This window comes from Macrosteles quadrilineatus, unplaced genomic scaffold (genome assembly GCF_028750875.1).
Source record: "Macrosteles quadrilineatus isolate MER2022 unplaced genomic scaffold, UCM_ALF_1.0 Scaffold_9__3_contigs__length_116548681, whole genome shotgun sequence".
In the NCBI taxonomy this organism is placed as follows: domain Eukaryota; kingdom Metazoa; phylum Arthropoda; class Insecta; order Hemiptera; family Cicadellidae; genus Macrosteles; species Macrosteles quadrilineatus.
Window position 1 is genome coordinate 98,576,823 of NW_026542602.1, and position 144,179 is coordinate 98,721,001.

At 35.2% G+C, this 144,179-nt stretch overlaps 7 protein-coding genes, 1 long non-coding RNA gene and 2 other non-coding genes across 12 annotated transcripts; 3 read left to right on the forward strand and 7 right to left on the reverse strand.

Annotated features, from left to right (window-relative positions):
- Positions 1 to 7,047: 7,047 nt before the first annotated feature.
- Positions 7,048 to 8,841, reverse strand: LOC129003655 (cilia- and flagella-associated protein 100-like). Its single transcript, XM_054431954.1, has one exon. It carries the CDS (start codon positions 8,839 to 8,841, stop codon positions 7,048 to 7,050), a length of 1,794 nt encoding a protein of 597 aa, XP_054287929.1.
- A 4,951-nt stretch (positions 8,842 to 13,792) lies between these two features.
- On the reverse strand, positions 13,793 to 13,864 carry Trnad-guc (transfer RNA aspartic acid (anticodon GUC)). Its single transcript has one exon. It is a non-coding gene; the product is annotated as a tRNA-Asp (tRNA).
- A 188-nt stretch (positions 13,865 to 14,052) lies between these two features.
- On the reverse strand, positions 14,053 to 14,124 carry Trnad-guc (transfer RNA aspartic acid (anticodon GUC)). The gene has a single exon. It is a non-coding gene; the product is annotated as a tRNA-Asp (tRNA).
- Positions 14,125 to 20,796: 6,672 nt separating this feature from the next.
- LOC129003656 (protein TSSC4-like) lies at positions 20,797 to 21,462 on the forward strand. Its single transcript, XM_054431955.1, has one exon. It carries the CDS (start codon positions 20,797 to 20,799, stop codon positions 21,460 to 21,462), a length of 666 nt encoding a protein of 221 aa, XP_054287930.1.
- Positions 21,463 to 28,934: 7,472 nt separating this feature from the next.
- On the reverse strand, positions 28,935 to 78,898 carry LOC129003874 (tubulin polymerization-promoting protein homolog). Of its 2 annotated transcripts, none has more exons than XM_054432202.1 (5): positions 78,790 to 78,898; positions 35,697 to 35,980; positions 34,207 to 34,353; positions 33,249 to 33,378; positions 28,935 to 30,384 (listed from the first exon to the last, which is right to left on the reverse strand). In XM_054432202.1, the coding sequence occupies exons 2-5, from the start codon at positions 35,978 to 35,980 to the stop codon at positions 30,199 to 30,201; spliced, it is 747 nt and encodes a 248-aa protein (XP_054288177.1). In that variant the 5' UTR covers positions 78,790 to 78,898; the 3' UTR covers positions 28,935 to 30,198. The 2 variants fall into 2 exon arrangements, with proteins under 2 accessions (XP_054288177.1, XP_054288178.1); XM_054432203.1 differs by lacking the exon at positions 78,790 to 78,898 and adding an exon at positions 36,288 to 36,352.
- Positions 41,851 to 75,320, reverse strand: LOC129003657 (uncharacterized). The gene is made up of 4 exons (XM_054431956.1): positions 75,254 to 75,320; positions 62,585 to 62,869; positions 61,027 to 61,190; positions 41,851 to 42,048 (listed from the first exon to the last, which is right to left on the reverse strand). Exons 1-4 carry the CDS (start codon positions 75,318 to 75,320, stop codon positions 41,851 to 41,853), a joined length of 714 nt encoding a protein of 237 aa, XP_054287931.1.
- A 3,072-nt stretch (positions 78,899 to 81,970) lies between the features above and the next one.
- On the forward strand, positions 81,971 to 88,391 carry LOC129002823 (60S ribosomal protein L18). The gene is made up of 5 exons (XM_054430899.1): positions 81,971 to 82,020; positions 82,136 to 82,222; positions 85,319 to 85,525; positions 86,118 to 86,241; positions 88,193 to 88,391. Exons 1-5 carry the CDS (start codon positions 82,018 to 82,020, stop codon positions 88,336 to 88,338), a joined length of 567 nt encoding a protein of 188 aa, XP_054286874.1. The 5' UTR covers positions 81,971 to 82,017; the 3' UTR covers positions 88,339 to 88,391.
- Positions 88,392 to 90,819: 2,428 nt separating this feature from the next.
- On the reverse strand, positions 90,820 to 102,860 carry LOC129002699 (jouberin-like). The gene is made up of 11 exons (XM_054430696.1): positions 102,271 to 102,860; positions 101,772 to 101,962; positions 101,089 to 101,308; positions 99,582 to 99,861; positions 98,838 to 99,053; positions 98,204 to 98,414; positions 97,508 to 97,620; positions 95,459 to 95,706; positions 94,483 to 94,642; positions 93,872 to 94,110; positions 90,820 to 91,251 (listed from the first exon to the last, which is right to left on the reverse strand). The coding sequence occupies exons 1-11, from the start codon at positions 102,288 to 102,290 to the stop codon at positions 90,879 to 90,881; spliced, it is 2,271 nt and encodes a 756-aa protein (XP_054286671.1). The 5' UTR covers positions 102,291 to 102,860; the 3' UTR covers positions 90,820 to 90,878.
- A 3-nt stretch (positions 102,861 to 102,863) lies between these two features.
- On the reverse strand, positions 102,864 to 106,069 carry LOC129004479 (uncharacterized). Its single transcript, XR_008491722.1, has 3 exons — positions 105,951 to 106,069; positions 103,533 to 103,660; positions 102,864 to 102,975 (listed from the first exon to the last, which is right to left on the reverse strand). It is a non-coding gene; the product is annotated as an uncharacterized LOC129004479 (long non-coding RNA).
- On the forward strand, positions 103,842 to 138,374 carry LOC129002700 (noggin-like). 2 transcript variants are annotated; one of them, XM_054430697.1, is made up of 4 exons: positions 103,842 to 103,917; positions 134,019 to 134,297; positions 136,853 to 137,169; positions 137,995 to 138,374. In XM_054430697.1, exons 1-4 carry the CDS (start codon positions 103,900 to 103,902, stop codon positions 138,176 to 138,178), a joined length of 798 nt encoding a protein of 265 aa, XP_054286672.1. In that variant the 5' UTR covers positions 103,842 to 103,899; the 3' UTR covers positions 138,179 to 138,374. The 2 variants fall into 2 exon arrangements, with proteins under 2 accessions (XP_054286672.1, XP_054286673.1); XM_054430698.1 differs by lacking the exon at positions 103,842 to 103,917 and adding an exon at positions 116,499 to 116,669.
- Positions 138,375 to 144,179: the final 5,805 nt, after the last annotated feature.

A 144,179-nucleotide genomic window follows, 5' to 3' on the forward strand; every position in this document is an offset into this window, starting at 1 on the left:
GAACTAGTGCACCGAATTAGATGATTTTTTTTTTTGTGTTCCTTAGTGCCAGGGGAAGGTTTTTATGTAAGGAAATTTATAAATAATCCATTCAACCATTATATAGTAATTTGATAATGTGTCAATTTTCAACCAAAAGGTGAGTGAGCTTAGCAAACGAACTTAAACCAGAACGTGATTGGGCGATGCGAAAGAGCTCATCTTGAAAATGAACGAGCATTTGACATAAAACCACATTAGAACAGGACGACGTCTGTCGGGCCAGCTAGTAACATCATAAGAGTTACAAGACCTATAGTACAAAAACGTTGTCAAAAACAGGAAAAAATTACCAATGATGAATATTAAATGTATATACCTTATAAGCTAATTGCCCCTTTAGCTAAATAGTTTATACTAGTGGCCTGTAGGGACCATAGTCCCTAATTTAGACTAAAATAAAAAAACCATATATAAAAAGGTAAATATTCGAAATATGTTTTTAAAATTATCAATTTTATGTTTCTTAAAATTAACAGTGTTTCTTGTTTTATATCTTGGTTTTCCTTCCGTTGGAGTCGTATATTAGTTGCTTCTGATGTGCAATGAAATACAATTGTAAAATAATGATTAAATCAATAACACAACATATTAACAAATGGAAACGTGCACACGGTTTGGCCTGAGCCCGGAGAACGACGAATCAGAGCTGAAATCATACAGCCAAACATTGCACATCTTTTCTAGTTTAAAATTGAAGATTTTGTTTTGTAATCTTACGAATTCTGCTATAGTTTCCATTTAGAGAACCAAATGTAAAGGTTAAAATTACTATTAATTATTAACTCCCCATTTCGCGGTAGTAACTCAGAAATATATCTATGAATTTGTACCTTAATTTTAAAACATTAAGGCCCATTTCCCGGAATCTCTTTTTGTGTAGCGGAAAGCAACGCAAAAGCCATTGCACTGTTGTATTGTCTTATGTTTTTTATGAAGTTCGAATCATGTAAAAACGGTTCTTTTAGTTCGTCATTTACTTGTAGTTGTGGCATGTCCATTGTGGCAACATGCGTTGAAATGCCCATTTGTGGCCTCCTCTGCGAAGTGAAATGCGCCACAATGCATGCAAGTGCTGTTAAGAGGACCTAGATTGTGAGTAACAACACTCAACTCATTTTCCAGCGTTCTACTAAAGACAGGTTGTAAAACAGCTTCTGGATTTCTTTCACAGTTAGGCCCTACATGACATTCTCCTTCAGCATTTCTTTAATCTGTTGAATTCCTGGACAGTCTTCCACGTCTTGCAGGTCTTCCCCTACCCTGTCTAGTTACTTCACTCATTATAAAAACGGAAAACAAAAAAATTAAACAAATACAATTCATTTTGAAACATTATTTACCAACATTGACTTTCGGAATAAATGTCAACATTGCAAATAAATAAGTAACAGCTGATAGAGCAGACGTTTTTCAGTCCCCATGCATTTCTTACGGTGGATATTTTACGTTATATCTCGTTTTCTGGCAACTTTATGGGAATTCTGCTATTTTTCCCGAGTCCCTGGGGTCAAGACCTTTAATTTAAGACCTCTCCCACTTTTCTTCGACTTACCAGACGTCCACAATTTTCTGGTAAAAGTTTTGTCTTACAGAATTATATATATAGAAGATTTTACCAAAGTAATCGTGAGAATCAATTTAAGAAATCATCTCTTTGTGATAAAATGTCATATAATCGCTGAAACCTCCGTATACTTTTTTTATAACCGCAAATCATTCCGGCTACTGACCCGACTACAGGGGGTGGGGGGAGGTTTGCAAAGCTCAACACTTCGTTTCTTTCTATTTTTGTCCAAATTAAGAAATTGGCGACATTGTCAATTTACCATTCAAATTAGTGATGTACACCACATCAATTGGTTATAATTTTATGATTTTATTCGTAGTGAGCTGTCTTGCATGTTATCTCTACTCGATTTACATGGACAGTTTATAAGATGCACATTTTTCACAAACAGTAAGATGGGTTTATAACATACAAGCTTCATACAAACAAACAGGATTATCATACACGTTTGACAACAGAGGTGGTTTATAACGAACACATTACAAACAGATATATTTATTACACGTTTTACGTGGAGGTATATATCATAATCATTTTTTCCTAAGCAGTACAGTGTGTTGAAAACGAACAAGCTACAATCAAACAGGCTTATACATAGGTGGTTTATAATATACACGTTTCATACAAGCAACAAGGTGGGTTTATAACTTACAAACTTTATACAAACAGACTGGTTTATAGCATACCGGTACAAGCTTTATACAAATAGGCTTATACTATACTCGTTTTACACCAGAGGTGGTTTATAACGGATGAAGCGACTTATCAAAGTTGAGAGGTTAATGAGAGAGATAAATCCAAAGCTTTAGAGACAATGACGTGTACAACTTATCTTCCCAACTTCCCCTGGAGGGATTATATCTTACCTTTACCACCATTAATAATCTTACAAAACTATACTATTTTTTGCCTTGTATTTTTCAAATTAAGTATCAAGATCCACTCAAGTGGTTGCCATATAAAGTGTCAGACAGTTCATCTCCTAACAGCTGCAATTCATAATGTAAATAAAAATCCTACCACATACTTGTTGGTTATTAACACAAGCAAATACATCTATCTATATATTAATAGGAAAGCGTGTTTCTTTAAAATCTTGTTTCTCAGCTCGTGTGCATCGCAGGGAAAATCTACACATACTGTTATTTCTAACACACTGTCTAGAATCAATTTCCTACTGTCATCTACAGGAAATTATCTTTCGATAATTTCCTGTAGATGTGCAGAATCCCTTTATAAATTAAAATAGGCTCAAAAATAAGCACAAAAAATGAATTTAAAATTAAGAAAGAATTAACATGGGTCATATGGGTTGCCATGCTGGTGACGAAATACAACAAAATATAAACAGAAAATCAAAACCAATGGAAGAAACTCCAATGACATGTTTCTTCACAGCGTGGGGTGAAAATAGACAAGTCTGTACATTACTTATTTTTGATCGAGTTTTCGACCAATTGACGACTCCTAGTATAAATAAATATATAAATATTTTTTTTTACTTTTATTTAAAAGTAGTATTTACAAATATTGGCGTACGCAAAAAACATTTCAAAATAGGTTGACATTCGTAGGCCTATTATCTTGCATTTTTATTGTGATGAGTTTTAACTTGTAAAATATACTACGGTTGGATATAAAATATTGAGAACTTATAAGCAGAATTTTTTTTTCCTTCTATATTAAGACTGAAATGTCATAATTTTTCCCTCAGGAAGAAATCAGTTATTTGTAATTTATAAAATTATAGTTCGGAAACTATCAAAAGAAATACTAGGAGAATGCTGTAAGTTTGTCTTTATTTGCAACTGTATGCTCATACCCAGTTGCAAAACACGAGTAAAGCTAGTAATTTAATACTGCAGATTTCTACCCCTTTATTAAATATCCACGAAATATACTTTGAAAAACAACGTAATATTTTCCAAATTCATTTATAGAGGTCGTTTTCGCCAAAAGTATAATATAAAATTCAACATCACCTCAATTCTCGATGGCGCTGCTTAGTTGCCAATTACGCTCCTCGTCTCCAACGAAGCTAATTGACAGGGTGAATTACCCTAATTGCGAAATTACCCAACTTGATTGAGCGAGTTTTAGGAATCATTTTGATTTAAAACTGATTTAAGAAAGTTTTTAGTGAAATTAGTTTGAATTAGGTAGTTTTATTTGCGGACATGCAAGATTAAACCTGTACTCAAGATTTAAATCTTTAGTGTATAGGACACTAAGGTAAAATATAAAGATATCATGCTTGATTTTAATACAATTTGTATGAAATTTCAATTGTTGTTCATCAGATATATAAAAAACAATTTTCTTCGGGGAAAATATATAGTCAATGGTACTGTATTACGAAAATAGCAGCTCAGTAGTTGCAGTATAAATTATTGATAAGAAGAATTAATTGATATAATTTGTTTTATATCACTCAAGAATATTTATAAATATTCTTATTTTTATTGCTTTGGGCCTAGCTTGTAATACTGAACTGTGATAATGTAAAGCATCCGTTGGTTTTTTTTAGCGAAAATCATATATTTCGCATGATCAATAAATGTTGGATGCACCTATAACCATAAACGAACTATTCACTTGTTCCATAATCAAAACTTGTACTTATTACTCGAGACAAATTGGGTATGGTCTTTTCTTATTAAATTGATCTTGTATATTAAAATTCCCTAAACTGATTAATCCATAAATTTAATAGGCCTACATAATTTGTTAGCTATGTGTCTTGAATGAAAAATCAAGCTTGGCACTTGCTCAAATCTTACTTAACTTTTTTTCATATTTTCCCAGCTTGAAACGGAACCAATACTGTCAGTGATTAGCGCGGGAATACTTCCTTGGAGGTGTTGCTTCGAATCCCTCCAAGTACCAAAGGCTTTTAACTATGATAGTGTTGCTCGGTGTTGCAGAGGTGACCTTAAGATACAGGTTTACCTACCTACAAACAAAAAAGTATATGTCTTTTAAATGAGATACTATCTCTGTTGTGGAATCAATAAGATGCATTAAAAGTATGGTAAAATAGATTTTAACTTGACCTATAATGAGAATATGAATGACAGCATGTATATGGAGTGGGCTCTAATTCTAATAAAATTATCATATCAATGACAACGCTGAGGTCGCTAGAATTTCAAGCCTACCATTATGAGTCTATCGCACACATGTTGCGTGTCAGCTGACAATTTGTCTACGTCACAACTTCTCAATGACGTCATGTTCACAGCTGTGCCTGGTACGCTTATGCCTGGTACTACACTCTCCACAACAAAAGTTCCTTGAATTGCTAGAGTTTGACTGAATAGGTTGGTTTTATTTTTAGTACGAAACATGTATTCATTGGTATAAATAAAAACAGAGTTAATAAAAATCTATTTAGCAATTTGTAGATTTTGGTTTTGAAAACTACTACACCTAGTACACCTACAGTCGTAAGTGATCATTATCTCGACAAAAGAACCATCCTGTATAGGTAAGTAATGGAATAAAACAAAATAAAATAGCAACATTCTTAACATGCGTTTTCAGTTGTAAACTGTTTTTCAGAACAAGTCAATTCCAAATTACTACTAAGAAGCTATGACGAATACAAACAATTACTACTGTACTTATTTTAAATATAGACAAATTGGATAAGCTAAGTATTTTCCTGCTTTTCAGTTTTAGGTACGTTTTACTGCACGATGCTGAAATGGGAGATCCCTCTCCTGCCAGTCTAAACTCCTTTGCTCTCTAAAACCACGGCCTCCCAATCAGGAGTTGGAGCTATCGAAGAATGACATCATTTGTTCTCCAATAATAAACGTACAGTATTAAGTTTACGAAACAATGTAGTAGTTATCTATGGTAGTAGTTGTGATAGGCTTGATATGATTTAACTTTAACTTTGATTGATTGCGTTTTAATAATAGAACTCGGAAATTTAAAGCTTTGGATTGATCGGAGTTTTTTCCAAAGGCAAATCTTTCCGATATTTTAGCAGAAGCAATATAATTTACCACGTCTTTGGAAAACTGACAGGGATTTTGACAGAAATACTATTATTCATTACTTATCGTTTTCGAGGTTGGTTCACGACATACAATATATCCCGAGTCTTACTCTAAATTTAATTCATTCTGTTCATTAGGAAATTCTACTGACGTATGTAATACTACCAATTTAACCTCTCAGAGTCATCAATGTTTTTCCATGGGAACCAAACATAAATTACTTGACCCTCAATCGCCAATAGCCCTCATAATTTCCCCTAACTCTTATTGCACAGGATTTAACAAGTAATAAACTAGATTGAATCTAATTCTCGTAGTTGAGAAACCTCCCCCTCGCAGTATTCTCACGGTCAGATCTCACGGTGGTTCTCGTGAGAATGCCTCGCTACCCGTGAGAAGGGTGGCCAAGTTGGCTCCCGCACGTGCTGGAAGTGTGCAGAAGCGCCGTCAGGTCGTCTGCAACATACTGTAATTGCCAGGAACGCGTGGCTTCTGGTTCAATATTGTACGTGAGAAATGTCAATTGTAAGTCTTACATATCTGAAAGTTTCTCTTTATGAGTCTATAACATTGGCTTCGGTTGCCGGTTTAATCATGAGAAAATTCAATAGTGTTTTTAATGTTCGAAACTGGATCCTGGTGAAAATAGTTCTGAACAAAGAAACAGCTGATCTTAGTAACAATACTAGCAAGCACGATTACTAGAAAAATACCGGTATGGACCATAAACATAAACAAATGACGTCGTTGGCCCGAATCCTATACTTATAGCATTGAACATATGGTTTAGCAGTTACATTTAAGCAATGTTAAATAATGTTTATTTTCGGGCCAAAAACGTAATTTGTTTATGTTTATGATCCATGCTAGCAAGTGATGCATTCAAAACTCGTTATACAGCCATGTTCCAATTAAAATACGACGCTGATATATCAGCACTGTCTAATAGTGTTTTACAGCAAACGCAGTATGGATATTTTTGATGGAAGAATATTATTTCCATATTACTGCTCCCACCCATCGTCTTGGGAACCAAACCTCTGCCAGATCTGACACGCAATTGCGTGTGTTGAATGGATCATTTTTCTTCCAAGTTGTATTTATCTTCCATTGTAGATAACATTACAATATTGATTTAAAATTGGGGTATATCTTACTGAAGACGGTCAACCACACATCGGAAATCTCACCACAAAAAAATTACATATTTTTATTACAATTAATTTCAAAAGCTCTTTTGGCTTTTACAATTTAAGTACTGTAATATTAAGACAATTTTCACCTTATGTCGTTTAAAATTTAATTAATATAATCATACAGTTGACGCTGTAAAAGTATAATGTATTTAAATCAAATTAGTTTCAACAAAAATTTATTTATTATGCTTTTACCAAAGAATTAACAACACTCGAATATTAATTTTCATCTTGTTTACGTTCCCAGAGGAAAGAACAATTTGACCGCTTCTTCATCGTCGTATTTGCAATAGTCTGTGAAGTGTGTCAAGTACTCCAACTCCTTTGGCGAGTATTCTTCTGAGGGTTTGAGTCGTCTAAACGTCGGACTGGGTGGCTTAGATCTCCACATTAGAGGTTTGCCGTGCTTCACGAAGGGTTTGTCAAGCGCTCGTTTCATACTTCTCGTCAGATTGTCCAAGACGGCTACTTGTCTTCTCGCTTGATGTGCTTTCTCAAGAGCCAAGGCATTCCTGCTATGTACAGTCTCCTCAGCTTCTCTCACGATATCACTAGGAAGAGAGTCCAACTTCATCATGAGATCTTCGTAGAGTAGTTTCAAAGCTGTTAGAGTCTGAAGGGTTGTCATGTCAGTTTCTCCGGCTGCTACGCATTCTTCGTAGGCGTGGTCAACGTAAACGTGTGTTAGGATAACAGCCTCTGAAGAAACTAAGTCTTTCAAATCTGTGTTGAGCAAGTCCTTTGCAACTTCTTCCAACATGTTCGCCCTCTGTTCCTCTTGTCCAATTTGCTTTTCAGCTATCTCGAGTTGCTCCTCAATAGCTTCTATTTCAGAGTCGAAGTACTTTTTGACGTCTTTCAATCCTTGTACCATGATATCTTTCGGTTTTCGGATTCCCTCGATGATCAGAAGGGAGCTTAAATGTTGAAGTTCCATATCTCTAAACACTAATCTGACCTGCCATGGATCAGTGAAGTATAATTCTGGAGGTCCTTTTTCAGCAGCGATGTCCTCTTGAAAGATTTCTATCAGGTCGTTTAAAGACTGCACGGATCCTTCAGTGTCCAATTTATACCTATCAAACATTTCGTTGATGTTTTCTATCTCGTTGCCCTCTTTGTCGGTCAAAGGATGTTCTTTCTGCCACGAGAGAGGGCTTATTTGGTGTAAGAACAACTGGCAAAGTTTACAGTTCCTCCAATTCTCTTCAAGCACGTAAAGATTGCAACGAATCTGACTCAGTTCTTTCATAAGGCTTTTCAGTTCCACTCTCATCTCCGTGGTTTCTCGAGTCATTCTGTCTGCTTTTCTACGTATTTGCAGCCATTCTTCGTGGTCTTGGGCTTCAAACTCTTTAAAGGAAGTGTAATAGTTTTTAAACAGATTTGTAAGGTCTTCGATTCTCTTCTTTTCGTTACGGTGTTGTTCGTCGATGAGATACACTTCGTCCTGAAGGTATCCAGTTTTCAATTTCGTATGTAATATTTCTCTAATCTCATCCACATAGCTTTTCAATGAAAATTTAGACTTGATTGGTCGTCCCTTAACAACGGAAAGATACGCTTCGTCCATCTTCATCTTTGTTTTAACCTTTAACTTTTCATTTGGTGGGACGTACACTCTCTCCGTGAAATTCTCCATAATCCTCGACCTTCCAGATGGTTTATCAATTACACTCAAGTGCTTTTCCTTTTCTTTTAGCTTTTCCTTTTCAGCTCGTTTGATCACACTGTATGGGATCCCTACAGGAGGTATATTGGGAAGTATATAGGCTGGTCTTTCACTCGCTACTTCTTGTAGTTTGTCAGGGTCTACTTTTCTTCCAGACGTGAAGTAATACTGCGAACGCGGCTGACGACTTTGATGTAAAATCTTGTCCGCAACTGTTGGAACCGTAACAATTGGTTTTACAATTTTGAAGTTTAGCTCTTTTTTCAATCTCTTCAGTGTCTCTGCTCGGTTTATCATAGGTGTCGTCACTACAGGCGCTGGTTTGTGCTCGTCAACCATGTGTCGTTTGAACATCATTGTAAAGGCCTGAAATAAAAAAAAACTAAAGTTGTACTAAAATTAAACAAAAACGTACCTATCTGTCAAAATGGCTGTGATTGTATGGTCGTGTATACATAAATTTGTAATAATCTAACCGAGGACAGGCGGTACCTAATAGGGATTTTACATTAGTTAACAACTTTTCCCGACATCAGTATAAAGGTTTGGGTCTTTCTTAAAAGTAACAGAGCAACTCATTTAAGACAATGCGTCTACCTCCTACCGACTTTAAATCCACTCATCTTTAATTGAAGATCACACCTACACCTTTATGTTTCATCGATATTCGAAAGCATACTACGTAAGTATTCTATTAACTACTAAGAGCATTTTTTTCAGTTCAAGGGCTAAGTTTTGTATTTAACTTCTGTTAGTTCCAGGGTAAAACAGACACAAATAGTAAAAGCCCCCGTTGCAGCAAACCAGCACACCATGCGAATTTTGCATTTATCAACTCTAAAATAGATTATGGAATAGAAATATGGGGTGGAACATATTTTACCAGCCTAAAACCAATCATTACTTTACAAAAATCTTTCATCAGGATAATGCTAAATAAAACCAAAACTGAACCTTCATTCCCACTTTTCAAAATTATTGAAATATTACCTATCAGGAATCTATATGTTTACAAAGTTCTGAAAATATATTTCAATAGATGTGGTACTGATAGAACAAATCCAAGACATACTAGACTAAGAAGTTAAAACAACGTCTATGTACCCAAACCTAGACTAACAATATTTAAAAAATTCTTCTTATATTTGGCTCCCACATTTTATAACCTTCTTCCCGAGCCCATCAAAGCAAGTGAAAACGTCAATGTATTCAGCAAATTAACACGAAACTACTTGCTCGAAATAGATAGTATAAACACATTTTTTACCTCATTGGTCTAACAATACATCATAGTTATTTTTAATAATCTTGCACTTATTAAGTCAGGATACTCGATATGTTCAAATAAGCTGTAAGTTCAGGACACTCAGTACTGTAATCACGAAGATTGACAGTATAGGGTTAGTTTTCAAATAGATAGGTAGATAAGGTTTTGTTGTGATAGGTTGCTGTGTTAAAGCTATTGTTTGAAGCCTAGTTTTATATATCGTTTTAATTTTGTAATAAAAATACTGTGGTAATGGTGACGGGCTGGACTTTCCAACCACGAGTTGCTCCAACTACCAAAAATGTTTGTTTCCCGCACAGGTTCTGTAACCTCAGGGCTTTATTGTTCGTTATTTAATAAAATAATTAGTTAGATTTATGTTGTGAAGAGTATTGTGTTTTTAGTTTATATTCGAATAAATACAATGACATGTAATACTAATGTAATACTTATGTACAACCTTAGTGTATAAATATGTATTGTATTGTACCTGTTGTATTTGAAAAGAACAATAAAGCATTTTTCAATTCAATTCATTCAAATTCATTTACAACTTATTTATTGGGGTTTATCCTAACAAGTTCAACGTATAAATAAATTCTACATAGCCACGTCTGGCATAATAATAACGATTAATTAAGGAGTATTTAGGTTTGGTGCTACGAGAGACACACACTTTATGTGACTTTTAAGCCTAACATGAAATTTAAAAGTTCAACATTTGTGAAGATAGCGTAGAAAGCTACATTAATTAGATTGATTGTTCTTGCTAAGGAGGGACAACGTACTATGCTGTTTCACTCTGTATACTGTATATGTAAAGCTAGGCTTCTCCATATGTCCTATACCAACAGTCATAATGAATTATACAGTAGACTGGTTTTTTTAAGCTTGATCAAATCTCAATCAATTTTCAATGTCAAACGATTTAGGATATGAATAAAATTTAAATCCTGGGGTAATCCCCCAACCATCATTCCCACTGCTGAATCAAGCCCGTTCGCCAATTGTTTCATATAAATGTGGTTTAAACACATTTTATACTAATTGTATTAAAATCTGTAAGTGATTACAAGAGTACATTTGGACCGAAAGTTTTATCTGAGCGAACTGTTTGTAGCTTCTAACCTTAAAACAAAATACAGTACTACAGTGGTAATATACCTAGGTCTTAATCATGGACGTACACAGAGAGTGGCAGGGGGCAGCTAGCCCCCCCTCCCCCCAGAAGCCAGGATAAGGTATAAGAAATTGAGATTCTATTAGTATGAGAAAAGATTAGTAAGATAGTTTACAGGTTTTTTATTAAATTTTTTGGCTCATGTTATGATTTTTTCATTAGTATCTCAGTTATTCTTCAATAAAATTAAAATTAAACTTTTATTGAATACTAATTATGATTTAGGGAAGTAGCTATCAAGCTCCTTGTTACGATTTGGGGAAGTGACTTTATACTAATTATTATAATTTAGAGATGTAGCTAAGAGCTTCTTATTATCATATAACAACTACTTCCCATAAGCGCAATTCTTTTGCATATGTACGGGCTGAAATAGTTAAGCTTATTTCGGCCATTTAGGCCTAAACTTCTAACTTTTTATAAAGATTTGTATTTTTATTCTCTTTAAAAGGAGTTGAAGATGAAATCTACTAAAATATTTCATCCCTGCCTTAAAACATAAGTATGTTTTAAATTGGATGTTGTGAACGTATATTTAATAAAAATAGACAATAAATTGTATACAGTGACGAAACTTCACAGTACAATTTTCTTTTTGCCGTGAGCAAGTCATGTTGTTGTCTACCAGTATTTTTATGAAATGGGTAATACTAGATTAACGTACTTAACCCTAATCTAGGGTTAAGACTTGTGTAAGGTAAATTAAAAATTGAATTAAAGTGTAATTAAAACATAGTTTCATGGTCGCATCGTAGCATTGATTTCATATCGGATTAAATATACAGCCCCATGTGTAATTGACTTACTTACTCCAGTATAATACAATACATGCACTGCTTTGCTGGTCTTAGTGTAGAAAACAATGTTTTCTTCTAACTACTAAAAGTAGACAATCGTGTTTGCTTACCTTTTAAAGGTTTACCTGGATACAAAACCTGGCGACAGCAGCGCTCGGTACGGTTGTTTACTGCACTATTCCCATGACAACCCTATGTGAAGAGGAGAGCTATAAACCCTCTATAGTATTGAAAAAACACAAGACATCCATCATATAAACACACAATTTATAAATAAATGTTTGTATTTACACAGAAAGAATTTACAACGTAAATAATAACATTAATAAAAACTGTTAACCTATCTGTTATTCACTGCACTAATGAAATAATATACGAAACTTGTAACGCATTTTGCAAGTAAATAATTTTCTTCACGACATGAGGTAAGGTTATACGTCAGATATATGTGTTTATTACTTCAGCTGGGATAACATCTTCCGCATTCTTTTAAATCAGAAGGAACAGTTTATCAGAAATAAAATCATCGTAATATTATAACAATGTAAAATTTTAGCAAAATAACTTAAAATATTTTGCATGAACACCAACACGTAAAATGCTAATCAAGGAGTTGTTTATGATGACAATGTGAGGTATATACAACACGGTTTTGACATTGATAAATCGTTCTCCCTTGAATATATAGCATCGTTATCAATTGCCAAAAAAGACGGTTCGGAGGATGTATTGATTGAAGCATATAGATAAAACCTACTCTGAAGTTAATGTTTTATCTTTATTTATTGGTTTGGAAACTAAATGATACTCGTTTTGGGAGCAAGTTGTATTAAATTAATCTAATGTAGTCTTCTGCCATTGACTTATTTGTTTACAAAACCTTCTACTACTTTTGTTCAGTTGTGTGCGGTATCGATTTTGTTCCAAACAACAAAAATTCGTTTAGCTGCTGCTTTTTAGTTTAATTAATCATTTTATATTTTATTAGGTAGTCTCTTGGTTTTTATCCCCGCTATATTTTGTATTTATTTTTCACAACAGTTTGTGTATGGTTACGCGGTTAATGTTTCAAATCAGATTATTACCTCCCGCAATAAACGATAGAAACACAGATTAGATGGTAATTTATTAAATAGTAACGTGTGGACTCGTGCTCAAATTGCTCATTTTAATTGAGTTAAAAACTAGTTTTCAAGGCAAACCGGATAATGCAATACCCTTATATTACGTGGTTTTTTTAGGCAGTTATGTGTTGAAAAACTACTAATTTACAATAGTTAAATTTGATCAATATAGATCCATACCATTAAGTTTTACCTACCTCTTTCGGGTTAGAAACTGAAGAATCAGCAAGTTATAATAAATTAATTACAATTACTTTAACTATTATGAAAGTAGGTCAGCATCACTGGATCTTTGAAAGTGAACTCTAGAAATAAATCAAACTCTAGGAGACGAAGCCCTAAATTAAATTTTTATTAACTATCATTCACCCCTCCGCTAGATCATAAGCATAAGCTTTAAAATTACACCTAAATTGAAAAAAAAAATTAATGGGACTGGGGAAAAATAAATAACAGAGTAACCTTTTAGTTCGGACCATATTATGTACCGTACTGTACGGTACATAATATAGATAACCTTACCGAAGTGCTGTTTTTATGTATACGTAATTTTCTAGCTACCAGTATTTTAAGTTGTAAGTTAATGGGAAATTTAAATATTTTTGTTCATTAATTTATTTTGTCCATATCCAATCCACGGCTATTCCGTTTTTCTTGTTAAAAAGTTTTGTAATTTTTGTTAAGTATTGACTACACTCGGATAGGCCTTCTTGCAATTAGGTACTAATGATGGTTTTAATCAATGGAATTTTAAGTCAGGGATAAGTTAATGTTAAAAGTTGAAATTTTTTGTGTTCTTAAACTTGCATCGACCTTTACTGTACCACTAAAACTCCTCCTGTGAATAATCCAAGATTTGCTGCAAAATATAATAGCAAAGTGAAAAGGTGTACACAATTAGGCCTATTCTATTACAATATCTTTAAGTGATAAAAGTTTCCTCTCCGGCCGGGAATCGAACCCGGGTCTCCCGCGTGACAGGCGGGGATACTGACCACTATACTACCGAAGAACTTGTTATTTTGTGTTAAATAATTAAATTTGAAATATGTAACAAATGGGCCTATACCATTTTAACATTATGGATAAACCAAGATTTGCTGCAAAATATTAGCAAAGTGAAAGGGTGCAACCGTATATGTAGTGCGGCCTTATGGTGCAACACAATTTTTCTATTATCTTTGAGTGATCAAAAGTTTCCTCTCCGGCCGGGAATCGAACCCGGGTCTCCCGCGTGACAGGCGGGGATACTGACCACTATACTACCGAAGAACTTGTTAGTTCGTGTGAAATAATTTAATTTGATATATGAAACAAAATAATTTACTAGGTATTGCAGGAACACTTCATTTCTCAAAGTTGGTCAACAATGAAAGGTTATTGATGGTTTGTTGCCTACTTTTAACTTTTTTTATGGCCTCTTAATTTGACAATATTATAACTCGGCCCCGTTGTGCAACTAACTAACATTGTGAAACTAAAAAATATTATTTTTGGCCCTTTATTGGAATTTTATTTAAGGATTGCTGATTTTCTTATGACTATGCTAAGGATATAAGCAGCAATGTAATAGTATAACGTAGCCTATTTTTCGTAATTGATTATGGCACGTCTTCCTTATTATTATTAATAGAGGTCGTCCAGTGGTCGAAAGCTCGACAAAAAATGTCGAATGTTGAGAATCGAATACAAAAATTTCACCTCACACTGTCAATAAAACATGTGATTTAAATTTGTTTTGATTTTCTGTTTATATTTAGTTTTTATTAAACCATCATGGCAACCCATAGGGCCCGTGTTAATTTTTTGAAGGTTTTTAATTCATTTTTTGTGCTTGTTTTTGAGTCTACTTTAATTTATAAAGGGATTCTGCACATCTACAGGAAAAAATATTTATAACAGTATGGGTGAATTTTTCCTGCGATGCACACTAGCTGAGAAAAAAGGTTTTAAAGAAACATGCTTCCCTATTAATCAATTAATAATATAGTTGTACAAATTTTGTAATTTTACAATAATTGAGTACCGTATATATTTATGGGTAAACCTTTACCACTCAGAATATGTCACTATCACCAACCCATCTGTCATCTTTCCGTCTTCCAATACAAACTTCCAAATTCAAAGCATTATCAACTGTAACAACCCTTGTCCATCAAAAGCCCTTGTCAACAGTGGCAACGTATCAACACCGGATATATCAACCAACTAACAGTAAACGTCTGCCAGCTGTAAACTCTACCACTCTACGGAAATGTCCCGCTAGAAATTCGAACAGCTAATTGTAGTAAACACAATCAATATAAATTCTTCAATACTTATACTTTATACTTTCTTAATATAATCATCACCTTTGGATGCTGGTAGTTAGTGCGATCGGACGGAAGACTTATTTCAACGTGACCTCCAGCAAATTCATAAGAATGTATATATTACATCAGAAACTTTACTTTATATGTACACAATAGCCTTGCCTGAAGAATGGAGCAACTAAAGTCAAAAAGTTGTAAGAAAATTATATGCACTAGGTAAATGAGAATGAGAAAATGACAGTAAATTATTTTTGAAGCCTCTTTCGCAGCAGCAATGCTGTTGCAGGAATGCTTTGCGAGTTAGATTTGTTTCGTCATAGACTAACCAACACGTATGTTATTTTATCTAAGGCCAAGTCACACCGAGCTCGCTCCCGCGGCGGGAGCGAATTTGGAAAAATCGCTCACTATGTTATCAAATGTGCCAAGTCGCACCGCCCTACCGCGCGCCCGCGGGCGTGCGGTAGTGTCCGCCACGTCCGCCTGCTGAGCGATTTTTTGAGACTACCGCGGCGGGAGTTTTGTCTAGCGCATGCGCAAATGGGCATTTCGAATGCCCAAGCTATTTAAAGTGTAAAAGTAATACAGTTTAATACAGTTTTAAATTAATTTTAACATTTTTATTTTGTTTGATGATGTAGATGTTGTTTTGTATTAACTTCGTAATTATGTTTATCACCAGAAAAAAATCTTTTTTGTTTACCATGCAAAAATAATGTTTATGGTGAAAATATTAATGTTTCCCATAAACATTTTTATATTGCCGACGTAAACAACGTCGTATTGCCGACGTTGTTTCATCAACTTTTTCGATTTACAACAACAAACAAAACTTTACAATTGATGCAAACTTGAACTTTCAATAGAAGGCTTAGCAAAAAATTACATTTGTGTAACTAGTGGTGAAAGTGGCACTTTGCTGCACACGAGAGCAATGTTTACGCACGAGCCGCAGGCGAGTGTGGAATGATCTCGAGTGCAGCAAAGGCCTTTTTCACTCGTGTTACACATTATATTTTTCCTACAGTCACTATAAAGCATATAAATAATTAGTCTTTCAAACACTATGCAACACGTTTTTAGGTTCAGCTGGCAACACAAATGGTGCCCTAGAGAAAGTAGTACCCGCGGTCCATATCACTCCGCTATTTTTCCTCAGCAAGAAATGTGCTCCGCGTTTTGAGAATATAGTTCCGTATGTTTTTGTAATTTGAAGTGGTTTCCGCGCCTAAAAAAAATGCTTAAAAGGTATTTTCTTGTTTATTAAGATCGTAGGAAGGTTTTAAAAACGTTTAAAAGAAAAGTCCAGAAAGTTCAGAAATACCGAAACTATAAACACGAAATGACAGGTTAAATCGTAGTTATAATAGTCAATCAGCTGCTCATAGTATAATTATCTTTAAGTGTTGCCAACCTATTTCCAAGCGTACACGGATTACGTGCATAATGGAACCACGCTGTTTTGTGTTGTTTCGTTGGAATCCTGATGTGCGGCAAAGTATAAACCGTACGGCAAAGTATAAACCGTACGGCAAAGTATAAATATGCAGCAATTAGCAGCTTTCTGTACTATAAACAGTACAAGGAAGCCAACTTTGTCGGGTGACTGTAGGAAAATAACTATAGTTTTAAAATGGTCATATGTTTTTATTTAAAAAGTAAATAGTCTTTGTAGTGTAGCAAAAAATAACGTTCAACAGCTGAAAGTGGATAATTTATCCACAACCATATTTAAAATGCTTCGAACACAAGGTCTAAATTATATTAAAAAAAAATAGTTATTCACTTTTTAAAGTAGCCCTACACTAACAAATTAATAAACATTCGATTGCTTCTTCATCTACTAAACAGGTAAGATGAGTTTCTTATGTAAAACGAATTGTGATGAACTCATCTCAAAACTCCCGCCGCGGACGCGAACTTTTGGTGTGACATGGCTCGAGGAAAAACATCCGCGCGCGGTACTCCCGCGGCGGGAGCGGCGGATGTCGGTGTGACATGGCCTTAAGGTTTCAGTCCCACAAAACGTGGGCTATAATATGCTAAAAGTGTTTAAGACATTTTCAAAAAGACAAAAATACACAGAACCAAGTAAAGTTAAAACAAAACTTCATTGATTGAACTGCATTATGGAGTGGGTGTTGCAATTGACATAAAACAAGCCTGATATTATAGTTTGTTAAATAAAGGTTTATATGAAAAGTAACTTTAACCAGACTATGGGGCGGAAAGATTATTGGGCCTAGGGGCGCTAAAATGCTAAATCCGGCCCTGCGCATATGTAATATGAGTTTTAATTCACTTTAGCAAAAAAGCTGCAAACGTAATTTATAGTACAGTACTGTACTAACTTTGTTTTTTAATCCACAAACCGAACCTCTATCGAGAAGGGCAAAATGCGTTTCCTCCTTCAGTCAATATTTGAACAATTTCCTTGAGACGAGGCATACGCGTCACCACAGTTCCTTTATGAATGTCTATTTCAAAACTTCGCAATGAGTTTCATACTGCAAACAATATTCCCCCTCACGCCTTAGGCAACCTAGTTAAGTCTCATGTAAGTTTGAAACAGCCTCTTTAGCCTGAGGGCCGGTGGCTGATTACATTTTTCAAACTCCCCGCATGACTCGAGTGCACGTGACTTATGTTCGAGTTGTAGAAAGCATAAAAATGCTCCAGTTTCCAAATTCGTTGTTTAATTACAGGGATCTGGGCCTCGACCCATATTATAAGGTGTTACTGGAAGAATGTAACAGGACAGGCGTTCCAGGATTTCACTGTCTTCCTTCTCCTACGAGTCTAAAATAAAGTATATTATTTTTTCCTAAAATTTAAATGAGTAATTATTATTCTCATTATAAGATCAAATACAAGTGGCATTCCTCTGCACATTACTGAACATATTACCTAAATCAACCTATTTTATCAGGCACCTACAGTTCCTTGCGGGGACAAGACCACAGCCGGACAAACTTTTGGCTGGGGGTAATCCGACGTCGGCGTTCCTAAAACTCATGTTAAAAGTTGTCCATAGACCTTAAAACTTGTGTCTTCCTTTTAGAACAGGCTGTTAAAATGAAGTAGATTTTCCTGACAAGGTTAACCCAAGGTGCCATCACCAACCATTAATGGTGGATTCTTTGACAACTGACAGAGTATAGCCAAAGATTTCATTAGTAGCCTATATTATTTCAAATGTTTAGTCTGTGTTTATGTTTTATCTAAGGTATTGATTGTCTCACAAACTAGCAGATATTATTGAGCGGAGCGAAGCGAAGCGAGCGAAGCTCTTATACTACACTCCTGCTTTTGTTTTACAAATACTCCTCCTGAACGGTTGAAGCGATCTGCATGAAATTTAGCACAGTCATAGTAACCAACCATGGGAAGGTATAAATCTGAAATGGTACAAATCGGACCACAGGGCTTTTCCCTATGTGAATTTAAACTTTTAGAAATTTAACATGGGCCTTAAATGGGTTAATTGGTTGCCATGACAGTATTTGCAAGATAACAATAAAAAGGTAAACAAAAGTTGTAACATGTGTTTACCAATAAATCATCTAAACTAGCACATTGCAAAATAGAGAACAAAAGGGAAGAACAATCGGATTGATACCGTTGAGCATTATTTGCTACAAAATGTATAACCAATAAGGATTATGAACCTTTGGCTTTTAATGTTACAAGTAAACATTTTTCATTTATGTTAACCAGACGTACAATTTACTTTGAATACTGCACATAGGAATTCCCAATTATGTGAACCAAATATATCATTAACTTGGGATACAGCAATTAGACATTACCATAGATAAAACATACTCCCTTACATTACATTAACGTGAACCAGATGCATTATTGACTTTAGATATCTCATTTACAAGAAACAGAGACGTTGACTTTGGATACTTCAAGTAGACATTTATATATGTAACGGATGAACCATTGACTTCGGATACTGTAAGAAGACATCCCCTTTACATATAACTTATTTGGGTTCTGCAAATAGACATTCCATTTACTTATTGAACCAAATGTGCCATTTGCATTGGATACATCAATAGACATTTAATTTATAAGAACAGAAAGACCATTGACTTTAGATACTGCAAGTAGACATCTCATTAACGTGAACCAATTGTACCATTGACTTTGGATACTGCAAGTAGACTAGACATCCCGTTTACGTGATATAAATGCAACATTGACATTGGATACTGCAAAGAGACATCTCATTTACGTTAACCAAAAGGAGCATTGACTTTGGATACTGTAAATGTAGCATTACCTTTGGGTTCTGTAAGTAGACATTCCATTAATTATGTGAACCAAACGTACCATGTATTATATTGTCTGTGGTACCATTGAATAAGGATTCGACCAGGAGACGTCTCATTTACGTGAACTAGATTTAGCATTGACTTTGGATACAGTAAGTAGACATTCCATTTACATAAAACAGACGTAACATAGCATGGACTTTAAAAAAATTGATTAATATACTTGCTCCGATCAATATTGCAAGCATACAACTGCATTGCACACCTAGTTATTTTGTATCTCATCACTTTTCCTGGTGTATCACCATCAGCAAACATTACAATAAAATTTCAGTTTTGATGGTCTAATGATCTATCATATAATGTAGATAGACAATAAACACAGTATAACTCATCTAGTCTAAACAAATAATATCTTCTAACTAAAAAGTTCTTTATTTATTCCCAATATTTTATTCCGAATTCCTAGTAAATCTAATGTTGGCGTTGTATTTACCTTCAAGTTTGCTGTAAATGAACACTAGCTGGTATTTTCTTTTAACAGACTCATTACGCTTTATTATTATATCAATGGATTGGTTAAAAACTATTTAATGGATAAATACATATAATATAACAAATAGTAACCCATAAACCATCTCAACAAACATAATAATAAAAAATCATTGACTAAGTGATTTAGTTTTCTGTAGATAAACATTTCATTTCATTTCATTTTTATTTTTATTAAACGGCAAACACCATTTTGCCAACAGCGCAGCTTTATAAAAGAAAACAATTGAGCCACACAAAGGCTACAAAGTCCAAAGAGAAAGAGAAAGAAAACTGTTTCTCAAAAACAAAATCTATAAGAACAGCTGATAAAATAAAAATAAAGAATTAGGAGGAGAGGATTGAAGATTGAAGTGTTGTTCTGTTTGTGTTTTGTTATTGAATTGAATCGAATCAATTTAGGCTATATTCTGTAAGAATAATTTATTATGTTCATTGCTGTCATTTCATTTATCCTCAACATAAACTGAACTGAATTCTTAGTGACATTTAAATTATAGCCCAGTAAATGTTCCTTATAACCTAGGCCTACACAACAATGTTTTTCTTATGGTGTAACGTGTAACTTAATTAAAGCGTATTGGAAGAACCTATGGCTACCTAGATAAGTCTTCTAGCCTATCCCTATAGGCTACATTGTTCAATAGAAAGTTAACCATTCTTTGCTGTGCATCCAAAGTGATGAGTGTAAATTTGTAAATTAGCATAGCCTACACTTCGTCCAGTTTATAATCCCAAACTTCTGTCAAGACTCATTAACTTAGGTCTGCATAAGTTAGCCTCTCTTGCCCTATAAGATGATAAATCAAGATAAAGGTCAAGGACGATTTTTCGTTCAGACCAAAAGTGACAACAATGCAGATTTTGTCAGTCGTCAAAAAAATGTTTTTGAAAAGCTTGACGCTGTCATGAAAAGTAATGAATCTAGTATAGCTAAACTCAATGACAATAAAAGGAGCCATGGGAATGAAGAAAAGGCCACCTTTAAGAGGCAGAAATCAGAAACACGTCCATTTCGTGGCCAAGAGAGTATTTTTAAAAGACCCGAAACTCCTGCCCCCTCTAGATTTCAAAAAAATCTTCCAGACTTTCTGCGGCGCCCAGATAAATGGACCAAGTATACTCTGAGTGATGTTTCACAGGATGATATGTCGGATCAAAGTAATACTGCTGCGGCAATGTCTTTCTTAAGAGAATTGAGAGCGAAAAAGGAATCTCAAGACATGGATGTTGATAGTGAAAAGCTCAGCAAACCTACTTTCAAAAAACCTCAAAGGAAGCGAGAGGTTTCTGAAGATAAGTCCTCTTCTCAGATTTTCAGGAGCTCTAAAGTCGTCATGCCAGAATATGTTGTCGGAGAAAAGAAACCGTCATCAAGTAAGAAACAGAAGGCAAAACCAGAAAAAGGCAAAGAAATTAAACTTGATCATCTGGATGAAGAAGAAGATGATGAATTGTGTTAACTTGGACACTAATTTATTCCTCTAAAAAAGGAGAACCTCAAATGACCAAGGTAACATAATTTTCTTTTGATTGTTTCATATCTTAAATGTAACTTGTAAACTCTTATTAAAATGTAGAACAACATCATGCCTACTAATTTGAACTTCCTAAGGTAGGCCTATATAAGTTAAGTCTAGCTTTTAAGTCGTTAAACAGACCAAAACAAAACATTTTGCTGTATCCTAAGCTAATATTTTTTTTGTATAAAACGTCCTCTTAACTTAAATCTCCACTTTTTAGATTAGGCTTATTTAAACCAATATAATGTTAATTCTGTCCTTATTTAACTTAGCCTAACTTGTAGACTCTTAGGCTAGGGTCGTAATCTTTAACTCACAGTGACCTACAAGGGTTAAGTTAAGTAACAATGTAGGCCTAGGTACCTACCCTACTCAGTTATGTGACAGTTAAAAAAAATGTTGCTTCGTTAACTTTAAATAGGCTATTTAATTTTTTTTCTTTTACCTAATTAACTGAGACGGGTGGCGTCGTCCTGTAATCCAGCTAACTTACTAGGAGGTCACGAATTGTGGATATTTATAGTGATGCACTGTGGATGCGATGCTCCCTGGTGTGGATTAACTGCCGCGCTAGTGAGTAGGCCTACTAAAACTATCCGCAGTGCTACCGGTATCCTAATAATTAGACCAATTCCTTAATTACGAGGAAAAAATGTGGTTCGGATTCCACAATAAACTGTAGGTCCCTTAGTTGCCATTAGCTGTATGGGCTATTAATTAACAGCTGTGTCTAAGGAACATGTCGGCCTTAGTCACTAGCAAGACTACAAGATCGTGCCACTCATCCTACACTCATCCTTCACTCATATTTGGGTTAAAATATGCACACAGTGGCGTCCCCATCTTAAATAATTGATAAACTTAACTTACTTATCCAAAATTAAATACTTGGCCGATTACAGTGCGAGTCTGTCGAATCATTACATCTCCAATTGGTGGGGATCAGTCACCCCAGTACTGGCCAACCATGACTGGCTGGGTAGCTGAGCAGTTATACAGTACCGTAGTGGGCCTACTCGCCTAGCAATCAAAAGGTTGTTCAAATCAATCCTGAGAAAAAAAACAGTACCTAGCTTTTTGTTAGTTCAAAACTGTACCCAGCTGTCCCTGATTATTGGGCTTTAAGTAAGGGTCCTGGCTAAGTGAAAAAGCTGATCTTAGTCAATAACAAAGCTACAAAGATCACCTCACACCATTTCTACACTCATCCTTCACTCATATTTGGGTTAAAATACGCACTTAGGTCCCCATCTCCTATATCCCACGTCCCCATCTCAATTGATAGTGATAATATCAGGCTAACTGATGTCGGCTATGAGCATACACTTACAAGAAAAAACTTTTTACTCCTGATAAATTTTAAGTGGCGACACCAGGACATGACATCATGACAATGCTACATTGGTTTCTTAGTCCGACCGAGCCAAGGACTGAAGGACTCAGCTATCGTCTTTTTCGTTCTGCCTACTTAACTGACTTTGAAACAGAAATAGGCTTTTTTACTTGTGTGGTAGCCTATCTATATTTCATTATTATTCACATTCTTAGGGTAACTTAAACGACTCCTTTGGCAGTAATATATCACTCTGTAATTTTCACACCCTACACACGTGACACCAACAGGTGGCTCCACAAGCAACTGAATATGAACCACAATCTGCAGTGTTGTCGCATGTGCAGTGGCTTCACTAGCAGTTTAGTGGGGCGGTAGTGGTACGACCCAGATCCTGCCATGCCGCAAGATAAAACTCGTGGTACCTATTGTACTTTTAGTTTATAGACAATGCCACAAAATTGTGAATCCATCCAATAAGTTAGTAGCAACAAGAAGTCTGAAGGGATGTTCCATACGTTTCATAGTAAATTAAGAAATTATTCAGACAACTTTTTTCTTCTTAATTTCTTTAATAGCATGTCTCCAAAATATTTCAATTTACTACTTGTTACAAGGAGTTTTGAAAAAAGAAGATGATGAATACCGGTACCTACGGTACTAACCACATAAATTAATACCACGTTAATATAGCACGTGCCGCCTACATTATGAAGACCTGCTGCATATTACCATAGACAAAAAGAATTAAATATAGACCGTCAGCTGTGCTGCGGTTACCATAGGTTCTGGCGCACACCGCTTGGAGCACCACGGTAGTTACGGCGTACGCGCTACGTAAACTACAGCGGTGTGCGCCGGAACCTATGGTAACCATGGCAACCGCAGCACGGCTGACAGTCTATATTTCATTCTTTTTGTCTATGATATTACCATTGACTAGTATACTATAGTTATTTGTGCAACTAGTGAGAAAAGTGAGCAATTGACTCACTCGAGAGAAATCCTTACTCACGAGCCGTAGGCGAGTGAGGAATGGTTTCTCGAGTGAGGCAATTGTACTTTGAACTCGAGTTGCACATTATACTTTTCCTACAGTTACCATAAAACAAATAAATTGGTGAAGAAACATAACCTATTTTTACACAGAAGTGAACTTTTAATATTACATTTAACGTGAAGTGACCAATACAACAGTACAACAGCTGACCAGCTGATTTACAGCCAGTGCTGCCAACGTATTTCGCGCGCATACGACGTTGCCTGCATGTTACGCGCTCACTATTTTGTGCCTTCACGTTGCAAATCTGGAGTGAGACAAAGTAATTAGAGTGAGACAATGTCAACATTGTCTCACTGATGAGCGAATTGGCCACTTTGCTTTCTCAAATCAGTGAGAGAACATGTACATTGTTAGGTAACTGTAGGAAAAAGTAGACATCCTATCTGTATGAACCAGCTGCCACCTTTTATTAAAAGAAAGCATCTCTTATATTAATACGTGAGGGCTGTTTTTTGTGAAAAAAACTCCTCCTTTATTTCTGGACCGATTTTAACGTTTGAGGTGTCAAATAATTCGCCTCAATTCGTAGTTTTGCATAAAGGTTTTAGAATTTTAAAACTCTTACCCTTAAGGGCACGAGACGCTCTCAAAGGTCGCATTTTCCCCCGTAAGAATTACATTGAAAACAAATTTCAAAAACAAAAACAGCTGTATATAAAATGAAACTCACCAGCTTTTTGGGAGTAAATATTGATGTTTGTATTATTTAGGAGGTTATAGACAAATCTAAACAGTCAATCAGTTTAGTTGGAAGAACAGACAATTTCTTGAGTTTGAAGGAGAAATACTGAAAACAGGAGGAGGAGACAATTAATAGGAAAACTTATGCGTATGAGAAGAGTAGAGGAGAGGCCTGGTCTCACAGTAAGGAATCAAGGTACACAATCACTTGGGGATATGAATCATTTTTGCCAGTTTTGCTAAGCAGTTTATTTTGTAAGTAAAAAAAAAAAATAAAATTGAAGAATATACACATCATGTTGTCACAGTGGTAAAGTAAACCTACCTCAAGTCGGTTCAAATATGCAAGAAATGTTTACTGGTAACAGTTTATAAGTCGGGAAACATTTGTAGAAAATACTAAAAAATAAGGCCGGGTCCAGAAATGCTAAAATATTTTTACAAGAAGCGTTTATTATTTCAAAGCGCTATTAAATAGTGTGAGTATTTCAATTAGTTACATACGCATTTTGTCCGGTCTTTTAAACTCATCGAAAATTATGACTGTTATCACTGTAGTTTTAAAATAACTTCTGTATAATACCGGTACTTGACAATTGCTCGATTTCGAGCAACAGGTACACTAGTAGTTGAGTGAATGAGCCAGTAACATAATGCGCTCAGCTTATATTATCTCAGCAAGATTTTTTAAGAATGACTCTATATAATTAAGTTTTTAAGTCATGAAACTAAACATTTCCTACAGGCTAAATTAAAATATTTGGTTTATTTTATGAGTTACCGATACCTACCTGATTATCTTCTTCTTCACCAAGACCAGCTATGCCGGATAGGCTGTGATTAAAACAAATAAAACATAAAATACTAATTGGTACTTTTGTATCGTACACTTTACAATGTTTACATTTAGGCCTATTCACTTTTGGCAGTGGATGAACACAAATTTTGTATTCACTGTTTCAAAATATTCTTCAAGGCTATAGAAATGCTTGGTTATTAGCCATGACTTCAGGGTAGTGCTAAATTTCCTTGTTTCAAGGATTTTTATGTCTTCAGGTAAGCTGTTGTAGATCCAAATTGCTATGGTCAGGAAAGCGTTAAGCGTTTTTTGTCTTAGAGAGTCTACAGAAGGGAAGGTATATTTCATGATTTTGTCTTGTTTGGTGTTTGTGGACAAATTATTTGACGTAATAAGTATGCACTACTGTATTACGTGCAATAAAAATGATATACCTATGCATACCTGAGGGGGAGCGGTCGCCCCCTTCGCCTCCCTCTGAATCTGCCACTTTTGAGGACGATCTGCTTGGAAACTTTGGAATGTTACTTTTTTATGTTGCATATATCAGAATGAAGTGGCTATAGACTGTTAAAATTTTTGTTTTAATGAAAAGAGGCTGGCAGTGGTCCAATCTTTTGTTAAAAGTTATAATCCTGACAACCTTCTTTTGTTGCAAAAGAACTTCATTATAAGAAGGTGCATGCCCCCAAAGCGTTAAGCCCCCCATACACGGGTGAGCATGTTCACGAGCATGTTGGCGAACATGCTTGGCGTTTCCAAGAGACGGACGAGCATGTTCGCGAACATGCTCGTCGCTCGGTAGCGGTTCCTAGGCCTATTCTTGCTTCTCTTGTGCTCTGTGACAGTCAAGTTGTGTGTATTTAGCCTACTCCTGCTTTTTTACTGCAATTACAGCATTTAGTTTTTTTTGCAACATACGCATTATTTCTTAGACATAAATCAGGGGCGATTTATTTTTGGCCGATTTTGTAATCGGCCTATCTAAAAATCGACCGTGTGTGCAGGCCTTAGGTTATCGGATTAAATTCATCCGCTATGGTTTGAAAATAATGTTGGTTAAAATTTTATCTTTGTGCAATAACATTTCTCGTAGTTCTGCTTATTCCAGCCTTTCTTAGAATTATTTAATTGTGACAAATTACTACAGAATTGATTGTACACATTTCTGTAATACTGTAATATACAAATTGTAATTGATGAACCCTCTATTTTGGAAACTCATTTAAATTCGTATTTATTGCGTTACAAACACAAATAAATATTTATTTAGCTTCTGTAAACATTGATTCTAAATCCATTACTGTAACTGGAATACATCAGAGTATCAACACCATGATGATTACAAGTGAAATCTGTCTATTGCGGCTACTTTGTAATGGTGGTAACAAAGTAATCGTTAGGAATCGGAACGGTTACTTGTAATGAGTCCACGAGTGTAACTGGAATCATAGTAGCGGCTACATCGATGGAATCATTTAGCATCTCTACCCAAGTTGCAGCGACGAACATGCTATCGAACATATGGTCGTCCCCACAGACGGGCGAGCATGTTCGTGTTCGGGCTCGCCAAGTCCGACGAGCTGAACGCCGAGCCCAACATGCTCGCCGCGACGGATCCCACACACGGGCGAGCATGTTCGTCGCCAACACCGTCACGAGCATGCTCGCGAACATGCTCGCCCGTGTATGGGGGGCTTTAGGCCGTTGCTCAGAACACTGTGAAAGAGAGGTGTAATATATCACTCTGATCTCCTAGTTGCTGGATTACAGGTCGACGCCATTGTCCCAGTCAGGAGAATATGAGGAGGGGGGGGGGTCCTCCCATTCCCCTAGGAAATGTTTAAAATGTAGGTAGACCACCAAGATTATATTGTGGGGTTACTAACTTAGAAAGTTTGTGTAACAGACACACGACTCTTTACAGCCTGCAACAAACAACCTTGATATGTTCCGCCCATGTCAGTTTGGGGTCGATGGTAAAACCGAGCAGATGGACTTTGGTTTCAATTTGGGGATATCGAGTGAGTTAAGGTACATACGATATTTTGAGTATTTTCCTCGTTCAGCTTAAAAATCTTTTGGCCGGAGAGGCGGAGAACCATGCCTTGGCTTCCTCAAAAAGTGTTTCTGCTGTGTCAAGCGCTTGAGCACGAGTAGAGCCTGTTGAAAAGACAGTGGTATCTTCTGTGAATCTGATAGAAGAACTATTTAGTTCAAGGTCATTGATTGTCAATCAAATTGCTAATTACATGATAGTCTTTTTGATCTTTTTAACATGTTGCGTAGTTTAATCTACACTACATTACCTTGATGATGACCTGATAAAACTAAGTACCAGGTAAACCAGAACTGTGAAAAAAATATTTAAGTGACAGAAGAGAAAGAACCATGGAGAAGACATCCAATTTATGGTATTTGTTATTGTGGTAAGGAAAAGCAAAATCTAGTAACCTAGAAGTAATTTGTTCTGGTTGATGTGGTTTCAGCCATTTAAATGCTCTCAATATAACATACTCAAAGAAATATAGGCTCTATGAGGGATCTTGAGTAGGTATGTCAGTAATAATTGGTATCCATCTGGTTTCTATATAAGGGGGTTTGTGGGTTCGGGATAACAACCCCCCCTACATCTTGTACTTTATACTTTCTTATGAAATCTTAATCATACAAATGTAGGTATATTTTAAGACAAGTGTGAATGGAGATGAGTATAGGATGAGTGGTGCGATCTTGTAGTCTTGTTAGTGACTAAGGCCGACATGTTCTTTAGACACAGCAGTTAATTAATAGCCCATGATACAGCCAATGGTGACTAAGGGACCTACAACTTAGGCCTATAGTGGAATCCAAACCACATTTTTGCCTTGTAATTACGAATTGGTCTAATTATCAGGATAGTACTGCGGATTGTCGTAGTACTCACTAGTGCGGAAGACACCCTAATCCACACCAGGGAGTATCACATCCACAGTGCATACCTATAAATATCCATAATTCGTTCAACCTAGTAGTAGCTGGATTAAGACTGGCCACCGTCCCAGTCAGGCGTATGAAAGGGGGGGGGGTCCTCCCCTTCAGATAGGAAATGTTTAAACTTCAGGTTCAAAATGGATAATTTTACTCAATTTCATGCAAACATTTTTTGTCTATTTTATGTTTTTACAGAAAAATTTAAAAATATGGTTAGAAGTTTTACTTGACTTGAAACACCCAACAAAAACACTTAAATTTCACAATATGATGAACACTTAATGTAGACGTAATTTCCAAAGAAAATGGTGTTTCGGATTTTTTTAGCAAACAAACATATCCACTTTGAAAAAAAAATAGGCAAAGATAACAATACATAACTTTAAATAGCTTATAAAATATGATTGAACCCACCAAGTTTATGTTATGTGCATACATTAATGAAAGATTCATGGAACATCATCACTGTAACCAAAACTTTAGTCTATAATAATGGAGAATTTGGGAGAAAGTAATAATCCTATGAATTTCAAGACATTAAAAGGTTAAGAAATAGTCAATCATTTTGGTTAAACAGTTTAATTTACAAAGAAAATATAAAAATTCACAATCTGCACAGGTTTTACAGTAGGATTAAATAAATGTTTACAGACATGGAAGTAGTGAAGTAGACTACATGTAATAGGAAAACATTTCTGATGGGTTAAACAAAATTGTCAGTACCGGTATAGTATCAAACCAAGATATCTAGTTCTAGAATTTTGTTATGAATTTGGTAACTATCTTTCTTTTGACAGTCCACATGTGCTCTTGGCCTGTGCATGAATCTAATAAGCAAAAGAAGTGGTGATCTGATACAGTGCAAGGATAAAACGTACTGATAAACATTCGCGGCAATACCGGGACACACCCTAGATATTGCTGCTAGGGGTTCGTAGTCTGTGTGGCGCCTCTGACTGAGCTCCTAACTCCCTCCATTTTCTCGCCTTAAGCAAGTCATGGAGTTGGAGGCCTTAAAATCCACCCTATTTTACATTTATAATTTTCCTAAAGTGCATTCAACAATTCCTTAATTAAACAAGACTGTTAGACAATCCCATCACACAATTTTGTTCTTTTGATCATGGAGAAATGTTTTCTTTGTAAACAAATATAGCATAATGATAGGAAGTGTTTCTTTTGATAAGACATTGAGTATACAAAATGTAATGTCAATTATTCTATATTCACTAAGGATGATGAAAATATTTGCATGGGATAAAGAGAGTCGACAATCTACAGGGAGTTTACACCCATTAAGCGAGTGTTAGGTTTACAAAACTACAGTAAGTGGTAAAAAATTTGACATTCTATAAGTTTTACTATCACAAACGTTCGTGCTTAGACTTTCAATATTTTCTAATGCATTTCTTACAAACATGCATTTCTTATTACTTTATAACATAATCCGTCATTTGTAGAGCTATTTGTTGTAAACTGTTACCCAGGTCTCTTTTTAAAGCTTTTGATTGTGTTTTCCATACATCATCTTATGAGCATAATCTTTTTTTTTTGTAGCAACAACATGCAAAACATAATGGTAAAACACTTTCTCAGACAAATATATAAAACTAAGCAAAGCTATTTACAAATAAATTCCTTTTCATATAGATCCATATTTTTTACATCAGCAATCTTCCCAGACACATTTTCTACGTATTTTTTTATTAAATGCTTTTTATAGTGAAACAGACATATATTTGAACTTGTCGATACATCTGTACAAAATAAACAATAAACAAAATTGTATACAAAATAAAAGTCTTACAATAGTAAATTTTAAAGCGCCTAGTGAGTTTTGTTATATGTGTCCTTCATTTGGTATCCTTGAACATATCCAGATTTGTCCTGGACGTCCTTGCGCCCTGCGATTCCTTTTCCTTTTCCTGTCTCGTCAAACCTCTGCTTATGTGATCCGGTGTATCTGGAGGGATCTGTTAACCTGTCTACCGTTGACTGTGCTTTTGCTGCGCCCTGAAAAAGTTTACACATTAAATTAACTGAGTAGGCCTATTCAAATATTAAGGGTGTGCAAGTAGTAAATTTATGATTCAATTTGAGCGGAGTCAAGTCAAGATTACTAAAAAACTCGATAAGTAAAAGGAACTCTTGTTAGGTAGGCTTACTGTATAGTTGAAGAAAACAATTGGCATGCTTTTTTTCTGTTAATTTAGGAAGGTAAACAGTCCAAGTTGCCTCTCTCTGTTTTGTTTACGTTGTATTTATACATTGCTCCTAACGTGTGTCTCCCCGTCATAACCTTTAAAATATAATGCTTTTGTAATTTATTAGTCAGATCTAGGAAGTTGTCCTCTTCATTTAATTGAGCGGAGCGAGCGAAGCTCTTTGGGATCAACTTCAATGCGAACAATATAACACCATCACTCAATAACGGCTGAACACATTTCAGCCAAACTTAACAAGACTACTTAGACTAATACTGAGATGGTTTGTAAACAAACAAATTTCAATTAGATAATGCTAATGCAATTTAAAACGAACTTAAAATTTCAAATTTTTAACATTAGGCTTATGGGACTAAAGTAGCTATGACAGTTTTTTTGTTTACAAGAAAAATGTAAACAAGAGAATCATAAGGTATTTCTGAACTTTCTATACTTTTCTTTTAAACGTTTTTAAACCATTCCTATGATTTTAATAAACAAGAAAATGCCGTTAAAACATTTTTTTAAGGCGCGGAATTCACTGAAAATCGAGAAAATATACGGAACTATTTCTCAATGCGCGGAGCATAAACTAGGAGCGGAGGGATACGTACCGGTGACTACTTTCTTGGGAACCTATTTTGTTGCCAGCTGATTAGAAACAGCCAATGTTAGAAATCAGGATTTAATAAGCGATATATCGAACCGCATCGAAATCGGGATTTAATCCGATAATACCTCATAGGTTATATTATGTTGAATTACATCGACGGTACAGTAAGTTATTACTCTTATATAAAACGCAGATTGAACACTGATCTAATTTAGGCATCTGGGGAGGTAGGTCGGGGTTTATGAGTTTTCGTGACTACATTAAGTGTTTAGAAGTAAGGTTAGATTAGGAAGGTAAAGTGTATGTTAGGCCTATAGGTAGGTGATCGGGTTGTTTATTTGTGTTGCACCATATAATTTTTAACTTTTGGAATGGAATAGTTGGTTAAGGTAAAACGGGGAAACGATTTCAAAAATGCTTGCATATGGTCTTAACTTAACAAACCATCTACAGTATTCTAGCTTTGACTTTATATAAAGTCAATGATTCTAGCAAATTATTACATACTGACCAAAAGAAAAGAGAACATTTGGATTTGGACCTTTGACCATAGCAAAACTAACACGTATACAAATATCAAATCACGTTTGTTCCGCTCAACTGGCTTTCACCTCTCTGAAAGCAACCCTAGTTTACATTTAAGTCTTGCCTTTGCTGTATCCACACCAAGCAATGAATTTATTTCTATTTTCAGTTGTAACAACTTTATTTCATTATGTTTTTTAAGTAATGGTTTTAAGTTCAGTTTACAATAGTAGAGTTATAAAATATCTTGCTTAAGATCGGGCTTTAATTCTGCCATGCTCTACAAATGTTTTAACTGCCTCCAGTCAACTCTTAAAAAAGTTCACTCTTTGAGGTTTTCTTGATAAGCTCAAATCGAGTCGAGTACTAATATACTCACTCAAAAATACTTGATGGCACGAGTACAATAATTGTAAAATCAAATTTACAGTATTTTTTTTCTTTTTGATCTGATTTTTGAATTTCTCTCTTCCATAAAGTGTTCTCTGCAAAGTGTAGGCTATTCTCTGCAATTAGTGTTTCACGCCTATGTTACACTAACCACATACCATACATAGAATTTGGCGTTTCCATCGAGTTGTTTGAATAATATTTGTTGTGTAAGTTTATTTTTGAAAAACACCATAAATATCCTTGGCAATTACAAGATTGTCAATGACTGGTTTGAAGTATTGAGTGATCGGAGTGATTCAGTTTATTTTATTTATTTTTTTATTGATTAGGGAAAATGCCTTGATTTGAATCTTTTTGTTTAAGCAGGGTTGTTAACAAGGTTTGTTTCACAGAATATCATGTTTAAAACGTGTGGTGAAGTGGTCACAAACACATGGACGAACCCAGAAAAATTACAAACAATTCTCCCATAAGTATTTTTAACCTTTGTTTGTATAAATGTGATCCTTTTCCAAGGCTACAAATTTTTAATTTCTCAAAAGTCATTAATGATGCATTGAGTATATTAAGTAAAGTCTTGAAGTAGGTAAATTGATTAATTCTTGAGTAAATTGAGTAACGTTTATAAATGCTTCAGGTAGCTAGATTACATACGAACTTTGTATAAAATTATATACATTGTTTATACCAAATAATAAATCCCAGTTTTGAAAATCAGCATGTAACAACTAAATATTACCATAGACTAACCAACACAAGTAGACTTCTCATCCCATTGTAAATTTTGAAGCACGTTTTTCGTGTCTAGTTCATGTACGTGACACATGGGCGCTAGTGTCGACGAAACTTTGTTTCTATTATTTTAGGGTTAATTTCTTGATTTGTGCTTTACTGTTTGGTTATATAACTAGGGGACAGGTTGTTGTTTATGATTAGATCGTAATATTTGGTTAAATGAGGTTTTAAATGGCTGTAATAACGGGAAACAAATTGTAAACAAAACACGACCTCTACATAAACCGTACAGAACTAACAATAAAATTTTCTTCAGCTGTTCCATAAGGATGAGAAATCTACTAAGGGAGTATGTTTTATCTATGATATTACATAAAAACAATTTTTAAATTTGTAAACACACTTACTGAAGGTCCGGAAAGACCTGGTGCTCCGCAATCAACCATTTTCTTTTTAATTTCTTCCAGCTCAACCTTTTTGCTCTTCGCTAATTCTTCCAAAAACTTTTCATAGTCACTTAAAGATATTTTCTGTTGCCTGTAAATAAACAAAACATATTTTCATTAAAATAATATTATGGTTAAGTGAAAAGATGTAGCAAAGATTCAGCTTTAACTTCCCAACTTATATTCATGTAAGTTGCAATGTGTATCGTTAGGGGTTTGACTTCAGACGATAACTCATTGGTGGTACAAAAGCGTAATAAAAAAAAAAAATAGCAGAAAGGAAACATTTTTTGCTTTAGGCTATTAATGCTAAAAATTTACATAGTGGAGTATCCAAACCTGAACTCCTTATGGTATTTTTTAATATAAAAAAGTGTTATTTAGTAAAATACAAAATCTAATAGGACTGAAATACGTTCAGACATAATTATACACTATTTGACTTTTAAATACACAAAATGCATTTGTACAGTATTTTAAAAATGCAAGCCACCTCTTCCTTACTTATAAAATCTAAATTATCAATCAACTCTAAATTTTAGTTTGTGCTTTCAAGATATTTGTTTTGTGTTTTATAACACATTTTTACTTATCCTTTTATCATGCGTGGTTGTATGTAATTTAATAAGGTTCATACCGTTATTTATTTCTTATTAATTCAATTTCTCAAGCTTCGTTTTGCTTATAATACAATATTACACTTCCATAAAATGTTTGTACCATTCCTTTCTGTAAAATAAATTCTGTACTTAAAATTCATCACCTCCATTATTGTATGTAAAATAACAACTACTTGAAATTTTCCTTAATTATTGCCTGAAAAATTACACCCACTTGTAGTTCATCTCCAATTTTGTCTAAAAAAAGGATACCTCCTTGCAAAATGCACCTCCATGATTGCATCGATAATAGCACCTACTTGAATTTTTTGAAGTAGATGCCGGTGTCTGTAGTGGTTATCTTCTTGTCAATCACTTTCGCTTGTTTCATCCATTTGTCGCTCTGAGAGAGGGTGATCATCTTACCATCAGACTTTGTGTCTCCAAATTTTGAAAATTGTCGGAACCTGTAAGAGCAATTTAACTGAATTATTTTAAGGAGTTTTGGAGTTTTCAGATAGTACGTCATGTCAATTCATTTGCACTTCCTGGCTTTGGACTGGAGCATCCACCAAATTTTTGTTAGGGGAACAAACATTTAAGCAAGGTCCAGGGGTTGGAGAAAAATGTTTCTTTTCAATCTTTGTTTGTTTACTTTGGCAAAATCCCAAAAAGATAGTAAACATTACTTTTGCATAGTAAAAATTCTTTTTTGCTGTGGTAAACAAAGTAATGATGTATTTTCGCAGGTGATAAACATGTAAAAAAACAGGTTATTTCTCAGTAGTGTAGCGAAAACCCTGTTTCATTAGTTGAGGTTACAAATAAATTAAGATAGGCTACTTAATAATAAAATGTTTACTATTGAATTAAAATGAAAAAATCAAATGAATTATTCTCACTAATTTCTAAATCTGGCCAGAGGGTAAAGTTCCGGGGGTAAAAATCCGAGAGGTAGAATTCCAGGGGTAAAAATCAGGGCCGTACATTTTGAGCTGATTGAAGGGCGTAAAAGTCTGGGGGTAAATTCTGGCCCGTACACTCAAGGTCTTGTAATTTTATGTGTTCTGATTAAATTTACAACCGTAAAAATATACGTTTAATTCCACCTTTGATTTATTTAACTGATGTTGTACAACTCATAAGTTCACGGCTGGAATTTTACCACCTGGTTTGTGACGTCAGTTTTGCTCAGGGATAAAATTCTGCTAGCCCCGTATAGAGGAAATATTCAATGGTGTTTAGTGGTGTCAGCACTATTGCTGGTGTCCAGGGAAAAGTCCTACAACGCCCCGCTCGCCCTCATGTACCACAACGCTCACGGTGGAGGACCCTGTGCTCTTAGCTATTGGAATTTCCGCACAGTGCTTTGCCATTCAGGCTCTTCCTTCTTGCTCATCACATGTATATTTCCGAATCGACATACCAGAGCTGAAAGCGCACGGTTGTTTCCTCTGCACCATACTTCTCTGTGCATCTCCTTAGACTGCTCGCCTATTAACCATACCAAACAGTTTACTGCAGTAATAAACAACAGGTAAATCTAAGCTCAAATGTATTACAGTTAGTTGTTCTAAACTTAAATCTTAAGCAGCACCCTTGTTAGATCAACCTTACAACTTGTATTTATTGAATTACATTGATAGATAGGTCAAAGTGAAGGTTTGGTTATTATTATATATATACTCTTAATGGCTGGTAAGCTATCAGCTTATATATATTGCTTTACAGGTTAAGCATGTCAATAACTTTAACACAAAAAATACCTTTGACGAAATCACTGACAATTCTTGCATCAAGATTTTAATACCTTTCTCTGAAGGTGACAGGTTTATCGGGTGAAGATGTCGCAGCTTCTTTACTTGCATCTCCGGCTCCAGTTTTGACCTCTCCGTTTTCCACAGCAGCGTTAGATTCATTTTGTGCTTTTGCAGTGTCTTTCTTCTCCTCAACCTTCATTTCTTCCACCCTCTTCTCAACTGGTTTGCTTTCCGGTGGTTTCTCTTCAAGTTTCTTTTCTTCAGGTGGTGGAGCTTCTTCTACAGTTTTTCTGTCTGTCTGGGTCGCTGGTTTATCGTCCCCGTTGACTGACATCTAAAACAATGAATGTTGCGTGTGAAATAATATACAATCACTTTGTTTGATGTTTGGCAGTGATGAAATAATTTGTTATCTGTATGATTCAAAGTATTATATTATAAGTCAGCGACAGTTTTAATGTTTTTGTATAGAACAGTAACTGGAAGGTAACAGTCGATACACTTGAAATCCCAGTACTGTTCTTAAAATCTTACTACAGTACTGTACTGATTTAATAATTAATCGTAAAACATTGCTACTAACAGAATATTGCATAGATATCGGAAATATTATCGAAAAAAGTGGAAATGCATTTACTTACACATTTTAAGATGTAGTTCTAACATTATAGCACATCACAATAACAATTCATTGTTTTTATTTCATTTCCTAGTTTCACAAAACAGATGTATTTTTGTAAAATATTAACAAAATCAGCATATAATTTTGTAAAATTAGCATTGGTCATACATTTAGCTGAAGTTGACATTTTGTGAGGATGATTATAATGAAGTATGCTTGACATTGGCAGGTAGTGGGGTGGTGCTCAATTAAAAAATTGCTGAACACAATTTTTTGAAACTGAAATACATTAAAGGAAACAATGTTAACATCTTTCTTTGTCTTCAATTAGGTTATTCTAAAGAGACTTACAGGGTTAATTTATTGTAAGTAAAAAGTCTAACTTTGGGAAATGGTTTTATGGGTCAAAAAATGAATTTTGTTAACCAGATATGCATCATGTTGTTTCTTTCACATACAATGTTTATCTTTAAGATTTTCCAACCAATTTTTATGAATCTTGGTATGTATTTTTGAGTAAAATACTTTATACTTATACTTTTTGATGAAATGGCGACCATACAAAGTAGGTATTTCAAGCCAAGTATGAATGGGGATGAGTGTAGGATGAGTGGCGCTATCTTGTAGTATTGTTAGTGACTAAGGCCGACATATCTATATATTTAATACACAGTTGTAACACTGTTTTCTCAGTAATTACTAGACCGATCTGCAAGATTTATGTCTCAAATTGAAGGGGATAATCCGTAGATTTGCCGAACTTCCTTAGAATTTAAGTTTTTTCTAAGGGCTACGACCTACAGCCCTTCAAAGGTTGAGTCAATACAATTAGTATTGAAGAATATAATATACAGTTTATAAACTATTCCTCAGCTGTTTAATGTTTGTCAGACATTTGTTATTATTTTTATAACCTCACTTTCAGTATGTAATTATTTATCTAGAAGTTCCTGTTAAAACAGACACGATGTCAAACAGGGGAAAGTGTATTTCGTATTTGTTAATTTATTATACCACAATGTGTTATTTTAAGTGTATTTAAACATTATTTGTAGCCTAAGTTTTTGTGTAAATTTTGTAATGTATTAGTTTTACTGCGAACAGATTTGAAGGAAAGTGCTAATCGAGTTTAGGTTTCAGTATGGAACATGAAATAATACCCATAGTAGGAGACAGAACTGTTTGTTTAGAATCGATGGTTCAGATCAATATAATTTATTCTCTACGGCCACCAGAACAATCATTGGGAAATCCACTTGCAAGTTGTACAGAAAATTGCTAATAAGTGAGAAAAATACAAACATTTTATTCTACCTAGATGATGAATCTTACTCAAGATGGCGAGTACTCTCGATATGTGGAACTACAATTTATCAGTGAACTATACCCTAACTTTTTTTCGAGTACACAGGGAAGTCGGTTGAGAAGCTGTGACTTACGATTTCGGTTCTGGCGAAAAAGTGTGTGACTTGATGTTTAAAGGTAAAGTTGACGCAAAACTTAATCATAATCCCCACGGTGGGAAAAGTACAAAAAGAAAAAGAAAAGGTAGGTAAGTCATTAACTGTGCGTAAAGAAGAAATAAGAACGAAAAAAAACGTTGAGAACCATCAAACTAAAAAGTAAATAGCAGAGATGGAGTTAAACGTGCTCTGGAAGTTCCTAAAAAAAACGCCGATTTTTTAAATTGGGGTTGTTAAATTGGATTTGTCACTATTGCAAATCAATGAATTTAGAGTCAGAACGGACTAACAGGGACACACGTATATATTATTCTCCTTATGTTGCCACAAGGGGAAAGTAAAATTACCTCCTTATCAACATTCTGAGTTCATAGAAAATTTTATCAACGGGGCTATATAGACTTTAAATGAAGTATGTATCAAAAGAAACAAAAAAAAAACATTCAAAAAACTATTTGAATAATATAAGATCATAAAACTCTGCATTTTCAATGGCAAGTTTATAAGTCTCACTTCGATGTATAATCATTTTGGTAGTCTAATCCGGACCTCCATCGGATTGGACCGTTAATACCCTCTAACATTGAGCCAAAGTATGCCCAACTTTTCTATACGATGTAAACACACTGGTCACTCACAGAATGTGTCAAAGATCCATGAAATGCGACCAACTGTCGATGCGTGATTTAAGTAACAATCTTTATTCCACACAACGAACGAAATGAACAAGAAAGCAAACGAATGTAGGAATATACATGAACAAATTATCCCCATAGAATAAGTAGCTCATTAGGTTATCATCAGCACATTGCGCAGTTCATACTGTATTTATTTTTTTAATGTAACTCGAATTAATTTAAACATTCATTTGGTTAAATTAATACATCGGTTTGATTAACATCATAAATAGTTTATACAGGCCAACTATCCGTTCTACCTCATGTAAAGAAAGCAGCCCCTAAATAAAATACAAAGATAAACAGTATTTGTTAATTATTATATCTTTTGTTGCTGACAATATTCCCGTAGCGGAGCACGGGCGGTTAGTAGCTGGATTACAGGACGACGCCACCCGTCCCAGTCTTATACATATGTCAGAAAAAATTAACTTGATACAAATTTTAATTTAAAATGACAGCTATTTTTTACTAAAATTTACTGATTTTATGAAAAAATTTCACGAACAATTTTAGTAAGAGCCGAGTGTAATTTTTTCAACCGAGTTCAACTTTTATTCTAAGACAGCACATATGAAGAGTATACATTATTTTAATACATCATGTTAGACTATGTTTGTATAGTGTTTTTTTATTCAGCCTAGATTTTATGGTGGCCAATAACAATAATTACACTCAAATAAGATTCCTACAAGTACCAGTGTAATTTAAAATACCATAATTAAAGGGGGGGGGGTTAATTTTAGGTACAATAGAAGATAAAGTTAAGTTGTACCGTGTGTACATGCTTTTTGAAGCATTGCTTCAGGTTTTGAGATTTGCTCAAATTACCTATTTTAATACTAAAATACCCCCGCCGCAGCAAACCTGCAGACTAAGCGAATGTCCATATACACAGCTGGAATCCCACTAAATTATTCCCTTAAAATTGTCAGATTTATTTCCTATTTAAACATCATTAATATTAATGAGTACTTAGGTTTGCTGCCACAGGGAAGAGAATTGGGGGTTTTTATTGAAATATTAATAGCTCAGTATGAAGTAAACAATAGCTTATTCCCTATATGGGAAATTCGCAAAAATTTCAAAATGTCATTAATATATGTCCATACACAAGCAAGCTACAACACTGTATTTATTCTCCATAAGAATAACATGGTAATTTTAAATTTACATTATTTTGCGATTTTTCCGTAACCGTTAGGCATGCAACAATGCTTCAATATACTGAATTATTTGTTTTTTTGAGCTCTACAAAATGGTTTGGAAAGAAATTGCAAAATTTTATGTTTTCAGGGTGAAAAATTAGAAAACCCCATTTTTACCCCATAAAACCCCCCATAAACCCCTGTTCCCATAGTCCGATCATGCTGGTTCGCGAACTCGTTTGAATAAATGTAGGTTTACACGTTTATACCAAATTTCATCAAAATCGGATGATTTTTGCTCGAGTTATCGCGCTAACGGACACATATATAAATATATATATATATATATATATATATATATATATATATATGAATTTGAACGGATGGTGTTTTTGGCCTCTGGGGACCTCAAAACGAAAAACTAAATCGGTCCCGGGTCCAGGTCTTACCATGAGACCTACGGTAATAGCTTATTCCCTATATGGTAAATTCGCTAAAAGACTGTGAAATGATAAATGTTCAATAGTTTTTTTTGTTATTTAGTTTTTTTTACTTTTAGTTAGATTACTTCTCCACTGATTACCCTATAGACAGAAAGATGAAAGTGTGGTTTCAAATAGCAAGTTTGCTGAAAGCATCACGCAACGATCTGCATTACCGACGTAGAATTAGTTGACCAAATGGTCGACAGGTAGCGTGCGGGTAGTCATGCGATTGGGTGTGGTTTGTTTGTCGATAAATTATTGGACAACTGACTGACATTATCAGCTGAATTACCTATACCTGTGATCTGATAAGGGAATTATCTTTTGATTGCTTTAAATCGAAGGGGTTTAAAATGTAAAGGATAAAATTTTAATTTGTTGAGCGTAGTTTCGAAATTTTATCTAATGATAGATAAAGTTAATGTAAATCCGTAAAGGTACTGTATTGTCGTAATCTCACAACCAACAAGTATTTTACCAAAGACTAAGATGATATATCTATGATTTTACCTCTTAAAAAAGTAGAAAGCCTAAATTTATTCATACCATGTCTCAACCATAGATTTACAAATTTTAAAATGGGATTTTTTAGCTAGCCGTGATTTAAAAACATGTTATCACTATTAAGTTTCGACAATATTGATAAGGATTGCAGATTAATGTTCTGTTTAGGGAACGTGGAAGAAGTACCTGTTTCTATAATATAATTTTAAATAATGTGCGTAAGCTAACGTGTTAAATAACATGTAAAAGAGTGCATGGTGTAATATTTGAGGACCGCTGCCCGGCATTTAGGTATTCAGCATTAGTAGGCATTTTTACCATTCCCACCCCTCTTCTGGTATTTATTATTTATATAACAAGTATATAGAATAAAGATCGGGGCTGTGTCTGTCTTTATTCTCTGTTGGCGAATGGCGACGCTAATTAAAAGTCGTGACGTGTAAATTATTTCAAACCATAATATTTCCTGGCATTTAAACAGTATTTTAAACGATTCATCATTAAACTTTTTTACATCTTTAAAGTAAGCATTACGTACTGTACTCATGAAAGAAATTGTTTACCCATTCAACCTAAGAACAAAACAAGAATATCTTCAAAAGAAGAGATGTGCTCAAAAGATGACTCACCCTCCCACCCATCCCCTAAATAACCGCGTGATTCACCCCTAGCTCTTACGCAACTGAATGTATGAACTTGAACCAGAATTCAGAATCTTGGTGAGCTTTCATCAAATAAAGCTTTCTGTCCTCTGTTTTAAAGTTTATCTATAAGTACATCTATTTTCCATTATTTTGAATTGGCATTTCGTTTGGTCAAATTAAGTTGGATAAAACAGTATGTCCATTCTTTAAGTCTGACAAAAGAACACGTAAAACACTTGTAATAGATTAAAACTAAATTTATTTAGGGCTTCAAATTCAAATTCGTTTGTTTAGCTAAAAATTAACAAAGATATTTTTGCATTAGCTTAGTCAGAAAAAAAAGTACAACTCAAGGCTACACTTACAAATAATATTTACAAATAAGCTTACCATCTATTTACAAAAACAAATTGAGCTTATCATTCTCTATTACAGGTTGAAAAAAAACTCCTTGACGCTGTAACATGAGAAGCTAATGAGATAATCTTTCAAACGTTTTCTAAACTTTGAATGGTTTGATTCCAACTTCAGGGACTGGGATAGGTTATTGTGTAGTTTAATACCGTTATGGAGTGTATGCTTTTATGAATTTTATTTCAAGAAATCAAACAACACACATTGTAAGCAGGTAATTAAGCCTGGTGTCTAATAAGTGGTGGAATTACAATTCAAACGCCATTTCGACAAAGTCACGGAAGTCAATCGTGATACAATCCATTTTCCGCTTAAGCAGGAAACCCACTAGTCCGACGCTCTCCGACACGACACCTTCCGTCAAGTCTCCGACACCTTCCGATGCCTTCCACAATTTTAAGACCTTAACCCATTGGTCCGACGGGCTCCGACAGTAGGCCTCCGACTAGAAATACACCACCACTCCAACAGTGCCAGTTGCGATAGAACATGTGATCATATACTGTTCACAAGCAGTAGATAGGGAGACAAAAGCAAACAATAAAAAGTCCATAACATTTATGACGATCTCTGTTAGTATGTGAGATTACAATGGTCAGGTACCTTCCTAGACCCACCTTGATCATTCCGGTTACAATTACTTTACCACAGGGAAATTAGCAAAAAGTACAATACAAAACATGAAAAATAATACCCCCACCGCAGAAAATCTGCTGTTTAAGCGAATTTCAATTTGCCTGAATTGTTTTCAATAATATGTATTTAATTAACATTAGGTTTTATGAGTACCTAGGCTTGCTTTTGACAGGGAGGGTAAAAAAGAGTGATTTTAGTAAAATATTAATAACTTAGTATAAAATAAATAAATTTACCAAGTTTGACCAAAATATATCCATTGGAAAGCAAACTACAATATTTTACGATATTCTCCATAAGAATAACATGGGAACTTTAAAATAACATATTTTTGGATCTTCTCCGTAACCAATAATTGTACAAAAACATCACACACAAAGCTAAACAGTGACTAAATCTAGGCCTGGTGAACACAGAGTTGAGAAATGACGGATCCGACATCCGACAAGAATGCCCCAGAGAGCAATGTTGTCGTGACGTGTCGGATCGGAAGGTGTCGTGTCGGACTAGTGGGTTACACCATTTAAAGTCATGCAAAGTAATTTTGTCTGAAGGTGTTGGAGACTTGACGGAAGGTGTCGTGTCGGAGAGTGTCGGACCAGTGGGTTTCCTGCTTTACGCGTGTCTGTTCATTACTAGGCCTCGTTGCATGGCAGCCGTGGCGTTGTTAAACTACTCCATTTGTGTAACAAGTGTTCAACATTGGCTTTGGGTACTGAAAATAACATCAAGCACTATTGTAAATTTAAAGTTTTTTTTTTGTAATTTGGGGTTACGTTTAATTGTTGACATTCAATAGTGGATTGTAGATTTCGATCTTTAAGCATTGAGTATGTTTAGTTTCAATATTGGGCCGGATGAATAAAAGCAAGTACATCAAGTAATTATTTTTTATTATTTTTTTTACAATAAAAAAAATTCAATTAAATTACAAGAAACACATGGTAGGGTAGACCTAAACAACAAACTTCTCCTACGGTACATGAACTGTAAGTAACTAATTACATATAGGCCAAACGTTTTGGCTGATCAATGGATGTTATAAATCTATATATACATTAGTATGTACAAAATATTCAATGAATATCTTTCTAAAACAAATTCTCCCAACTCAAAACCTTCTGCCAAAATTGTGATTAAGTATGGTGATATACCATAGTTTCGATTGTAAATATTTCTCAACGATGGACGTTTTAAGACTTCCTAAAGGTGTTTGTATTTTATTATATTTATTTTACTTTTTATGCTGTACATCGAGATATAACAACTACATATCGATCATAATTATTGACCTACTGTTAATGTGATGAGCTGTAAAACTTTTCACTTAACGTTTGCGGAAATTTAATGTCTTGTCGAATGTGATTCTGGCATCGCCTGAAATAGACTTGACTTCACTTCAGATAAACACAAAGTCAACAATGCTCGACAACAGCTGGTTCCTGACGCTAAAACCGTGTTATCTGTTGAAACATTTATTTGTGTATGTGTTCAAAGTGATACTTGCATCATTCTAGTAAAACAGTTAAACTGAAAATGTTTTAAGTGCATAAAAGATATTTTACTCAAAATAACTAATTTGTAATATTTTGGATAGTATTTTCTTGATTATCAAGATTAAACAGCCCTTATTAACACAACTATGGAAAAAAAAGAGTAAAGAAATACGCTAGGCCTATATTTTGTGTTAAGCAACGCTTAATCTTTGGTATTAGCACAGAATACATACTCGTAGTATGTATTCTGTGGTATTAGGTAGTGAAACAATAGCTATTTACGGTTACTGTAGTAAAAGTAAATGTTATTTTATTAACTAGGGAAATTAAATTAAGCTACATAACTTAATTACAGGAATGCAATTTGTACTTCCCAGGTAAGTTAGTTATCTATATTCAAAAATACCAGTTAGGTCAGAATATCTTTCTATAATGTGGAAATTTTTTGTTAAAGCTAGTTTAAAATATCTTAATACAAACTCTACTTTTGCGTGGCAGTACCTACTAACCTAAATTGCAAGTGACTATTTCTGTACTTCAAGATTGCAAGTGAGATCAAAGATTGTAGCAATTGAAGAAAAGTACTGAAGATTGCGTGACAAGTTCAATAAAGTTAGGAGTGTTCCTGCGACTCTTAGATAGAATTACCACTGAAACTTCTCCGAAGGACATTTTGCATTTAGAACATTTGTGCAAATCAAATACCCTCTTGTAGCCAAAACAATCTCAAACTTAAATCATCCTCAGTAGACCATTATTAGGGTTTCTCCGCCATCAGCTGTTTTGAAGATAGGGGCGGAAATGGCGTAGTTATAGCGGATTTGAGGTGACGTCACGAAGGATGATCATATGATGTTCAAGGTCATTTGTTTGTGTTTTAAAAAAAGGAAGCTAGCCTACAGTTGTAGTGTAGGATAGCTTCCTTGTTTTGTTTATTGTTTATTTGTATAAAACATGAGGAATGACAATAACTTACATACTATTACAATAAATAAGGAAAACATGTGCGAACGTACGTATCTAGAGTGAGCGTCTGCTAAAGTGTAAAACGAATGAGTTTATTGGTGGCCTTTATAAAGGCCGTTTTGTGTAGTTCGGCGACGCTTGTTGTACTTGGATGTTTACTTCTTCAACTCCTCTATTGTATTATGGAGCTCTTTCCATCTTGCCATGTCTGCATTGTGCTCGGCCCATTCGATGTTGTCTCGAGGCTGAGCGCACCAAACACGATCAAATTTGCGTCGAATCTCTTTCTCCTCCTCTAGCAGTTGAAGTAGTTTTTTTTCCTTTCGTTTTCGCTCCTGCTCTTCTGCTTCGATGCATGCTTGGTGTAGGTCAGAGTCTTCAATATCACTTGTCCACTGTTGTTGTTGTTGTTGTTGTTGTTGTAGGTTGGCCATCTTGTGCAAAGTAAACGAGAAAGGTTGAGTTGACTGGTGAAGAGCTGGATGCGAAGTGACTGTTGCGTGTAAAGAAGTGCAGGTCCCTGACGAAGTGGGCGGAGCTAAAGCAGTAGGGGTGGGGGAAAGTAGTAGAGGTGGGAGAGAGCATCATGAGGGTATCACTCCATCCGTTTTAAATGTATTTTGATTCTACGTCCCTTGTCTTGTGAGTGATGTTTCCGTGTTTCTTGATACGTTTTACAATTACATTGACAATAGGAGAACGATTCACATTTTTTACAAGCCATTCCATCTACTTGACATTCAGGTGTTTTGAAACACTTTAGATTACAACAATAGTATTTTAAATCGTATTCCGATTTGGGATCAAAAGATGAATTGGAATTACACTGTGACATGTTGCTCGACTGAATTCTAAAACAAGAATGAAAAGCAATGTGTTGTGAGCTGCTATTTATAGTGCAAGAGTCAGCAGCTCTCATGCATCTGCCACAAGTTAGTCTACATTTTTCCATAGTAGGTTAACCATTTGTGTTAGATCGTGTATGTAATTTTGATGCTTGTCTTGATATGTTTTACACCTATATTTGCAATAGCCAACAGACTCGCATTTTTTACAAACTTTTCCATCAACTTTACTTTCAGGCTTTCTAAAACATTTTAAATTACAACAATAGTTATCCAAATCGTATTTGGATTTGTAAACAAAAGGTAAATTGTATTTACGCTGTGACATGATGCTCGGTGAATTGTTTAAACAAGACTGAGAGCAACTGCGTGTAAGACCTGTTATTTATAGTAAAAAGTTCAAGGTCATTTGTTTGAATTTAAAAAAAAGAAACAACATATCAGCATATAGAATTAATGATATGCTGATATGTTGTTTCCTCTTTTAATTTTTTTATTTATTTTTTTAATGACAAAAACATTTAACAAACATATGTACATAGATGGTTATTTACAGAAAAAAACTTAAAACTAACATTGATGGGTGATGTGTAGAGATAGTTCAGTGGAATTGTTTCCGCAAACTCCGTGTGATACCAAATAGAGGGATCCTGGTTGAATACCTCGCAGGTCTTCGTTTTGTAGTTGCTGCACAAATCGTCTTGGAAGATAAACTTGAAATTTCGGTTCATCACCTGGTGAAAACGGTGCCTCGCTCAGTGATGCTAAAATTGCGTCTCCATGTGAAGTTTCTGTCTTCTTCAGCTCGTGAACGATGTAGTGTTTGTGTTCCTTCAATTCGTGACATTTCTTAGTACTTAGAATGCTGGATTTGGACTGGGTGTTGAACTGATCCACCAAAGACTGGAGAAACTGTTGTGAAGCCATTTTCTTGATTAGGACTACCCTGTGAGATGTTGCCTCTGCGATGTCTGGAGTAATACTGATGAGGATCCTGAGACTGTCCACTGTATTTATAGCACACGTTCCCCCCTCCACTGCTATTTCCTTCGTAATACTTCCACTGTTGCTGTTTGAATTTATTTTTGTCCCAATAGTGAAGAACTAGAAAATTAGCTAATCGGTATGCGTTTTGTAGTGCACATTGTGTTACTGTGCGATAAGAGTGATCTGTTAAAGTACAAATAGGTCCATAATTAATTTGATGATCCTTGTCCATTCTTATGTCGAAAACATCGTGATATGTGTATTGTTGTATCCATTGTCTTTTTTCCGATCCTCTTGTATAAATATGGGAAAACTTGTTAGAAAAATGATACATGATATTGTTCAAGTGCTTATAGCTTATCAATCCTTCGTTCCACTGAATATGGTGAAAATGTTTAGTTATCCATTTGTTTGTTCTTCTTGCTTTGTCATTCAATTGGTTTACTGAAAATGGAGCTTCAAATATAAACGGGTATACGACATGTGTAATCAAATCTAAAATCACTAATTCTTTTATCACAAATTCATCTTTGTTATCACGAAATGCTTGAAATTCTATTACACAGGGTTTTATATCCATAATGTTTAACCCTATCTACACACCACCACGTATAGTGTTCAACTGAATTCACACCGCGCCTTGGTCACTCTTTTATACTGTTTTTCTTTAATTACACTTCTTGGGTTGCTGGTTCTTCTTGGTTTATAGTTTCATATTCTTCAACAGCTTCTATCGCTTCTTCATCAATTGATTCGAAGTTCCTTAACTGTCTCCACATACCAACTTCATGAGGCAATCTATTAAAAATAGATGTATCCACGTGTCCGTATAATATGGTGCTTTCCGGTTGTTTTTCTAGTGTATCAATTAAATACTCCTTGATGATTGAACTTGAGAATACAAGTTGTTTCATATATCTAGAGATAGGAGACGTTGCATGCATTAAAATGTAGAATTCTTCACGTGAGAGTAAAATTTTACTTTCATGTTGAGTTAAATCTCTAAATCGTACTTGTAGTGTTCCACGATTCTTTACTATGTCAATTTCATTGTCAGAATCCAAAAGTCGAATATTAGTTTTCCTTCCGCAAACATTAGTATTTAAGTAACATTCAATTAGATTTAAATGTTTTAGAAAAGATTCCCATGCCGTTTCAGAAAATATAACCATTTTTGTACCATGCTGCAAGATTACTGTAGGTGTATATTCCGATGATTTCATTAGTCCAGCTGTTACACTTTTACCCAAACATAGTGAGATAGGATAGTAAATGCGTAGGAAAACTTCTTTCAAAATATTAATTGGGATTGTATCTTCATCTTTCCGCTTCCTCTTAGTGCCATTTTTTTTAGTTTTTTCTTCTTTGTCCTCCTTGTTTTCTTTGTCTTCTTGTTTTCGAAACTTTAAAAATTCTTCTATTTCATTGACGATTTCTTGATGGTTTTCTTGATCCAATAATGCTGCTTCCTCTGCATCCTTTTGAACGACTGATGGAGAACTCATTTTACTCATGATGTAGTGTAGGATGTTACCCATTCAACGAACGAGCAAAGACTGATTGGTGGTGTGCGAAGCTCCTCCTTTTATAGCCGACTGGTGGTTGTGGTGAAACTCATTTACAACACTGTTTTGACTAATCCCGTCAATGGTGTGTACGTTACAATTTTATCATGCAAAATTAAACAATATGCAGATGTTGCATCAGGAACGTTCTCTTCAAACTCCATTTCTATTTTTATATCCACACTTGATGACTTTACAGATTCGTTTTGTTTTGAACAATCTATTACAATTATTGGAGCTTTTGATTCGTACTGCTCGGGAGACAGTATCGGGGTGTTTGTTTTCCCGTAGTATGAACTTTGGAATCTAGCGTACATATCATACAAAACAGTGTACCTCTTCTTAGTGAAAGAAATATTAAAGTTGTCGTAAGGGAAAAATTGTGAATTAAGAAACACTTTACAATTTGTTAGTTTGCAATGATCGAAATGGCCGGCATTAGCTAGTATATTATTCCTTTTTTTTGTTTGTAGTGCAAATATTACATATCTTGCTTTTTCCAAATGAGTAGATGTTTTTACAGTCCATGTATGTCTTTGTGTTTTAGGTAAAACTGGATATTCATGAAATTCCCAACTTCTGAATGGTATTACAATATCTCTATCTGATTTCAGTTGTCTCAACAGTGTTATTCTATGTTCGTCATTTAATCGCACATGTGGTACTCTCCAAACGATTTTGTCCAAAGTTAAATTCCAGTCTAAATTTGCATCAGTGGTTCCAGCTGCTGCGCAAATAGTATCCTTATCATTTGATGATCTTAATAACACTAATTCCTGTTTCACATTTATTATTACTCTTCTGTAATCTTCAGCAAAGCCTAGAAATAATTTCAATGGTATGTAGAAATCAAAGTTCCCTGCAGAATCAGGGGTGATTGTGTCGTTATCGGGTGCAACCCATCCTCCAATTCTTAACAAATTCTTCTCGTTTTGTGTCAAAGATGCTAATCCTTTTAATGTGCTTGTTAAACCTACTTTCTTTGTAGAATCCACAGTTACTCCAGATATTTCATATCTAATTTCATCAAATAAAAATGCCATTGGATTATTGATAAAAGGAACGGTGGTTCCAGCTGTTCCATCTTTTTTTGTTACTCTTCCTTCAATATATAGATAACTTTCGCACGGAAGAGTGTAAATATCCTGTTGTTGTATAGGAATTCTAATTTCATCATTATTATTCAATTTTGACGAAGCGTAGGGGTTGTGCGTGTGATACTCCTTTTCCCATAAAGTCTCGTCGAATGTCGGTCCTTGTGCTATATCCAGTATTTCCATTTTCAATGACTTTTAATCCAATATCCTGTAAAAACTGAATGTTTTCAGTAGTTAATCCTTTTGCAGATGATGAGCTAGTTAGGTGTTTACCCGACAACTCTCTCTTCTTGAATGACAATCCCATGGTTTAGGTGGATGCTTTTATGTGAATCCTGATCGTAATACGTTCTTCTCTGAAGTCTATGAGGTTTCCGTCTTGATCTAGTATGTTCAACACGATGTCTGAAACCACACTGGTGTTTAAGGGAAGGTACACCAAGTTTTGTGGCTTTTCCACAATCTTAAAACCTGGGGCGACTGTTGGATAGAATGTGTGCAATATATGACTATTTTCTCCATCTCTGTATGATCCTTGAATTATGTTACATGTAATGTCTATAGTATTAACTCTCAGTATTGTTACAGTTTTATCACCGGAATAGGTCTTTTTAGGTTCTAGTATTGGAGTTTGTTCAGAAAATCCCAATAATCCTCCAATTGAATGTTTTTGAGTAAAATCAATATAATATGAAGAAGTTATTTCAGCTTTCATGGTATTGTTATTTCCTGTTATTGTTATTTCCTGTTATTGTTATATATTCTTTTTCTGATTCCTTTTGAACAAGTTCGTTTAGTTCTTCGTTTTTCATTTGTTTTTGTATAAATTCGTTAATATGATCTATTTCGTAAGATCCTGTCGGTAAACTAATTTCTTTCATTGGTGTTAATTCTCCCAAATTATTTTTGCTTTTGTAATAGTGTAATTTGTTATTGACTCCTTCAGAAATATTTGGAATAGAATTGTATGTTGTTAAATCCAATAATGCAGCTTCCCATAATCTTCCTTTTTGCAATCGTAGAGCTGGAAATAGAATACTGCGCAGAGTTGATGAAGTGCCGGTCAATGAGACCGTATAGGAAGACATCTTAAAGTTGACTAACGCTTCTAGCTAAAAAATCTAAACATAAGTGTCCGCAAATTGTTGTATTGTCAGGTTGTTCTCTGTTATAGTTGTAAAATACTTGTTTTGCTGTGCGAAAGTAACGTTGAAGCTCTTTAGGTGGTGGCATATTACCGTAACTATCGAAATAATAAATAATTCGATCAAGTTTTTTATAACATATCCAATGAGTGCCAGGACCTTCACTGTTTTCTAAATTAACTATTCCAGTCTCATTTTTCCATATTTTACCGGGCAATGCATCTTTCATAAACACTCCTCTAAAAAATGGTATTTTCATACAAGAAGCGTATATAATTAATTCTTTATTTGTCAACTCTTTGTTTGGAATTAGTATTTGTTTTTTCTTGTTTAATACACACGGTATGGTCTTAAGTATAATCCTCCTCCTTTTTTTATCATTGACCATATTGTTGGTTTCTTGTTTTTTTTATTTTGATTATTTCTTCTTTTCCTTTTAATACTACCTCCTTGCTTTTTAACCGTTCGTTTTCGGCCTTTCCTCCTCTTTCCTCCTCCAAACTTAGTTTTTGTCTTCATTGCTGCTGTTACTGCCAAAGCTGCTGCTTTTTCACCAAAACTTGCGTCACTAGATTTTACTCTTTGCCAAGCCTTTTCAGCAAGCGCTCTATCCGCTATGGATCTATTTTTTGTATCTGCAAACTTTGAATATGCTATATCGTGCTGTTTGCAAGCTTGATCTAGTTTATTTATTCCAGAATCTCCTCTTTCCAGACGTTTTTTTCAATTTTGTTCCAGGTCCACAGTATTGATATCCTCCAGGCAAATGCAGTTCTACTGGTAGTAAATCTATTGTTTTGTTAACAATTGCTCCAATTGGTTTAGATAATAGAGAAACTGCTGATGATGTCAATCCTCTTCCTCTCTTCAAGCTCTCTATATCACGACTGATGTGCTTAACCTTTAACATCTCTATTTATAGGGGAATGTACCCACATCGGCTTCACTCCTCAAGTGTTTGACAATGAATGTTTCATTTACGAATTGATTTCTTATTATGTACCTTTATCAATCCATATTATACTTTTTGTATTTTCATATTCTTTGTTATATTTTGAATATGTTGTATCATTACATGTGTGTACTTCTTCATTTTGTTTATCTTTTATTAACACTTGCTTTTTTATATTATCTTTCATCTAATCCAAAGTCACCGCTTCGTGAGGTAAAACTGCATTGTAAACATTTTTCTAATGGTGAAATCTTTCTACAGGTTTAGTTCTAAGCATCTTTGTTTTGCTAGACATAAAATATTGCTTCATAATAACCCTATCAATCCATTGATCTCTTTGATCTGGATGCACTTTGTTATGTCCTGGATGTGCTGGTATCATATTGTGAAAATCAAACATTACAGTACCCAAAAGTCTAGCAAGATAGTTTACATTGACAGCATTATCCATTTGTTGTGGATCTTCAAGATTTGTAATTCTTTTATTATTACATGTGTATATTTCTTCATTTTGTTCATCTTTTATTATACACTGGCTTTTTATATGATCTTTCATCTGATCCAAAGTTACCGCTTCGTGAGGTAAAACTGCATTATGAACATTTGCTAATGGTAAGTTTTTACAATCAAAAGTGGTGGTCTTTATATTATTATGTTTATATTCATCGGTTATTACAGGAACTTGTTTAAAAACTACCACATCTTCAGGATTTACTCCACCTTTTACATTAGTTATCTTTTTGTTCTCAGCATGCCAATTTCCATTCTTTTGTAACATGATTTGACTTACAGTGGCAGCATCTGTTGGTTTTAATCCTTCTTTAACCTTATGTAATATTTTACCTTTGCAATCAATTTGTTCATTATCGTGAATAATACAATTATCTTTAACATATTTGAGGTTAACTGCATCCGAATCTTCTTTAGGGTATCCTATATCATTTATAACAAAGTTATAAAAAGAGAATCTATCTTCTTTTCTTTCAGGGATTATAGAATGTAAATATCCTTTATTGACTGAATCTTGACTATCGACAGGATCAGCTAAGTTTGTAACTCTTCTGTTTTTAACATCGTAAACTTCATTATTAACTTGTAAAGTATTTGACAGTTTTGAAAGTAAATACTCTTTGGTGACGGAATCGGAGTTTTCTATTGGTTCACCAACATTTGTTATTCTATGAGACTTAGCATTATAAGAGTCGTTTTGAAGTTGTAAGCTCAACAATTTTTCACTTTTTAAAGTTTTCAAATTTATTGCATCATTATCATCTTCTGGATCTTTTACAAATTTCAATCGTTTGCTGCTTATGTTATAATCGCCTTCAGCTGTTAATGGTAAACTATATCTTTTACCATTGGATTTTGGTTTTTCTCCAAAATTGGAATACCTTCCAAACTTGTCCACGCTCATGATTCAACTGAGTTCCCTCGATTCTTGTCCTCCTCTTATATGCGATGATTAAGCAATAATCCTTCGATTTCGTAGTTCATCGATTAAAGCTACCCATTCATTGTCCAATCCGGTATGACCGGCTTCCATGGCTTCATGTAATAATCTCATTCGATCAACCAACTTATTGACATCATTATAATATATTATGTTGGTATTGTATAGACTTTTTAATAATCCTTTCCCTGAAGATGTAGGTTCGTTGGTTCTTGGTCTTTTGTGTAACTCATTTAATTCAGCTGTAGATATAGCTCTTCTTTTAAGTTGAGATTTTTTCATTTGTGTTGGAAAAAGATCAGCTATGACACTTGTGTATTTTATTGATCGATTTCGATAAATGGGCAAATCTTTGGAATACTGCTTTTTATGTGCATTTGTATCATTTAGTATATTTTTAAACACTGATAGGTCTTTTTTGGTATATTTACCAGGTTTGTTTTTAAAAATAAGTTCAAACAGTCCTGTTGTACCTTTATATTTTTGGTTACCAATAAGGATGTTATCGTTTTCATCAATATCCAAATTACTGTCTCCAATCATAATACCATTGTCTTCTAGTCTAGCTCCATAAATATGATATCTTCGATTAGCCTGTGTTGAATGTAACATCTTTAATAAATATTTTCTGCCCAAATTCCCTTTGAATGCTATGTTTGTGCTTAATGTACTTAAATTTGTAGGATTAGTAGATCCTTCTTCTTGACCTGCAGAAAATCCTTCTTTTTCTCTTGAATCTTCAGTTTCTTCAGTTTCTTCTGTTTCTTCACTTTCTTCACTTTCACCACTTTCTTCAGTTGATTGAAATTGTTTGTATTGTTCAAAATCTCTTGATTCTTTTTCATACTTAGAAATCGGTAGAATAGCATCTCCTTCGAAAGGTTTTTCAATATTCTTAACTAATCTGTTTAAAGGATCAGTAACAGGTTTAAATGTTGATTCTATAAACTTTTCTCTTTCGCTTATACCTAACTTCAGAGCTCTGTTTTTATGTCTAATAGAATCACTAAGTGATTTTATTTCTTTTAAGAGCTTTTCTTGACTTGCCATGTTTACAGTATGAAGTGTTGATTTGAAATAGTGATATTTAGTGAAGCAGAACGTATTTATCAAACCCTATTCTATATCGTCCGTCTTTTATGGCTTGTTCTTTCATAATGACCAAAAATCCATACTTTTCTGCCCATGCTTTTCCACAAATTTGTTTAAACTTATCAAATGACATATCAGCATTTACATGATCGTTATATACGTGTTTCAGGTTGGTTTCATCTTGTTTGAACAAAATTATAACATTTGCATTATCTCTGATAAGTTGCTTTGGAATTTTACTGTATGTTTGTCCTATATATATGCTGTCGATATTATTATGTCTTCCCATGGCGAAATAGTTCCTAATAGTATCATGATTTTCACATGAAACGTCATCAAATAGAAATACTGAATATGGTTTAGCTTGGTTTGGTTGCAAAACTTTATCACTGCCATTAAATTTATAAAAGTTAACACCTGACACCTGCGATATGATTTTATCCAACAATTGGTACTTTGGCTGATGTAGTGACTTTGAAAATATGTATAAGTTATTAAATCTCAATCCTTTAGGATTTGTAATCAAATTAAATACGACATTAGTTTTTCCACAGTTTGAAGGACCACTTATAATACATCTGACTGTGTTTGGAAGTAAACTTCCATGTTTGCCAGTGTTGATTGTGTCGTTATCAACAGTGTAATCATCAATATTACTAATGTTGAATTGATCTTTATGATGAACAATCTCCATCTTATTCGAAATCCAATGGTACAATGAGCTGTTCCCGTTAAATTAGGTCTTTTATAGGTATCCAAGAATCTTCTGTTTTGTTAAAACCTAGCCATCGTACTTTAACTTGGTCTTTTTTCCTTTGTAACACTTTTTCAACAAGATATACATCACCTACTGCAGATTTTAATAGTTCATGTCCGTAGAACGCACCTTGTAACAAATTGCCTTTATTATCCTTTAATATGTATGTTTCTGGTATAGTTGGTTGCACTTTGTATATGGTAAATACTTCATTTGTCCAATTAGGTAGATATTTTTTAGTAAATATCGTTTTATACTTACTTATTCGAACTTTATCATTTACATTGAATTTTCTAGGCTTATTTATTTCAACCTTAGGTTTTGTATTGTGCTTTATTTTTTTTAATACAAGTTTAGCATTTTTACTGTTTACTTCATTTGGTGTCATCCCAATAGTTCTGTGAAACCTGTTGTTGTAATCACTTATTAACTTTGGTAAAATATCAATCCATAAGTAGGTTCCTCTGTTTGAAAACATTTTATACATTGCTCCTTTTAACGTTCTATTAAATCTTTCAATTATAGCAGCTTTTTTTTCAGATTTGGTTGAGTAGTGGTTTATGTTGTATTTTTTCATTAGCTCTAAAAAACTTTTATTAAAGTATTCTTTGCCATCATCAGTTTGTAAATGTTTCATTTTGTTTTTATCTCTCTTTATAGCGATTTCCATGGCTTGTGTTACACTTTTACCAGTTTTATCCTTTAATGGTAATGCATCTGCAACTTTGGTAAAACAGTTAATCACTGTAAGTATATAATGATGTCCTTTATTTATTTTACTATATGGCCGCATTTCAATCAAATCTGCTTGATACAAATCATTTATTCCTTTTACAGTTGTATTTCTTCTTGGAAAGTTTACTCTTGCAGGTTTGTGTAGCTCATTTACAATGTTTTCTTTAAAAGCCATTATGTTGTTTTCACTGTCAATGTTGGCAAAGTAATGATTTTCATTTTTTCTTACATCTCCTTATATAGGTCAAGGTCATTCAAACCTTGTGTAAAAAAGGGGGAACACAGCGGACAATGCTGTGTGCCCCCAATTTTACGGAAAGGAGAAAGGATTAGTGGTGTAGGACGATGAAAAGGTAATTAGTCGATAGGGTTAAGGGAATAGTGACCAAATGGAAGTGTGTGGATCCGGTCTGGTAGGATGTGTCGTTTGTCATCGTTGCAGGAGAGCGCCTTCTTAACTTCTGTCACGCTGTACAGTTGATGATTATAACTCCTGATTGTGTTAAAGTGTGCAGTTATAACTTTATCTTCATACAACACTTGCTTGTAGTCTTCAAAAAGTACATTTTTCTTCAAATACAAATTCTTTACACCTTTTGCCTTTTTTATAATGTTGTCATCATGTAGTTTCACAGCATACAATTTTGATATAAGTGCCACGATTTCTTCAAGTAACACTCCGTTAGCCTCATCTTTAAATTTCCCTAATACTTTCTTGTTTCTGTCTTGATCGTAGTTTGGATGATCTTTAGGATAGTCAGAAAAATCAAATTCATCTTTATATACAAATGTGCGAAGATCTTTATACATATCTTGAGTAATTATCTTGTAAATAAATGCATCTGTATCCATGTAAGTTATAACTATGTTCTCTCTTCCATAATGTGCAACCATCTTGTTGTAGTGAAAATCATACATGTGCGTTTTTGATATATCTAATATTGACATTCCTATATACAAAGGTCGATCCATTTTTATACTAGTTTTCTTCATAGATACGGCAACAAGGTTTTCATTAATGATTACTGATGATCCAAAGTTGGGCTTCTGTACAAGTTTCTCCAATTTCCTAGCATCTGTTACAAGTTTTACATTTTTGTGTTTCCTTTTATTTTCCAGAGTTTTACCGAATATGGCATTATTCATTAATTTAAAAAAGTCCTTCTGAAAGGCTGACGTTGCTGCTGCTCTTCTTGTAGTGTTGGAATCGATGTATGGTTTCAGCCAGCAAGATTGAGAAAATTCCAAAACTCTGTGTACTTTGGTTAGACGAAGACCTAATTCAAGTGCTTGTTGTACAATCCAAAAGTGCGCTACATATCTTTGCTTGTGATTTAAATTCATAATTAATTTAGGATGTTTTCCAGTTGGTGAAATTTCAGTTTTTGGTAAAAGAGGAAGATCGTAGTGAAGGTCGTGTAGATGTTCTGGGTATTCGAAATCGCAGTCTAATATATATCCTTTGTCACCATGTTTTGGAATTTGAACAATATCTCCAATTGACTCTGGGTCTATCCATTTAAAGTTATCATATGGAAGGGGGTTGGACATTGCCCATCCATACAAATTGTTTGCATCAAAATACCCAAGATAAACTGATGGTTCTTGCTGGTTGTAGTTTGGCAGATCTTTATTGTTGGCTTTTACATGTCTTACAACGCTTTGAGTCAATCCTCCTCTGACACCGGACTCAACCATCAGCACCATATCAATATCTGTTAAAAGTTGAAGTTTGCAATTGGTTTCTTTTAACATAGCCTGCCAAGCTAATCCTGGAGAGGTGTAAGAATGAAGAGGGTCTAATCCGTATGCTTCTAAACAGGTGTTTCTGAATTCCTCCATCACATCACAAAGCAAAGTAACATCGAGTTTAACATAAAAATCTGAATAATCCCCTAATGTTTCCATATCAAGTTCGTTCCAAACTCTGCATGCATGTTGGTAATCTTCTGGTGATATTTCTGAATTGTTCAGCTTGTTGGTAAAGGCTTCTGGTGGAGGAAGTGATGTCTCGTCAAATCTGTGCAATCCATCGATGTAATCATAAGGGAAGACTCCTTTTCGAAGAACTAAATCCAATTTGTTGTTTTCTACTATTTTACTTGTTTCTGTTAAATTTTCTCTTGTCAAATTTTCTGATAGTTTCATAAGACTAGAAGGCATAAATCTGTATGAGTCAAGAAATCTGAGTTTCATTTTACCAACCATTTTTGAAAAACTAATAAACCGTTCCATCGTTACGGCTAATACATCAATTTTACCATTGTCCCTTCCTAATTCAGGTATTATAAAATGTCCATCATAGCCGCTTAAGTTGTGCATTACAATTGGAATATAGTTAGGAATTTTATAGTTTAAGTTACAAGCGTTACACGCAGCACCTCTGTAGCTTCCAGTCAGATGGTCGTGGTCATGCACTTTATGATTATCCGCTGTAAATGATTTCTTGCACAGATAACATGAAGTTGATAAATCGTATTCTTGAACTTCAACGGGTGACATAGGTGTCATAGGTTTTACCTGTGCATACATTGCCTCTACTTTTTCAGCTATATAGTAAAGCTCGTCAACAAAGTGCTTAGCTGCATCTTCACCACGATACACTTTTGGTTCAGCTGTCAGTCCATAATCTTGTAAATATTCTTCGGAAAGCGTTGACTTGATGAGTAGACAAAAACTGTTGGGTGAATGTAGTTGGTACTTGTTTCTTCTTGATGTGTCGTCCTCTTGATGTTCCAACGGTAGTAGAGTAGATTCAAAATCGGCATACACGACAATAGGAATTCTATATTGATGAACTACATTATTAAACTGTACAAATGCTCTATCAGCTGGTGGTAGGTTAATCTTAACTTCTTCATTTCCATTGCATAACCTTTTATGTTCCAACAACCATTCAGAACCTCCTCTTCTTAAAGGTTTCACATGACAAAAACATCTTTTACAAATTGTTTTACTTTCTTTAAACTTTGACACTTGTAATGAAAGGAGTCTGTTAAAATTCTTAATATATACATAGTGTGATATTTCACCTTTGGTGATTAATAACAAGTCTGTGTGATTATTTAGTTCCTGTGCACTTATACGTAGAGGATATACATTGTTTGATGAATCTAAACCATATATATTTACAGAAGCAGTTGGGTTTTGTTTTTCAAACTTGGTGATATCTTTGATTTTTACAGGGTAGCTCATTCCTTGAAAATTATAATTGTGCTGCACTTCTTCATATTCTCTTCCTACTCTTTCTGGATGATTGTTTTTGATATATTTTACCAACATTGAATATTTAAAACATTCAGTATCATCATTTTGTACATTTACACAAGATTTAGTATCATTAATTTTCTTGGGTAGAGGAATATAGCTACTTCCTCTCATTCCATATCCATGTTTATGCACTCTTACATCCAAACCTGATATGCTCAATACAGTCCATCCTGATCCTCTGCCTTCATGTTCTTGCAATTTTGTCAAAAGTTCTTCAAAACATTCATCCACAATTGATTCAATATCTGAGGCAAACATAATGGTTCTGTTTTTTGTTAAAAATCCTCTAGGTGATGTTTCATTTTGCATATTGATAAATATAACATCCAGCAATAGTCCAAACTTTATAAAATTTAATCTTTGTAATTCATTTTGTAGCGTTTCAATTACTAGTCCTTTTGCACTAAACATAAATTCTTCCAGTTTTAATGTAGCATTGTCAATTTTAAAATGTGTTACCACTTTACCCGGTAGAGCATGAGCGTGTAGTTCCACAATTGTTGGAGATGCATCAGTTGAAGGTGAAGTTGGGCGTTTGGGTGCATAATGAATAACACTTGGTCTTAAAGTTGATGGTTTCGGTTCTTCTTCTCCTGGATTTCTTGAAGTAGATGGTTTGGGTTCTTCCTCTTCTCCTTGTCCTATTTGATTTAATTCTTCAATCAAGTCTTGATATCCGTCCAATTCCTCTTCATTTGTAGGATGATCGACTATTTCATGAAGTAGAAGATCTATTTCATCCTCGAATGTGGCTTGACAAATGGCGCAGCGTAGCATGGAAGTAGATGGTTTTGGTTCTTCTTCTCCTCGATCTCTTGAAGTAGATGGTTTGGGTTCTTCTTCTTCTTTTTGTCCTATTTTATACAATTCTTCAATCAAGTCTTGATATCCTTCTAATTCCTCTGCATTTGTAGGATGATCGACTATTTCATGAAGTACAAGATCTATTTCATCCTCGAATTCGGCTTGACAAATGGCGCAGCGTAGCATGTTGTAGATGTTCTCTATTCAAGAAGCAGCAACATACTGATGAAAGGTGTGAACATCCACCCCTATTTATACCATTTCCTCCCCTCTCTCCCCTCTACTACTACTATTAAATTAATGACATCACCCCATTTCCCAATTTCTTTATAATCTAACGTAAATACAGGATATTCTTCAACTTTCAAACATATTTATAGAAAAACAAGGTATTTTATTTTTTACTAACTATTCCTGTTTAGTAGGTCAAGGTCATTGCAGGATAATAAAAAAATGTGTGAACAATTCGTTTAGTTCTGAAACACGTTTTTACACATGTTATACCAGAACTAAATAAATTGGTCAGACATTTTTTTATTCAAAATTTGGAAAAAAGTTATTTACTGTTCAAAACTTGGAAAAGCCCCAATTTACTGTGTTATAGTCTTGGAAATTGAAGATTTCCAAGACAAACCCAACCTACCCACGTCCCATTTTTTTATTTGTTAGTACTCTTCCCAATAACTCCATCATTTCCGACAGAATTCGCTCTTCCATTTCACCATTCATTAATTGTATCATGTCCGACAGCATTTTTTCATCATCATCTTCTTTTAATTTTTCAACGTGGTTATCAATTATAGTACTAGCTTCTTTCATTTCTCCCACAGTCCTCATTCTTGCTTCTTCAACTTCCTTTTCTAAAAACCTTATTCTTTCAATTGATAAATTTATAATTTGAAGTTTAGATGTTCCTTTTTTAGCTTTGAGTATGGTTCTCAATACCTCAAATGTTTCATTTAGCTTCATCACCCTCCTTCTTTCTCTTTCATTATGTCTAATCTTTTGTTTATCCATCTTGACTAAACTTGCGTTTATGAGTTCCAAAAATAAGAATGTTTAATGCAGGATGTCAAACCTCTTTTATACCTCCATATAGTGGTGGGGGGTAGACCACTCCCCACTTTACTTTATAGTAGTGGGGGAAATGGGTAACATTTTCTTTTATTGTTGAACCATGGAATTTTTAAATTCTTTAAGTAGGTCAAGGTCATTGTCAAATAATAAAAAAATGTGTGAACAATTTATTTAACCCAGCAACATGTTTTCTTAAACATGATATACCAGAATTAAACAAATTGCTCAGACATTTTTTTCAAAATTTTGAAAAAGCCGATTTACTGTGTCTTTTATGATTTTATGATTATCAGGATTTAAAAGAAATTAAATATTTCAAAGATTAAAAATTTAGAAATAGAAAATTTACTGTATTTGTTTTGGAAATTGATGATTTGCAAAACAAACTCCCAACCCACCCTCTCATTTTAATTTTTGTAAACTATCAGAGTCAGAGTCAGAGTCGGAGTCAGAGTCAAACAATCGTCTTTTACTTCTAAACATTGCACTAAACATTATATGACTTGTTGTAGGTGTTTCCCTTAGCTCAACAAGTTTCTCCGAGCATACCATCTCTTCAGTAGATGATGAATCTTCAACAAGTGGAAAACTTCTGTCTTCTTCATCTAACTCTTCATCAGTCAATACTTCCAAATTTTCATCACCATCCGATTCCAACTCTTCTTCGGATAAAGATTCTTCCTCCAAGTCTATGTCTTCTTCCTCTGAACCAGCTTCAAAAACAATGTTTTCCAATAAGGTTTTTAAAAAAGAAGTTGTCGGGAAAATATTGTCCACAGGAGACATAATGTACAAGAGTGGTAAATCTGAAGTAACTGATTGTACCTCAGCAAACATGTTATATAGACAAACCCCTACCATTCACCTTTATCCCCACCCTTAACCTTTACTCCATTTTGTTTTTAGTTATTGCGGTCTGGTTTTATGTAGAATGTGGCAGTCACAATATACCCTTTATCTAACATTTCCACTAGCCTTCGAATTATTTTATTAAATCGTACATCAGTTAATTCTAGTTTCAACCCGTTTGCTTCTGTGTTCCAGATGTTTCTCTCTTCCTTCCACAAAGTAAAATGACATGTCACACTATGATTTAAATATTTTTCTAAACTTCCCCTGAATGCAAATGCTTCTTGAAGGGTTTTTAAGTTTCTTTTAATTATTATTGTAGCTGGGGAATTCATAGTTAAACTTGCTTTTGCTAGCTCCAATCTAAAAATGAATCATGTGCAATATCAAGTGTCTTTTATACCTTTATGTACTGGTGGGGGTAAAGGGTGGGGTTAAACAAACCACCTTACTTTTAGTAGTGGTAGAAATTGATATTATCATTATTTTAAAATTTTGCAGAAATTTCTAAGTTTAAGAAGTGGGTCAAGGTCATTGCAAGATAATAAAAAAAATGTGTGAACAATTCATTTAATTCTGCAGCATGTTTTTACACATGATGTATCAGAATTAAACAAATTGCTCACACATTTTTTTTTAAGAATTTGGAAAAATTGAATTTACTGTGTTATCTTTGGTAATGTAAAATGTTAAAAGGAAAAAAATTACCGTGTCTTTTTGATCTTGGAAATTGAAGATTTCCAAGACAATCTTCCTTTAGCATCCCGGATAAGGTAGTCAGTTCTTTTCGGATGTTCAGGGTTTACAACATCTCTTGGTAATCTAATTGAAAAATGCTCTCCTGTATCGTTACGTTTTATAATGATGTTATTAAACCATACACATCTGACAAAGAAATATTTCGTACACCTTTTCATCCTTCTTACCCGGATTGCTTTGGGAAGTTCTTTAATTTTATTGGAAGACTCTGTGGTTTTATTGTGTTTTGAATGAATGGAGCACATATCACTATTCAAAACACAAACCTTTTCACAGTGTTCCCCCTTACTAGCACCCTTTTTAAAAACATATCGACACTTAGAGAGGGTGTGTGCAAATTTTCTTCTCCTGTCAGCAATTAATTGTTTACACTTATCTGAAGGAGAAGTGTGAAGGTGGTCAAAGGATTTGGAAGTGGCTGGTAGGGAGTCTTTTAGAGGAGATATGATGGGTGGTGGAATAGTGAATTGTAAAGGTGGAGTTGTCGAGGGAGAAATACATGGTGTAGAAGTTGGAGGTGGAGATGCAGTTCTAGTAGCAGTAGGTGTTGATAGAATATCAGCAACAGTGCAGTCAGAGGACGAGGAAGAGCTTGTAGATGAATCAGATGAGGTTGACTCCGAAGAAGATGAACAAGACGAACTTGATTGTGAAGATGAAGATGAAGACAATATTTCAATCAGTGGAGGAGATTGCTCACCAATGGCTCGGAAGGTGTATTGTTCTTCTGCTCCAGGACTTGCACCTTCTGACTGCAGTATTTCTCGAAGAACCGATTTTGGATCTGACGCATGTGATAAAATTAAAATAGATCGAGGAAGAGACTTTGAAGATGAAGAAACTACTTTTGAGGGTCTAGTGGGAATTCTAAGGTAAGCCATGATAGCAAATGAAACAGTGAATAGTAACTGGAGCTGACTCAGCTAGCTAGGACTACTTCAGACCATTGAATGATGATTGCCTGCGAAGCAAACCTCCTTTTATAGCAAAACTCAAGTGGAGGGGGGAAGCTTGTGGGTGGAGGGGGGAAGCTTGTGGTTGGAGGGGAAATGTTGTGTCCGTTGGTGTTAACTTAAAAGAACTGTTCTCGGTTCCCAATAATGTACTGTAAGGAAGCTTTCTAAGTCCTGTAAGTAGGTCAAGGTCATTTAAAAATATTGCCAAAAGGAGAGATGGAGCAAAAATTAGCTCCATCTCTCCTTTTGTTGTAATAGGGGAACTTAGTGTTTGTTATGTATTTTAAGGGAAGCTTTCTAAGTCCTGTAAGTAGGTCAAGGTCATTTCAAAATAATGCCAAAAGGAGAGATGGAGCAAAAATAAGCTCCATCTCTCCTTTTGTTGTAGTGGGGGAACTTAGTGTTTGTTTTATTTTCGTGTTTGTGTGTAAGTCTGAATTGGCTAAAGACCAATGTATCAGTCTTTTTGATCAGAGGCAGCGCAGCCAAAGGACTGTCCTCATGGTATTGATCAAAGACTCATTAGCAATAGCCGGAGCAGCGCAGTCAACGAACTGTCCCCATAAAAAGGTGTGAATGTCATCTATCTCATTTTGTTGTAGTGGGGGAACTTAGTGTTTGTTTTATTTTCATGTTTGTGTGTAAGTCTGAATTGGCTAAAGACCAATGTATCAGTCTTTTTGATCAGAGGCAGCGCAGCCAAAGGACTGTCCTCATGGTATTGATCAAAGACTCATTAGCAATAGCCGGAGCAGCGCAGTCAACGAACTGTCCCCATAAAAATGTGTGTATGTCAAAGAGAACTCTATGTCATGAATTTACTATTGGTTTCATGTTTTTGTTTTGTGGGAACGTTTTCAACTTACTAATGTCACTTAGAACTTTGTAACATACAATGATCAACTCAAATTGAAAATAAAATTACTAATAGGGACTTTATTATTTTGATACCTGAAATAGAACAACACATAATTAAGAAATACAACACCCTTACCAAAGATACAAATACGCAAAACACCCTCTAACTACAAGCCAACAAATACTACAATCAACATGCTTCTAATATAACTACTAAGTGACAAGAACCTTAGGTTAGAGTGGTACCAACTCTAAACTAAGGGTCTCGTCTTTAGCCAGTTTGCCCATCCGGTCAGCTTCACCGGTTGTGCAAGACTGACAATCATCCGTCTGCTCGCAGCCCTTTTATACGCTCGGGTTGAGTGGTGGGGGTAGAACAACGCTGCACCTGCTTATGTAAATTAACTAGCGATAGTAGGTCCCTAGCTAGAATATATGCCCGGTCGGATTCAAACATATACAAGGCAGATCCATTACTACCGTTTTTATATTTTTTCCAAGATATTTTCAAAGTCCTGTAAGTAGGTCAAGGTCATTTAAAATAATACCAAAAGAAGAGATGGAGCAAACATGCTCTATCTCTCCTTCTGTTGTAGTGAGGAAAGAGTCTGTGTTTAGGTATAACAACAAAAGCTTAAAATTTAATTTAACCAAATGCAGAATAGTATGCAGGCCGTTGGACCTCTCAACTAATTACAAAATGGTCAACTTAAATTTTAAAATATAGAATATTTACAGTCACAAGAAAGTGTTCATTGTTAGCTGACATAAGTTAACTACCAATGACAACGAAAAGTTTAAAATTTAATTTAACCAAATGCAGAATAGTATGCAGGCCGTTGGACCTCTCAACTAATTACAAAGTGGTCAACTTAAATTTTAAATATAGAATATTTACTGTCACAAGAAAGTTTTCATTGTTAGCTGACATAAGTAAACTACCAATGACAACGAAAAGTTTAAAATTTAATTTAACCAAATGCAGAATAGTATGCAGGCCGTTGGACCTCTCAACTAATTACAAAGTGGTCAACTTAAATTTTAAATATAGAATATTTACTGTCACAAGAAAGTTTTCATTGTTAGCTGACATAAGTAAACTACCAATGACAACGAAAAGTTTAAAATTTAATTTAACCAAATGCAGAATAGTATGCAGGCCGTTGGACCTCTCAACTAATTACAAAATGGTCAACTTAAATTTTAAAATATAGAATATTTACAGTCACAAGAAAGTGTTCATTGTTAGCTGACATAAGTAAACTACCAATGACAACGAAAAGTTTAACATTTAATTTAACCAAATGCAGAATAGTATGCAGGCCGTTGGACCTCTCAACTAATTACAAAATGGTCAACTTAAATTTTAAAATATAGAATATTTACAGTCACAAGAAAGTGTCCATTGTTAGCTGACATAAGTAAACTACCAATGACAACAAAGGTTTAAAATTTAATTTAACCAAATGCAGAATAGTATGCAGGCCGTTGGACCTCTCAACTAATTACAAAATGGTCAACTTAAATTTTAAAATATAGAATATTTACAGTCACAAGAAAGTGTTCATTGTTAGCTGACATAAGTAAACTACCAATGACAACGAAAAGTTTAAAATTTAATTTAACCAAATGCAGAATAGTATGCAGGCCGTTGGACCTCTCAACTAATTACAAAATGGTCAACTTAAATTTTAAAATATAGAATATTTACAGTCACAAGAAAGTGTTCATTGTTAGCTGACATAAGTAAACTACCAATGACAACGAAAAGTTTAAAATTTAATTTAACCAAATGCAGAATAGTATGCAGGCCGTTGGACCTCTCAACTAATTACAAAATGGTCAACTTAAATTTTAAATATAGAATATTTACAGTCACAAAAGATTGTTCATTTTAATGGGGGACTTCTTTATCCTTTGTTAGCTGAAATATCACATGATTAGAAAAATACAACACTCTGCGCAATTCAAGTACTAAAGACACGATGCACTCCATAAAGTAAAACCATCTAAGATACAAGCTAAAAAACAACATGCAGCACATGCTATTGACTAAAACATTAAGTTAGATTGGCCAAATCTAACGAAAGGTTTTAATCAAAAGTCAGTCAGTCTACACTCAACCAGTCAGCTGTGCCAGTTGGGTGAGACTGACTACAGTCCGTTCGCTGCCGCTACTTTTATCCGCGAGCCAGTTGGGAGGGGGTCGGTTGGGAGGTTTACCCTGCTTCGCGGGTAAATTTCCCTACTGTCGGGTAATTCTACCTACTAAGTAAGGAAGTCTCCAAACCTCCAACATCACATCATTCAGTGTCGAACCTTCAACGAAGACTGTTCACATATGCTAGCTCTGTTCTGATGTTAACTATGGATAAGCCAAGTACAATCACACAAGATAAACTAAAGAGAATAAAAGAAGATTTAAAGAAATCTACTACTACTAAAACTAGCAATTTTCGCAAGTCAATGTCACTACGTCTAAAGTTTCAGAAGCAAATTAAATTACCACTACATTGGAATGCATCAGGATCAAATTATTCTAATCAATTATCACCCGAAGCCATATGTCAAGAAATGAAGCTTCCTCAACTAGTAAGTCCAATAGAAACAGAAAAAGTAACATTTAAATATATGTTACAAAACAAACATTATCAATTAGTAGAACAAAGACAAAACGAAAATGGTAAAACGTTTATTTTCTTTTATGACAACAAGTTTTTAGAGGTTTGCTTTCCGACACGATTAAATGTGCCAAAGCCTCCTGACGTTGAAGATGGCAAACTAATTTATTTGATTCGCACAAGTCAGGACACATGGAATTGGGTATAATTCACTAAAAAAAAAACAGTCTTTCTAAAGACTCCATTATATAAACATATTTTGACCACAAAGTCTGATCTGTCAAACTGTTTAACAAAATATAAACGATATTTAATTTTACTTTATTTTTTACGTCACGGTCTCCAGTACCCGTAATACACCACTACTTAAGGTTTTTTTTTAAGACCAACAAATATTTACTAACATGGGGAAAATATATCTACTTTTTGGAACGTATTTTTGTATAAACATCTTTTAACCACAAACAGCTAACCTGCGACTATCTAACATAAGATATAAATTAAAATTGGTTTTTACAATACCTTGTGTTGTTGAGTCAATCGAGGTGTAGTATTACGATGGCATCAACGATGCAAACGATAGACCCAGGACCGTACAACACTCCGCCGCTATGTCCGAAAGCAAACTGTAGAACTGTGGATACAAATCCACATGGAGGTTGAGTAGGGGCATTTGACCTTGTTCCACTGCCCGCTCACTTTCCCTTCGCGGCCTCAGCCTAATTCACGGCGGCCAGTGACACAACCTTGCACCACGCCGCCGCGGGCACTAGTACAATACTGTAGGCTACTGTTAAATGTTACCGTCGACAATATGATTTTAACTCAATTTATTGTCTACATGTAAGCTGTGTTTTGGTTTAAAACCTTGGTGTAGCTGTTGGTTGATATTCCCAATACATTTAAGACAATTGCAAACGAACAAGTATTAGCTATTTAAACACACTACTGTACAGACAGCTGTTTCATCCCCTATCCATTACCACCAGCTCCTACCACCTGTATCCTGTTACCACCTGCTTGCTGCACTTGTGACGACGTACGCTAATTTTATACAAAACGTCCCTCAAAATGACGTCAGCTCAAATCCGCTATAACTACACCATTTCCGCCCCTATCTTCAAAACAGCTGATGGCGGAGAAACCCTAATAATGGTCTACTATCCTCTGCCAGGATTGATTTTTTAAATTAAGTGTAGCTTCTTTTTTGTCCTAATCAATTATTGCAGCATGAAAAACCAAAATATAAATAGAAATGAATAAGGCACATCTTGTGCGAAAGGCTAATTTCTCATTGATTACTGGAAAATAGTATGGTTATAGTCAATAGGTATTTTATGGAATGGTTACTTCGTATCCAAATCAATTTTGAACAAAAATCATCAGGGAGTAAGCTTATATGTTTCAGACGAATTCATCTAAAAAGCCTCCCAGTACATATTTTACTTTGTAAACCCAAGTTAACCACTGGTGTAAAACCATCTATAAGAAAATTCCGGTCTTAGAACAACCAATTAATTTACGATACTTTCCAACCATCCATTGTATTCCATTACACACTAACTAGAGTTACTTCTTTCTTTGGCATTGACAAGTTGGATACAACAATCGGGATGCAATTTGGACGACTTCCTGGAAGACAAACCATTCATGAAAGTCTACAGTACTGTACTTGGACATAACTGGATTCCAGAGTTAGTTGGACTTTCTTCCCGTTAACTAAGCACGAGGAAGATTCTTGATTTCCTATCTGCGAAGGCTTTCATATAAAGTCTACTAAAGATTTTTTCTTTTGTTCAATACCTTTCAAAGTTGGGTACTCGCAACCTTGTGCATTGTAGCATGAGTATATTTGTTTTATTGTATTTACATTGCTCATTGTACATACTAAAAACTTGTTTTATAATCAAATTCTAACACAAAATTGGTTATATTAATTTAAGTTAGTTTCATTATTTTCAAGGTAAGTATCGTAGTGTATGTGTTTTAAGTTAAATTATAAGTAAAGTTTGTCATATATTTTTGACTAGTCAAACCTAAATCAATTGATTGCTTCATATTTTGGCGATAGGAAAGTAATATTCCAAGCACGGTAGTGTAATGATTATTTATCATGGCATTCAATACATTTTGTAGTGGAGTACTAAGGTAAGATACCAAATCCTTCTTAACAAGTGTGTATATGATTGACAGCTAAGTTAAAAAAATATCAATTGTAAACCAGAACGAAAAGAGGTAAATTTGCTTAAACACATCTGAATTGTGAACGTAGATTTTTCAGCACTAACGAATTAGACTATTCAAACGTTAAAGGAACATGAAGATAATATTCATTAAAGAACGCTGAAGATTGCAAATGACATTTTCAGAGATTTTAAACGCTTTGCTTTGTTTGAGCTTAGTAATGAAAATGTTTAACAGTGCATGGCTTTTTGTTATTCGCTGGATAATGTGTTTCTCCTCACTACTGCCAGATTCCAACCACGATTAATACATAAAGCTGTAGACGCTGCCAAGAATAGACGTGGATTTAAATGTTCACTCCTATCCCTCCGCTAGAAATATTCTGTGGATACGCATAGTGATATTGTTTTATTCAGATGTTTGCCTTCAGGAATTCGTTGGAATAAAATTGTTTAAACTGTTCAGGTACAAGTACACTTACATGCATCAACCTTTCGTCCCATGTTAAAGTAGTATTAGGTCTATTAGTTTTATTTTTTTCAGTTCTTATAAAAAAAAATCTCGCTTAATAGATAAATAATTATTATGAATCAGAAAAATACAAATGTTGATGGCAGTCTTATCCGATTTAGGTAGAGGGTAATTTGTTGTATACTTTTGTTTATTTTGTCTTTAACCAACAAATCTACTTACTGTAACTCTATTTACGATCTATATTCAAAATATTACTTTCCTCTTGCATTACAGGGAAAGATAAAAACTGAAAATTATACAAACAAGTAAATATCAATTTTGTCGTCATCGCATAGAAACATACCGACACGAAACACACCTCAGATTCTACCCAACAGAGAAAATGAACGATTTATACACAAACGCGTAGTAAATTCATATTAGTATCAAAACAAGGACTTTACAAAATTAAAATTCATCAGCTTTTAATTTTTAAGTTTAGATTTACGTAGGTAAAATGCACAGAGGGACCATCACAATGCATAGTCATAAGGTAGTGATAATAGAGACTATTACAAATGCAGTGACATCACTATGACGTAATGCTCAAGGTCAAGCATCGCTTATCAGCTGACTGTTGATTAATAACACCTGACACATTGGCTTAGATGTCTGCAAATTTATTGTAATAGATTATTTTGCCTATGCTCTACATGTGTAATATAAAAGAACCTGTAACAAACTACTAAAAGACAACTTGTTACTTATTTTCTAAATGATAGCTTAAAAATGTTCGATGAGAATAAAAGGATTGTCCTTTGTTTGTATACAATAGAACAGAATACGTTGTAAAATTTGCCTAAACTATTACGTATAATTTTAATCGCCACCGCTACAGCTATAGATTGAAGTGTCTCCTTGTAGCCTCCCTTAACACTTTAAGATAGTTTCTAAATGTTTTCTCTGCAAACTCAAACAATTGATTATTTATGTATAGGCCCCTACATGAGTATTTCACCATAAACTATCATGTACATGGCATAAGAAGAAATAAACATTAGAAGGCTGTGACATGTGTTTATTCAACTATACTTTAAGTCAAATTTATAAGCAATCTTAAATTAGGTATTTTCACAATAAATTTATGGCTACGTTTAGGTTAACAACTGTGTACTCTAATAGTACAATTCATTACCAGTATGCCTACCGAAAGTGGCTTTTTCCGGTGCGCGCTCTAGTTTCATATGTGAGGCAAAGCCATGTGATAGTTATTTTCATGTAGGCCTAAACTATCAAAGCAGAGGATATTTTTGGGGAATTCACTAAAATCTGTAAAACCAAGAAATTAACTGATTGTCAACACCAATACACACTCTACATAATTGTTAGAAGTTGATGCTTTAGAAAGATGAATCTATAAGAGAAACATGTTAAATCCATGGTAAAGGTTAATGGAAATAGAAGCGCAGTCTGTAGCAGCTGTGTTTAGATGGAATGTTGGTTTAAGTGCGATTACACAGAAAACGAGTGCTCGATACACATGGTGCATTACTGCTTGTTGGCCTTCATGTTTGTGTTTTAAAATATTTTCTAGATAAAATTACATTCGTATACAATGCATAAGCTCAACATATATAACACGATGTATAATTCGTAGGGAAGTGATTCGGAAGTGATACGTTCATGTCCATACTCATCGTTATAAAAAGAAATCATGAAAATTTGAAATCACGATATCAACTCAACTGTGCTTAATATGAGCATTGTTTGGATAAGCATTGACGAATATTCGAGACATTAGAGTTTTGCAAAATGCATTTTTTGTGGATACAAGGAATGGCTTTAGTGGTTCTAAAACGTTAAAGCACAACAGAATGTAAGTTTTAAAGTCACGAGATTGACCTATAACTAATCCCAAAATCCTCGATCAGAATGTTTGCCTCCGGCTGAGACGGTTGAGACTCGTGCTTCGTCATCCACTTCAGCTCAGCCAGTCATCGCCATAAAACAACATACGTAAAACTTGGGTGTGTTTGGCATAAAGTGCAAACGAATAAATTACTAACCAGTATGGCGCTGGTCTCTCTTGAATTTTTATAAAAATTTAACTATGAATACCGGGTGATGTTTACATCTTCCACATGCCTACAATGCAATGTAATTTCATACTGTTTGCAAACCAAAAATGTATGCTAGTTTAGTAAATGTCTAATGATCACTTTACTTTAATATAAATATTTTGCATATCACCTATGATATGTGTATATTGTTAGAGGGACAATCATTTGTAAGATTAATTAATGTTCATTTATTAATTCAATCCAACATCCAACTTGTGTATTGAAAATAATAAATACATAGTTTAGCATAAAAATAGTAACTATTTGACAATAATTTAACATTGATTCAGTGATATACACATTGATTGTTGTTGTTTACTACTTCATATGAATGATCTTTTCCCATGTGAGAGGGTGGGGGTGTAACAGGGTGTAGGCAATCGATTTGGTTGATGACCGACTTTGATAAAAGTCCCAAGTCCGACTACGAATGGAACATTAAAACCATAATTACTTCGTGTTAACCAGTTCATATACTTTTTATACAAACCGAGCAAATTTAGCAAAATAACGAATAAAAACGAATATCCTCGTTGTTCGTTTTAGGTTTTAGAGCTGTTTGAAGGCTGAAAATGTATGCTAATTGGTTACAGTATTACGTTCTCCAATAAGAGTATAGGGTATCATGGTTTTATTATTGGATGTTAATAAATTGCAGTAAAAGGTATCATGATTTTTGATGTTTTAATACAAACAAGCTTTACTTTAGATATGATATTTTTGCCTCTCTGACATTTTATCTTTGTTCACTGATGTATTTACTACGCATTTAATTAAGGTCTTAATCCATCAATAATCTGTGTTTCGCAAATAAGAGTTTACCGCCCTAACCCAGCAACATAAACGGGTGTTTAACCGTCCAAAATTGACAATATGCATTACCTGAGTCCAAAACGTCGTTTGGCGCAAACAAAACTGTAATTTCTCACAGTAAAAGGAAATTGTCTGTTACAATATATTCAGCTGTCCGCCAAGCCACTCTAGGTGCCAAATGTAGATGAAAAGTCTAATTTAGTTTCCAATTTCAACGATAACAGGTTATCAAACGATTATTAAATGTTATAAAATCCTGCCAAATCAGTATCAGTGAGCTTCGCACACAAGTATGCAGATGAAGCCATGATGAAGGCAAGTCAGCTAATAGGATTAGGAATTAAGGGTAAGCTCTTGACAAACGGTAACGATATGTCTAGATACCATTGTTATAAAACACCAATTGCATGAATATAAAATATTAAATAACAAGTAAACCATAGTCCTTACTTGTTGTATACTATTTTTATTATTGAGCTCTTTCAATAACTTCATCAAACAGAACCCTACAACTTGTTATGTACACAGTTGGTAGAAAAACTTAGAGAAAGATAAAGTATCCAAATTTTATAACAAAATTAATAAACTTTCAATGAAAACATTTTTTCGCCCAATATTATAAAAATGTCAACACTATTTTCATGTATTCATTTGTTGTGTTGCCCATTTAGTATTTTAATTTTTCAAGTTCTAGTTTCCAAAACCAACCAGAATCCGGGATTCCAAATCAAACTGTCGTGAAACTTGTGTTTTTACTAATCAGTTATAAACAATGTTCATAATAATGCTATAACCTGTATCCATTCTAATGAATAGTAAATACCTACACTAACCCACCAGTCTTTTCACCCAACTCAAATCTACATTTTCCAATCTTGCAAAGCAGTTACATGTCACAAACTGAAGAGTGCCAGACACTTTTCTAAATACACGAGATCAAGTGTTGCCAACATTGACGTAGTAATTAGTTGACTGAGACCATCGATAGCTGAGACCTCAAATTAAGAGTTGGTACACAGCTCACTCCCGGAAGTTGGAGGTTGCAACACCTGTACTCTGTACACTTCCGGTGGCCGTATGTTAACGAACTGCATACATATGATAATGTGTGTAAAACGAATAAAGAACGCCTCGTGTCTGTGGTGCGAGCATTTCTTGTGCAGTGGTAGTAGGCAGATTTACTGGGCTTTAGGGGAGTGGTGGATATATTTGCAACTACATAAAACTATTCAGCATGGTCGCATGGCTTGTGTAAGCACCTTTGTCCGTAAACTGATTTGGGATTATGATGAGGAATAGAAATTATAGACAGTTCTGCGTTTTATTTCATGGGTTCCAAAAAGGATTACATTTTTATTTAACGTTTTTGGACACTGTCCAAGCCTGCGTGTTAGTTGTAGGCTAACGATCGAAAGTCAAACTTTTGTTGGATAGCCAAAATTAATAATGACCCGATATCTATTCCGATGTCCAGCCTGAATTACACATAAAACTAATTTACAATAGAACTAAAGAGGGTGTATTAGGGCTGAGTGCTCTAGGTATTGTACCTAAATCATTGAGACATATATCTTTTGGATGATATCGGTAAGTCTAAAATAATCTTTGCACAGGTAAGAAAAACTAACTATCAATTACTACGTTTTGAACCGTCGACACCACCAGTTTCCCCATACAAATTTGAAAACGATTCTATCTACTTGTTTCCTGAACGAAAGAACCCATGTAGTTTTTTTCACAATTTACCTTAAATAAACTCTAACATTGATAAAAGATTTATGTATCTGAGGCATCAAATACAAGTTCAGCTTGTCTGTTGTAAAACCTCCGCACCATTCTCACGATATCCCGCATAATTAAAAGATAACCGAGGCACGCAACTCATAAAGTGAGTTTGACCCACATCTTTATTCTAATTATAACTGTTGGGTTGTGCTGTTATCATGTTGGATGTTATATTGATGCAAAAACCACTGCAAGAGGTGTCAGAGGCTCGTGAGGAACGTACGGGAACGTATGACGTCAGAAAAAGATGCGCGTGCACCATAAGTCGGGTTTTCCTAGGCGCGGAGTCGGCGAGCGGAGAGAGGAACGCGGAGAGCGGACTCCACTTGTCTTAGCAATTTAATGTTACTGTTTTCCTAGAAGCGGAGCGGAATGCCATGTTAATTTCAATTCCGCTCTCCGCGTTCCTCTCTCCGCTCGCCGACTCCGCGCCTAGGAAAACCCAGCTTTAAGTTTGAGCTATTTTGAGTTGCAATTTGCACCATGGGTAGGTTCAGATTCAGAAGGTTGCCGGTTCGGTTCTGAGTCAAGTCAAAAATGTCTTTAATGGTTTGAAATGGGAAACTGGACCCAGCTGTTCTAGGTTTTTGGGCTTTCGATCAAATAATTCTGGGTCATCGATTTCTAGAGATCGATGTTCTGGGTAGATAAAGAGTCAGCTGATCTTACTTAGTCAGGAAAAAATGTCCTAAAGAACTGAGCTTCAAAGCCGCCGTATACCAATCCCTACTGTACGTAATCTAGTCTATCTATGGTAATAGGGTCTATGCCCCGTTGGTTCGAAACCCACCTTAACCTCTATGTAGGATCGGATATCTGGGAAACAAAAAAGATCAAACACTCGGTAAAACTGTCTCCTTTACACTCGCTCTACTAAAAGTCGTACGACAACATATCGAACATCGATACAATAGTTTTAGCAAAAGAGAACAATTTTGCACGTTTAAGGGTGTGTCGAGATTTCTATTTCCTCTTGACCAACCAGCCAACACCTTGTCTTCTTCTCTTGCACATCCTGTTCCGGTGCAAAGGCGTGGACAGTGCCACATAAGTAGAACCTAGGCGTTTCCTCACGTAATAGGTACTTACAACATTAAACAGCTCTGTATCCGGTCACTACTTGAATCGTACTGTAATTCTTGGAACTAAACGATAAACGGATGAACATGTACTGTTAATAAGTTACAGTTATGCCATTGACTTTGAATTTTGCAAGTAGATTTTCATAGTTTTGTAAATTTTATGGCTGACTCGTGCTATATGTCCGGTGACGCTTGAGTGCGCTAATGTCGACCGATGAGACCGGCTGTTTCTTCGCAAAAGCTAAGACCATTGATTAAAAATACAAAATTAAGGACAGCTATGCCCATTTTCGTACCATCAAATAGCTTTTTCGCAGGATGGCAGGATCGAACCGGCGTCCTCTGATTCATTGTGAGCACCATTTTAGCTGTACCCTCAGGTAAGTAATCCATGCGTTTACGAAAACACCCTCCAGCAATTACCCTGTTGCCCACATCTGATACATAAACTTGACTAATAGGTAAATGATGTAGTTTCAGTTTGACACGTTTAATCTGCAGTCTTAAGTGTGATGTTTTTACTTTTCAGACTTCTGGTGTTGACTTAAATTTTCGGGGATTGTATGTCGAGGTTGTATCAAGGTGGAAAAGAGTTTATAAAATATAAAAGGGTCGATGGTATAAGAGGGCATAAATGTACACTATCATAAATACATGTCGAGAGTACGGAAATTGAAAAAATTGTGCACCAAAGATAATGTTTTTTACATTTATTTGGATTTTGTTGGCAATCGGCTCGAATAAACCAGTTCTCCTAAACAAATACCTACGGAAATACGAAAACGTGGACGACATTATACCATTTAGTAAATTCTATTATCTCGTCCACGTTTATTTAGCATTGACTATCAATACGATGATTACATCCACAACCGTAATAGTTTATACCTTTCCCCTTTTGTGTGTCTTCCGTATATGAATGCGAAGAATCATTTGATAACCGTTTTACCATAGAGTTTGTTGATGAAAAAGCTTGTTCGTTCAAGGGACAAAGAAACGCATTAAACCAAAGTGGCAATACCAGTAAAAGTGTAAGCTGTAGGGCAGTGTTGACCCCGCTCGACTGATTATCAGATTGTCATGCAAACCACCTTAGCAAAACCACCCCTACATTAATCAAGGAACAAAGGCGGTCCTGGTGTGCAGCCTTGTGTGACTCCAGGTTGGAAGGATAAATTAAATATGAATTACTTGTCATTCAGAACTTAAAATTATTTTGTGATAAGAATTTAAAATGTTGACTAAAACAGGATGTGTGATATTATTTTTTTACTCTAGTGCCGATAAAGTGCTTTTGGTATCCTCCACGACTGAAATAGTGAGTTTTTAATGAGATATTTTGTTCACCTAACTTTACCAATGAAGATAATGTCAAAGAGGCTAGTTTAGTGGTTATAACGTGATCCTTTTGTAATAAAGACGCAGGTTCTTATCTCGCCAAACTCCAAAGATTTGATATTTGTGTTTACGTCACAACTTGGGGGTTTGGGATCCACCTTAAGTTGTTAGACAACATACCCGGGAAACAGAATAGTGTGGGTCTAAATGGCGAGAACCTTTTGTTTAACGGAACCGTTTTATTCCATTAGTAATTAGTCACTAATTAATTACTTCTACTAAATGTAAGGTAATTAATAATTGTGTTCAGTAACTTTTAACAAAGTGTCGTGTTTTAGTAAAAAAAGACATTCTGGGAAAACCATTATTTAATACTTTTAGGCTTTTCTCAAAGATTAATACGTTTTGTGTGAGGTTGTTAGTTATAACATAAACGTAACCTAAACACGAAATCCGATTTTTAAATAATTTTTTAAGGAAATAGCTGTGTCTACAGCTTGTATCTCGTGACCTTTACTGAGGATTAACCTCGATATCAGGGGAGGGGGAAGTGTCGGGGGTTGCCATTTAAAAATAAAAGTCATATTCGACACGTTTTGTTGACATATTAGTGATTAAGTTATATTTTACTTCCTAACATTCACTAACTGTTTTCTATTAATGTTTGTGAATGACAAATTGAATACATCATTAAAAAAAAGATACGTCTTAAACTACTTGATCAAAAGTATACATACTATTGTGAAAAGGGCATTTCAGTCCACTCAAAAGTCGATACCAAGCAGAGTGTGTTTTTTCTGAATTAAGCATTCTCTGCAAATAATTTTAATTTTGTGATTTTTATAGTTATATCGGTCTATAGTCTCAAAATAAACATGAACTAACAATACAAATTTAGGAACCGTTTCTCGGAATTGGTTAAACCAAACTATAAAGTAAATCCATGCCATTATCCGGCTGGCTATATTCCAAAACAGTATATTTCATCCCATAACAGTACACAGTAGACATCCATTTCACTTTGTATCTTTTGTGGCAAAGATGTAGTAGTAAAACCATTTGTGAAAACTTTTTACATTTTACTGAACCGCAATAAAGTAAGGGATCATCAACTACTGAAATAGGTACTGAGAATTCCTAAACACGTTTTAACTTAAATTACACAGAGAAGTGTTTTAGTTCCTGCATTGTGTTTGATTTTATGTTTCATTTTATATGCTCTATTCATAAACGAATTTTTCTGGTGAAGCATATTTTAAGAAATGGTTTAGTTTGATTTTAAATATCAGTTTCAGTTGGTTATTTTGGATTTGGTCAGAGTAGTTTTGACACCACATGCACATTCACTCAACCAATTTTCAAAATATTTTATTCAGTGTAATCGATTTGTTTTTAACATTGAATTTTAGGATCAATTTTAAACTCCAAAACTAGATATGGTAAATTGTAATTCACGAGCGACACTTATGTTTCAAGTTATAAACTTCAATTGAAAACGCAAGTGGACTTGCTAAGGACTAAGTAGACTTACTTGTTAAGGAACTTGTTAAAATGATATTTTCTGGAGAAATCCCCTAGACTATCACTTAGACGTGATGTTTTTAACCAGCAAACATGTTACACAGCACTTGAGGTCTCGCCTACATGAAATAATCTGTGCCACTTAAACATGTTAGCAAGGTTAGTTTATTTTACATGATCTAGTTTCGAGGCTGTGTTTAACGTTTAAACGTCACTAAAACTACTAAATACAGCACCGGTGCTTACCAAAGTTTTTACCTTCGAAAATTGAAAAAAACTTATTCTCTCATTTACTTTGTGATATACCTATCTTAAAACTGGTAAAAAATTAAACTGATTTCCTTCCTATTTGAGATAGAAAACTGTACAACGATTATTTTTTGTTTACTCATTAAAAATTTAAGTTAATCCAAAAGCAACACACCTGTTGGTGAAAATTCCTGATCAATTGTTTTAGCTGACATTATCAAGTTAAAGGGATACAGTTTTAGTTTTAAAATCAAGAAATATGTTTATTATAATTTAAAACTGTTAATTTAATGTGGTTTGAAGGAAAACTGTTTACGGTTTTCTAATGTCAAAATAAGCTTGTAAGTCTTGTTTGTTTTGGAAACAACAGCCTTTATTCGTCCAATAATATTCATCGTTCTTATTAACCCAAAAAGTAAAATTTATTATTGGGGGAAATGATTGATTACATGACCATTAAGAACAACACTACACACTCTAAATTAAATACGATAAACTACAACAAAGAAAGTTAAAAACAGCCTGCTCCATTCCGCGCGCAGGGAATCAATACATCTGAAGATTCCTCCTAGAGCGTTAAGCTGTTTTGAGATAAAATCCTTATATATCGAACAATTTCGAGTCAGCTATCCTGTAGAGTAAACAGGCGATTCTGAAATACGTGTTGTATGTGATAATAAGTTCTAATAACAGGATAAAATGGATGTAAATAAAACATACGCACCTATGAGCGGATATCCGAATGTGTTGTCTGCGCGAAACTGCGTGCAGGACTGAGTAAAATCACGCGCGCATGCAGGCGCGCAGGCGTCAACAGCTGTTATCATTATCACTTTCATCCCAGCTTCTGAACCTGGCAATACCACTGGAGAGCTCTTCAGTTCTTGGTCAGGGGAAGAAAACAAAGAGAGAACATATAAACAAACCTAAGCGTTACCGCCAACGTAACGGGCCAAAACATTTCTTAAAATTGTCTTCAGTTAGCCCAAGAAATGTGCAAAAGAGTGTATTAAGTATACAGTATACGAATGTTAATAGTATAATATTTGAAAATTATTAGTATAATTTTTTACATACTCTATGAACACACATTATGGCATTATGACTTCATTGAGAATCATATATTCTCACTCTCTCTCTCTCTCAAAATGAAAAAAGTGTTTTAGAGAAGGGTACTGCGAGTTTCGTAAACAAAACACCTTTTTATATTATGTGTTGAACTAAGCAAAGCATTGTGAGAGTCGTATATTATATTACTGAAGGTTTATCTATAATTAGCTGCTGTACACGTGCTTTGCAACGGGTAGGAAGATGGGTACTAATGTCTGAAATTGTGAAATAAGCATTTAGCGGTTCTGATTGTTTACATTGAAATGTCAAAGGTAAACATAGTGAATTTTCTCATGGTTCCATGGAGACCAATTAATATTTACTTTTGAAAACCTCACCTCAAAACTTTGGACATCCAAGGGGCGTAGCCCGAGAGGAACTTATATAGGGAAGTGAATAGGCCTATGACACTCCTAGATATGTAGACCATCTTTGTGCTTAATTTTAGCTGTATTGGTTTAGTATTTTAGTCGTAACAGCTGCCCAGACAGACAGACACCACTTTAATTTTTATAATAGTATAGATTTAGGGCTTCATAACAATGATAACATTTTTATGTTTTTACACATTCATTCACTACCGATCAGGTGACACAATAAAGGTCTTTTCATACAGAGAAATAGAGTATGACGGTACATAGGCAACGTGTTAATTAAACACAATCTCTTGTCGAAATGTATCAAAATGATCATGGATAACGGCAATTCAATTCTCTATCTAAAAGTACTATTTAAAAAATTAGTTTAAAAAATATGTATTCAATAATAATTCGTAAACGTTGTTACGAAAAAATATATATATATATATATATATCTGCCCAAGGAGTTTGTTGGCATAAAATTATAATAATATTTGTTTGAATCATTTCAAATCTACAGATACTCAGAAATGTGTCATTCTGTATAATCAACTAATATTAGAACAGAAATATTTTCTGTTCTAATATTCGTGGTTTAATCTATATAGTTATCTTTGTCAACATATAGGATGTTGAAGTGAAGTCGTTTACAACATTATTAGTGTCATCACATTATACATGGACTATTAATCCTATTTCTCGCGGGCTCCAAAAAAGTCAACAATAAGCAGTTTGTATGACGACCTATTGTCCAAAGAGATAGAGAGGGCGGGGTGACGTTGATGACGTTTATGTAAAAATATAAACGATTTTACACCTCACAGAACTCTTTTAACATTTAATAAATTATGAAAATGCATCTGCTGAATTAGAGGAGGTTAGGTAAACAAGTCTCAATAAATAGCAAACCTTTTGTAGACAAAATCAAATTAAGTACCCTAAAGCTGGAAAATGTATTTGGTTGGGCAGTATTTACAGGCTGTAAGATTGGCGTAAGCAAGCTAGTTCAAAAATATGGCGATAAGAGGGTGGAGGTTAAACTTCGAAAGTCTTATTGATGTATCGTATGTATAAAGCAATTTGGATGTTAGATGTTTCTTCAATCGCTTAGTGTCCGTTTGCATCATCTGGGGCCCATTTCATAATAAACTACAAGTTACAAGTTACAACTTGTAACTTGTAATTTCCATTAGATTTGCTTTGGGCGATCAGCTGATTTACTAATAATATTAGTTTGTACTTTATTATGAAATGGGCCCCTGATGGTCTCATGTTTTTCAAAGTATTTTTGGTCTCGGGAACTCTGACGGTTGTGTTCATCTCCTGATAAAAATTAAATTTTTACCTTAAAATTTGTTGATATCAACGGGCAACGGGTCTGCGGAATACTGTACCCACCGGAAAACTACAACCCCCCCAGGTGAAACGTGACGTCACGAAATCTGCCAACTAACCAATATGGGAGCCGTTTCAACGACTGTAATACCCCCCTAGCAAAATGTGATGCTTTGTAATTGTAATTTTAATTCGAGTAATTCCGTTTGATAACAGAAAAGCCATGTGAGGAATATCAAACAGAATTTTGAAATGTTATAGCATTTACTATACACCTCTACTATAGCAAGTTTAGTTGGAGAGCAGTCTTCCGGCGACCCATATCAACCAATAATACAGTATTAATATTCTATTAAGCTACTGGCTGCGGTATATGCATTTATTTATTTATTCATGGTAACACCATTTATACAATAGTAGTTAGCATAATCAATTTCAAGATGGCATAATTTACAACAACAACGACACTACATTACTAATGCAATTAATATCAACCAAAACTGAACTTGAAAAAACTTTGGGTAGGTATGATATTCAAGAAAAAACAACAGACAATAATGACAGACAATGCAGAAAAAAAAACAATCAATAACAGGCAATGAAATACAATTAATTATCAAGTCTCATTAAGTGTAAATCAGGCCCTAGGTATTTTAACTCAAATATTAAATTGACGTGAATTCAGAACTAAAGTGTTAATAGCTGACCTGAAAGAATTTCAACAACACAGCCAATAAAGATAATATTTATTCTACAATGGACTGTAATGCCGATACTATATACAATACCTATAAGAAACACAGAAACAATGTAACCAGAGGCCCCTGGTTTAAAAATTCTCCTTCCATGTTAAGTGTAATGATTTTTTTCAGATTGGACTTACAACTTGTCACATAATTATAACTCAATACTTTCTTGAGACACCACAATCCTACAATAAAATGGACTATTTTCAAATGAGCTATACATGACCCCTTGATTTTCAATGATTGCGTGTTAAAAGAACAAAATAACAATTATTAGTTATAGTACCTAAATATTTTTAGTACAGCTGGAAACATTACTCTCTGTTAGAAAATATGTTTCATCATTCTATTCATTCAGGTGGCAGCCCTGCGGTTTAGAACTTCTTCCGGAAAGCAGGCAAAATGGTGAGTGTGTTACATTACCGAATATTCCTTCAGTTATCTCATTCAATCTGCTTATTAACATTAAATAAATTGTGCTAAGAACCAGTTATATAATCCCCATTATATTTTGTTTTAGGGTATTGACATCAATCACAAATATGACAGGAAGGTTCGCAGAACCGAACCAAAATCGGACGATGTCTACTTGGCCCTTCTTGTCAAGGTAAAGTATTTATTTTCTTAAAAGTGTGAAATATTTTAACCGTTGTATTGCATGTTATAAATGAGTCGGGTGTCTGCACAATTTCATTACCCTTATTATTATACTGGCACTGCATGTTTGCGTTAGGTAGGACCTAGGCCTAGTACTATCTGGGTTAGGTTATGATAACCCTAACCTCACCACAATGTGGGACAGCCTGTTTTTTTCCTATGTGTCGTTTTCATGAAACGCAGAGCACCTATTCGGCGCAACCCTCAAAATTATTAGTTTGGGTAATCCTAATTGTCATTCTACACCTACCCTAGGCTAGTGCTGGTCAAACAGTCTGAATATTTTAAGTTTTTTGAGCTAGTGTTGGGCATCGATAACTTAGTCGATATATCGTAACTATTGACGTTTGTAAGCTGATTGTGAATGTATTTTTGATCGATAGTTTTCTTCTGTTACAAACTTACGGGTTTTTTAAGCAAATATTGATAGGCTATCTTACCTATTTTACTTTGATAGCCTAGGCTATATTGGAAATATCGATATTTTACTCCAATATTATTGTAAATGGTGTAGGGATATATTATTATTTTACTGATATTAAATAATTTTTCACTTTCACTTGTCATTTCACATTGGAAGTAAGTTAACTGAGGCCTAATTATTTCTCTAGTTTAATTTCAAACTACAGTTACGAGGTGGCGTGGCAACACTGACTACACCAGTGCTGATGCCGAAAGTGCACACCAGAGTATAAGTGTCAGTCATTTTGTTTTGTTCACTTGTTTGTGTTCGTTCAGTCTAAGTTAGCCCAGTCACACCTCTCCATTCCATCACCAAATTCGCAATAAGTTACTTAGTCCTGAACTCATTGAATCATACCGGTAAGATTTAGGTCCTTGTTTGCTATTTCTTAATGAGGCCTACAGTAGAGAGTCAAAAATCCGAATGTCAAAAATCTGTAACGTCAAGAATCTGAACCGCTCCTTAGGGTTTTAAAATATTGAATTAGCACAGAGACAACAGATGATTTACAAGGGCCAAACAGTCGGCGCCTTGCAGGGAAATGATTGAACTCGCTGAGCCAGTCTGTGTTTTGTTCGTTTCCAATGTATAAAATATACATATTTTTTCAAGAAACTAGTCTAAGTAATACAGTTTATACAGTTTAAATCATTGTTTTTATTTCATCCACTGAATCCTAGAATTGTATTTTTAATACTGTAGCCACAATTAGCGTAGCCTAGGCCTATGTGTTTATTAGGCATTAGGCCTATTTGGCTATGTTTGAAAATCCGAACAAATCGGTACCTAATCTGAGCTATCTATTGGTTCTGATTTTTGACTACTGTAGGCCTAAGCTATTTCCAGTTCAATTTATTTTAACTTATGTTAAACAAACGTCCAACAAGAATTATTAGCCATTGCTGAACGTAACAAAAATCAGACAATCTGAATCAAACTAAGTTATTAGCTGTTATTCTTCTTTCTTGGTTTAATTTAACCTTGTTTAACCCAAACATCGGCAGTTAAACGGCCGGGTTAACTTGAACACTTGAACCTTGAACCAGAAAATGATAAGGTATTGGGGAAAGTGAAATTGAATGAAAATAGAGTATAAACCATGATCTTCACAGTTAAAGTTAAACTAGATTTGAGGAAAGCGGTCCTTTTGTGATACCTTAAGAACAATGAAAACATTCAGAGGCAAACTTTTTTGGTTGACATAGGCCTAAGTTAGAACTTAACTTATAATTAGGCCTATGTTTTCCTGTTACTTATAAAATGTTAATGGAATAAAAAGATTGGTCTAACTTATTTTTAATTTATTTAGTACAGTAGCCTATTTGGTCGACGTTTTACTTAATATCAATGTTCTTCTCCTATATTTATCGATATTTTGACTTTGATTTTTTTTACATCGATGTATAAAGTCCAATAGGCTATGACCAAATTACCGATAATACTGTACTAGGCTATTGCCTACATTAACAAAAATAATACATAATAAGTTAACCCTCCAAGTGTCCATAGTTTAGGCCTTAATGTCCACCTATTTTTGGCGCATTTGCAAGGTTTTATTAAAACGGATCTGAGAAGCTTAAAACAATGTTAATTCTAATGTTCTATATAGGCTACCATTTTGTTTGGAAAATCATGGGCTTCAATATCATACATAAAACATAAGGAATATTTGTTTCAAAAAAAACTTTTAGGTAAAAAAAAATTATTTTGGAAAAATTGAAAAAAAAAAATAAGTTTGCGCTCAATGAAATTGTATAAATTATAGGCCTATAAATATTTGAAAATAGCCACTTTGTTCTAAATTTAATGAGGATTACAAATATATAATCATATAGTGAGGTAAGTTATCAAATAAATAAGTTATGAGTGAAAAACGGATTTCAGTACATAGCGTTTAGCTAAGAATGCATAGCCTAACCATAGCTAGGAATCTGGCTGATAATTTACATCAATATCACTACCTACTTCTTCAGGATCATCAACCAGCCCTTCAAAATCACTTAAATCTTCTTATAATGCTTCACGTATATCACTACTTTTGATTTTTAACACTAAAACAATGATAAACGTAATGAAACACATCAGTCATCGGTCCGAGGATAACCAAGCTGTTTACGAATACGCACGTCAGCTGTCTGCTACAATTACGATCGGCTCGGAGAACATACAGCGCTGAGACAGACCTCTGAAGAAAGCTTAGAATATAACGGAAAGAACGATACCTAACTCGATCCAGTTCAATCCGATTCAGTCAGTCATAGAGCCTTCGCCGTAGACGATGTTCGTGCGTCGAAAAATCGACGTGACGCTACACAAAGTGTGTAGGCTAGCGCGTAGATTTTTCGACGATGGACGCTCGGAGGGTTAAATATAAGTAACATTCATATATAGGCTAAAATGAAAATTGAAAACTAAGTTAGAATTCTATCCCAACTAAATGAGTACCTACCCAGGCCTAATACCCTAAGTTATTGTCCTGGGACGAGTTAACTTCAACAATGCATATGTGTTTGTGTGTTAAATCTGTGTTTTAAGTTTATCAATAAGGTAGCCTAACATATTTAACTTTTTTGTTTTTAACAGCTGTACAGATTCCTGGCCCGCAGAACTGAGGCTAAGTTTAACAAGATCATCCTGAAGAGGTTGTTTATGTCCAAGATCAACCGCCCTCCAATCTCCTTGGCCAGGATTGTGCGTTTCATGAAGAAACCTGGCCGCGAAGGCAGGATTGCAGTCATTGTTGGCACAGTAACTGACGACCAACGCATCTGGGAAATCCCCAAGTTGACTGTAATTGATTAAATATTAGGTTTTAATGTAGGTAATTAATTACCATGCTGTAAAGGAATGCACATTTGTTTCTTTTTTGGATTCTATATTGGGATCTAAATTGATATTTGTGCTACAGTAATTATATAGCATACCCTTGGGATTGTTAAAGATTTAACATATCTCGCAAGCAATTATAACAATCTTAAAAATTGTTTATTTGGGTTATGTTTATTTTTTTGTCAGTGTCACTTTGCATGAATATTGTAACTTAATGTTATTGTATCAAACGTAAAGAAGAACGTTATAGGGGTTATATTTTGTGTTTTCATAATATGTGTGCCAAAAAGTCACATTCTTAATTAATTTAAACTTGAAAGGTATGGAGACCATTCTGTCCCAAGAAACACAAAACTTGCACTACAAAATAATTTAAGTATTTTACTGTCACTGAACAGCCTTTTTTAAAGAAGTTTGAGTTGGAAAGTTTCCTTTACAAGTTTTATCAAACCGTGAAATATTCTAAATAATTTTTAATTGTTGTATTTAACTTATTATTCCAAGTTTTTGCATTTCTTGTGAAAGGTCTCTTATAACTGTTCTGTACCAACAGGTGTGTGCTCTGAGAGTGACAGAGAGGGCTAGAGCTCGTATCATCAAGGCTGGTGGAGAGATCATCACTTTTGATCAGCTGGCTCTCAGGGCTCCTACTGGCAAGAACACCGTTCTTATGCAAGGTGTGCATTGTTGTAAAACCTTGTAGCTCTAGTCTAATTTTTAAGCTAGTTTTAAAACCTTGATCTTCTTAAAAGTTTGTCATTTTCTACATGTTAGGCAGCCTATTTAAACTGTTACAACCTTAAATCTATTATGATCCGTAAATTTTGTCATCCGTGAAAACGCTTGGATTGAGCTGTTAGTGGATAAACCTTGAAAATATCCTCGCTACTCGTAAATTTTTAATATCTACCAATTTTAGACTCGTGATCACATCAAAACTATGTTGTATAAAATTATGGAATAACGGTGATATTAACAATTTTCTGTTTAATTACATATTCCAGTTTTCCGTTCCAAAAAATTAAGCAAAAACTAAATTAAGGCTTGGGCTAAATTTTGGTTCTGAAATTTTAATCTAAATATATAAAAGGCAAAGCCCTCACTGACTGACTCACTCACTCATCACTAATTCTCCCACTTCCCATTTACCTAGGAGGCTGAAATTCGGTACACCGATTCGTTGGGCATTAAATAGGAAAACTAAGTATAGTTTTTATTCTGATCGGGCTTTCGGGCTCCGCCCCAGTGGCTCTGGAGTTTCCCATGTTAACCTTATGATTTTTCATATTTAAAAGGAATTAATGAATCTTAACAGCTGTGTCAATTAAACAATTTATGACAACAGCTAATTTGCAACCAAAAGGTGAGTGAGCATAGCGAACGACCTTCAACCTGAAGATGAGTGAGCTTAGCGAACGAACTTCAACCAGGACGTGATTGAGCCATACGAACGAGCTGGAGCTCACTTGTGAAGTTAAACGGCACAAAGCCCGTGGGTACAGCTAGTTTCTTATAAAATATCAATTGTAATACTACAGTCGGTTTGTACAATATTGCACATGATCTTTCGCTCATGGCGGTGAAAACGTGAACATTAACGTCACTTGCGAATGCGGCAAATTTATCACAATCAGAGACTGTAGCTGCTAAAGGGGCCTTGGGCCCTTATAGATGAGATTGGCTATTTCGCTTCCTTATGTCTTCTAGTACCTATAATCATTTATCACTTGGAATGATGTATTTCAGTTTGTTTGGTAGGTATGACTCTGAAAGCCAGCTGACGTCACAGGGCCCTTTTAGCATAGACGAGAGTCCCAACGCTGATAGCAGCCAAACATAACCTAAACAAGGCCTTTAGTGTAAAACTTTAGGACAAACCCTTTGAGAGGAGAATAACTATTTTGCTCCCCTTTTGTCTTCTAGTATATAATCTTAGATAATTTGGAATGGCATATTTCAGTTTGTTTGGTTCGTATGACCCTTACAGCAGAGCTGGTCTTACCAGGCCCTTTAAGTATAGAGGACTGCCAATGCAGACAGCCAAACATAACCTCGAAACTTTAACAGAGATTAACTCAAAACAACGTTTTTTAGATAGGCCCATTTATCAGCTACAGCCTTAATAATTGTGCATCTTAGGAAAAACCTGTAATCGCAAAAATAAAACTTGGCTTGACCCAAAATCTGACACGAGCTTGGCCATAAAATTATTTCCAGCCCGAATCAACCTATTTTGCCAACTTATTGGCTTGGCCTTAAACCCGAAAATATAATGGGACCCGCAGTCCCCTAGTTTACTGATGTATTTCAACTCCCAGACCACGCAAATTATTACATCCACTTTTTCATGTAGATGTGAATGTTGAATTAAAGTTTAAAACATGGACTGATCAAACAAGCCATCTTATAAAGTTTGTCTGATATTTCTTTTTATAATTAAGATTAGCTGGGTTGGTCAGTGCTTATCATGAGTTCAACTAAAAAGCTCTTCTGCTCATATAGAAGTTTAGTTTATCTATTTATAACAATCACTTTACAGATAATGGCAGTTAATGTATTACTACCATGTGGAATGGACAGGCCCTCACTATTACCATATGTGTGATTGACTGAGTGTGTTGTGTTTAGGCCGCCGTAATGCCAGGGAGGCAGTACGTCACTTCGGCCCTGCGCCAGGAGTGCCCCACAGTCACACCAAGCCCTACGTCCGCTCCAAGGGCCGCAAGTTCGAACGTGCACGAGGCAGGAGGCGCAGCTGTGGCTACAAGAAGTAACCTGTTATTTTTTTATTTTGTGGACCATTTATTAATTAAATGTCTTAACATATTTTTTGATGTTTTACTCCACCTTTGTATTTAGGATTTTGATCAAAACTAAAAAGTGATTCCTGCAATGGTTCATTGCAGTAGGCCTACAGTAGACTCCCTCTTATCCTGACTCCTCATTTAATATGATAACTTTTTTCCGGTTATACTGACTTCCCCAAAAAACTCGTTAAAACGGTTTACTGTGATACTCAACCTAAATTTAGGAGAGAATTGTATTTAGACACGTGTCTCAAATCTTTCCCACGAGAACAGTCGTTTCAGTACCGCCCACTTCCTGCCGATCTAGTCTGGTTAAACCAATGTGCTGATAAATATTGTCAGGTTAAAGAGATGTCATTTCCGCCGAGTGAAGTCCGGATAAGAGGGAGTCTAGTTTAGTTACTGTATGTTAGTAGTTGTGTTTATGATTTGGAAAGGCAGTGTACGCTGAACACAGTACACGAATATACATGGACCATTTATGCGGCTATGAGTAAGTCGGAAAACAACTGTTTTTAACAGAGTGAGTATTTTCATTAGTTGCAAAAGATTTTAGTTGAGTCTTTTAATTCATGAAAAATTATTACTAGTATCTGTGTGATGAACAAAATTTGTTGGATTTTGGTATTAATTAAATTGACCCCTAAACATCTATTTTTATGGTCATATTGGGTATTAATTTAAGGGGTGTTGGTACTGAAAATGGTGAAAAATATGGAATTTTATTTTTTTATCTAGATTTTCTTTTTTGTTTAGATTTTCCTCTACAAGAAAAATGCATCAATTCGATTTAAACATACATATTTCATGGAGAGAAAAGCATTTCAAGTTGAACGTGCAAACACATTTTTGACAAACTAATCTAATCATGTTAGGTCGGTTTTGTCAGTCTTCTACAACCCAGTTAGTCTGTGAATGATTAAAAGTAGCAGTCGTAGGCCTACTGCTGCAAAGTGGCACTCTAAGTAGTTCGTTGAAGAATCAGACCTACAAGCGCTAGTGTTTTCGTGTGCTTGCTTATAACTGCAATCTACGCGGTCAGTGGTGGCATGTAGCTCAGTCGGTAAAGGTGTTGCACTGACAAGTGTAGCGTTGAGGTATTTCTACATGCGCGGGTTCGATCCCCGTAGTGTGCAATCCTGACTAAGCTCAATAATGTGTGGCTTAGCTGGCGGTAGAGGTCCACCTTAAATAAACGATGTCCGGCTTGGGTGGAAGTTGGTTTTTGTTAATCGTAAAATGTTGTTTGTGTTGTGCTTTGACTATAACGAGGCTTATTTAGCTGAATTTCCATGTCTGACGATGGCATTATAGTTTGAGCTTTAGACAAAGGTAAATCTGCATCTTCCTATTAAAAAAGACTGTTTTGCTTTCATGTAGTACTAGGCCTACGTATTTAATGTTTTTTACTTCAACCCATCTCCAAGGGGTTAAAATAAGGGGATATAGAGATGAATCTAATTTTTGAAGTTACTGTAAGCTAATTTTGTTTCATAAAACCCCAAAATTATCACCAACTCAATCGGTCCACTTAGTTTTCTTAGATTTCATTGAATCTTCCTTGGGGGACAAATCAAATTACAATGGCCGTCCAGAAAATAACAGACTTTTCACATCAATGGCGTTTGGGGTGGTGCAATTGCCTCCATATTGTCATCAAAGTGTTCTTACACTTGATAAGCACCCACCTACAGTCATGCGCACCATATTTTTCTTGTACCAGGTGGCCCTACCCTACAACCCCAGTCAGTTGTCAGTTGTGCAGTTGTCCTAGTCAGTTGATGCAATGAATACAACCCCTTTAAAAAGTCTCAACACGTTTGTAAAAAATTCAGTCCGGAAATATTTGAATTTTCAAACATTTTTGGCAGAATTTATAAGACTGTGTTGAAAAGATTTGAAGGATGCATAAGAGAGCGTGGACACCACTTAGAGGACCTTCTGAAATAAGATTAGACATAATTTTAGTAAACTTATAATATCTTGTAATGTTGTTTTTGATTTATGAATTTGTAATAGATATTTATTCCAACCTTGTTGTGTATTATTATTATTTCATTGAATGCATTTGTCAACTGACTTATGGGCCACCCTGTATTTTGTAACCAAGATTTTTTACACAATGTTGATAAATAGCATAATTCCTTAAAGTTTGGAAGAAATGTTCCTTGAGTTCCAGGGTTAAATTGTGATTTTCATGGTTTCCGTTTTTGAACGTTAAGGCTTTCCCTACCAGTTCCTCAGTCACTAGACTAAGCCTACTATTCCGGTCCTTATGCTAAACATTGATTCGGAGATATAAAAGCCTTAACAGATTTAGCAAGGCTGACTCCTAAAAGTCTAGCATGTTTGGAAATACATTATCACTCAGCTTCCTTAAGCATTTAATACATAATGAAATAGGGCGAGTACATAAAGTAAGCTACATATAAAAATTCTTTAATAAAATAACTATTAATACATAGAGGTAATACAATTTGACTAGAATAAGGTTGAGGTAAACAAAATTATTGTTGTACTTGACTAGACTGTTTTGCTGCCAGTATGATGTTATCCATTCTGCGAATGATTTCCAACAATCGCAGATCTTTCTCTCCAGAAGACTTATCAATGGCATGCTCCAGTTGCGGAAGACTAGGCCAGTTGACTCTCTGCGGTTGGTTACCACTTGATTCTTCGACATTCCCAGCTTTTTTCTTCTTTTTATCTTTCAACCCTTTGTCCGTTGCAGTAGTTGAGCTAGATGGTTTTTGGAGGACTTTGGAAGCAGCTTTTTGCCATTTGTTGGAAGTCTTTATCTTTTTCATTGCCTCGATAACGTCCACAGCGGTTATCTCGTTTTTCATAATGTGAAGGCCAATGTCTTCTCCAGTTGCGTTTCTGTTGAAAATAAATGTAATTAAATGACAACAAATTTGATGAGAAAACATCTCTTAGTAGGATTTTATTTAAATACTAGATGTTACCCGCGGACTTCAGTTATGAAGTCAAACAAGGCGTTTGACTTCATAACTATTAATAAAACTATTGATTGGCATACTGGTTTGAGTGGCATTTCGAAAGGCTTTTCATGGTTACTTTGATGAACAACATTGGACTTAATAAACCTGTCAGGACAGAGTCCTAGTAGCAGGGTTGCCACCCGTCCCGATTCTGTCTGGACAGTCCTGATTTTGGTTACTTAAGCCAGTGTTTATATTGGCTCTACTCATGAAAAAAATCAGCTCAATTGGTCAAGTAATTTTCACGTTATTGACATACTCCAAACATTCATATCTATCTATAATATCAGTTCCTGGCATCCAAGAAAATCAAAAAGTTGGTTATGGGGTTACTACAATAAACAATTCAAATTAGCTGATGTCATACATTTAAACAATAAATTGATAGTGCTGCAGCTGCACCCTGTTGGTAAACCTTGTGACTTTATAATGCTATTGAACATCATAGAACAAACTTGTTTAACTAAAACAGCTGTTAAGATTAATTAATTCCCCCTGAACGAAAAAATTCGATTTCTTTAAGTGATGTGTGGATGTGTACAGAGCTACATAGTATACAATATGTAACTCGCACCTGTGGTCCAATATCGTACCAGAGTATCTTAGTATCCATAGTATCTTGAGACGTTTTAGTTTTTGTTATTTTAGCGAATTTCCCATATAGGGAATAAGCTATTACCGTAGTACTCATGGTAAGACCTGGACGCGGGACCGATTTTTTTTTTTCGTTTTGAGGTCCCTAGAGGCCAAAAACACCATCCGTTCAAATTCATATATATATATATATATATATTTATATATTTATATATATATATATTTATATATTTATATATATATATATGTGTCCGTTAGCACGATAACTCGAGCAAAAATGATCCGATTTTGATAAAATTTGGTACAAACGTGTAAACCTACGTTTATTTGAACGAGTTCGCGATCCAGCATGATCGGACCATGGGAACGGGGGTTTATGGGGGGTTTTATGGGGTAAAAATAGGTTTTTCCCATTTTTGACCCAAAAAACATAAAATTTAGCAATTTCTTTCCAAACCATTTTGTAGAGCTCAAAAAAACAAATAATTTAGTATATTGAAGCGTTATTATGCGCCTAATGGTTACGGAGAAAATTCCAAAAAACTGTAAATTTAAAATTCCCATGTTATTCTTATGGAGAATAAGTAAACTGTTGTAGTTTGCTTGTTTATGAACATATTTTGATCAAATTTGGAAAATGTTTTTATTTCTTACTAACTATAACATTTTACAAAAAAAAAACAAAAAAAAACAGTTTTACCCTCCCTGATGCAGCAAACCTAAGTACTTGTTATACTAATTCTATTTAAATAGGAAATAAATGTTATATTTTTAAGTAGACATTTTAGTGTAAATCCAATCAGGCAAATGGAAATTCGCTTAGTCTGCAGGTTTGCTGCGGCGGGGGTATTTATTTTTAATGGTGATTTTCCCATACCCATAGAAATTTATAAAATAAAGAAAAAAATCTTTTACAAAGATGGCCTAACTGATTTTGGTTAAAATTTTGTATGTTTTAGCCCTTGTAATTCTGAACAAAACGGTATGATTCCCATTGCTGTAAAAATTACGGTTCAAAAATGACTGTAAAATAATGGAAAATCGAATTGTTGATAAGCTAATGGGAGAAAGCATGTGTCACATTACTGATACTGTCTAGTTGCATTACTTAAGGACTCGCTATAGCGGTTGTGGCATTATTACTTAGATAAAATCCATTGGTGATTGGCTGGATTTGAATTTGGGACCGATGTTCCAAGCTCTACAACTAGACTAGCTCGCTTCCAGGAGCATCAATATTACTGTTATAGAAGATATAAAATCAAATAACGCGTTATAGTGTGGTGTACTCGATCTTTGATATTGCTATAAAGCGGTGGTGTTGAAACAAGACTTTCATAAATCAAGATATCAACAATTTTGACTGATCAGGAATAATAACCCTTTTAGTTTGTGTCTAGGATAGATTTTTTTTTAGTTACAACAATAATAGATGAATACTTAAAGGGATACTCAAGTTAGCAGGGGATTGTGTGTATGAGTGGGTGGATATTTAAATGCGGCTATGATTACCTGCCTTGCCCATAACAGACCCCCAGACACTTGGCGTATTCACAGGGAGTTTCTGGGTAAATTTTACTGGGGGGAGGGGTGGTGGGGTTTCTAAAAAAGTTAAACCAATGTTATCTTAGAAATAACCCCAAGGTAGAATTTTTGCATTTTCAACTGTCAGCCATTTTGGATTTGGATAGTCCTATGGATTCTGGGTGGAATGGTTGGAATAAGTTGAAATAAGTTTAAGTGTAGTAAGTGTGTGGAGTGGTTGTGAATAAGGAAAGCAAGTAAGGGTGGCACCTGCGCCTTTGAGAGTGGACTTCAGTACTAAAATTACAAAAGATATTCAAATAAAACTTAAAGTGAAAACAAATCTATGCAACTCTAAGATAGGAGGGTTGGTTACCAACCTGTGATATCCCAGTATGTACAGTGGTGGTTGTGAAAGTCCCACAGTAGCTAGCAGATGGTCGTGAGGATGGTAATGCACTCCAGCACTGCCTGGTGGTAGCAGGCCACAATAGACAGCTCTCAGTGCACCAGTGTGTCCATCCCACACCACCAGGGCGCCGTCTTCACCACAAGCAAACACTAGACTGCCACACGCACTCACACACAAGCCTGTCTGCATACGCTCACTGCTGCAGCCCTGGGTGGGTAAATGGTTCATGAATGTTGAGGTATCCAACATGATCAGTATAAAAATCATAACGTTAGGGATCTGTAATTTTATCCAATCTTCAGGTGAGAAAGTGTCTACATTTGACAAGATTGGTATTGAAACACAGCCAAAACTGAAATATACAAGAAGATCAAGAAACATAAAATGCCCAAACATTGTCTGGCCAAAGAGTCATACTTCAAACAAATGAGTAGACCTACTTACAGGTTATGGCTTGCTGGACAACTTAAAGTATAATTGTTTTACCGAGATGCAAAATCGTTACCAGCCTGATGAGCATTACAGTATCACTGAGAAATGAGAATAAATCAAGTTTGATTGTGATCAGTGCTTTCTCACCTTGAAAGTCTGCAGTACAGCACCAGTAGCCAGGTCCACACTACACACAGTAGAGTTCCTGCTGTGAACCAACAGTCTGTGGCCTCCTGGATGAGTCACCACATTGCTGATCACATTACCTCTCAGCTCTCTCACACTCAAGTCTCTACCAGCTGATAGACTGAAATATACATAACCTCAGTTGACAGGCTACAGTTAAACAAAATAGGAGGAAAACAGTAACATGAAACAACAGGAAAATTCTCCCATAATGGGGGAAACATTCTGATGGAGGGGATCAGGTACCTGTCACCACTACTAGGCGCAACTACTAGGTGGGATAAAAATCAGGGTGTTTGGTACCAGAAAGTCAATTGTGCCTCTGAGCCTGACAACTCCGGATGGGTATGCTGAGCCATCCCCCTGGATAGGACTGTTGTGCTCGCTAGCCACCTGATGGGTGAGATGAACCCCCAGCATCAATGGAAAAGCGTGTTTAGCACACGGATCCATAATCAAAGGTGGAGGGGAGGACTCGTATAATCTCCCACCTCCGTGTGATTTATTGATGACAGACTTATTTTAGCACTTTGATCCAGAGCAATAAAACCTACTAAACAGCCTAAAATGTAATGTAAAACAGGTTGTCGTGTACACACAAAAATTACTAAAAAATATAAGAGAGCAGATTGTAAAACGGCATGAATTGCTTTCCTGCGAAACAAAACAAAGCTTTTTGCTTTATTCATTGACATACAGTTACAATAGAAAATGCCAACTCAATTAGGCTCTTCTGCCTTCTTTTTAATTAACGAGAGACTAATGTTTTCTCCTACGTAGGCAAAGCTCAAAAACGTCAAAAACCCCAAAGATGGCATAAGTGGACTATTTTATTATGCTCTCAGAAAGCTTATTCAATTAATTAGTACAACTCATTGATGAAACTAAATTAAACATACATGATGGAGTTTGATATTTTTAAACTACCAAACATTACCTTCCATCATCTTCCACATCGTAGACCCTGAGGAACCCTTTACTGTCAGCGGATATCACTTTGGAGCCGTCGACGCTCGTACAAACGGAAGACACAAACCCCGAGTGGCCGAGGAGTTCTTGTATCAGCTGATAGGAGCTGTGAGACTCCCCCCTCCACACTCTCACTGTAGCATCATAACACCCAGACACTAGGACGAGCGGCCTCACAAACTGTACACAGTATACGAACGATGGATGGGCCAGCATCTACAACACAACAAGACATACTGTACTGTACTGTTGAGTTACAAAATAAATTTAAAACGTGATGGGAAGTTAATCACATTCGAAAATAAGATTTTAAGAAAAATTTATGGACCAATTTATGAAGGTGGTGAATGGAGGAAGAGACACAACAGAGAACTGAGAGAACTCTACAGAGATCCAGATGTGGTGTGTGAATTTAAGTGTAGAAGAGTTAGATGGAATGGACATGTTTTACGAAGAGAGGAGCAAAATAAGTTAAAATTAGTTTTACTAAGAAATCCCGAAGGAAGACGACCGAGAGGAAGGCCAAAACAAAAATGGTGGAGCCAAGTAAAGAAAGACATGGAGCAATTAGGAGCAACTGAGGAGGATGCAGAGGATAGAGCAAGATGGAGAGGCTTTGTTGGTGCGGCCAAATATCTTCTTAGATATGCATGGCCCTGGGAGTAAGAGTAAGTATGGGAACATTTACTTTGGATACTGGAATGGACATTTCATCTACATGGATCATCTGCAGTTAATCTATATAAATAAAATTACAGTTTTGTCCGTAAATTGCTTAGAATCATAAATGTTTTGGTTATTTTACGTTTCATGTAATAGGAAAGCTGAAACGTGTGCCATCCCATTTTCTGTCTTTCTGTCTATGACGCTCAAGATGGCATTTTAATCTCTCTCTTCTCCAGGAAAATGACAAAACAGATCATGATGAAACTATTTTGATGTATTCTCTACATCTGAAAGTACAAAAATACATCAAATAACACTTAAATATATTTACACTTGTTCTGTTTACTCACAAGATGGTAAATAAATACATATAAAATATGGTAAGTGGTGATCAATTACGATTGGACACTCCAATCATCATCAGACCCAATAAGCGAATGACGAAAGTACAAATATAAAGGAGAAGTAAGAACCAAAAGTAGTTTGGAACATAAAGGCTACATTTTTATGGTATAGCCTCTGGATCACTGATTTTTACAATAAAAGGTTTAAATTGCCTGAACCCTTCAAGTGATCCTGGTTTGTAGTTGGTTGACTACAGCTGTTTCATGTTAATATTAACACATCTTCAGGTCAAATTTATGCTTTGATTTATTCCATAGAATGGTCGTCATAAGGTTTAAAGTTCACAAATATAACACGTACACGAAACATTTAACACTGACTGGCCAAAACACAAAACGAAAAAGCGTGTAATTAACATCGGACACGTACGATGTTAATTACGTGCTTTTTCGTTCTGTGTTTTGGCCAATCAGTGTTAAATGTTTCATGTATGTGTATGTGTTATTTTTTGTGAACTTTAAACCTTATGACGACCATTCTATGGAATAAATCAATGCTTAAATTTGACCTGACGACGTGTTAATATTAACATGAAACAGCTGTAGTCAACCAACTACAAACCAGGATCACTTGACGGATACAGGTAATTTAAACCTTTTATTATAAAGGCTACACTATTTGCAGCTTAACTAATGTTTGGGTAATAATGGCTGGCTCTCGTTAATACTCAACTTTTGTCAATCGTTATTTAGGCCTACCCTTGTTCAAAATCCAATGCATTATTCCTTGCATTATAGTGTAATATATAATATATTATCAAACTAAACCAGTAGATGGGCTAACTCAAAATTAGAATATATCCTGGGCTTGTGTCAAACAAACTTTTGCAGATATCCTACTTATAGCAATCATACACATCTATCATATTAAACAAATTACATAGAATTGCTCCTGAAACAGCAATATTCTTAGTATTAGTTTAACCATATTACAAGGTATAACAAACCTGCAACAGAGGATTTTTGGAACTAAATGGTCGCCAGACACACACAGTACAATCAGCTGATGCAGAGAGAAGAACCTTGCTGTCAGGACTCCATCGTAAACAATAGACAAGGCCTGGAAATTAAGTAAAATCATACAGTAGTACAGTTCTTCAATCATCCAAACTCCAACTACATGAATCATTGATTGTCCAAATCACTTACAGAAAGAATAATTTTAAAAGTTGGAAAACTACAATATTAGAAACCAATAATAAAGAAAACCAGAAGCCACAATTGCATCAAAATCTTGAATATACCCCACAGTCATGTAGATATTGTCGTCTCCCATGGTCATGGAAAGTCGTCATTATCCTCTGCAATCATGAATTTATCGCAAAACCTGTAGAGAAACGTTTCTGTGATCACGGTAGTAAAGGTCTGTTCGACTTGACTTGGTCTATTTTCTATAAAATACCCAATAACTCTGTAAAAATCCAATTTAAACATTTGTTTACAATTTATAATTTGAACTTCGATTTTCTCAATCAAATTAAAACTACATGAACAACACTGTCCATAACATGAGAGAGCTCAGAGCTCACCATATCATAAAAGGAGTTCAGAGTCTGTCAAAATGATTATTGTTGTATAGCTTGCATAGATATTTAAGCACATACTGACATTTGGAGCTAAAACGCAAAAAGTGTTAACTGTACCTTGGTGGCCAGTGAGGGCGGTGGTGTGCTGCCACAGGGGTACAGAGTAGATCTGAATGTCCTGTCGTCCGCACGCCAGCCACAGTCCGTTGTCACTGAACTGTACACTCAAGCTACCCTCCACAGGGAGAGTCTGTACACAAGTGTTGAGCACAAGACAACTCTGACCTGGCAGTCTCGACCAATGCACCTCACTGTGCCTAGTAGACTGCTGTAAACACATTTACCATTAATGGCGCTTCAAAAGTAAAGATGTCAAATTTTAGACCTCTTTTTAAAATTTAAGAGGAAAGAATACACATGGTCATCAAAAGGTTGCCAGTTTCATCCTTGTGAAAAGTGAATAGCTTTTTGTTTTTGACAGTTACAAATCTGGACCAATCTGTCTTTGATAATTGAGTTTTAAATAAATAATTTTAGCTAAAGAACCAGCATATCTTAGTCATATTCAAGCTATTCATTCATCCTTCAGTTATTTCTGCCTTAAATTACGTACCTCGTCGTGTCAGCATTGTAAAAATCTTAAAAATCTAATTGAACCATAATTGCTTTTATAATCACCAGTTGTGAAGAGGCTGCAACTCTATTCCACAAATAAATACCTTAGGTTGTAACAGTCAGCATTACTCCCTACCTCATCTATCCCATGTACCCCGCCAGCCACAGGAGAGCCGGTTGCTGAGGTGGAAGCAGCCGAGTTAGAGACCCGAGAGCCTCGCTCTTCCTGCAGTGCTGACTGTGACCTTGGGCGGGGTGAGAGAGGCGTGGCGGGGGCCTCCAGTTGAGACACAGTCATATACAAGCTGCCTGGGTATTTGGTTCTGGCCGCACTGCCCCACCACTCATATACCTGCGGCATTGAAATTATTATAGGCAACCAAAATGGAAGGGGTTTGGTCAACACGATGTAGGCGACCAAAACTTGGTTTAAAAACTTTTGAGTAGGGATGTTTTGAATGAGTACGCAGTTTCTTCCAGGAACAAACATTCCTTGTTTTTATTTTGCCCAGAGTCATAAAAATTTGACTTCAAGGATACACAATATGCTTCAGTTGTTCAGTTCCTTACACAAGGTTATTTATAATTCTAATCAAACTGTGGGACCATTAACTTTTTGAATTATAAAGTAAAAATCCTACCTATAAGGACAGCTGTAGACACCTTGCTTTATGTATATGAAAAAATATCGAAAAATAACCATTACAGTTTGATAAGAAAATCAACATAGTGGCTCAGTGGGAGAGTTTCAGGCTGACAAACCAAATATTGCTAGAGGATTTAAAAAAAATATTCTTTATTATGCTTCCTTTACTGACTGAATAATTTAATAATTTATTATCTTTTTAAATATGACACATAGCACCCTCTATCCACTTACCGCTGGTGTCAACGGCCTCGAGTCCTTAGCTCGTCCAGGTTTGAACAGCTGTAGCCTGAGCCTCTGGCCTAGCTGCAGCAGTGAGCTGGCCGCAGGTCGTAGGAAGGCCCAAGCCACAACATGTCGCCCTGCAGCACTGCCTAGCCTAGCGTGACGGCTACTAGCCACCGCAGACGACACTACGTCACACAACTCCAGTAGCAACAGCGTGTGAGGCGTGAGGAGATGCGAGGGTGATTCGTTCAGCAACAAACATTCTTCCCAGACTGGAACTACACTCCTGTTGGTAATGTTTTAAAACTCAAAATCTTTACAGATTGAAGGAAAAACCAAAATTAATGCGATATTGAGTACTGTATGCCTTTTCCTTAAGTTTGTGCTATTAAAGAATGTACCCCCAGGAGAACTGAACAGATTTTTTTTACTTAGTGTTTAGCAAATTTGATTCGTTTTAACATGACATATTTGTGTAGTACTGTTTGATCTTTGGGCACTGAACTAAAAATCCCATCCATCTACCAGCTGTAGCCTATTTTTTATTTAAAAAGGACATCGTTGAATGAGCCATTCATGAGTATGCTACAGTCTAATTCTATTTTCTCCTGTGGTTTTTGTTAGCATACTGAAATAACTGATAGGCTACATACAGCTTACAGTATGTGGTTTTATTAGTTTGACTTTGTTGTAATATTGGTGTATACAAGAAACATCAGCACCGGTAATTTAAATCAGTGGACTCTGTCAGTGGATCAATTCAACTACGTCATTTTTGATTCCAAAACTGGCGATAGCTTAACATGGGGATGGAATGACAAATTCTATCAATCATAAATAGTCAAAGTTAGTGGTAGTACTAACCTGCTAGTACACTGTTTCAGGTTAAGGTCCTATAGGCAAATTAACAGCCACTAATGGAAACCGCACTAAACCTTTACTTACCGAACTAGCTAAAACTCAATAAATATGGCTGAAAGCTGTATGTGCTGCAGTCTGGCAGTCAAGCTAATACTCTTGGAATTAAGGTTTACTAGTTTAGAGGATTTGAGTTAGTTTTAGTGTGGTGGACGGTTAGGTCTGGTGGGCCTTTTGGCCTAAGACATTGTCTTTGTCTCGGCCAGGAGAGAGCACCGTTGATCAAGAGTTTAAACACCATTTTTGTCTTGTGAGGTCACTGGTCAGCTATTGTGGGCAACTCATGAAAAGTCACCCATCTGTGAACGAGCTTCAAGGGAGGGACAAAAAATGGTGGGCGACTCAAGACTCAAGTAAAAGTTGAGGATGGATGATTTTTTAAGAATTGCGCTTAAAATCATCATTTGCTGCATTAACTTATCCTTATGGTTTGTATTAACAGACACATTGTTTGACACGGCATGATAAAATCAACAAATAATCTCTGGTAACGGGTTACATTAATAGGTTTCAAACACCGTATTTTTTCACAAAGTTATTTTAAAAACAATAACAAACAAACTATCCATTCAGAAACACGGTATACCAGTCTTACTTGCGCTGTTGGAAGTCAAACATATGAGTCATGATGGGCAGGACGTAATCAGTGTTTTCTCTGTTGTAGCAAACTGATCGGCCTGGATCAGACTTGCGGTAGAACTCTCCTACTGAAGTGTCAACAATGTATAAACAAACCATCGGGTGGCGTACCAACGGATCTATGATGGGACAGTCCACTCCGTGAATCGTCACTCCAACAATCCCCTCGCTCGAAACTACGGAAGAAAGTGTAACTTTACTACATAAACTATAATATTTACAACTTTGTCACCTTAGAATACAATACTTTTATTCTGATTTTTTAACATTTATTTGTTTAGTTCCCCCTATTCAATAAAGAACAGTATATTAAATTCATAGAAGGAGGGATGCAAGGCGCAAATCATCCATTTCAGTAGTTTTAAAGCAAGATATGTGTAGCTCTGAGGCAGAATAGAGCAGCAGGACAAAGGAATATAGTTGGGCCGGATTGGACATGGAGCAAGGAAGGTGCAGGAAGCAATCATGTTTACGGTACCTTAAAACATTGAACCCAAAACTCAAGCGCCCCACACATCAATTCCATACTAGTCCATCCAAATACCCACATTTAAAGTGCTAATAACCACTAATAGTATAATTTCAAATATCATAGTACGAATGTGGTTAGAAAAAATATACAGAACAACATAAATTTACCATCAGAAGGTTGGGTGGTCTTCTCAAAGTTTTCTGCAGCCTCGATTAAACTCTTGACACTAGGAGTTGATTTTGTCTCATCAACAAGAAGTGTTGCAGACTTTTTCTTCTCGCCATGCACTAGAAGTTCTTGTAACTCAATTTCCTCTTGAGCTTTCAATTGTTTCCTCCTCTTTTTCTTCCTTTTCTGTCTGAAATTAGTATAAATTACCAAAAGGACTGTTGAAAGAATTTTATAGACTACACCAGCTGTCTGGACTGCATCAAGAGCTACCAAAATTTTTACTACATCGCCCGTGGGTTTATTGTGAACGGGATGGGTGGTGTTGTTCATTTCTACTTAATTGGCAACAATTCAGTTTTTTCACATACAGTACCCAAGGACTGATTTCAAAGCAAAATAACCATATAAATTTCAATTGTTTAAGCAAGTGAAAAACATGATAGCTTCAGGAATGTGCTTTATACTATTTGACAACAAAATCAAATTAAGACTTACTTCCTATCTTCAAGAGGCATTTCTCCATCATCAGTATGTTGTGATTGTGACTCCTGAAGTTTAGCATCTGATCTTGGTGTTTCTAAGTCATCAACATTGGACTGAAATATGGTTATTACTGTATCCGCCGGAGTATTATCCTCACCCAACTGTCCTTGAGGTTCTTCGAGTTGCTCAACTTCAGAAGACTTGAGCGATTTCCTTCTAGGAAGAGGAACTGGAGTTTTCCTCACAGTTGAATCAACTGTGGGTATTTCAATTGTATAGCTTCTGTTGGATATGCGAGACGGGCTAAAATGATCATCTAAGTCACCTTTTTGCTGAGATGCAGGTCTACTTGTCAAAATGTCAAGATCCTGTTTAGTGAAAGTGGGAGTTTCAATTGTATAGCTTTTGTTAGATAGCCGAGAAGGACTAGCATTGTTACTAACTACCGAGATCAAATTTTCTACTGGAATTGTTGGAGTTTCTAAGACGTAACTTCTATTCGATAATCTAGATGAACTTCTCTCAACTAGTTCATCTTCTACGGTGAATGCTGGATTGTCTTGTTCATTTCCTATGATTGTTTGTGCTAAATCGGACGTGTGCTTCAATTTAAACTTCTTTTTCTTCTTCTTCGTTTTCTTCTCTGCCGAAATGTCGTCATCACTGCTAGACTGAAGTAGCTGGGTTCTAGAGGTGTGGACTTCTGCGATAATTTGCCTGTAAAACAAAATGGAAACTTTATCAAGTTTTGAAATATGATACAAAACTTATCTTGCATGGATAAAAACAACAATTATATAATTTTTTGGGGGAATGTTTGTTGAGATAGAGCTACACGCTACACATTTAAATATTTTTGCTGGTTAATTGAGCTATTTTTGTATCAGCATCAGCTTGGATTTGCTTTAGGAGATACACTTATAAGTAGCAGTAGGCTACTTTATAAAAGTCTACAATCTTAAGTTGAATAAGTTCTGAATGAATCAGAAAATCAACATCACGTCCTGTAAAAAAAAATTAAGATAGGGTACATATAAAAGCTTTTTGTGGGCCTATCACTTCAGATTTAAGGCCTTGTTTTGAACATTATGATACCTAAGCAATTATCTACCTTAGCACTAATATTTATGTAATGCATAAACACTTAACAAATTTTTTTTTATTTTTAAAGTTTGAAATAGAATAAAAATTGGTTCTTAATAAATTAGAAGTGAAGACATGCTGAAATATTGATAATTTGGAGATAAAAACGAAAAAACAAAGAACACACTAACCTTTTCTCGTTCTGTGGACTTTCTTCTGATGAATAGGCATTGAATTTCCCTCCAAAGTTTTCATTTTTTCGGCTTCTAACTGGTAATTTATGAAGAGGGATAGATTCTTGTGGAGTCACAGACTGTTTCTGAAAAATTAAAGTGATTGACGGTAAAAATTGTTGGCTCACAGTGGTGCTTGGGACAAGGCATGCATTTTATGGCTCATTGTTCAATAAACAAATTGCCAGTATGAACCACAGTTAGCTGAGAGAACTTGCGTTGAACATGTACATTGAATGTCATGTAATCCTGTGATATTTAGAACTAAGGAGTTTTATTTGTCATTTTTGGTTAAGTGAATTTTATCAATCAACAGATTGAGTGTATGCTAACTATATTTAAGGTATGTATTGTAGGGGTTTGTAGAGTTACTCATTTATGTGGTAATTTTGTTTTGATACATTAATTATGTGTTTTAAATGTATGTTGGATATGACCTAAGTTTATGTATTCGTCAATTAAGTTCTAAATCACCAATCATTAGATAACCACCACCATCAAGAGCATTCCATTATCTTTCGGTATTATTGCACTTGCATGTAACCTAAAATATTATTATTAAACTGCAAAGTCTTGTTTGTAAATAGATTGTAGTTGTAATTTTGTTATTAATTGATTGTATATTTTTCATTATTTAAGTCATTTGAAATCTAGCTGTCTTGATATTATTAATCAACATTGTAAAATGGTGGAACCGTTGATAATAAATAAATAGCAGATGTAGCATTGGACAAATTATTTGGTATCCCATAATGTAAGCCTATGCTTCCAATATCTGACCTGCCTAAATAATAAAATTGTTGAAAGCCTACTGACTTAAATTTTCTAAATTTTTGAAATCCTGCCACGATAGGTAAGCCTACTCAAATTATAAAAATGCATAGGCCTAACTTGGTAAAACAAAGATTTTTTATCCTGCCTCATAGGCTATAAGTTGCACCAATAAATATTGTAGACTGTAACATAGGCTAATAGAGATTTCAGTACATAATAGATAACATAATAGATTTCAGTGGGTATAGTTTCAAGGGTAGGCCTACCTAAATTATTAAAATAGGGATTTTCTTGTCGTCAATGTCAGCAGAACTTTTACTCAAAGTACCTACTGTAACAAACTAATTTAAGAGCAAGCGACCCAACATTTACCTAAAGCGTGTGAATACACCAGGAATTGATCATATCCCTCAACTTGCTACAAAGTCTGAGATGCTAACCTCCTACTACACTTGCAACAACTCAATGAATCAAATCAGGTAAACTAAAATGCATTTAGTCTGCAGGTTTCCTGCTGCCTTTCTACCCACTAGCTTAATATTTTGGTGTTCACTCAAACGTTCAGATAGTAAGAAATTATGGATCCGGATTTATATTTTTCATGATGCAATGAGGTCATGTAGGTACAAAATATCCATGGTATCTTTAGGTAACTTGAATTTAGGATATGATTTTAAGGCCTAAGGAAATATGATGGGCAAGAATCTGCAAACATAAGTAGGCCTACAGTACATTCGTTGAGTTTTCACAGTATCTACAAGATTTAGATTAAACCTACACAATTAGGCCTAAATAAGGTTGAGACTTTTAGTCACTTAGTGTCCAACTAAATTTTGTTAACTTATTTGCTTTAAGCATTTCATTCAGTTGAACAATTTGGGTACGATTTCTTAAGTTGTTAGTAGCCTAAGTTAACCAATGAATCGGCTGAACAAAATTTGTTTTTCATAGGCGTCCTACTAACTAACCTAGGCTATCTAAACATTGCCTTGAAGACAAAGACCTGTTGAGAGCATTTGTCGTAAAATGGATAAAAGAACCCTAGCCTATGCCAACAAACGAGTTAGGCCTAAGCTAATATCTGGACACTGAGATTGGTTAACGCTATCAGGAAATTTTCGTTTTTAAGGCTGCACTTTACTTGATGTCCTACACTCATTCGAATGAAAATATCGATCGATATATCGATTAATTGATTGCTTGGCTGCACTTTACTTGACGTCCTACACTCATTTGATTGTTTTTTTAGATTCGATATTTTCATTCAATTGTATTGTTTCATTCGATATATAGTTTGGTTAGTTAGGTTAGGTTAACCTTACCTAACAAACCAAACGATATAGGCTATCGAATGACGCAATCGATTAATCGATATATCGATCGATATTTTCATTCGAATGAGTGTAGGACTTCAAGTAAAGTGCAGCCGATTGCTTCATTCGATATATCGTTCATTTTTTTTTATCGTTTTTAGGTTAGGTTAACCTTACCTAACTAACCAAACGATATATCGAATGAAACAATCGAATGAAAATATCGAATCGAAAAAACAATCGAATGAGTGTAGGACGTCAAGTAAAGTGCAGCCGTTTTTAAACCTACCTTTGTACGATTCTTTGTTGATGATAAAGCAGATTGTTGATCAACAGCTTCCTTGGATAAAGCTGCTTTTAATAAATCGTTAAATCTTGCCTTTGTTTCTTGAGTGACACTTGGAGACTGCCAATGGGATTGTGATTCTTTTGTGTTTACAATCACCATTTTGTGATATAGCCTAACTTATTCGGGAAGACCGATAAGGAACATTTCAAACATTACGTGGAGTTGTAAACTTAGTTAATGTTGAATTAGCACCACATTACTAAAGTGTAATGTTAAATAGAACAGTCACTGAGCAGGGAAAGTTTAAACTGCTACTGCTAGACCAGGCTAGACTTTGAAAATGTAGGTACAGTAACACTAGGACTTGGAGTAAGATAGGCCTATCATGAGACTAATTAACTTACACAGCATTAATTGACACAATACAGTTGCAAAATGGTATACTTGGCTAAGGTTATGGTGTAAACTCTGTGATATAAATAAAAATAGTATAGCAGAAATAGCACTTTCTGCTTTGTTGTTTGATTGACGTTTTGTTGTATCGTGTTGTGCGAAGGTTTGTTTTGTTTTCACTTGAGGTTAGGTTTGTTGATTTTGTTTCCATGGCAACCGACAATGGCAGTGTAGTAAATGATAAAGAAAGACTATTAGCATCAAACCATGAGCTCAGAAGTTTGATTGTTGATCACGTATACAAAACAAAACACAATCGTTGGGAATGTGAGTTCCAGCAGACTAAAATGTTGTTTAAAATAAAAAAAACACGGCTATGAGAACAATGTTTTCTCTAAAAAAGCGCAAATCCTACCATAATTTTACCAATTCAAAAATGTTGACGTTCCCATCTGTTTACATTCTTAAATCTTTAACATTTGTGACACACAGGAATGTTCTAAATTTGACTTTTCTGTAAAAAGCCAATACACATTGCGCAATTCACACACATTACCAATTCCTAAACATGCAACATATTTTTTTAATAAGCACTTACTATACAATGGCATAACACTTATTTTACTTCCACTTTCTCTTAATAAACCAAACCTGTTAAAATTTAAAATGGTGTTTTGGGCTCTGGGGACCTCAAACCGAAAAAGTAAATCGGTCCCGGGTCCAGGTCTTGTCTTATTACCATGAGACCTACGGTAATAGCTTATTCCCTATGGGAAATTCGCTAAAACCATTAAAATCCTTCTCAGTTTACCTGTTATTGCGTCCAAGAATTTGCAACTAAAATCAGTTACAAAAATAGTGATGTCTACAGGGTGTCCTGTATAACTCTCTGGACACAAGTACATAGCGTTATTGCCTAGGTCAAGACAAACACATTTCAACATAGGAACATGGGTCTGTGGTGCCTAGTTTTGCGTCTGTCTGTATTTATTTGTTTTTACAAATCAATTAATAAATCCTAAACAAAAATCCTTGACAATGTTGCAAACTTCGTTTCGTATGAATGAAGGGGGGGGTGTGTAGAATAGGGGGTTAGATTATTTGTTTGGCTTTTTTACTGACTAAGACCACAAGAGCAGAACCTTCTCCCACATAGCACAGAATATCCTCAAGATATCCCACAGAGTTCCCAAAACGTCCCAATATCCCATGAGATATAGGAATATCCCTGGGACATTCCTGGGATATTAAAATATCCCATGGGATATAGGAATATCCCTGGGACATTCCTGGCATATTCCCGTTACAATAATTAATTTATTTTTTGAGGGTTTTTGATCGAGGGACAGGAATATCTTTGGCTTATCCCTAGAATATCCATGATATCCTTTGTTCATAATTTATTTGTAAAATCCACTAATAACTCAAGTCTCAAGTACTTCTCGAAATATGCTACCGAATACAGCACACGATCCTGACCAGTTCCCACGTATCCCACATAGATCCCAGGATTTGAGAATGTCCCTAGGATCACTCTAAGATATTGCACATATCCAACACAAACGAATGCATTTTGAGGATATCCTGGGGACTTCCTATGGATATTCTCGGTAGGCTACCTATATTAAAACATATTTTATAGTATTGGATGTATTTTTTCAAGTTTCAAGTGCTTGAGAAACGTTATTAAAAAGTATTTCAATACCTACTATTTCGAATTAAAATAACTAATAACGTTACTAATGACTTTATAAAAATTAATCATGTTTTCCGATCATATCCCTAGGACATCCTTTGGAGATCCGTAGGATATCCCCGTGGAGCATAATAACTATCAAAATTTTTACCATTTTATAATAACAATAACAATAATACACCTGCTTACAATAATAATAATAATAATAATAATAATGCAAATATTTTCTTTTTAATTTAAATTCTAAATTATCTGAGAAAAAGTATTGGTTGAAAATTTAAGGAGAAATATTAATTAATCATAGCAATTATAATCTATATTCTTATTACAGTATCCTCTATAACTCCCATAAAGCAATTTAACAACTTGATGTCCAAACAGAATCATAGTATCAAAAATATTTAAGTATTGCGACCATTTCAGTTGTCAGCTCCTCTTTAACCACTTGAAAACTAGTAATTTCAACAATCACAAATAGCTCAGGAGGTAGTTTCATAAGTCAAAGGTACCCGGTTCAAAATTCGTCTGAGCAAAAATATTTTTGTTTCTATTTTCCCCCAAAATTTGTTTTTAAGAACTATTTTTATTAAAATACTTAACTGTTAAAAGTGCTTTTCAGACTAAATATTTATTATTTTGTGTTTTTATGTATAATATCCTGGTGGGATATCCCAGGGATCAGGATTTGGGCGGACATAGGGATATCCCAGGGAGTTCCCAGGATATCCCGAGGTCATTGCGGGATATACAGAGTATATCCCCCATATCCCACTGGGATATCCCCAGGACATTCCAAGGATATTCTTGTGTTGTGTGGGCTTACCCAGGAACTTTTGCCATTTACTAAAACCCCAATGATTCAGGGCAGATTGGCCCAGTCCAGTTTCTTAGGCCTACCTTCAAAACCCTTTGGCCGTGTTGTTTGATCAAATAAACTTACGAACAATTAAATATAAGATCAAAATAATTTACTGAAGAGTTAATTTGTGTACCTTTCTCTAAAAACCCAATAACCAGGATAAAATTATAATGCGTTGCTAAATAAGCCTCGTCCACACATGGCGATTTGTCTGCGGAAACATTGTCTCCCGACAAATGTCGATGTTTCTGGAGACAAAATACAGTGTTTTTTTTTTTTCTGTTTCCCGTTCGAATGGGAAACACGAAGACAAGAGACACAACTTTTGTCTCAAGTCTGTATGTGTGGACGTGTCTGGAGACAGGAGACTGGATACAAGCCGAAGGGGTTCAACATCCACCCCATAGTTAGACTGCACAGCGGTCTAACTATAAATATAACGATTTTTGGGCAGTAATAAAAGAGTTGGATTGAGTTTCTTCTTGAATGTTTTGGAATTAGTTTTCAATGATTTATATTATTATATGACATTTTATTGAATTGTTCATCTCTTCAAGTTTGAAATCCTAGGACCAATAAAGCCCAGCAAAATTTCAAAATCTTTAGAAGTCAACCTCGTGAATTTCCTAAGTCCTCCACCTAATCTGAAGGTCTGATAGAAGATTGTGACCATAGTACAAACCTTGCTCGAGAAAATGTTAGGTCCATCATCGTCTCTTCCTAGATTCATTAGGCCCATGGTTCAGAAAAATGAAGCCCGCAAATTATATAATTAGTCATCCTCGGTCGGCCATACCACAGAAAACATACTACTATAACCCAGAATGCTAACCGCGTGGAACAATTGGTTATAGTACTAAAAAAATACTATAACATAATATTAGTATGTTTTCTGTGGCCATACCAACAAACATAGAAACACTGGCTGGCTAGTGTGGACGCAAAACGCATCGGAAACTTGTATCCGAAACTGTGTTGACAGACTGTCTGCCGACTGTCCCTTCACAGTTGGCAGACAGTCGGCCGACTCAGTCTCCATGTGTGGACTAGGCTTTTAAGACAACATTACATCAGCTGTCGTTGTCACTACAACCCTATTCGCTTTTCCCAGGATCGAACCGGCGACCTTTAGACTTGGTGAGCACTATGACCATTCAGCTACCCAGCTATTATTTGTTTTATAATATGATTCGATTCCCGGACTGTGCAGCTGTGATTAAGTGTTGATTGATCTTTTAAGTTTTCGTTTTCAATATTATTGATTTGAAATTTGACTGCTTTTAACGTTTGTTGTCTTTAGTTTTTCACCAGCGTGGTGGCATACCGGGTACTCTGTATAATATTATAATCCTTTCACGTTAAAGATTACTTCCTACCTGAAAAGGTGGGCCAGATTCTAAAAAAAGATTAAATTTTTACTATGAAAAATGACCGCAATATTACATTTTAATTTCAGGGCCATTTTACCAATTATTCTGTTAACATTAGTTGGACCATGAAAAAATTATTTGCGAAGTATTCGTTTATGTAACACTTTTTTTATTTAAAAACCTTATACTTTAGACGTTTCAAAGTCGCCCTAAAGTTGTAAAGTTACTTTGTAAATATTAATTCTGGAAACCCCCTGTGGTTTCTAGCAAGCAAATTATTGTTTTACTGAGAACTGATTCTATTCTCTGCCCACATCGTGACATATGGCCTCGCGTTAGTTAGGCTCCAGATAAATATATTCCCAGAAGGAGACTTGTCGAGTAGGTGGAGGTGTGGAGGACAGTAGGCATGATTATAGTGGTTAGGACCTCTGATCACAGGGATTACAGGCTTCACGCCTTCTGTGGGAGAGAGAAAGAGTGAAAAATGCATTCCTGTCTTGCTTAGTGACAATATATTCTGCCTCAGTTGAAATATCATCCGACCAATTTGAGTGGGTTAAACGTAAACTCCGAGAAAGCAACGTCATTTTTTGGTGGCTTTAGAAACGAGGGTAACGTTTCCTAAAGTTGAGAAATTTAAGTAAATTCCTTAACTGTAATAGGTAAAGGTGTAAAATGGTAAGTTCTTAACCGAAAGAATCTGAATTGTAAATAGGTAGTGAAATTGCTATGGATGTAAATGTAGATTGGCTGTTATGAGAATCAGCTTTTATTTCAACAATAAACAGCAATACAAAGATACATTATCATTTACTTCGGTTTGCTTAGAACAAATTATCTAGCACTTAAGGATAGCTAACAGTGGTAAGATTAAAGGTGGTTAGAAACAAGTACAATATAAGTAAGTAGAGAAAAAGTCGATTACAGAGCTATAGGCCTACAGTTGTACAATCAATTCCAGAATCACAGTAGGTACAGGAGTTCTTGAAACTGGGGAAGACAGAGTTACAGTACAGGAGGTCTCGAAACCGATGGTGGATGTAAAATATAGGAGGTTTGGAAACTGGCGGAGATGTGCTGCAGTACACGAGGTTTGGATGCCGATGCAGAGGCACAGTCCACGAATCGTGTATACCGAGGACAAATGTACAGTTCAATAGACGTTGTAACCGTTCGAAAAGAAACCGTAGAGGCGGTATGGAAACCGATGGCAAAGCACAGTACAGGAGGTGTGGGTGTGACGACTTACACATCAGATACTGACGTCGTGACTGGACACTGTAGGCTGCGGAGCAGTTTAGATATCATCTCCTTGCTCGTATTTCAGCTCAATTTGATTGGGTTTGAACTTCGGACTTCGGACCTGGATCATATTACTCTGGCACTATTAATGCCTACGATTTCTCTCGAGCTCTTGGCAACTAATAGATTCTCAGTGTACGAATAATACCTAACCCTTTCAATACCTACTAATGACAAAGAAAGAAATGTCAGTATGTATGATACCATTATAAGACCGGGGTAGCGGATTTTTATCCCCCTGGAATTTTACCCCCTGGGCAAACGTGACGTCACAAACCAGGGGGTAAAATTCCGGCCGTGAACTTAAGAGTTTCGCGACATCAGCTCGATGGATTAAACGCGGAATTAAACATATATTTTCACGGTTGTGAATTTAATCAGAACACATCAAATTATAAAAACCTAGAATGTACGGCCCGGATTTTTACCCCCGGAATTTTAAACCCGGAATTTTACCCCCAGGATTTTTACCCCCGGATTTTTACCCCCGGAATTTTACCCTCCGGATTTTTACCCCCGGAATTTTACCCCCGGAATTTTACCCCCTGGTAAATATAAATTGGTGAGAATGATTAATTTACTTCAATCAGCTTTAATTAAATAGTAAACATTTTATTATTAAGTAGCCTATCTTAATTTATTTGTAACATTAACTAATCGAACAGCTTTTTAATTTTAATATTGAGATTCGAGTATCAGGATTTGATCTTTGAAGCCAACTGTTGGTTAATTAATATAATCAAAATAAAACAGCGAATTCTGTTTACTTAGTTGAGATTACAAAATAAATAAAGATAGGCTACTAAATAATGAAATGTTTACAATTAATTAAAAACAGATATAAGAAAATCAATCATTCAATTTCTAAAATCGACCAGGGGGTAAAATTCCGGGGGGTAAAAATCCGGGGGTAAAAATCCGGCCCGTACATCTTCAGTTGTCTAAACGCTCGTTATATGGATAGGGGGTAAAATTCCGGGTTTTATCGCTAATCTAATTAATCACACTCTGACTATTTTCATTAGACTTCCAAATCCGCGGGGGTAAAATTCCGGCCGCGAACAAACTTTTGGCCGCTCAGGTCACTACGTCATAGTGACGTCAGCTTTGCCCAGGGGGTAAAATTCCAGGGGGATAAAATTCCGGCGACCCATAAGACCTACTAACTGAATCATCATTGTGAAATTTCGAAGTAGACCAGCATCTATAGAGGTGCAGAGTTAAGGACATCAATTAATTGCAGAGTCATATTAAAAATCCCTTGCATCACCATTGTGTTTGGGCCATGCCGTAATCTTGTGGTTATCAGCAAACTTAGAGATTTTTTTCAATTAAGATATTAATATAGAATCAAAGGTGGGGGGAAAGGTACCACGCAAAGACCAATCAAAGCATGCTTTATCTCTCCTCTGTCATAGCTTGGTATATTAGTGGTAACTGTTATCATCTTTCATTCAATCAAAAGGTCGCCAGATCAATCTGAGTAAAATTGCCTTTTTGATGATTCCCAGTTTTCTTTGATCGTGGGACCAATAAATTATTCTTGCTAAAGAAACAGCTATCTGATCTGAATCAGTATCTAAACCACGAATATAGCCTAGCCTCACATTCATTTGTCCATATTCAACGCTTAGATGTGCGTTTCTGTGTTACAGTAATGATAATGATAGTAATACAGGTAAGTTCAAAGGTTCTTACGTAAACCTTATAAAACTTCTCCTAGCAATATGGAATTGTTGAAACATACTACTACAGTATAAGAACATGTAGAGGCAAATCATCAACTAAGCGGTTCACATATAGAAAGCCCACTCAATCAGCGGCGGCAAGTACCATCATTGGGAAGGCACCCCGTGGGGGGAGGCGTAGAGGTGTCATTAAAAATGTTATTAGTAATTGGATGTGTAATTTATGTTGAACTCCCCAGGGGCACGTGGGCGCTGGGCTGAATCCAAATCACATTTGAGCAGCTGGAGTGACCTCTGCATAGCGTTACTGCATTCTATGTGTTATTATTCCATTTCAACGGCGTTTTGGGACTGAGTGTTTTAGAAGGTTAATTAATTATTATATTGCTTTCAGTGTAGGGATAGATTTACCATAAGGAGACAATTCTCTGCGACTAAGAAACCTATGCTTTTTATTTTTATAGATGGATAAACCTACAGTGTAGTACTAAAATTGATTAGGTAGATGAGTGAATAAGTAAGGTGCGCGTTCGATGATGAAAACGTAGTTGGATCGAACTTAAGAAAGTTCAGGAGTTTTTTGATGGTTCATAATTGGATCTAGTTGTCTTTGGTCCTTTTCTTCATTCGATTTCTGTCCACAACATCCATTGTCCCTTCAAGGAACGTTTCTCCCATTGAAGTTTGTTGAGCTTTTGGTAGAAACGCGTTTACATCTTTCCAACGACACCAACCAAATAAAGATAAATAAGAATGGTTTAACTAATAAAACCAAACACTTGAGTACAAATTCTATGAGGCCTTGACTTAAATAATTGTATTCCAAGCCAATAATTTAGTACTATAGAGTTCTTCTCAGACGTTAACCAAGCAAAATTTTAACAGTTTATACGGCATTGTCAATTCTGTTTCTTTAAAATTCTGTTACTGCTCCAGTTACTGAGACATCCACCTTACTGAGAAACAGAAAACTGATACATTAAATGAAGGAACAACTGAAACTTGAGATCCATCCGTTTCAGTGCACCCACGACTAGTTTTCTCAAAAGTTTAACTGCGTTTAGGAGTAAAAAATTGTAACAGTTGTATCGAGACAGTTTCATAAAATTTAGGTGGTCAGCTAGAATTGGGGGGCATTTCTCGCATGAACAGAAATAATATGTCATTGGATAAATTTTTAAGACAAAGAAGCCATTCAAAAGAGTGTCTCAAGGATTTAGATGAGATTGGTATTCATACAACTGTACAGTACTGTACTTCGTTCGTTATGGCAATGGGGTAGTACCACGTAATGTTACTGTAAAAAAAAATCCCAGCAAGAACTCTAATCACATAGCGTTATTACTTTTTTATTGAGACACAAAGATGTACAGAGACAGTTCTTTGACTATCTTCCTTTATTCTTAGCCAACTGAAAGTTGGCTTCGAACAACCTACACCATCCAAACAGCCAAATAAAAAAACCATTTGAGTTGATCTTTCAACTATATGAAAATGTAAAATTGTTGTAAAAGCATAATACTACTGATACTATCTCAAAGCTGAAACATATGGTCTTTGTCGAAATTTGAATTCAGGATCCACACCAGAAAGCCCTAATCATCAATTCAATCCAGATCATTATTTTCTCTTTCAATTAGTTCAGTGCTGAATTAAAATTGCATTCAAAAAAATAATACAACACTTAATCCCCTCGATATTCTTGTTGAAAGACCCTGCTCATCAAGAAGTCCAGGATTAAGCTGTGATGATTTTATTATAAACAAGTTCTTGTCGAGGATGAACGACCTGATGCCCTCTGCTGCTCCTTTGTTCGTTTTTCTGCGCTGAGCCGTGACCGATGCAAGGGGCTCCTGGACCAAAAAGCACAGATTGTGGGTAATTTGACGTGAGAGCTCAAGGACCTGGGCTGGGAACCCAGGAGGAGGGACTTTCTATCACTTATACCTTTCTTATTGTTAAGCTTGAATAGAAAATTCCTTCGGTGCAGTCGCTTGAGGATTTCCTGCTGTCTTGAAGGGGAACTTTCCACTAGACTCGTGATCTCAATTATAGTTTAAGATGAAAGTACTTGGGGCTTGGTACGCATCAGATAAAAGAGGAGGGCATTTACAATGCAACAGGAAGAATTTTTGGGAGCGAAATTACGAGAATTTACTGTACAGGAAAGTAATTTAAAGGAAAACGAAGAGAGTCGGCATGCAAGTATTTTGTAAAGATGAAGATCAAGCTTGCCTGATTTATTGAAATCGCACATGAATCACATGCAGTGCCACTCCCCAGAAGGCAATTTCATGTTGAAGGGTGATCGATTATGATTAAAAAAGTGAAATTTTGTGCAAGAAATTGTCATGGGACATCATCATTTAATAAATTAAAATCAATACTTAGAGAGTTTTTTCCTCTAGAATTCCCAATAAAAACGTGAATTATAAACTGTTTATTCTGTCCGAAGATAATCTCTACGAAGTATTGCCTTTGTATTCCAAAGTAGACAATCCATCTTTAAGAACCTGCTAGAGCCAATATTTTCATTAAAATGGGACATAGAATAAACCGATCACAGAAAATGTAAAAATTCATCTTTTACATATCTACATCTTCTGTCCGTTGATAAATTGACGTTACTTTAAATATATCACTGAAAGTTATAGTTGTCTGTAATTGGTGTTTTCAGTGTGACTTGGTTAAAAAAGTTGGTGGACAGGGATGAAATGAAAAATCACCAGTTGTCACAGATAAGTAAATAAGTAATATACTATTTCACTGTATAGTAGCACACACCATCGATGGTTGGATTTCCTACCTTCATTTTCATTCTAAAACTTGAACATAAGACTTGAAAGATCACCTGTTCAATCCGGTGAAAATTCAGCTGCTCTTTATTGATTTAAAATCGAGCTTTCGGCCTTTCAATAAATTTCCCTTTTCATTTACATTCTTAAACAGACACTAACAAAAAGGGAATATGATGTATGATTGTAGACGAAGATACGCAGAACAGAACCCCATCAAAATGCACTTTAAACACCAGCCATGATGAAAAACCTCCATCATCTTCAACTCCAAAACCTTCAAATTGAGGGTTTACAAGGTATTTAGATAGTTCTGCAAGAAGAATCGCTCGTAAACATTAGTGGACCTAGAACAGCGCCCTGAGGAACCCCTCTAGACGCCCCCCTCCACCACTTCACCGCCAGACACTCCGTCGCCGTCTCAGAGGTGCCACGCTGTCTGGGCCCACACTAACATGGCCGACCCCGCCATAATCACTAGTTTTGCCGCGTAATTGTGTACCTTGCCACTAATCACCGATGACTCACCTGCCACGATCTCGACCTGTGCGATTGTGGATTTTGTTGTGATTTGTGATAATTTAAAGTGTTTACTGTGAGGAAGGAATTTGAGGTAAGTTCTGTGGATTTATATGTATATTGTTTTTGTTTAGAGTTTTATGTAGTTTTTTTGGGATTTTATTTACAATTAACAATGGTTATTGTTTGATTTATCGACTTAATAAGCAAATATTTTTCAATGCTGGATATTTTACTTTTATCTTTTATCTATCTAATTTTTATTTATGTTTTATAAAAAGTTCTAAGTGGTTTGTCTTCTTCAAATGTCATTTATATTCGGTTTCTTTTTGTTCTCTTTTATCCATTAGTGGGAAATATGTTTATGGTGGACATTTTAACGATAACACTGTTGATGATCATAAATTTGATTGGCTTGTTTTGTGTTTCCAGCTTTTTAATGTTTTTTCGTTCATTTATAATATTATGAACTACATTACTTTACATATTATGTAAAGTACATATTATGTAAAGTAGTAGCTGACGAGTTATTTTTATTAAGTTTTTAGCTCTATGTTAACATGAATTGATATGGATTATGACTATCTACGGATGGACCTTTAAAAACAATGTTACGAGCTGGTGTCCATACTTTTATAGTTTGAATATTTAAAAACAATCAAACGTACCCAAAAAATATATTACGTCAGTGTTCTCTTAAATTTTTGACAAATTTCAAATACACTTCCCCGATCAAAAACGTTCTTTTTTATCGCAATTAGAAGAAAATATATCAATATATATCAACAGTTTCCTTGCACAGTACATTGTTAACATAATAACAAAAACTGTATTTTGAAAATAATTTTATTTATGTTTTGTTCCCTACTGTAAGCGTGGTGTTTTATTGTAAAATACAAACCCCAGTATGTATCCCTGTATATATACTATGAAGCATTGCGAATAACACATGTCTACCAACTGGATTGTTTCTGTAATCATCTTTCACATTTTATGATTTCATCCCAAGCTTAATTTTAGTTTCAGGCTTAATATCCCAATTAATTTACTTTAAACAGTCATCAAATTGGTTTGATTTGTACCTGTATACCGTGCAGTCAAGACTTATAATCACTTAACATATTCTGGCCATTTGTGCATATTAGCTTAATCTATTGAAAATCACGTATTGACACAATTTAAGTTTACATCACATAATCTTTTACAGAGAAAATATTTAATATCCAATACGAATATCAAATAAAAAGTAAACTGGACGAATAATGAAATGAAAGCTCTAATACTTCCGTGCTGTCATTTTCCTCCGTATGTTTGATCTTGTATGTTATAACAAAACTGAACAAACTAAAATCCAGAAATATGCATATAGTGATATAGACGTAACAGAACAATTAGTTAGGACTGTTTCTGATTCATAACTTAGACAAATTCTAAGTTCATCCCTAATAAACACAATAGGTGAGAACAATTAATTACTATTAATTTGTTATGAGTTCTTATTTGCGAACAGTACAGATGTAAACAAACTCCCAATCACCATGACAAACACGCACTATTGGGTGCAATACACACAAAGTCGTTATAGACTAATTCTGGATTGTTAAAACTGGGAATTCGTAGACCAATTCATACCCAATAAACCTTTAAAGGTGTCTAGGAAAAAAATTACCTGAAGATCAGTTATGGACTAGTATTTTTGATTCTTATTTTTGAATGGTGCAGTCATATACAAATTCTAGTCTCCCGTAAAGGCAAGCCGGGTCTTAATATTCATGAAGCCGTCATGGATTTCAGGGCTGATTTGGACGTATTCATAGCAAAGATTTTTACTCAGTATCTTTATGATAGTTTAAAACTGGAACTAGCGGATTTATCATTGGGCTTTTCATAAATGGTAGATAAGGTACAGCTGATCATAGTCATTAACAATGCACACAGATGACCAAAATACATTTTTAAATCAGCTTGAATTTATATTCCGTTTAAAATACGTAATTAGATGTCGTTGCTGTCCCAGAAATGATTTCTAATAAACTCTCAGTGTATCCAAGAAAATAAGTTACCTACAGATATGTTGTATTATGAAAATATCTTTGGATTCTCATTTTGTAACAGTACGAAGTACACAAATTCCTAGTCGCCAGTAACGGCAGGCTCGCCAGGTCGCATGAAGCCGGCCCGCCGCGCGGTCATGCATTAATGCAAGCAGTTTTTCGCGCCAACCAACTTTTTGTGCTCGTGTTTTATGTCGGTGTTGCCGGCCCAGCTGTAAATTGTCTTGTAAGGACCAATTTAAAATTCCCTCCTCCGCATTTCGATTCCCCTCCTCCCCGAATGGTCAGCCAAAAACACAGCGGCTTCTTTGATTGCAACTTTTCGATTTGTGGACAATGTTTCATCGGCTACTGAATTGGGAGTTTATCTCGTGCGATTATCAAATTTATTTTCAAATGAGTTAGGAATAAATGTACAATGAAGAATTGGGTAAGCAGTGTTATATATTTATGTTGTTTTGTTTTTGATAAAAGTTTGTTCTGTGAGATTGTAATTTGTTGAGTCTAGGGAGTCATGCAGAATGATAAATCTTGTGTTAGAGTTTTTATACCAATAGGCAATTCTAAATAATTCTGAATTCTAAAAAAGTAAATATATGAGGGTGTGAAGAGATTGTCCCCTACATTTTCTCCCAATAAATTGCACAAAAAAGAGAATGAAATTAAAATCATCTAGGTATAATTCTTAGGTTTCTTTATTATGTTAATTAATATTGTTGTAAATAAGCCAGTGTTTTTTTTTTCTTCTTAGTCAGTCTGACACGTGGGATATTTAGTTTTAATAGAATATTATATCAATTTCTTTTTATTGTGTTTGTGCATTGTAATTTTAATTATTGTAATACTTGTATTACTGGGAGAAAATAAATATTCTTATTCTTATTCTTATTCTGATTCTGATTGTCACTATTAACTAAAGAGCTAATCATCCAATCGTTCATTTATTGAATTAATAATCAAACATTACAAATTCAATTAATAAATTTATTAACAGTCGTAAATTCGAAGAACCCAATAAGCCGCGCATTGTTGGAGAACATACGGTAGGTTAAATTAACACATTCAAATCACACAAAAACATTGTTTATAACTCATCAGTGTGTTAATTGCTCTCCTGTAGTACAATGGTGTATGAAGAATTAAGTCAAAACATGTAAAAATTTAAATTTAAATAGACTTGAAATATAATTCCACATTCCGCTTCTACTTTTATAACAAAAATCGTCAGATATTTAATACATGCTCAACTTGGCAATGATTAAATTCTAATACATACAGAAATATGTAAAATAAACAAAATCAACTTTGAAAGAAGGATTTAAGTTCGACCAACAAATTTTAATTTTCAGACAACCGGGACTGGAATAATGATTTGTCCATAGCCGGTAACGAACGACATCTTTCAAATTCCAAAAAGGTTGGTATTTCCGCCGCAGACCTTCTTTTAAGGTGAAGCCTCATCAGGACAAGAATATCTCCCAAAAAATCTTCAGAAAAAGTTACACAGTCATCTTTTGTGTAGTATATTTTAATGTTACATGTTGTATCCTTATATTATTCTGTGGTTCGAATGATTAACGTATTCAGGTCTCCGTCCAATTTCAAACCCATTTTCGAAATTTCATTCAGTTTCAGTTTGAAATGAATTATTTGTTGAAATATTTACAAATATAGGATACAATTTTATTAAGTAGATAAAATTTCTGGGAAAATAACTGTAGTTAAATGATAAAAATTGACATTGGATATTGTAGTAAATCCCAACTACATTGACTGTTCATCTATTTTGATGTTCGCACTACTTACAACTTCGTGTATAAGAAAGACAATGTATTTACAAAAACACACTCTATTGGTGGCTGACTTGAACTATGTTATTTTAATCCTAGAACACAACTAACACAACCAACTAACAACACAACTAACTACAACTAACAACTACAACTAATTACAGTAGGTACTAAACGAAATTTCCCCTTGATAATAGTTCAAATTAATGTTGTTTGTCATACTATTCTCTATTTTTTAAACCACTTGATGGACACGTTGAATTGGGCGAATTTGATAGAGTAGGTTTATATGAGGTTCCTAATATTACAAAAAGATTTCCTTGAATCAACCACACTAGCCACTTATCAAGGAGAGCTTGTATACTCCCATATAGTTCATTTTTCTTTCACTTCGTGATTTTTGTAATATAATATTGTCACTGTGTACCGATGTGGACAAAACATTAGGCTAACTACTATGCAGTGAAGATTAACTCTATCCAGATTTCTATCGCTTCACTTTCACACTCACCGAAGTTGATTTATATTATTTACACCTACACAACGTCTTCGTCTACATATCTTTGAATGAATTTCCAACCAGATACATGAATTAAGTTAAAATAAGCCAAAGTAATTAATTAGTTAAGTTACTACCAAGCATCTTACTCTGAACATGCCCCATACTAAAACTGAAAGCATATTCATTGTTCTTCAATTCTCACGGAATTAAAAGACTCACTTGCAATATGTAATAGCTTTAGACCAACTCTATATTTAAATAATTTCGAAAAATATCTCTCAATACGTTAATGGATGCTTAGGTCGTTTTTAAGTACTGAGAACAGGATAGTTAAGATTAACACCTAAAGTAGTGACATTAAATTACCAGTGGTACATTTCTGGTGTCTTCAACATAACACTAAGGTTAGTGTATGAATACTTAAGGTATGAGCTCTTAAATGATATTACTATCGGTATATTGGTGTCATAACTTACAACAAGGTTTAACTCACCCTCATAGCCCTGAGGAGGTGTTAAATAAATTTATGGTGGTTGTAAAATTAGGAGCCCCTGCTGTAAAGTTCAAAACTAATTTATGAAGGTTCCCATTTTTTGTCGGTAAGCATCTCATTGGCGCCGCCAAAGACCTGTGTCATACTATTTAGTAACGGTTGGCCTTTTAGGAATTCGACTAGGTAAAATTAAGAAAAATTTAAATTAACATATTTCTTATTTTACTGTCTTTATTTTACTATACAGCAAAATGCTATTTGAGAAAAAAATATGTACAATAGATGTTGAATTATGCCATAGTTATATCCTTAGCCAGCTAATATATATTCTTAGACCATAGAAGACTTTTTGATGATAGTTTAAACTTATTCAATGATTTATATCATTGAACTTAACAGTGTTATTACGCTACTTGAAATTATGATTGGTTGATTATAATATATTTATTAAATGAAAATACTCCTTATAAATTAATATTTTATGTGGGTAAAAACCAGGACTTTTAAATAATCCAGACATCCCATATAAATAGAGTGATGAAGTCACTTATTTTATTCAAGATAATACAGCATCTTATTGTGGTGCGCCTCGATTACAGACAGATACACTACTTGTTGGAAGGCATGCATGACATTTCCTTGTTTAAGTTGGACTAGATACATTTGACTTCGTAAAAATAAGACTGATATTTGAAGAGACAAAAATCCATATCAGATTTAATTATAATGTGACACCGACCCATCAACTAATTTAAGGCGAAAAAACAGAGTGACATGTGCAATGTTAAATAGAGTGATATATGGGTGTTAAAAAGAGTGAAATATGCAATGTTAAATAGATTAAATGATAGATTTGTCACTGACTAAGATCATCAGCTACTTTATCCAGTACAATGTATTAAAAGCCCAATGATCATGGACAGCTGGGTCCAGGTTAACCACCAAAAAGCCACTGGCTTTTCTCAGAATCGAACCTACAACCTTTTGAAGGTGGGCAATACATCTTTCAGATACCCAACTATATTGTTATTGACTTTTGAGAGTGATTGAGCTGATGGATAAGCTATATTCAGCTATACTTAAGTTGCTATTTGCGGATTAGATGTTAAAGCCTAGGTTTGATTTTTGTAGCGACAAGATTAATGTATCAGCAAACGTTTTGGGTTATTTTATCATTCACTGTTAACAATTAACTGTTAATACTTAAGTAGAACCTATATGGACAAGCTGTCACCCAAATCTGACATAAAAACTAACGTACGTTATAGATGAACGAATAAGCCAGTCAAAAAGTGCCCTAGGTTCTAAAACAATTCTATTTCCTACCTTATTTTTGGTCACCGAGATAGTTGATGGTCTGGTTAAGGTTACGTATGTAATAAAAGATACATCAGCTTACAATAAGTCGTTCTATCAGTTTGACTTGGTTAAGAAGTCTACATTTTCGATAGGAATTAATATTTAACGTCAACGTAATATTTCGGTGGATCAATTCAACAACGTCCATTTTTATTTAAAAGTGGCAAAACGTTACGGAAATGGAAAGTCTACCTCTATATTTTATCGAAGAGTTGACAATACCCACTTAGCCACAGCCAATTTAACTATTGGATTTATAACACTATATTCAATGCTTCAACCTCTGATGGGTAACTGATTCCATGTCTACAACTTACAACTTTTAAATAAAAGCCGAACAGTGTTTTCGCCCCTGTGTGGTCTCCCTTACGCATGTCCGGTTTCATTCACGTCCCGCTTATTTGTTCGACTGTTTCATTCATGTTGTTCATTGTTACATTGTTGGTGTTTCATGAATGAGCCGGGCGTCCACCTGAAGGTACAAAGGTGTGAACGTGTCCGCTAACTGACAGCTGGGATTGTACCAAGATAGATGACGAGGGAACAATACAGACACCTTTGAGGAATGTGTGAACGACTGAGGCTAATTGCTTGTTGTTACTCACAGATTGGATCCTTGAAAGATAGTTGTTTAGTTTTTGCATTCGTGTTAGTTATTCAAGTTGTATGAATATCTTTTGCACCACCTGGCAGAATGATCAACCTATTGCTCAGAGAGTTTTACTCGATTGATGTTGTTCGTTGTTCTGTTAAGCTTGAGATGCTGAGAATTAAAACGGAAAAAACTTATTAGTTCAGTGATTTTTGTGTCTTTTAAGAGACAGATGAGTTAGGTAAATTTAAAATATCTATTGTTTTTCTTTTGCATACAATATATTAAGTTATGTTCAAATTTACCCTTTTCCTCTGGACATTTAATACATCCCACTATCTCCAATGTATTTGTAACAAAATCCCAAGATAATAAAGGCACAAATACTTAACTTAAAAAAAGAAACAAACATACTTGATTTGACCCAATATTGAATCATTCGAATCTCGTACCTCAAGAGACGGAATTATGCAATATCGCATTCCTGACTATTGCACACCACAGTGCTATGCATATGCGAGGGTTAATCTGTTAATTATAATAGATAATAGGCGCATTCTCAGGTGTATGAGAATTGGCAAGATGGCATTAGATTGGCGTGCACCTTAAGAGCTACTTTGCAAATTAAATTGTAATCAATACTCGAGCATAATGTATTTGGACAAATGTTTCCTATAACTGTATTCCGTGGTTTTCAAGTAGCCTACATTATCCTATGAGACATACGTTTCAAGAGGGGTTTCATAATATCATGTTATGGATGTTATCGGCAAAAAACCCGTTTTAAAGATCTGTGCCTCATTTTTATTTGAGTGTGGTCCATTCAATCCGAATACCCTTCAGATAATGGCTTCATTCAGATAAATTTATGAATGGCCGACTTTTAATGAGTAAAGAGTATACGGCCCAAGGCTATCCCAAGTCTGGCAAAGATATCAGGTTGTTGACGTCTTGTTATCAGTCTAAATTAGCTTTTCTGATCTCTCACGTAAACAGAGATTTTACAAAACAGTTCTTGCGTTTACTACGACTGTAAACCCCATATCATTGTGAAACATTGACACAAACTGCATGTTACTGAAGCGGTTTTCTTTATAAGTATAACTTTAAAACCCAAAAGTACGTAACTAGTAATTTAGGATAAACGTGAATTTATTGGGAAGAGAGATGACTATTAAGCCATACATTATATCTATCCGTCTCTAACCATCCATCCCTATAATCACTCATAGGTCTATTTTGGGATCGATAAAAACTCACTTTTTCAATTTTTCCCAGTGTAGTACATAACCTTTTAACTATTGACACAATTGAATACACGGACTTTTTTACAAAGTCAAGCTGATGGAACCAATTATTGTGAGCTATAGCAAGGGTTATGATCCATCAACTATGTCAGCAAAAATAATGTAAAAAGTAGAATTTTTGACACTAGCGCGTTCTGTGACTGATCACACACCCATATCTTTTATGTACAGTTGGTGATAGCTGGTCCATATAGATGGGATGTCAACTTCAGTCAATATTACAATTCAACACCAAAGCATTAGTAACCCTCTCTGTAAAGGAATTTCTTGTTACTTTCCAACGTAAACCTGCTGTTGATAAATCATGATTAATAAATAAATATCCCAGTAACAAATGTCAACTGGGTCCACAATATAACTCTTTATCAGAATCAAAATGACAACTTTGAATGAGTAGAGAGTAATCTAATATATCTCCTCTCCTCTCCATCTATTGCTAATTTTATACTTGGAATAAATCTTAGGCTTGTGGTACTAACCACAGAGAACTAAACATGATATTAAAGCTTAACATCTTCGATTACACAAAGTCTTTCTAAAATAAATCCAAGCTGATCACTTGAGGTGTAGTCTTCGATTAAGTTAAGTTTTGCCAGAATTAATCAAATTTGGTGGAATGAATCAAATTAGTTTTGTGTTGTTTGGTTGGAATACTGGTATGCGACAAAGTAAAAAGTGTGTGGCAAAGTAAGTAAATACAGCAATTAGCAGTTTTTGCACTTTAATCAGTGCAAGGAAGCCCACTTTGTCGGGTGACAGTAGGAAAACATTTTTGTTTGCATGGAACCCACCCCACAAACCCAGATCCCATTTTGTAGGAAAGAATCCATCTCTCTACCGAAGATTGAAGTCCAGGCACTACCACTATTATAGGAACACTAGAATAGCTCCATCCCCTAAAGTGAATCAAACCCACCATCGTCTCTAGTATACTACATTACTCTTTCACACTCATTACTAAAAGACCGAAGGAATTTCGTAGGTTAAAGATCCTTCCACTCAGTCCAGATATAATCTGTCTTATCGCTCTAATCACCCACTAAACTCGTCCTCCGCGTAGTGACCGGACTTATCTTCATCTGGGCGGTATTCAGGTCCGCCCTCGCCAGTCGCCAAGCCGCCCAACCGCTCAGCCGCCCAACAGCCTCGTGCCGTTTTATAGGCACCTCTCGCCACTTCACTCGGGTACATTACCAATAAATCAGTTGAACATAGAACGGTGGGTTGCGAACCTTTGCGAAATGTTCGGTGGGGAAGTAACACTAGAATGGCTTGAGAAAGGTAATGGGTTGGGGTGGTGGAAGCTTTTCACTGGATATTCGTTCTTTGGATTTGTTAAAAGGGGTTGTTAGTAGTCGATTCTCGAAATAAGTAATTGTGTATTTTCTAATGAGTATGATGTCAAAGAGTGTTTTGGGTGCCTCTTGTTTTTTCAAGAGATACAATGAATAGAGAGATAAAATTAAGAACTATTTCTTCGTCGAATAATCTGAAAAACCTTGGATAGGTTGTATCACTAAGACCTAGAGGGGTTTACCTGGTTATGTAGCCGATTGGAAATTAATAAATGCATAGCCGATTCAGGGGGATTAGTCAGGACTCGCAAAAATAATATGAAACTCGTGACTAGGTAGAATTAAAACACTCTTTAGACGCAGAGAATTTTAACGGCTAGGCAGATGAATAAAAATTGAGGATTACTGTACTATACAGTAGTAGAATATCTAGAGATTTGTCAGGACACGGCGAGAATACTCTTCAAATCCTAAATAAGTTGCTCATGTAGAGTTAGAAGATTTGTCCTGATCAATTAGCTGAGTGGACATAAGAATTTTCTACCATAGAAGATCCAGGGAGTTTTTGGGACTCGGTAATAATCTTAGAATCTTACGATGATTAGATTTTTTACTAGAACATTAGTATTTTAAAAGTCTTACTCTCTGACTAGACCTTCTGGATGATAAACCAGAGGCTCTAACGAAGGCTTGAGTCCCGATCCAAAAGCACCTACGGATACATGCTTAACACTTAAGAGCCCGTCACAGTTCATGGCCATAAGGTCTTTAACAATCCCTAAGGAATCAGCTCAACTTCTTCATTAACAAAGCTAAAAAGTAAACACTTCTTGTCACTATATATTTTCTATTTCTTCGTGGTGCGGAATACGCTTAGAAGCTTCCACACATAATAGAAAGCTAATACCGACTAGACTAGCGAACAATTTAGGCTGAATGATCATTAATTTTATTCAGATACCCGAATCATGTCAGATATCTGGTGACAATCTTTGAATAACCCCCTACAGATACATCATTTTAATCTCTCTGGGCCGTTACAAGTCTCGATAATTTAACTTTTAACAAGCGTGATAAAGCAATACACTCGTCTTCGTCAGCATAAAGCAATGCCAAGCACTTATCATCACCCACCTATTACATCTTTTATTCCTACATGGCTCAACAAACGCCTAGAAATCTCTACTTTTGTAGTAGGCTATTCAAAGTCAATAGTGACTAGACCACCTTGATATGGATCACTATTCAAAATCCCCAGTTTACTAAAGCCACATTCTTTAAAGAAACCTACAAATGCATAACTCTAGACCACATCTTTGTATCACATCATTTCTTCCAATTTCACGAAAACAACTTACCGTACTCCTACCACCTGCCAGAGACTTGCGCAGTAAATACTGAGAATTATTCGAGTCTCAACAGATTCAGCCGTGATTAGATTCATGAGACGTGTAAACTATCCCGTCCCCAACATCTTGCAGCCCACAACCCTACATAAAATAAAACGGCCACCCCACTCAACTCCAAAATAGCAGCATCGTCGCGGATCTGCAATGTCTGCTGGTTACGAGAAAGGCAAGTTCATATCGCCAAGACGCATCTTAATTGGGAGTTCACAAAGGAAGCTCTGGGTGCGGAGGAGTTCAATCTTTGACTTCAGCTACACTACCGTGGTGTGTACAATTTATTGGACCTTGTTGAATAGATAAAAGATAGTTATGGATTCCCTGGCCATCAGATGAAGACAGTTTGAGGTTTGTTTATGCTCGGTAACGATGACGATGCACTATTAATTTCTTGATATGTTACCAGGTCTGAGAGTATTTTTTACTGTATTCCCGCGTTTCAGTTATAAGTAAAAAATTACCGATATAAAGTAAAACGAGGCAACCAGTAGGCAAATTGAGCATTTTAATAGGGTGATTATGTTTGTTTAAGACTTTTTTAGGTGATTGAAACAACTAATTTATAAAAATGTGTTAGTTTTAGAAATATGCCATAAAGAGGAATTTACTTACCTCTGTCGGGCTACAATAATAAAAAAATCCTTTTTAAAATCCGTTCTCATAAACTAATTCGTCTTTTGTTTACAATCTAAAAACATTCAACCATTGGCGTTGGAATAATAGTCAAAGATTCAACTGAAGGATCAGCTGTTAAATTACAACTAGTGCACCCGTTGCTCGAATTCGGGCAATGAAAAGTATTACAGGCGTTATTTCAAAACGAATAACAGTCATAATTTCCGATGACTTAAAAGAGTCAGCTCAAATAATCAATCACTCCACTCCAGTTATCAAAACTGAAAACGAACTCACTCTGAAAACGGACGCTCTTGTGTGTATCATGTCTCAACTATGAACTATTATGCAATTAATTAATTAATACAAATTATTCGTCCGTTTAAATAAATAAAATATTTTCTTCATAAGAAATACATTTGGATTATTAAGGCCTGTGGGGCTAAGCCCATAGACTTTTATCACAGAAATTGGTGAAAGGGGGCGTATACACAAAAAATACATAACTTTGACACATAATTTGTAAAAATCTGTCCATTATTAACGTAGGATTAGTGTATAGTAAAAATCGCCTTCACGTATTATATAAAAGGGTTGACATAACCGTTACAAAAAACTTGGTCGGCAATGGATCGTTGAAAGCAAACTCTAAAAATAAATCAACCGCTAGAGGGGCAAAGCCCTAAAGGATATTATCTTTTTCGTTACTATTCGTCATTTTGAAGGATAATAAGTTTAAAATGGCGAAAAAGTTTATAAAATGTGTTAAAACGGCTGGAAAAGGGATGCACCAGAGAAACCCCTTACTGTATCAAGGGCATAAAATATGTTCAAAGTTCTAAAGAATTAGTTAACACAGTTTGCAACATAATGACAATGGAACCACTTTCACTTAAAAATTACCGTGTAATATAATTAAATCAAATAATATACGAGTGCAGCAGAAGACGGACTGCAGTCCAAATTAAGACAGGGCAGAAGCTGAAACGTTTGCGAAAGGTGCAGTGGCTGTTGGCGCCACGAACTGTTTGTAAATCCAGAAGTGATTAAAATAACTGACTTCAACAACCGCAAAGTTACAGAAACCAGACGGCGCAGTTCAGCACTTCAACCAGAAAATAAACATCGGTAATTTGTATTGAACTTGACAAGAATACACTGGGTTTATCAACAAAACTTCCACTTGTACAGCTTTAAGCGTATGTAAGAAAGTTACAATAATCTAATTTTTATTTTACGTTTGGAACAGTATTTTAGTAATGCGCCTTTTTGTGGTTTGATCAATCTACAATTTATTAATTCAAGGACTTGCTATAAACTCAAATAGAATGTCTTCTTCGTGGTCTATATCTACAGACAAAGGTATTGAGCACATTTTTACTGAATTGAAATGGTAACTTTGCATGGGTATGGCTACCAAGTCCGAACAATCTCAGAACAAAAGAAAGGCTGGTAGGTAAGATGTGTTGTGTAGTTTCGTTACTGGTGGAGATTAATAAATACCTCATTCGTCGTGAGGATGTATTACTCAACAATGAAGGACGGCTGGGGTCAGTAACGGACCGTACAAAACCTCTGACTCCTCAGGATCGAACTGGGAACCATTCAGCTTCGCACTATTTGTTCATCCTTCCCTTCCAACACGAAAGATGATACATGTGTAAGAAACAGTAGGAGGAGTATTCACTCCTGATGTAAATTAGTAGTCATTTATGATATGAATCCTGACGCACTGCCCTTCATCATTGGACTTGGAATTAGTAATAAAGCTACTTAAACTAGGTAACATCATTCAATTTCACTTCTATTAGAATTAATTAATCCTTAATTCGCAAGTTTACGCCAAATAGTGACGCTCTCTTTTTGCAACATCATTTAAGTAAAGTAAAGTGTAAACAAACAAATGCAGAAAAGCTGCAGAAGCTCATTATGCAGCTGTTGATGGTGAGTCAGAGTTGGGCATTATCATGGGAATCGCCCTGATGACCTCGGTAGCACCAAAGTTGCTCTCTGATGACCGCACAAATTCTATATGTTAATGAACAAAATGTTGTTCCATGCTGTAGTTTTCATCTTGATTTATGTGTCTTGAGTGTGGTTGATACTCAACTAATCTATTGAAATGTTTTACGTTTTTCTGAGTCCTTCTAGTTCACAAAAGCTTCATACTTGATCGCGTGTTCTTCTAAAATACGCTACTTACATTCTCATTGATAATTATAACAAAACAATTTTCAAATAGAATATGCTGATCTTGCTGATCTCATTGCTGCCCACGAATAGTTCCTAGTGACTACCAGTGATACTTTCAGCATCAGACATAGTAAGACTCTCCTTCCAGAGACATTCTAAGTCAAGTAGGTTCGATTAGCAAGTCGTAAGGCAGAATACTGAGCACTTCACTATATGGATAGTTCGGTGATCGAGCTCTAGCACAAAAGTCCAAAGTCTTTCAGGTACTAAGCCAGCAACATACCTGTAAACAAGTAAAATGCTAAAAAAACTGAATATGAAATACTACCTTTTCCTAAAATATCACTATTTCCACTTGTGGGTAACATTCCTTTCAAACGACTTGTAAACCTCCCTATCACGTAAAAAAAATAGATTGTAAGCCATTTTGGGACGTTTAAGAATCGAAGAAAACGCCAGTCTTCAAATGGAAACTGCTGCGTGTGAGAACCAGCTCTCAGTAGAATCTTGATAGAGGTGTGAATAATCAGTAGCTATTTGCATGGATTGATGGCAGCAATAAATCTCGAACACAGCATTCCAGAGCGGAGTTGCACTTGCCTCGGGAGTCGAGGGAGTCTGTGGGAGAGATGCGGGGATGGGAATTGTTCTGTGGGATTTGCTGATATCCATTTCAATGGATATGTATCAAATTTCACGTACCATAGGTGTTATCGTTAAAGTTTTGTATTTTTAGGGGAAAACAACAAGGGAAAATGTAAACAAAAACTCAATATCAAATCATAGAAGCGTTCTTAATTCATATAGCACAAAAATTCATTGGCCACAGACAAGAGACTTATGTTGGAACTTTGCATGTTGAGGACTCGTATTCTTTAGGGTAGGAAATAAAGTAAAACAACGAAAATGCCACATCATACCTTACTCCTGCGTTGCAAAGCACTTGAACAACTTGGATTTGAATCTTTAGAAAACCTATGGTATTTGTGAGAGAAATAAACTTGTCCATGTATCAAAGGAGGCTTGAATTACCAATGAAAGGGCCTCGTAACAATAGTTTGTTAACTAAGTAGCGTTTACTGGAAGATCGGTGATTGCACATAATTTTAAGTTTCTTAAATTTACTATGTTACACGAAATGTAAAGCGTAACCAAACAAAAGGGGCGTTAAAGAACAGCTATCTTCCATTTTGTAAATAATCTTGTGATGAGCATAATATAAAAAATTATGAGGAACGTGGGAAATTGTAGCAAATATTCAATTTCACAAACCCAATTACTTAACGTTGCTTTATATCAAGCTGATCTTGAAGGTTGAATGGAAGATTGAGTGAGATGAATTATGTATCTTTGTTTCTGACAAAGATGATTTTTTTTACTTAAACTTGACCAACTATTAAAAGCTAAACGATAAGAAAATGTTAGGTCGAATTTCACACTATCGTGATCCTACTGACTCTTCTGCACATCATACCAACAACCTTCAGATCATGGGAGTTCGACATAACCACCTACCTACCTACTCAGTTCACGTCCTAATGACTGTTCTTAAATGAGTCAATAATCGTACAAGAAATTGCAACATAAAGCTACAAATACCTATACACTGGTCCAAAGCGTGTGCATTGATACCTTATAGACTCCTGCGCTCTACAAGCTGAGGTTTGGTAGGGTCAGGGTCTAGGCTATAAATCCAGCCGCCGCCGCCCCTCCCACACCGGAGAAAGCCATCGAGGTCTGTAGGTGTAAGAACGGTTGTCGAGCTCATTTCGTTCAACTTTCCGAATCGAATCTTGTTTCCGTGCTCAAAACTGAAACAACTAACTTCAGTAGTTAAGTTTTGCTGTACAAAATATCCAACTTAATCTTACCTTGTATGTTTGATATTGTAATTTTTAAATCGTGAGTTGAAGTTATTGCTAATTTAGAAATTTGTTTCTTTTTCAGCATGATAAATTTACAACCCCATGAAAATGACATTTGAGTTCTAAATCGATCCAACTGGATTATTATACTAAATATACGCGTCTATCCCTCCAATCGAAAACAGCTACCAGAACGAACTCTCCCTAGAACCAACACTGACCAGAGTTCAGTGTTTGCAAAGTCGTGTGTTCAGAATTTCAAGTGTGTGTCTAGTGTCCACGCTCCTCTATTGACGCCTCCGTATCGCCTCTGCTCAATTTTCACATCCTTCTTCAATTTAGTCATCAGGTTGATGCCCTTAAGTTTGAATTTATTTATTTTTTATGATATATTAACAATGTTGATAAAAGCCGAGTTAGGATTGTAATATATCATACCAATTATGGGCAATGGATAAAGTGTTTAATCGATTGGAAGGTTCAAATTTGAAACTATTATAAATGTTTGTGACACCCTCAGTGAGTGATCGTGATTTTATGTTGGTATTTTGAATGGTTGGATAAACGTGGTTTATATGTTACACCAGTTACTCCATCTACTTATACTGACCGAGGAGCCTAAATGTACAGCTTAATAATTTGTCTTCTCACTCCTATATCACTGACTCTTTCACAAACTGTTATTCCATACATGAAGTTTCTCCCAAGGTACCTGTTGTTGTCCTCTGACTATCTGTTCTCACTACCATCAGACCCTGAAATTCTTCTCGCCTTCTCATTATATTTGTCACCAGTTCTTTCACGCCTTCCTGTTCCGCAGATGCTGATATTCCTTAGGCACCTATTGCTTCCAATGACACCCAACTTCACTGTCCAATAATCAACTCACGAGTTTCATGAAATCCTGCTTACGTTGTCATTCCATTAGTAAGGGTTCGTTTCGTACACGCCTTCGGGCTATGCAGATGCAGCTACTCCCTAGACACCTCTTTCATCCTCTGACACTTTACTTTTTTGCCAAATACTAAAATCTGAAACCCTTGTCATACTGCTCGCCTTACCATTCTATTAATTTGTGGATGGTACTTCTTCACACTTGGTACACTTCTTCACACCTTGTCGATTAGCAGATGCACCTAGTTGTTTCTGCTAAATAATCTGTTTCATTCATAATAATACCTTCTGAATATTGTGATTCTGCTCATCTTGCTATTCTATTCGACGCCGGTTCTTTCATAGCTTGTTGATCCTGTATGCAGTCAGCCCGGAGGGTCCTGTTTCATCATCTGGCCCAATACTTATTAACAATAACAATATATCGAGATGTAGACCAAGGCCCCACTAGTTTTTTCTAGAGGGGCCTTGTGTAGACGCCACCTAGATGAGCATTTTAACTTATGAGTGAATGATGGGTGTAGAATGGCGTGAGCTAGCTGCCTTTGCATCTTTGTTGCTGAGTAAGACCAGCTGTTTCAAGTGTTAGAACGATGTAGAAAAAGTCCAACACTCAAAAACAGGACAACCGGGTCTAGGTTTGAACCAAGAAAAGCTACAAACCTTTCTCAGGATCGAACCAACAACCCTTTTTTAAACACGACATGCTGCATGGCTTGTAATTTCATTTCTCATGATTTTTTTAATTTCTTGTCGTTCCAGAGATGCAGTTACACCTGAGGCACCTGTTCCTTCTCTGATCGTCTAATTCGATGTTAAATACTACTGTAATCGGTGACTGTAGCATTAATATCATCATATTATTTACTTTCAAGGATCTTGCATGCTAGTAGATTTGTATTATCGCCATGTCGATGAAAAGTGTTAAATAAGTATTATTAGAAGTATAGTACATTTTTTCTTCCTCTGACTCCCTCCTGACAAGTACTAGCAATTGAGGGCATAGGCAAAATTCTGACATGCTGCTCACCTTTCCATTATATTCGTCCCCAATTATTTCATATCTGGTTTTCCACAGATGCAGTTACTTCCGAGGCACATCTTTCTTCCCCTGACCGTCTACTTCGCTGTCCACTGTGTGGCTGAAGACCCTGACCACACCGGCCTGGTCGCGTCCCCTGCTCTTCTCTTGGGTCCTGACATGCCACTGACTCTCCCACTCAAGTTCTGGGCCAACTCCCGCAGGTCGGCGCTCAAGCCTAGACGCCGGGATCTTCATGAGCCCACCCTCCTCACGCTGCTCGGCCAGGACTACGACCCACGGTGGATGCGCACCGCCAGGCATAATGCCAATAGTGTGAGTTTGGTTTGGTAAATTACTACCGTGAAATCTATGTATGGCAAAGGACATTTCAAGACCGTACGTAGTGCAGCATGGCTTTAAGGATGATTATGGTTGTCATTTGCTTTGATCTTTCTGAATGACTTTATAGTATGAATCTGTACAAAAATCAATGGCAAAAATTGTTTACTTACTTACTAGTACTTAAAGATACTGCACTTATTAATTTTTACAATAGTTTTAGCTAAATTACTTTACCCTCATGAAATCCAATATAGCATATCTGATTGGTTGACTTTTACAACAAAGTCGACAAGAAACAATCCTGCATGCAAAGTAAGGTAGGCCTAGCAATGAAAAGTGATGATGACTGTTGAGTTAGTGGGACAATAACTTTGTTACTGACCAAGACCAGTTGGTTCTTTAGTCTCGGTCATTTATGCCTAATGAACGAGGCCATTTGGAACCAGTTTTGAAACAAAAATATACTTCTTAGGTTTTAACAAAATATCTTTAAAAAAACATAATTGGGGTTATCCAAGTGGACTAAAACTGTTAAGTTCACAAAGAAATAACCAAATACTTTGCGTAAAACCAACGATAATGATTCAGTTACTCTATGATAATACATGAGGAATAATTTGAAGCATCAACATCGGAATAAGATTCATATCCAAATAGTTAGAGATTCAACTAGAGACAGCAGTCGGGAGTATGAGACAATTTACAATCCTCTAGATGCGACAGGTTCACGTACCAGTTGCAAGCGATGCATCCTAATGTCTTCACTTCCTGCTATGACTGTGAGATACCGTTCATCACAATTGTAACAAGTCTCACTAAAGGTTTGGTTACGACATTGACACATAGCCTAAAGCCATAGGCATTATTGGTATTTTGCAGGATTTGAACCCGGACCTTCAAGCCTTCAAGAAAGAGGGCTTGAGCTCTAACCACTGTATAAGAATAATGGCATAACAGGGAGAAGCACAGCCTCCAACGATTATTCTTTATTATAAAATATCTTAACACAATGACAAGCAGTATTGCAATCTAAGACGAAAAGTTAGTGTAATTTAAATGCTACATTTTGAGTATAACAACAAAATATTTGGTAATCTTCGTGAAATTGGTTGACAAAATTTGTAGTAGATCTATGATCATAAATACTGCATTTAGAACTGTTATAAAGGTACTTATTCAAATGTACTTTTTTGTTTCCACTGCGATACTATCAAAGTTCAATTGAACCAAATAATGCCCAACTCTTGAGTGAGACGATCCAAAAGCCACATCACTGGCCTTGCACATCATGAAGGGTCTTGCGCCACCGCGCCGCGCGCCGGGCAATTCCACCTCTACTCAATGGATGATTGCCTTTATGCCACAATAAAGCACGACAAGTCCACCTGTGCTACCCACATCCCACGTTGTCCAGTAAGGCAAGACAAGTCCTGGAGTACACTGAGCACTGCAGTGAGCCGCTCCTCCAGTCTTGCTATTGCTCTATTACGACCATTGCCTGTTGTCTCCATCTAACGGATGTCCTGCATCGACGCCTCATCGCGACGTGATCAAACCAAATCTGGCTTTGATGGATTGAGAGCAAATAATTGAGTAAATTGGTGCTTGATGTCTTTGGAGAGAAAAATATTTGATGAGCATTATTAAATGCTTGGGTTCAAAGGTTGGAATATAGTATTATATGACTAACGAAACGAAAGTTCTAAAATGGCAATCATAGTGATCAAAATCTTAAGTTCTCTTCTTGGGTGACTACGAAAACGGCAAAAGCCTAAAAACTATGTACTGATTGTGTATGAATGGACGTAGACGAAATGAATGAAATCGCTTGTTAATTTAAGAGCATGGCCATTTCTTACAAACCTCACAATTTCTTACGATGAAGAAATCTATGTATGTCTGATTTTTTTAAATGTGTTAAACCCATTTTTATGTGGATGGTGATCAAAGTTATTAGTTATCAAACATGTAAAGATGATGTGTCTGTACCTCTTATAAAATCATTTTCCCATTACAATCTTATACATGTCGTATTAGTGGAATGACAAAAGAATGCCTTTTTAAGATTAGGGCTAAGGTAAAATAATTCTACTATGTATCATTCTTAGCTTTACATCTTCCATTTACTCTCAACCTTGAGTTTAAACTACTCCTTCATAATATTTCATAATTTTCTCCCCTTTTATCTTGTTTAATTTCCATCACAATTTTCTTTCCTAATTTCAATCTGCTAATTGCGTTGGGCTTTCCCATTTCGTTGCTATATTTCTTACCATAAAAAGAATTATTTTATTGTTTATTTTTTAGTAAATTCATTCGTTTTTCCTTGTTTTCCTCTATCTTTACTTATACATTTCCATTATTTTGTTCCACTTTCCTTTAACCAAACGAGTTTCCCTTCTATTTCCTCCTTTTCCAATACAGTCTTTTTAATGTTTTTCCTATTCGGTTTTCATTCGGTTGTCTCCTTCTTGTTGTCGTTTCCTTCTTCTTTTCTTCTCTCCATAGCCATCCTCCTCGTCTTCTCACATACTCTCCTGTTGCAGGACTCAGAGGATGAACCAGAGAGAAAGACAGTTCGCGCGCTGCGAGCACTCCTCAACAACTCCACCTCAGGAAAGGCAGATCAGCTGCAACTCCCCGAGGGGCTGCCACCAGAGTACCGAGAGCTGGTCAAGTCATGGCTCGTCCGCAGAGCCACTTGTCCTATCCGCTTCGTTTGGAACGACCTAGGGCCGTACTTCTGGCCGAGGTGGTTGAGAAGAGGGGAGTGTGTTGAGGAGGCGACCTGCAGCTGGCCCCCGGGAATGGGGTGTGTTCCTGGAGGAGCGAGGAACCTGAACGTGCTTAGGTGGCATTGCAGGTACGGGTTGATCATGCAGCACTTTCTCCCTCTATGATAAGTAGTTTAGGCTTAAGAGGGGCAATGCTCAGAGCAGCCATAGAGGGTCGAGAGTTCATTGTAACGTCACGGAGAAGAAGAGACAATGTAAGTTTAATTTGAGGTAACGTTGTTGTTACCCACTACAAGTTTAAGAGAAGAAGGACCACCTCACCTTCAGTGAGGTAGTTTGGCTCTACCTAGCCTGAAACATAGTTAGTACAGTATAACGGTTTCCAATTGGAAGAAGGCAATTTACTCAAACCATAGGTAACCTTAATGTCCTTTGCTGTGTTAGTCACCAACGGGGACACGACTGGTCTCAAAGTCTAGTGTGCAGAGCTTCAGTTTTAGATTCTTTGGTTCTAAATACCGTACCTGACCTCCAATTGGAATTTGTATGTGATAAAGCCGGTGTATATTCATATAGAAAAAAGCAGGATTCGTGAGTTACATGAGGTTTTAACTATCTCTGTATTGGATATCTCAAGATAAAATCATACGATAGTTAGTTACTGAAGATAGATGAAAACATTATATGATCACGTTGCAAATTCAAAATCAAATGTTCATTCATTTGCTAATCTAAGTCTCAGAGGATGATGTTGACTTGGGCTCTTCTATAGTCTGTATGATTGAACCTGTCTCCTGGTCCTTAGTCTATCTGGTACTGGGCTGGACCTTAAACCATTGGCCAGTCCCCAAGTAGACGGGGGCAGGATACAGGTTACACCATACAGAGTATACTCTGTACTTCGTTCTCTTCCTTTGTTCCTCCACTCTAAGTCCAGATTATTTGTTTTACAGGCTCAGAAAGAACATGCACGGAAAGAAGAAGAAGAGTGAGAACAATGTGTGGACAGCAGCGACTACGGAACATCAGAGGTCTCAGGAATCTATGAACAAAAGGAAGAAAAGGAAGAAATATCGTTGTCTTTGGATCAAAGTACCATATCCCGTACCCGAGGACTGTGTATGTGCTTGCTCTTGAACATGATGACGTCACAGCAGGAGTAAAATCTCCCATGATGTCACTACGAGTTGGAGTATGTACTCATTAACGTTTATCTGCCAATTGACTGTGCCAAAAAACGTTGAGACCGGGCTTGTGAATGTCCAAGAATTACAGTTATGTGGTATCGTTTTATTTATACAAACTGTATTTTCGTTGCTTGTTACAGATTATTAATAGGTTATAGCGCAATTTTATCACGTGTTATTTTCTAATATTCAGACAAAACACGCATGCAAAACGTATTCTTAAAATAATTAAGGCGATTGAATCAGATCCTTCATTTTTTTAAACGTTTCAGCTCATATGCATATCTAATACGTACGATTACGATGTCAAATAATTTAGACGTAAAATAACAAAAATATATGGTTACAATAATTTACAAAATATTCATCGGGGATTGTAACATTAGTTTATGAAATGTGCAAAATCCACTATTGAGCTTCACTTGCTAATATTTTACCATATTTTTATGTGAAGAATTCAACAATATGTGTGAGATAAGTTTGTGGCTGCACCAAACATAAAAAAAAATCTATTTCAACATAAATATGCAACGAGCAATAGTTCTACAGTTGAATTTCAACTGTAGAACTATTGCTCGTTGCATATTTATGTAATGTTATTGGCTCTTGGTTACCAGCCAAAACACTATATTTTATTGTTGTTTTATACAACCTTGTAAATTGTATGTATTCTTTGATATAATGATTATTAATTTAACATCGTTTGGTACATCGTTAAAAAGTTAATCTACGAAAAGGAACTTATAATATATAATAGATTAAATTTAATTAACTGAAATCCCTATAAACCACGAACTATTTCCTGACGTGTTGATCCTCAATGTGGTACATCGTTAAAAAGTTAATCTACGAAAAGGAACTTATAATATATAATAGATTAAATTTAATTAACTGAAATCCCTATAAACCACGAACTATTTCCTGACGTGTTGATCCTCAATGTAACTTTACTTTATGAATAAACATTGTTTTAAATTATCATTTATGTCTAAAAACGATGAAAAATAATGAGCTCTTGTAAATACATGTATGGCTTTAGTCTCCACCTGTATATAAGTATTTAGTGATAAGAAGTGTCAAATAAATTGAATCTTCCTAATCAGCTAGTTTTTTTTTTTTTTGTAAATAATTGTTAATTTTAAAATAATTCTTGATTTTGAAAAGCTGGAATAATTCATAAAAATTGCAACGTTTACTATTAAATGGCTTCCAGTTATTTTTGTTTTTGTGTTAATTTGCCATATATCGCCCATATACTCTACTGTTTACAATAAAACACTTATTACGGTAGAATTTAGCCACCATTATTTAAATTCCGTATAAATATTAATTAGTATTATTATAAGATAATGTAGTCTTATATGTTGTAATTATTTCTAATTGTAAAGCTAACAAGTAGTAGATGTTACCCAATGTCTTTCGACCACAGAATCTATGTAATTTTGCTTAATGCATTCAATTTTAATAAAATATAACTTGCTTTTGTTGTGTGTCTTATGATTTCCTTTGCTTTTTTAGGTTTCTTAACTTTAGTAGGTCAGTAAAATGAAAAATATGAAAATGCTTCATGTACTACAGCCAAAAAGTAAACTTAAAAGTATAATGGGTACCGTACCATATTTAGCAAATCGCAAGTTTTCATGAGATGTAGTATTTTGTTCCTAATTAACCTGATTATGAAACGGTGTATACGGTTCCAGTGTTTGACTGATTCTGATTTGAAATCAGAAGCTTAGGATAGGAATATATTTAAGATAAACAGGTTTTTTCAATATACAGGGTGTCCAAAAAAGGTTGGGACGTTACCTCCCCGAGTACCTGGGATATAATGTCATAGTACTGAATTGAATTAATTATATAATAGCATCCGATACTAATTAAATTGTTCTTTGGCCTTTACTACTGAAAGAACGTAATACTAAAAAATTTTGATGGTACAGTATATGATTTTTTGGTCTCAGTCACTATGATTTTCGTCACTACAGCATCTATATTTGTTTCGTATCGGTGATACTTTAATTGGATTAAAACGCTCGCTCTGGTAAACATCTGATTTAGTTCTATGATTTGATCTGATACTTTGTGCAACGATTGGACTTACCTTTTTCTACTTGCGTACCAAGTTTCAAGTCAATAGGAGTTCGAAAGTTACGGATTCATTTTTGAAAATCACATACATACACACAGGCAGAAAACCAGATATCTTAAGCCCATGTTTATGGTGTTTTTGCATTGTTTTGAGCTAAGGAACAAATATACAAATGCAATCCAGAGAGTTCCGGGACACCCTGTATAAAGTTAATTAATAAGGAAGAAGAACTTTTAATGAAACCGTAAACCGGACCTATCAACCGTCTACTTGAATAAAAGGTCTCAATGAGAAACTTCCCGGAAAATTATTAGCTTTCCTATAAACCCCTCTTTTCATTTAAAGGGCACGAACTTTAGCTTAAAGGTTGGATTTGATTACTCATAAAATACTGAATGTGCGTAACTCGTACATTTCTTTTTATTTATAATTGTTTCTTTATTTTTCAGAGTTAACCTTTTGATCCTTACCATATATTTCCAGTATCGTTTTCTTATGATTTGGGACAATATTTAATTTTCTGAAGGCTTATATCTTCCAATATTTTACATATTTGTTCAGTTTTTATATAAAAAAACCACACAGTACCTGATGCTACAGACAAATATTTCGTATAGGCCTACCACGTGAAACAAGAACCACATCGTTTGGAAGGAGCCTACTGATTGATATTAGATAAATCAATTATTCCGTAAGGTATTTTTCTTTGTGTTTTTGGACTAGCAGTTTGAGTTGGACGAGGCAGTGAAAAACCATAATATCTTCTCGACGTTCGCTCCTGTTGTGAAGCATGGGAAACAACTAGTACGAATAAATATAGTAACTGTATTCAACATTATAATCAACAGATAACCTTAAATTCGATAGCTTCAAACAGAATTTTAAGCCCTTGTTTTCGGTTGAAATACACAGCCCAAAATACCAACCCGTCTACCCTCCTCAACCACTGCCCGTGTGTATCACAGGTTTTAACATTATGTATTGCCAATTGAGATAGGGACGCCATCTAGGTGCGCATTCTATCCCAAATATGAGTGTAGAACACAGTGAGATGCCTTGTGTAGCCTTATACTAAGATCGGCTGTTTCATTAGCCAGGATCCATATATTAAAAGCCCAATCCCCTTAACTTACATGATACATGACTTCCCCCACAATCAATATGACAAACATCATCGTTTCCTGCAATCGGTGTACTTCTACATTATAAAAAGAAATACAGTAACGTCTCAAGCCTTTTGGAACAATATGAAAGTTATTCCTCAGTTACCAGCATTAAAAAATCCACGCTCTGTGTAGCAGTGATGTATGTCTCTTTGAGGTTGGCGTGATTGTGCAACTGCTTCAATGATCATGGAAAGCTTGGACCTTTTAGAATTATCAAAAGCTACATAGGCCCCACTTTTCTCAGGATCGAACTGGTGACCTTTTGATTACCAAACTAGATTGAAGGTGACAGGATAGTTGGATTATTAAGTAAATATTATAATATTATTTAGACTAGTTCATCTATGGTTGGATCTTTGTGAGATCAAGCACTGGACTACTTTTTCCTTACCTTGTTTTGTGAGTGTAGGTCTAATCACTGAAATCTGTTTTAAAATAATTTGGGTTTTATAAGATAAGGTAAAACGTAAAAAATATATACAGGGCACTGGTTTGTTCAATGAGTCGTTAGTACCATTAAGAACAGATATGAAACGCCAACATCGTAAAACATCGTTTTGTCCACAACAACACTCTTCATTTGTACAACGTAAATCTTTAATGTTTTTCCGACGAAAACGTCAAAGTCAAAGCTGCAGCCAAAACCAAGGATTCAATAAAATGATTAATCTGTGGTGAAATGCAATCTTTGTAATTCGAATGGTTTCTTAAATCAAACCACTTGATAATTCAAACTCGACATGATTCAAACTTGTTTGGTCGGCTTTCTGATTTAGAATTATCAAGCGTTAACTGTAATATAATTATACAGGGTGCTCAAAAAAGGTGGGGACATAATTTACGTAGTGATTTCTTGGGTAAAAAAAGAGAAAATCAAGAATAACATTTGTTCAAAATCATTCGTTAACCAGATATCTGCCTTTTTGTATTGTTTACATAAACATTTTTATCTTTGAATTTCTTCAACCGATCGTTTTGAAACTTGGTATGTATGACGTTCTAACACATAAAACGATTAGAGAAACTAAAAAGACAAATTTTAATCTCACAGTATACTAGATATTCAAATTACAATCACTTTAGTGCTAGAAAAAATATTTTTTGACACTTTAGTGCTTGAAAAAATATTTTTTGACGGTACTGTAAATAACTCTTCAGCTGCTGTTTGAAATTAACGAAATTAACATTGCTCTTATGGAGGAAAAATCCAAGATGGCCGTTAGCTTCCATGGACTCCCTTGGAAAACAATTCGAAACTACAAATTAATAAATAAATAAAAAAGTCTTTATTACACAATGTTCTTTATACAAAGAACATTTCTAATCCCACAGTATACTAGATATTTAAATTATTATCACTTTGGTGTTTTAAAATTCTTTTTGGACGATAAATAACTCTTCAGAAGCTGTTTGAAACCATCCAAAATGGCCGCTAGCCTCCAATGACAGAAGAGACCCATGTTCATCTTGATTCAACTTCAAATTGAAAAATGGCGGCAATTTTAATTTTTTTAAACTTAAATTATTCAAATATTGCTGATTATATGAAAAAATGTCAAGAACACTTATATATGTCTTAAGTAACATTTTACAGTGTTTAAACGTTAAGGTCTACATTTTAAAAGGTATATTTTAATTTCATATGTACAAAATCCGAGTAAACTGTTGAATGTTACAATGGAGACAAATCTTCTGTCCAAAAGTATAAATTAAACTATACAAGATAAGGCAGTGAAACGGTAAAATGTCAAAGAATCTTAACAAATAAAACCCTATACTAAACATACTTAAACCATTCAAGTTTTAAATAAATTCGTGTGTGGCAAAATTATGTGGATGATTTTAGGTTTGTAGCTGAAGAAAGTTTTAGGTACTCACGCTATGCATTGTTCACTTTGCGTATGCCTCACCATAGGACCGCAGTTTACGACAGAGCTTTTGTTGCAACTGCTTGCCGTCTTTGGAACGACCTCCCTTGAGCTATTAAATCCCTTGATAGTCGTTCCCGGGTTGTGGCAAAACTGAAAAATCTCTATTTTGGTTTGTCCTAGGGGCTTGTGCGCATGTGTGATCGTTGACACGTATGTGTGAATGTGTAAGTATTTGTTAAATTTAAAATTATCTGTATCTGTGATTTCTGTTTTGTTTTATTGTAAACTGATTGTGTAAATATTTGTATAATATTTAAGTATAAGTACAGGTTAAGTGTAAGAAGGGGCCATGTGGCCCTAACTTTGCCTGGGTAAATAAACAAATTTTCATTTCATATACTTTTTATATTAAATCAAAAATTGGAATTCATGTTTTGGAATTTAAAAAAATATGTAAAATGGAAATTTGAAAAAGTAGGAAATCGAAAGATTAGTCAATAAATTACTTCATCCAAAACTCACAGATTAAAATTATCATCTCTTACAAGAATGTACCACTTCACCTTGTACGCACCCTGCTGTATAGGTGCCATGTAACAACCGAATCTAATTTTATCACCTCTATTAGACGAGGCGTAAAGTAGCAACTGGCAAATTCCTTGACGGTTCTTTCAGCTCATTTAATTTGTACAATAAGATTCCAAGAAGCCGACGCACAGGTGGTGAAGGAATGCGGGGGTGTAAATCTGGGGGGGGGGGGTCAGAGGCACCGCCTCATTCACACCTGGGGATCAAACCCCCCACTCCCCCCTGTATCCGAAGAGG

What these genes read in the sequence shown, in the direction of transcription:
- LOC129002699 (XM_054430696.1), bottom strand. Translation starts at nt 102,290, where the DNA reads ATGCCTCTTGAAGATAGGAA. An exon ending in GACCACCCAACCTTCTGATG is followed by an intron (nt 101,309 to 101,771) that starts GTAAATTTATGT and finishes TTTCTTCCGTAG; the next exon opens with TTTCGAGCGAGGGGATTGTT. An exon ending in GGGTACATGGGATAGATGAG is followed by an intron (nt 98,415 to 98,837) that starts GTAGGGAGTAAT and finishes ATGTGTTTACAG; the next exon opens with CAGTCTACTAGGCACAGTGA.
- LOC129002823 (XM_054430899.1), top strand. An exon ending in ACTTGGCCCTTCTTGTCAAG is followed by an intron (nt 82,223 to 85,318) that starts GTAAAGTATTTA and finishes TGTTTTTAACAG; the next exon opens with CTGTACAGATTCCTGGCCCG. An exon ending in GGGAAATCCCCAAGTTGACT is followed by an intron (nt 85,526 to 86,117) that starts GTAATTGATTAA and finishes CTGTACCAACAG; the next exon opens with GTGTGTGCTCTGAGAGTGAC.
- LOC129003656 (XM_054431955.1), top strand. Translation starts at nt 20,797, where the DNA reads ATGATAAATCAAGATAAAGGTCAAGGACGATTTTTCGTTCAGACCAAA.
- LOC129003655 (XM_054431954.1), bottom strand. Translation starts at nt 8,841, where the DNA reads ATGATGTTCAAACGACACATGGTTGACGAGCACAAACCAGCGCCTGTA.
- LOC129002700 (XM_054430697.1), top strand. An exon ending in CCAGGCATAATGCCAATAGT is followed by an intron (nt 134,298 to 136,852) that starts GTGAGTTTGGTT and finishes CTCCTGTTGCAG; the next exon opens with GACTCAGAGGATGAACCAGA. An exon ending in GTGCTTAGGTGGCATTGCAG is followed by an intron (nt 137,170 to 137,994) that starts GTACGGGTTGAT and finishes TTTGTTTTACAG; the next exon opens with GCTCAGAAAGAACATGCACG.
- LOC129003874 (XM_054432202.1), bottom strand. Translation starts at nt 35,980, where the DNA reads ATGTCAGTCAACGGGGACGATAAACCAGCGACCCAGACAGACAGAAAA. An exon ending in CCTGTCACCTTCAGAGAAAG is followed by an intron (nt 34,354 to 35,696) that starts GTATTAAAATCT and finishes TTGCTCTTACAG; the next exon opens with GTTCCGACAATTTTCAAAAT. An exon ending in CAGGTCTTTCCGGACCTTCA is followed by an intron (nt 30,385 to 33,248) that starts GTAAGTGTGTTT and finishes AAACTTTTTCAG; the next exon opens with GGCGCAGCAAAAGCACAGTC.
- LOC129003657 (XM_054431956.1), bottom strand. Translation starts at nt 75,320, where the DNA reads ATGGTGCTCACAATGAATCAGAGGACGCCGGTTCGATCCTGCCATCCT. An exon ending in ACCTCCAACTTCTACACCAT is followed by an intron (nt 61,191 to 62,584) that starts GTATTTCTCCCT and finishes TTGTTTTTGAAG; the next exon opens with CTGGTTCAGAGGAAGAAGAC. An exon ending in CATCATCTACTGAAGAGATG is followed by an intron (nt 42,049 to 61,026) that starts GTATGCTCGGAG and finishes GTGTATTTCTAG; the next exon opens with TCGGAGGCCTACTGTCGGAG.